Below are 144,179 nucleotides of genomic sequence, written 5' to 3'. Positions count from 1 at the left end.
TCCTGCAAATGTTAACTCATCCTTCTCATACCGCAGTCACTTGTTGCGGAGTTGCATCAGGGTTTAGTGTATCTGATGAAGAATGATAAATGTTCCTTTGACAAAGTGCAGAATCTGAAGTTTGTAAGAACCTTGTTAAACTTGCCACACACATGGTGCAACTTTACTATGAAGATGTAGAATTAAATCTGAATATATGGAGACTCAGGCCTTTATGGTAAATTATGGGGGACAAGAGATTTTAGTAATTTATGATTACTCCTCTCCAGTGTTTTAGAGATCTGTCTCTTTTTATCCCGTTTCAGAGATCTGTCTCTTTTTATCCTATGAAGTGTCTTGCAGCTGTTTGTGCTGTGAAACTTCTCTCTTCATAACGATGCAGTAGCTTGGAGGTGGGACAGAAGCAACTTCTCCATGAACTGGTCATGTGTGACAAGCTAAATGTAGGTTTCTGAGAAACGCTGTAACAGTGAATGCACAGTGGAGAACCTGCTGTTGTTTGTGTGTTCCTAAAATACTAGAAATGTATTCACATAAATCATAATGAGAGTAGCTTTCCAAGGCACCATCCTGTTGCCTTGCTACGGGCATTGATCCTTGCTGTTTGCCTTAGTCTGGGAGCACTTCTTCCGAAGCTGTTGCATACCTGAAGGCTTACTTTCTGCATCAAGAACGTCACAAACCGCATCTCTGCTTGGATGTTGAAATAGTTGGCTTCAAACGGGCCAATCAGAATGCCTAGCTCTAGTTGTCTTTGAAGGGTCCCACTGGGGAAACAGTGGTGGGGAGGAGGGAAACCAATCTAGGATCTGTATCTTCACACCCACACTAGTGCTGTGTATCGAAATGCAACTTTCGGTTGAGTAGTCTTGACAAAAGTGTGTTACTGATGTAAAAACTCTGAATCTTGATCTTGTGTCTGCAGGGGACACAAGTTCTTGTGCTGGAGTCCTGCTTGGGCGGTATCCTCTCAAGTCAGTGAGGACTAACTGAAGAAACAGCAAATCCAGCCTTTATGAACTAATTCTTCTGAAGCACACAGATACCTTGAAATGCATGTCGAGGTGTTGGGTGTAGACACCAGCATGCATAGAGAAAAGGGGGTGGCCAAAGGAAAGAACTGGGATTTTCTTAGCTGCAACAGTACACAACGGGGTTTTTCATATGCTTTTGTTGTGGTCAAATTCTTCCAGAAGAAGACTAAACTGCATTTCTCTGTGTGATCACAAGGTGATTTTTTAGATTTCCAGTCAAATTGGAGGACTGTCAAGCCTTGCATTGCTAAATTTACACAAAAGGAGAGCTTACTTTGAAGTCACATTTAGCCTTAATGTTATCTGAAATGCTGCAGTACATGTGTAGTGGTTTACTACAAGGTGAAATTATGACTATCATAAATAATGTTTTAAAGTATTCACCCTAAATAATTACCTATGTGATGTTTGCTTTATTGTCTGCTGTCAAAAAGTCTCTATCCACAACATAGCTATCTGTAAATTGAGCTTTGCTCTCAATTTCTAGTACTAGTAACAAAGAGGGTCTCAATAGTTGCAGGAGTAAATGGTCTGGCGAAAGAATGACCATTTCTGTAGGAATGCTTTGAAGTGATGGTTGGGTTTGAAGCCTTGCTGACATGGAGGTAATAGATATGACCAGTTCACTGTGCACTAATACACTGCTAGATTCTGATACTTAGCACACTGCTGATGAGATTTACTACTGCTGTTACTTACTGGTTAAGAACCAAGTATAGGTGGAATTGTAAGTTACCTAAATAGGGTCCATTCAGCCTTGGAGAGCTGTCTTGCTGGCGATCAGACTCCCATCCCAGTCTGGGGGATGGAGAAAAATCATTGTTTGCGGTCTCTGTTTTGGTTTTGCAGATTGAATTACTTTTTTAGGTTGAGTCCTGTTTTATTCTTATTTCAAATTTTTTTTGAATAAATTTGAAAACCTTTATATTGAGTACCTTGAAGCATGTCTTCCAACTGTTCAATTTTAGTCAGTGGTTGTCCAATTGTGGTATACTTCTGTCATAGATGAAGAAAGCTGAAGCTGTTAAGAGTCAAGCTTCTCACTGCATCCCCGTTCCTAAACAATGGTCTGAACAGGGGAAAAATAATGACCAATAGCTTGAACTCTGAGGAGTTGTTTGATACCATTTTGTTGTCCTCTTCAGAGAGCTTCCCAAGGGATATGTCTCTCGGGATGTGTCCCTCCTGCCTCATATGGAAAATTGACCTTTAAGAACTAACTGGTTTAAACTAACTAACTAACTAACTAACTAACTAACTAACTAACTAACTAACTAACTAACTAAAGATAGTCTTCTGGTACATGCTGAGTAATTTGAAAGTTAACATACTGAACTTGACAATCTTTCCCACACCTCTGTTTCATAATTCTTCAGATTTTCTTGTAAAGCAGGATACAAGCAATGGAGTAGTGTCAAATAAAGTTAGTGTGCTGTTCCAGAGAATGTATTTTGGATAGTCTCCTTTTTTTTCCTATAGTAACAGCTATGGAAAGAGAGCAGTAGAAGATACTGATAGATAACTTGCTGTTCTTCACAAGTAGAGACAGAGTTTGAATTCTTGAATTTTTCCAACTTTTACCATTCTGTCTTTTTAACATCCTTCATGAGAAGGTGACAGAAATAGTGAGGAAATACTTATTAGGGAGTTAAATGTTTTTGTTATATCTAATGTCACATCAGTTATGGCTGTAAGTAGCTAGGACAACTATTTATGGTCTGCAAGAATAGGGATTCTTAAAATGCTGCCAAAATGTTTTTATCAATCCAAACCATTTTGTGCCTGTTACTAAAATGGTATTGTAAATCCTTGTGATTTTTGACAGTCTTTGTGTGCACCCTGTAAGTGAAATCACTGCACAAGCTGATATGTCCACATGGTATGATACCAGTTTCCCAGCAGGCCAAAAGTGTCTAATAAACTTTACTTCTTTATTCCTTTCCCCACTGGTAGTAGTTAGAGATGATGGTCGAAATTATCAGCACCAGGAAGGAGAAAAAAAAATTGAATCCAAGGAAAAAAAAATAATACTTGTCTCTGAAACAGTATTTAATGGTGGTAGTATTTGTTGTATGTTTAAGTAGCAGATAATTAGGACTGCTCTTCAGAATGCTTTTTAACTTACTTTGTTTTCTTATTACTGCATAAGTGTCTTCTAAATGTCTTCTTTAAAAACTGAGCCCCTCCCTGTTTGGCCTGATGACTAATGATTTCACACTTACCCTTACTTATTTAAAGCCGTGGCCACCATACTGAAATGTCATCAAGTAAAGCTCAGGTCTGCATGCTGACTGGTGATGCAAAGTTCTACTCTCTAATAAATGCAGCCCATGAAGGATGAGCTCCAAAAGGCAGCCACACCCTGTCTTCAAGCATTTGCTCTAATTTCAAGGCTTTGCCATGTGCTCAATGTGCAGCAAAACAAGTTCTTGAGAGCCCCTTGAGCATTCCTCCACGTGTAACAGATTAAATATTCAGGCTTTGTTAACTCTCCCACCTGCCCCCCAAGGAAAAACAAACAAACAAACAAACAAAAAACACAACAAAAAAACCAACAAAAAACAAACAAACAAACAAAAAACCACACAAAAACAAACAAAAAAACCCACAAAGCCAACAGAATCAAACCCAAACCCGAAACAAAAGGCCCAACACAAGTATATACTGGAGAATTGTTTTGCTTTGTTGCAAAGTGCTGTTAATTACAGAGACACTTAGTGCAGTTCTGGCATGTGAGCCGTCAACCTAAACACTCCCAACAGTGATTTTGCTTTGGTTGTGCTTTACTACTTTGTACAGGACAAAGGGAAGGGAGTAAGTGTTGCAATACAGTATTTTGCAATTCCTGACTTTTAAATAGAAAATTATAGGCAAGTCTGCATAGTCTTGCACACCAAAATATAGCCACTGATTCTTGCCACTCCCACTCTTCCTAATCAGGAATGGGTATACTGACTTCTTAAGGTCAAAAAGAGAGAAGTGGGACAAGGGTAGAAAGATTAAGAGGTGGCAGTACCAGGGATATCATGCTATGAAGGGCCTTGAGCCACCTTGGTCTTAAAACTCAATCTGCAAGGCTACCTCTAGTTTATGATATCTGAAGGTAATTCTTAGACTCCCATGCAGCATCTTGTCAGGAAAGGCAGCTGGGTCTGTATTGCTGAATAAGTCTTTTGGTGAGGTAGCTCTTCAGCTTTCTGTGTTTTTCCGTCTGTGGAGTTGTAGCACTTTCTTCCAGGGCAGTTTCTCTTTCTTGTAGTGTCTCATCTAAAGTTGACTTCTTGTTGTTCCTGCAGCTTCTGCTTGCAGTGAAAAGTCTTTCTGAGGTTTGGGGGACCACACATATGCCCTCACTGTGTGGTGCTTGTGATGGCTAATCTTGTATGACGCAAAAGAGATCCCCTTAGAAAGGAGTAGCTCCAGTTAGGTGCAGACGGGAAAGATTAAATTTATCATTCTTTGTGCAGTGTGTCTTTCTGTCAGTTCAACGGAGGGACTAACTCTCCTCGGATAGAGGAGAGCTCTTGGACAATAGGACCCAGCTTTGAAAACCCCTGGTGGTTTCTGGTTCTTGCTGAGCTTCTGTGATGCAGAAAACACTTAATGATCTGCATTACTATAATTACAATACCTTGCAATGTCATGGACTGGGCTGCTGGTAGTATCACGTAAGTTCTGTGGTCCTTATTGGGATTCATGCCACATGCTGATTAGCAGAATAAGGGATTTCCTGTAAAGGGCAAGAATCCCCTCTGTGCTGTGTCACCACCAGCATTTCCAAGCTCTCTTTTTGTCCAAAAGAGGTGTGAGCAAACTGCTGCTTCCTACAGTTCTTCAATTCAAGCTGATTCTTCATAGGCCTTCTTCAGGCATGGCACTGAAACTTTGTGCATCAGGGTAGCTCTTCAAAGTGAAAGGTGGAAGCAGAGCAGTTCAAACTGGGCTTTGCTTTTCCAGCAGTTTACATTCAACTAGTTGGTGGGTGGGTGTCTGTCTACAACCTTTCTTGTGTTTTTTTAAAGTTGGGTTTATGTGTACCTTCTTATTCTGCCTTACTAAATTAGCTGGCATAGAGGAAGCCTCTGAGAAACCCTTTAAAAATTTCTGCTTTTGGTAGAATTTTATAAAATTGCAGCATGTGAATAGATTAAAAAACCCCAATGAAACAAAAAACCCAACAAAACAAACAAACAAAAAAACAACCCAAAACAGACAATAAAAAAATAACTCTGTATGGATATCATGGACCTTTTTAAACCTGATTGATTTTTTGAAGTTTTCAAACAAGTATGCTGGCAAGGGTGTTGCACACAGATGGAGATAATAGGGAAACAAAATTGAGTAGCTACTCATTTGCTGGATTTGGTCAGGAGAGATTTTAAAGGACACTTCTGAGACCTTTTTTCTGATGTGGTGATTTTTTAAAATGTAAACAAGCTACAGGGCTTAACAACTGAGGATTATGTCCATTGTAATTTTTTAAAATTACTTTTACTAACTGTATTATATTCAAAATACTTATTTCTGAGACAAAGTGGACAATACTAGTGGGCATCTTGCACTTGACTAAATGTAAAACATTTTCTTAATTTAGTGATGTGTTTAGGAGAATACTGTAACTTACTGAATATACAACAGTGATAACTGTGTTTACAATAATTTAAAAATTCCTACTGTTCAGTGGTAGCCAACTTGTTTGAGAATTGAAAGTAAGGTGTACTGCAATTTGCAATCTTGGAAAAAATAACTCAGTGCTGTTACCACTAAATACTGTGGGATGGATACCGTGGGTTTAAATGGCAGCAGGATTGTATTCCAAACCTCTGTCTTAAGTACTTATGACTAAAAGGCGACTTGCCTTGTGCTCATTTATGTATCCCTGTGTGTAGTACATCAGTTAGAAATCTGTTAATGATTGATTTGTAACATTCGGACCTTTATGGAGATCACAGTGGGGTTTTTGTTTGTTTTTGTTTGTAAGCAGACACTTAGACATTTTGGAATGTATAACATTGATCCTTGTGCTGGAATTGTTTACATGCAAAAATGTATTTATGATTTTTTGCAAACTGCAATGTGCAATTTTGTACATGTGTTTTAAACTACAGAGTTTATAAGAAAGATATTGTATGTACAGTACTTGGACATGAGTATTATTTCTTTGATATAAATATCTAGAGGAAAATTAAAATTGCTTTATATTCATATTTTTGGCTGTATTTTTTATTATTTCAGAAAGAAATTTAAAAGTCGACTTAAGGCATAGTGATTTGGGCTTTTTAGAGAGTACTTTAAAATCGTGCTTGATACACTGCTTGCTTTGATTCTGTCAACATACTGAAGTGCAAGGAGAGATTAATTTCTTCTTGTAAAAATGTTGTTCTTTGGGATAACTTCCATATATATATATATATATATATATATATATATATATATATATATGCCCTATATATATGAGTATAGCTGCAACTCAGAAATTAAACTTTTTGAAAGAGCAAAAGAGGAGAAGAGAGAGTTCAGCTCCGATGATATCAGATTTCAGGCCCTTGCTAAGAAAAGCTGACTGGAGTCATCAGCACTCTGGGGTGGGTCTCCAGTTACCCACGTCTTGACTTATGTGGTTCAACACAACGGATGACAGTAAAACGTTTTTGCAAATGTAACTGTTCTGAACAACATCTGGAGTAAATCTGTTGAATTGAGGCGTTTCTTTTTTTTTTCCTATGATCTATGTTTTTATGCACATTGATACATCTTGACATATTCCCGAAGGAGAGCTACTCGTTAAACATGCTGAAAACACGTGCTGAAAACACTTCTGAAGTCCCAGTTGAAAGCTCCCATGCTCTGGGAAGGCAGCCCTGCCTTCCGGATACAGCCTTTCAAGCCAGTGACGCTGGGCGGAGTGAGTGCCAAGCCCCACCAAGAATGCTCCGAGGGTGCCAAATTGAAGTGGGAGCTGAGAAGCGCGGCAGTGCCGGTGGCGCTGGCTGCGCCAGCTCACACGTCGGCACACAGTTGGACCCTATATTTTCTCTGGAGTGCGTGGGTTCCAGGTCTGGCACTGAAGAAACAATAGAGGGAATGTTTTTTTCTGGTTTAAGATACGAATGCTAGGATTTCAGAGGCATGACAAACTGGGGGAGGGGAAGGAAGCTGTAAGCACACTGTCTTTGGAGCTGTTGTATGTTGGCACTTAGGTTTATGACCACATAATCAGTTTGCTGTAGGATTACTGTGACTTCTAAATGTGAACCGTGCCTCCTTCAGTGCTCTGGGAGTTGTTTAATGCTTTTTAATCTCCATGTTGTGCATGGCTTCAGGCTGTGTTTCACACATGCTAATCAGACCATTCCTTGCAGATTTCCACTAAAGACAGATTTCTTCATGGGAAGAAAGCACTGTAGCACTGTTGCAATAATCTGCACACTTTCCAAATTAATTGCGGAGGGGAAGTAGAACAACAAAATGGTGTGTGCATTAACGACTTGATAGATGTTTGAGGGTACTGTTAATTTTCTATGTCAATTTGAACTTAAGAGCAGAGGAAAAGTGTCCTGAATATGTGGTATGCAAGTCTACTTGTTCTCTTTAAGCTTTGAGTTCCTCTTGCTTTCAGTGCCTCAGAATGATGCCTTCAGAAGTGCTCAGGAAGGAGATAGTTGAGACTGATTGTACTTTATTCCAGAGGGTGTGGAATAAAAGTGGGCGCTTTGAACTGGTTGAATAACCTGCAGGACTGTGTTCAGGTTTTCTTTTTCTTCTGAGAATGTCCCTTTCTTCTCCCTCTCTGTCTTAGAGTTCCTTGCAAGAGGGAAACAGATATGGCTCTTGCACAAAACCACAGTTATAACATAGAACCGGAGCCCAAAATTTATTCCTGGGCCCCGCACATCTTCCAGACTAAGGGAGGCAAAGGCCCATTAGTGCTCTTGCAGCCTATTGTTTCTTTTCCTTCAGCCAGGGTGATAGGTTCTGGCATAGGCCATTCAGGAAGATCTGACAGCTTCATCAGTTGCCTGAAGTCAAATAGTAGGTCACACAAAAAAACCTGTGAACTTCTCTCACTTGTTCTGATGTGAGCTGGTTACTTTCTGTTTCATCTGTAGCTGGCTGCATTAAAGTAATTTCTAAGTTTTCCCTTTCTCTGGTGTGACATAGTAAAGTGCAAGATATGACATACAAGTTGCATTGGGTTTCCCCCCAGCAACTGTAAATTAGGTAATGAAGTGTAAATTACAAGATTTGGACAGATTTTTCTGAGCCATTCTGCCAAATCTGAAATACGTGCTGTCGCCATTCTTGCTACAACTCTCAAATGTCAGCCCCAAAAAGACCCAGCTGCAGGGCAGGTAGAGGGTTAATGACTGTAACTGATGAATTCATCAGTTCAAGGAGGTGGTTGGATGGATGTCAACCTGTGGCCAGCAAGTTGGGCACGGCTGGAGGCCTGATTCCTAAGACTCCAAGTTGCAAAGGCCAGTCACAAGTGTTATGAACAGTTTCCAGGTGTTCCCCAGAGACGCGGGCAGGGCTTTCCTAGTTCCCATGGCAGCACTAAAAGAAAACTACTAACTCTAGCCAAGTACCGATATTGAAATGCTAATTAGCCAATTGCTCTGTTTGTTTTCTCTAAACTACCTGGCCTCCCACCCCTCCACGCTGCCATTCTGGGACTAACATGCAAATAAAAACCCCTTAGGATCATGGGAGTATTTTTAGGAGATAAAAATGAATATAAATCAAAAACTGAACACAATAGAGGAGTCTAGATAAATGCCCTAGCTGAGGAAGAGGGAAACACATCCCCTGACTGGCTTTTAACCGTCGCCATCACCTAAGAAGGAACATACTATATTAGGCTCTGAGAAGCAGGGCGATAGACAGACAGAGAGCCCTGGTGCTGCCACCACGGAAGGAGCGGGGACAGCTGTTGTTCTGGACTTCAGCAACAGACTCTGCACGCCACGCCTCCTCATCCTCGGGCCACCGGTGTGCCACAAGGAAGGAGAAAGGACAGCTGCTGCTCGGGACTCCAGTGACCGGCTCTGCGCGCCTCCTTCCTTCCGGCTGCCTGGGAAAGCTACAACCGCGGGGGCGAGCTCTGCGTCGAGCCCCCTGCCTAGCTGATCTTTTTAATAAAGAGCTGAACATTAATAAAGGCATTAGCCCTGTTCATTTCAATTTGGGGGCTCGTCCGGGATAGCCACGCCCAAAGAGGACCCCCGGACAGCTGGACAGCTCGACCACCTGCTTCGAGGGACCCTTGGGAGTCGCTGGCTACCTTCGGACCCTAGGATCAGCGTGAGACGAGCAACACAGAGGAGCATCGGATGGGTAAGAAAAACCGGGAGACGAGCGAATGAGTGAGTGAGTGAGACGGGGGCCGGCAGCTCGGACCCCCGAAGTGAGAGGGGCCCGCTAGTACCGCGTTTCCGGACTCCTGCGAAGGGGCCGGCCGGGAACGGGGGGAAGCGAGTGGAATAGAGGAGCGACTGAGGCGTCTCCTTAGAAGTAAAGCAGGCCCTCCTCCGAGCGTGTGGAGGTGCCCTATGGGCAAAGTAAGTCCCTGTCAATCAGGGCAAGGGGAATATCCCCAGCAGGGCAGGTGGGATGTGGAGGTCCTGGAGGACATGTCCCCGGCGCTGGCAGGATGGGATAGGACGGCAGGTGGGATATCACTGGCCGGTAGGGCGGGCTGTCCTAGCAGGCAGGAGTGACATGTACCTGGCAGGCAGAGAGCATGTCCCTGACAGGCAAAAGGCATGTCCCTGCCAGGCAGGACAGGACAACAGGGCAGGTGGAATGTCCAAGCAGGCAGGAGCATCATGTCCCCCGGGCAGAGGGCATGTCCCCGCCAGGCAGGACAGGATAACAGGCATGTAGGGCGGGATGTCCTAGCAAGCAGGAGCAGCAAGTCCTGCCAGGCAGAGGGCATGTCCACAGCAGGCAGGACAGGATAACAGGGCAGGTAGGATGTCCATGGCAGGCATAGATGGAGGTCCCCATCAGAGCAGATAGGGGAATGTCCCTGGAAGGCAGGGCAGGATGTCCCCGTCAGAGCAGGCATTAACCCGAGTAAGCAGAAAGGCAAGAAGGCAAGCAAGCCTAGTAGGGTCAGGCAAGGGGGCTTGGCCGGAGTTCGAGTGTAAGGCTCGGCAGGACGTTCGACCTTACCTCGGCAGGGAGACCAAGCTTCCCAAGCCTAGTAGGAGAGTCAGGCAAGGGGGCTTGGCCGGAGTTCGAGTGTAAGGCTCGGCAGGACGTTCGACCTTACCTCGGCAGGGAGACCAAGCTTCCCAAGCCTAGTAGGAGAGTCAGGCAAGGGGGCTTGGCCGGAGTTCGAGTGTAAGGCTCGGCAGGACGTTCGACCTTACCTCGGCAGGGAGACCAAGCTTCCCAAGCCTAGTAGGAGAGTCAGGCAAGGGGGCTTGGCCGGAGTTCGAGTGTAAGGCTCGGCAGGACGTTCGACCTTACCTCGGCAGGGAGACCAAGCTTCCCAAGCCTAGTAGGAGAGTCAGGCAAGGGGGCTTGGCCAGAGTTCGAGTGTAAGGCTCGGCAGGACGTTCGACCTTACCTTGGCAGGGAGACCAAGCTTCCCAAGCCTAGTAAGAAGGTTAGGCAAAAGGCCAAGTAAGAGTTTGGGCAGGACTTAACAGGGGTACAAGGCTAGAAAGTCCATCAAGGAGTTCAAAACTTAATCCAAAGAGAAAATACAGAAGACAATAGATGAGAGTGTGACTAGTGATTGTCCTGGCCAAGAGACAATGTAAAGTGCCAAGAGGGGAATTTAGTTAAAAGAGATTAAGTTTAGTCAAGTGATTCAAAATACGAAGTTGGGAAAGGTCAGATGAGCTTTAGCTGCCTGTCAGTATATTCCATTTTAGATAGAAGCACCCTATTTTTTTTAGTTTTGAGGCCTGAAATTGGGAAGAGGTTATAGCAAAGGAGCAAATCCTTCCAAAGCAAAGAGAATTCCCCCTAACAGCCCCTTGATATAGAACAACTATCTCATGCAGCTTGCTGGCTGGAGAATTTTATAAATAATGAGACTGTGAGAATATGCAAGTTACAAAAAAAATTAGAGAGGAAAACAAAGGGAATAGAGAGGGGGAGACTAGAAAAATAAAGGAATGGGACCCCCTCGATTGCCTGTCCCCTTCTGCTCCTGTTACTTCCCCAACAGTTTCCCCAGTTGGTCCTTCAGCCCCTCCTATTGAGTCCCTGATTCCTTTCACCCGTTTTCCCACCTCTGTTTCATCGCCCCTTCCCTTAGTTTCCTCAACCATCTCCCCAACTCCCTCTTCCCCTTCTCCAGCTGGAGTTTCCTTGCCTCCTCCCACCTGGGAGCTGAGGCCACCTTTCATCGCCCCTTCCCTTAGTTTCCTCAACCATCTCCCCAACTCCCTCTTCCCCTTCTCCAGCTGGAGTTTCCTTGCCTCCTCCCACCTGGGAGCTGAGGCCACCTTTGCCCAGGGTTGGTTCATCACCTGGCATGCCCCCTGGCCTCCAGTGTCTGTCTCCACTACTATTTCCCTGCCTGGTGTCTTAGAAAAAGGGCCGTATGGTGGCACCCAATCCAAAGCACCAAGGGTGGAGGGGCTCTTTCCCGTTAGAGGGGTTCCTGTGGGTAGAGCAGCTGGGGGAGTTAGGTTTGTGGATGCACCTTTGGCAGTTTCCAAAGTCCGGGGGATTTGGGAAAGAGCTAAGAAATTTAGTGGAAGACCCCGTTGGAATATCTAGCCAGTTGGACCAATTTCTAGGGCTGAGTATTTGTACCTGGGGAGACCTGAGCTATTCTAAGCATTCTGTTCTTTCTGAGAAAGGTCCAGATGATCCGAGCGGCAGGGGTGAAGATATGGGAAAGAGAGGGTGGATTGGGGCCCCCAGGGAACCAGGGGATGCCCTTGGTGGACCCCAACTGGAGTCCCAGCCAACAAGAAGATAGGCAAAACATGAGAGACTATAGGGCCCTCATGATAAGAGGGATCAAAGAGTACCCATAGGGGAAGCAACACGAAATTGGCCTTTGATGGTACTCAGGAGAAGGATGAGACCCCAGCAATTTGGCTTAACCAACTAAAACGAAATTTCCAGTTATATTCACATATAGACCCAGATAGCCCAGAGGGTCAAGTCCTCTTAAAGGTCTAGTTTGCCACCAAATCCTGACCCGATATTAGACAAAACCCAGAAAAGATAGAAGACTGGCAAGCAAAGAACATCAATGAGTTGCTCAAAGAAGCCCTAAGAATGTATTTAAGTGGGAAAGTAATCGCAGCAGCAACAGCTATCCTGATAAAAGAAGCCCAAAAATTGACTCTGCAAGGGAAAATTAAAGTCCACACCCCCCATGATCTCAAAACAGTGCTAAGCCAAAAAGCTCAGCAATGGTTGACTGACTCTAGAATATTGAGGTATGAGATCATCTTAATGAACACAGGGGACTTAGAGTTAGTCACCTCCAAATGTCTAAACCCTGCACAATTTCTTACCGGAGAACCCCTAGCAGATCTAGAACATGATTGTGTTGAACTCATAAATCTACAGACCAAAGTGAGAGAGGATTTAGAAGATGTACCCTTGCCATACGGGAGATCCCTTTTTATAGATGGGTCCTCAAGAGTAGTAGGAGGGAAAAGAGCCTCAGGATATGCTGTCATAGATGGGGAGGACATGAAAGTCACGGAAAAAGGGAAACTGCCCTCGAACTGGTCAGCCCAGTGTTGTGAAGTCTATGCTTTGAAAAGAGGACTAGATCTGTTAAAGGGAGATCAAGGAACTATTTACACAGACTCGCAATATGCGTTTGGGATCATCCATACCTTTGGAAAAATTTGGGAGGAACGTGGCTACTTAAACTCAAAAGGGAAGAACCTAGTACATGAGAAACTGATAAAACTAGTATTAGAATCCTTACAAAAGCCCGCAGAGATAGCTGTGGTGCATATAAACGGACATCAGAAAGGACACACACGTGAAGAAAAGGGAAACCGATTAGCAGATCAGATCGCTAAAGAAGCAGCCTTAGACCCAAGAAACCCAGTAAAAGCCTTTAAAATAGAAGTAGGACCAAGTAGAGAAAGAAAAAAAGAAGAGCCGAGATTCAGTGAAAAAGAATTAAAAACAATAAAAGAGCTAGAATTACATCAAGGGAAACAAGGAGAATGGTTAACTCCTGATGGGCGTAGGTTCCTAAATAAAGCCCTAGCTCGAAGGGTGCTAGTAGAGTTACACGAATTAACCCACTGGGGAATCCAAGGTTTGTGCGACCACTTTTTACGGGAAAATTTATGCCTTGGAGTTTATGATCTGGCAAAAGCAGTCACAAGAGGGTGTGCGATTTGCCTGAAAACTGACCAAAAGGTAATGAGAAAAATTGCGTATGGGGGAGGAAAAATTGCTTTGAGACCTTTTCAAAACATACAAGTAGATTTCACTGAAATGCCCTCTGTGCAGGGGTACAAACATTTACTAGTGATCGTAGATCATCTCACTCACTGGGTGGAGGCCTTCCCAACCAGAAAAGAAACTGCGCAGGAAGTTGCAAGAATAATCCTAGAAAACATCATACCACGATACGGGCTGGTCAATAACATTGACTCGGACCGAGGTCCACATTTTGTTGCTCAAACTTTGCATCAAGTAACAAAAGCCCTGGGGATAAGGTGGAGATTACACACCCCATGGCATCCTCAGAGCTCTGGAAGAGTAGAAAGGATGAATAGAACCCTTAAAAATGTGTTAACTAAATTAATTGAAGAAACAAAAATGAATTGGCTCAGGTGTTTACCTCTCGCTCTCTTGCGCATCAGAACCAGACCTCGGTCCGACATGAGGGTCTCTCCGTATGAAATGATGTTTGGACTCCCTTTTTTAATCACCCCTTTCAGTACAGCAGATTATCTGGAAGGGGAGGCAGCAACCCAGAAATATCTAGAGGTCATAGGAAAACCCCTAGAAGGCCTCAGGAAGAAGGGGTATCTTCCCCAAACCTCCTCTCTAGACACCAATGCGCACAACATCAGTCCTGGGGATTGGGTGTTGATAAAGTCCTGGAACACTACCACTCCATTAACCCCCAAATTCGAAGGACCTTTCCAGGTACTACTCACCACACACACTGCAGTGCGGACCCAAGAAAAAGGCTGGACCCACGTCACCAGAGTCAAAGGACCAGTGCCACCCCCGGATGCCGGACCAGACCCAACAGCGTCACCCGCCTCCTCTTGTGCATGGACAGTAATTAAGAAACCAGAGGACCTAAAATTAACTTTAAGGAAGACTTGCTAGAGACTGATATACAGTAAGGTGTTAAGAACTGTTTCTGAGTTAAAGTACCATAGAAAAGGTTTAAGTACTTGGTAATTGTTTAATAAGACTAAGTGTCCTTTAGCCAAAGGAGTTACAACTTGGTTTCTAAAGAACACTAGAATTACCCTCAGGCCTGAGTAAAAGCATACAAATGCCAAAAGAAGTTAGCCCTCAAAAGACTGTAAGTTGATGCGGGCTTAAGCCCGATCAAAGAAGTAGAGGAGGGATTTGTTATGAACAGTTTCCAGGTGTTCCCCAGAGACGCGGGCAGGGCTTTCCTAGTTCCCATGGCAACACTAAAGAAAACTACTAACTCTAGCCAAGTACCGATATTGAAATGCTAATTAGCCAATTGCTCTGTTTGTTTTCTCTAAACTACCTGGCCTCCCACCCCTCCACGCTGCCATTCTGGGACTAACATGCAAATAAAAACCCCTTAGGATCATGGGAGTATTTTTAGGAGATAAAAATGAATATAAATCAAAACTGAACACAATAGAGGAGTCTAGATAAATGCCCTAGCTGAGGAAGAGGGAAACACATCCCCTGACTGGCTTTTAACCGTCGCCATCACCTAAGAAGGAACATACTATATTAGGCTCTGAGAAGCAGGGCGATAGACAGACAGAGAGCCCTGGTGCTGCCACCACGGAAGGAGCGGGGACAGCTGTTGTTCTGGACTTCAGCAACAGACTCTGCACGCCACGCCTCCTCATCCTCGGGCCACCGGTGTGCCACAAGGAAGGAGAAAGGACAGCTGCTGCTCGGGACTCCAGTGACCGGCTCTGCGCGCCTCCTTCCTTCCGGCTGCCTGGGAAAGCTACAACCGCGGGGGCGAGCTCTGCGTCGAGCCCCCTGCCCAGCTGATCTTTTTAATAAAGAGCTGAACATTAATAAAGGCATTAGCCCTGTTCATTTCAACAAGATACCTTGGATACGTGTAATGCCCCATGATATGACTGCTATGTGTAATGCATTGTAATGGTTGAATTCTGGAGGGTGTCTCAAAGCTCATTCTTCAGGTATCCAGTTACCCAGATCAGGAGATGCAGGAGAAGATAAATAGGGCAACCAGAGCATATAATTTCTGACCATCACCTTGTAGCTTTTATAATCTATGGGGGCACCTGGAGTCAGTCATTCTCTGAGCCATACTTCTGAGTTAAAAGGGCTCCTGCTCTGCTTTGACCTGGCAGCACCTGTAGCCACAACATCATGTAACCTCCAACACAGCAGCAGCTCTGAACACCACACTACCTGAGGTAGATATGTCTGGGGTCAAATGTTCATCGTTTGCTTATTTTCTTGATCATTTTTTGTGTGTTTGTTTCCTTTAATCAAACAATTTTTTCCCTTTGGACCTGATAGAATAGGTCCAGTTTCCATAGGGAGCAGGACATCAAACAGCTCAGTTATCCATGGCCCTGAGCTACAGGGCCTACCTGAAAGGAGTATGAAATGGGTTTTTGGCTGCAACTGTTACATCTGTTTGTTGTAATAGAGAAGCCTTAAGCAGATCTTACCCCAGGAGGTTTCCAGCTACCCATGGCCTGTGCTCTACAGTGGAGTAGCCATGCCCCCATGTTACTCTATTCCTCATCAAACAGCTGGACCTCTTGGTGTGTTGGCCCTGATTAGATGCCAGATGCCCACCAAAGCTGCTCTATCACTTCCCCCACAAATGGGCAGGGGAGAGAAAACATAAGGAAAGGTTCAGGAGCTGAGATAAAAACAGAGAGAGATCACTCACTGCTTACCATCACAGGAAAAACATAATTGAATTTACTAGCAGTCAAAAACAGAGGAAGATAATATGTAAAACAAATCTTAGAAACAACTTCTCCCTACCCCCCCTACCTTCCTAGGCTAAACTTTATTTCCAATTCTCTACCTCCTCCCACAGATGATGCAGGGAGATGGGGAGTGAGGGTTAATGGTAAGTTCATGAGACATTATTTCTGCTGCTCCTTTCTCCTCAGGGAGAGGAGTCCTTCCCCTGCTCCACCGTGGGTCCCCCACAGGGTCACAAGTTCTACTAGAAACCTGCTTCACTATGGGCTCTTCTCTCCATGGGTCTGCAGGTCCCTGCCAGGACTCTGCTCCAGCAGGGGCCTCCCACAGGGTCACAGCCTCCTCTCAGGTACCCACTTATTCCAGCGTGGGGAATCTCAGTCCTGGCACCTAGAGCACCTCCTCCCTCACCTTCTCTTGATGTCTGCATAGTTGTTCCTCTCATGTATTCTCACTCCTCTCTTCTCTAGCCACAGTTAATGCTTTGCAATAACTTTTTTCCTGTTTCAAGATATTATCACAGAGTCTTTACTACCATCTCTGAGTGACTTGGCCTTGGCCAGCAGCAGGTCCATCCTGGAACCATCTGGCATTGGCTCTGTTGGACGTGGGAGAGGCTTCTGGTATCTCCTCACAGAAGCCATCTCTGGGGTGCCTCCATTACCTGAAACTCACCATGTAAAGCAAATACAACCCCCCAGTGCTCTGGGATTCCTGATGCTTGTAGACAGTTGCAAGGAGAACTTTTTCTTCCTTTGCACTCTGTTTCCACCTTTTCTCTATGTCTGAGCTCTCCTTTGGTGCCTCCCACTCACTGTGCTTCTGTAACCCTAACAGTGCGTCTCCATCTGCTCCCTCAAGCTGCAGCTGGCAGCCTTCCCAGCTCCCCTCCCTCTCTCTTTGCCTTCCCTGCCCAGGTGTGTGTAGGCACTTTGCTGTGCAGCAAACTGAATACACTCTCCTGAAGAGAGGACAGAGGGAGTGCATACCATGTTATCCTCCATGGTTTCACCTGTCAGTGTACAAAAGCAGAAAATCTCAGTACAGTGACTAATAAACTGACCAACAACTGTAGTGGTAGAAGGGAGGGAGCCTTTGCCTAAGGTGAGTGTCATAAGCCTGCAGGTTCAGCACAGCCTTGCTTCCTTGGGCTGGGCAGGGCTAGGGTAAAGCCACAGCAAGAATGTGGCCTTAAAACTATGTAGGCTTTGTGGATTTGCCCCTTGGTTCTAAGGAGTTCTTGGATCACCCTTCTTTTTGGGTTCTGTGTTTAGCAGGCTTAAATAGGGGAGAAAATGAAGGAAAATCTCAGACAGAAAATTACACAAAATTGAGACTAATGTAAATACTTTGGGGAAAAACACCAGCATGGGGAGACTTGTTGCTATTCTCCAAAACACGCTTTAGAAAATCCAAAACTTGAAGGTAATTAAGAAAGCACAACAGAGATGCCAGATTGCTGTTTTGCCACAGGTCAAGGCTCTCCAGCATTTGCAGTTCAGATTAAGAGCTGACTGGGAAGGAATGTATTCCAGTATCTTTCTCTCATCACTGTAACCTTTTGAGGAGCAATGGAGAATTTAACTCCAGGTGCTGGCCAGCTTGGTGGATCTCAGGAAATTAACAACTCTCCCCTCTCACCTATAATGTCTCTGTTACAATGCTGCTGTGGGTGTTGGACAAAACGCTTTCTTAATGACTATTCTGATGCCTGTTTCCAGACCACCTAAGATCACACGCTGTGAGTAAAGACAAACCCAGCCAAAACCAGCTGTACAATTTACTGGACATCTCATTATGCTACTGAACATCTTGAACCCTCAATATCTCCCTTGGGATCACCTCTTGCCTTTCTGAAGGTGCAGGAGTCTCACTGATTGCAGATTCTGGAGATTTTAAGGGACACTTTTGCCCATGGATGGCAGTCTGGAAACAGCCATACGGGCTTTCCTGTGCCTGTTGCAGCTGTGGCTTTGACAGCATGACTCACAACAAGCTTTTCCCAGTGCCTTACCAGTTAATTCTTTCAGTTTCTTTAAATGAGACACAGGGGAAATGTGACTCATCGTCATTTCTGGAAATGACAGACTTACAAAGTGGGGGCCAGGGGAGTGTCTGCCTTGTGCCATGCAGCTGGGATCAATGGGCAATTGCTTCCTGACCTCACTCCCTTTCCCTTCTACTTTCAAAATTAGCATTCCTACTTGAGTTTTGACAGCCAATACCAGGAAAGATTTTCTGGTTTTCCCTGTTGACTTTGTGTGAAATGAATGTTCTTGGTAGGAAGAAAGACAAATTGCTTGAACTGAAGAACTTGCCAAATTTTATGCTGGTGTTTCTTTATTAAAACCACATACCTTGATTCCTCTCTGCACACACCAGCCTTGCAAGGAGCTCCAGGAAGGCAAATCCCTTCTTGGATAGATCCATGGCTGCTAGAGCTGGTCACTGTGGTGCTGGCAGCTGGGCTAATGCATCATATGTACAATTTTGTACTGTTTCTGACTGCTCCATGCCAGTGTAGCAACATCTCCCTGGAGCAGGCATCCCACAGCAGAATGCGTCCATCTGGCTTGCAACTGGTATAACAGCTGCAGCCTGACCTTTTGGTGTGTGGCTTTTCCCTGGTACCTCCCAAATTAAAACCATGTGGGCCTTCTACAAAGCTGCTGCTTCACCCTAACAGTCTTTATGATCTAGATTATGACTGGTGCTAATCCTGCCTAAACTTCTCCAGATGCAGAACAGGCCATCTTTGCTATCAGGACACACAGAGAGCACTTTAGGAGTCTTTGCCTCACTGCTGTGTAACACAAAAGGTTTGGCAGCACTTTTGAGCTTTTTGGGCTGTGAGCTTAGGAGAGGTGAACAAAAAAGTAAAGAGAACAGAACACAATGGGGAAAACTTCATTTTAGTCTTGCTCCTTAAGGTGTAAGTCAGGGCTTGCCTGGGTATGTGGTACCCAGCCAAACTGGGCACACCACTGAGAGAATCACCAGAAGGATGAACCTGCATCTGCCTTAACTGGACAATTTTGCCCAGACAAGGAGACCTAGGAGGCTTTCCAGGCTGTTTCATGCACTGCACTCCCCACGGTCACAGCTGATAATTTTATGTGGCATGCATGTTTTTACGGGAACACAACCTAATGGAAAAAGACTACACACATAATTAAATGTAGCCCTCCTAAGTGACTGCTCTGCTTGCAAGGCACGTGCAGGTGGGTGAAAAAGATGAAACTTCAAGCCTCCACACATCTAGGCTTGTAGCAGACTGTAGTCACTGCAAACTTGGACACAGGAGCTTAGCATTTACATAGGTTCATGAAAAGCAGGTGTGGTATCTGCCCCCTCTCTTCACTTCGTGGTGCTCACTGGTGGGCTGGCCATGGCTGGTACACACGCCAGCAAGATCAGCTTTGTAAAGACTGCAGGTGGGTTTGGCAGCCTGGACATCTCTGACCTGTATGTTTGCCAGCGCTGGGGAAGGAGTACACAAAGGACAGCAGTGCACACAAAGCTGTGTCCTTGTGACTTGGTCATTCCAGGGTGTGCGTGGATCAAGCACAATGTTCAAGGCACTGAAGTGAGAACCTCGGCAAACAGGAGTGAGGTAGTGTCTGAGACCACAGAGCAAATATTTGCCTGCAATGCACTAAGGCAGATAACTGAAAGGCAGCCAACAAAGGGTGGAGGAGTCTGGTGGAGACAAGGCCCTGCTTGTTTGCTCTGCAGTGCAAAGGACATAAATGTAAAATCAGGCTATTTGGGCCTCTCAAGAAGCTGTAAAAGTTGAAAAACAAGAGGGGGCCTGTTACAGCCAGTCTGCATGTGCCTAAATGCCCTCTGAGCACTAGTAGCTCACCTGCCTCTCATCTGCTGGCTTGTAGCTCTGAGAAGCAGCTTTCCAGGCAGGACATGGAGATTAATGGCTTTCCTGTGCTGTCTCTCTTGCTCCACACCTGCAGAATGAGCTGAGCTTTGGCTGGGGAGATTGGGGTGGGGGGCGAACACAGCTGGCACCAGCTCCTGATCACATCTTGAACTTCCAAACCTCATAGTTTGCATGGTCAAACAAACTGCATTTACCTCCTGCTGGATCTATGGCATTAGGTGTTTCACAATCCACTCAGTTGGGAACCTTTGTTACCTGATAAGGATGCAAGAGCAGATCATGCCCTTTCCACCAAAGGCAGAATTAGAGCCCCTTATGTTCAAGGAATCAGATTTTAAAAGGCAGAAAATATTTTTTGTGATGCTGAGCAGTAGCAAAACTCAGGCTCTGTCTGGACCAGACAGATGTTTGAGTTGGTGCCAAGTTGGTGACATCTTTTTTTTTTGTATGTGGTTTTGCTGTTCAAAAAACCCATGAGTATCCTGCTTTCTCAGACAGATTTGGTAGCACAGGGAAGGCTTCATCCCGGTGGTGACAGCTGCCTTGGCCCCAGAAATGGGTGTTTTGATGTAACTGTGTCTTTCCCATCATCAATGGAGCAAGAAGTCCTAGCTCCTGGCAAGGCAAAGATCACAAGGGCATCCCCTTTCACCCTACTCCCCCTCTCCCAGAACACTTTGGCTGGTTTCTCTTCAGGTTTCTTTTGCTTATCTTTTTGCTATGAAAATCCTTGTTGAGTCAGACATCATCTTCATGTTCAGAGGTGAAAAACTGCTGCTATACTGCTCTACACTTCAAGTGAAGCTCTCTAGCCTCTTTGGAAATGAAGAGGTCCTGGATAATACACTCCAACACCTGAAAAGGAAGAGGAATGATCAATATGTCCCTGAGAAATGGTTCACCTTCCATCCCTGGACTGGATAACATTTCCTTCCTTCAGTAACTGTTGTGGGCAGGGAGAGACCACAGGGTAGGTAGCCCTGATGAAGGGGCCAGCCACCAGGACCTGCCCTCCTCTCTGTATTGTTGCCTTTCACCCCATCTCTGGGCTTCATCTAGGGACTGTGGCCCCAGGGGAAAAGCCTGCCCTTCAAAGGCATCGACCTCACACCCATCCAAGAGAAACCTGAGAAAGATGGGCTGATGGTACTGTGGGAATGAAGATTGTTTCCTCAACAGATCAGTGCTTCCTACAGGGTTGTTTTGCACTCCCTTTTTGTCCAAAAACTGTTGCAAGCTGGAAACATGCTACCAGGTTCTGCAAAACTGCTTGTTCAAGGACAGTGAGACTGTAGAGCCATTTGACACAGGTCCCTAGCTGACAGCAGAAGACACCTTGGAAGAGAGTACGGAACAATAAAAGACCTTCTTCCATCTACTGCTGACAAACATTTGGGAACTTTTGGAGGGAAAGGTTGTTCTGGGGCTTCCATGTTTATCAGTTCACATGGAACTAGTGCCACAGGTTTGTTTAGAAGGAACTTTGGGGAGCTGTACAAACTCTTAACATCACCATTCTGTCAGCAGAGGATAACTGTGCATCTTGTGGAGCAGCTCATCCTTTTGCTGAATTTAGAAACTGTTTTCTGCTAACTCCCTGTGGTGTCACCCACACCTGGTGGCATCAGAAGAGGTCAATAGTGGTTTTCCTGTTACATCTCCCATCAGAGTCCTGTTTTTTAAGATCTCTGCTGTACCTTCTCTGTTTAGCAGGTTAAGGATCCTAGTACCTTTGCTGTATCCAGGCAGAGAACTGTGCTCTACTTCCAGCTTCCCTGAGTCTGCCCTGTCCTATCACTGCACCCATCTTGAGATGGGGAGACCAGAAATAAGTGGCGGGCTCACAGTGAAGAAGAGTGAGAATTCTCTGGTCACATGCATCAGAGGATTAAATTACCTTTATTACCTCTCTCATAATTCTCAACCTTTTATTTCCTTTTCTAACCACTGCTGAGCACACCAAAACATAGCAGCTCTTGGGTCTCTTCCTAAGTGGCAACAACTGACATGGAGTTCATTAGTCAGCACCCATGGAAAGGATTGCTTTTACCCCATGCCCACTACTTTGTGTTCATCAGAGCTGCATTTCATCTGCTAATTTATTGCCCAATTATTGTGACATTGTGGGCACATTCTGATGTTGTTAAGTAGAGAGACACAGCTTGTTAAACTCCTGTCTGCCAGGCAAACCTTGGGAATATGAGTAAGGAGAGCAGGATCCCTGAGCTTACAAAGCGTCAGAAATAAAAGCATAAAGGTATAACTTACCCTGTCCTCAATGAAGCCACTATTGCTACTTGTCAGAAAAACAGAGAGCAAAGATTGATACACAGAGATCTACCAATCCACTCTTCTTGGAGTTGTTTTCTTTTGGGTCAGCCTTTGGATCTGGTTATGCCTTCGGAAAGCCTAAGGCTGCTCCAAATGCTGGATTGCACTTCAGCACCCGGTGTTGTTGCTGGGGAGCGGTGACTTTCCCCATAGCAGATGGAGCACTCATATGACACTTCATACACTATGTATCATCTATTTACATCTTTTTTTACATTAGCAACAGATGGCTTGGCATAATTATATTTTTTAAATTAGGGGGAATATGTATCTAATGCTTCACACATTTTCTAGAGCCTATTTTACTATTCCTTTTTACTTTTGCAGCACCAGTGCTGAGGTCTTAAGTGGAAGGACCTCCTTTATCCTTCCATTGCCTTCTGTGAAGAGGTGTCACACTAAACATGCAGGTAGCAGTATAGCTACATACATAAACATACAGTATAGCAATAAGCAAGTAGAAATTCCCCTGGTCATGCAAAGGGAGAGGAAAAGGCAGATTGGAAGGAAGCAAGACAAAAGGGAGAAGAAACAGACTTATGGGCAGTAGTAGGAGGGAAGGAGAAAAAGACAAGCACCAGGGCTGACAAACTATACCTTCAAAAGCTAATTGAACTCAAGTCCTACAAGAGCATAACCGTGCTTCGGAAATATAAAACCTAGCAAAACATGAGTTCAGCAGTTGGCTTCTTCATCTTCCTTTTTTTTTTTTTTTTTTTTTGGCATATAAGGCTGTAAGCATGGGGTCCCTGATACTGAATTTTTCTCAGGAAAAAGATGAGACTTATTGTGAAGAAAGGTTAATGTAAACCAGGACTTTTCCATGCTCATGTGACTCCCAAAGCTGGGGCTGTAAGCAGGGTGCCAGGTTGGTTTGATTTAGCAGTGCTGATGCTGTTAGAAGAAAAGAAGACGCACTTGTTAAGACAATGGGAAGAGATACAGGATAGACCATGAACAGGCAAGATACTGAAATCTGTTTATCAGACTACATTTGCCTGGAAAGAAAAAGGTCCTTGAACAGCAAGGAATGAAATACATCCTCAAAATTGCCAAATGAATCATCACCCTTGTGCACAGTGTCAAACCTTGAACACTGGCGATGTCCAAACTGCTGCCTTTTGTCGGGAAGGGACTGGGACTTAGTAGGAGTGGGCCTTCAGAGAAGAGCAGGAGAATGCAATTGGGACACAGGGCATTTAATATGCATTCCTTACTGCAAAGGGCTGTATCAGAGGGAAGGGAGACACCCATGGGGGAGCATATCTGTCCACAATGTCTCATCATTGCCATAGTACTTTCCATAGGCAAGTACACGATCTTTCTGGTGCCAACAGGAAGAATTAGAGTACAGCTTTGGGTGGAAAATATTTTTGATTGCAACTGTATCAGATGATACACTGTACTACTGGTGCCTACTGGTTCTTGCTTGGTGTTTCTCAGCAAGCAAACATGGTACGGTGGGTGGATGCAAAGCTAGTTTACATTTTTACACTACTTTTACTCCTCTGTAAATCCTACTCAGTAATGACTAATCCCCAAGCTGATTCCCCTTTCCCATCCAGATTATTTTATTTTCACTAAATTTTGGTACTTGATAAAATTTAACTCTTTAGAGTCTTCTTGTTGTGATTTTTCACATCCTATATGGAGAAGTGACTCACTCTTAAGGCAGTACCCCAATGGAGATTAAAGGACACATCCCTTCCAAGAAAGCGTAAATACTTAATGAAAATGTACAGAAAGTGCAGATTGAAAAAGAAACTATGGCAGATACCTACAAGGAGTCAGGTGAGACATCTGGGTATAGGTGTACCATCCAGAGGAGCCCACCTGTCCTGTGTCTGTTCCTGAATCTTCCCATGATGTCGGGGACAGCTTGGGAGATGCAGTCTCTACTTACCTGCCATCGTCTTTATCAAGATCAACACTACCCAGGAGTCACTGGATAGTGACTGGCTGAAGCAAACAAAACAGAAGAGCAGAAGTAAGCTCATATTAAGCTTCTCTGAAAAGGGTTGTGCAACCAATTCATTCCTGCTGGGCTCTGGACACTGTATCTGCAGCAGATCAAAGAAGCAACAGACACCCTGAGAAGCCAGGTGGTCCTCAAAAAAGTTGGAAAGCCCTGCTGCAACATGGAGGAGCACAGTGTGAGGACAATGCCACCAACTCACAGGGGTGGAGGGTCAGCTGCCACCTTTAGCTCAGCCCGGGGATGAGGGATGTCCCTAGGGATTGGCTTTCCTCTCTAGTGTATAGCGAAGCTGCTCTGTAGTGCTGAGGGAACAGTGGGGCACACCTTGCTTTGCTGCAGCTCCCTCCCCTCCATTGGCTCACCAATGCTGAGGGCCAATGCCCAGCCTGCAACTTCCTCCTGGCCTTGCTTTTTGTCTGCATCACACTCCTCATGGGATCATCATGCACCTGTTAGGATCTGATCTCACCACGCCTCATACCTTGATGGAGGCTGTTGTTTAGGGATTTCCTGGCCAGCTAGTGGTCCCCTGACTCCCTTTCTCTTTCAAAGGGTAAAGATCTCCCTACTTCCTTCTTCCATTCCTGGCAATGAGACATCAGCAATCTGGGATTATGAGATGTTTCAGCTATCCCCTACACCCCTTTGCCCCAGATCTACCACAGCAGCTGCAATGCCCCTGTGAGTCACTGAGGCCATCATTGAGGGCAGCAGCCCACAGTAGAACAGGAGGCAGGACAGAAGTTCTGCCAGGGCTGGGGCAGGGCTGGGGCAGTGTGGCTAATTCTGCTGCTGCTCTAACATCTGTAAAAAATTATTATAACCTGTTTCTTCCAAGGTGAATCTAAAGTGAAAATCTGAATCCAGGGAAGGGTTTGCCCAGCAGCTCAGAATGGGAAATTCAAGGGATTTCCAGAGAATCGGCTTTGTTGGCACCACTTTGCCAGTCCTTGTGGTTTTAATCAAGTGTCTTACACAGTTGGTTCCTTTCCTAGGGTTCTTGCTGTTGCAATATGATTACTGAGTTCTCTCTTCTTCTTTTCATATTGAGGCAATCTCTTCTTGTGGGAGCTGTGAAAGAAACCATGAGAACAAGAACCCCAGGGGCTCAAAATACCTATATGTAAATAAAGGTTAACACCACAGAGATTATTTTCAAAGCAATGCTTTATTTTTCATCAAGAAAAGACTTGTACCTGACAACCTCAATGACAGAGAAAACCAGTCTCTCCACATGTGACTGAAACTGAATTCAACAGCTCCTTAGTCTGTGGGCTCTTCTCCAGCCTCCCAGGCGCAAACACAGCCTGCTTAAATAGGAGGTCTGTGTGATGCCTTGCTTCTTCTGGTGCTTCAGTCTCCACTTTTAGTTACCAAACCAGGAGGAAATACTAAGAGAAGTTATAGGTGTAAGGAAAAAGTCTGCTGGACTTCAGATCCTGTGCCCATTTTTGGAAAAGGCACCAGACACAGGATGCCTAGCTGCTTGCGTGCACAGGAGGCAGAACCACAGAGCTGTACTAAACTGTCTTCCTCAGGTTGCTACATGAGGAGTTTTCTGCAGTTGTGATTAGCCCTTTAATGACAGACACATCTAGCTTCCTTTCTGATGCATGGCCGGTGAGATGCAAAAGCATTAAGGGGTTGGCTGGAAGGGATATTCGGGGGTAAGGTATGAACTGTTGTGTTGCAGTATATAAGCAAGTGATTAATTAGAATTTGTTTTGCGATGTTCATTTTGGTCCTTACAGAGAACAGTAAGGAAGTAGAAGGGGAATGAACAAAGCAGCCAAATCCTGCAAGGAAAAGAGGAGTGAAACTAGAGCAGCTTCAGGTCAGGTTGGTCGGATGCTGAAGACCATAGACAGTGTGAAAACATAAACTGTCACAAGGCTAGCAAACTGATGAGGCATATTTTGGGTCAATCTGCATTAAACTGATTACCATGACCCTCCTTAGAGCCCACGCATAATAGCAACCACATCAGACAGCACCATGTCCTGGCAACTAGTTGGTGAAGAAGGAAGGAAGAGAAAAATGTGACCTTCTGCTCTGGAGAGTAAGAACAAATCCCATGGAATGATGGGAAGCCTACCCTGAAAAAGGTGGTTTACTAAGTAGTACTTGACTGCCCTGTATAAAGTGTGGATTATTTTCAGGTTTTGCTTTATCCCCATCTTGGTAAAAGAAGAAGTTAGTTACCAGAATGCAGGCAAAAGAAGAAAGGGGTAGAAAACAATTCTTGACTGTGAAGCACAGCATATGCTAGTGTGAAGCTGAACAGCTTTCCATGAAACATATTCTAGCCAAGCTATTACTAACACCTGATACACCCATGGTCCCCCATTAGTTACCTGCCAGCAGTGAGCAATGGACTCAATATTATCAATTATGTTCCTTTCCCCTCTCCTTCTCTCCCACCAATTAATCATCTGTTAATCATGAGAAACAGTCCTCTACTTGGAAAATATTGGACAAACGTGGAGTTTTGCCAATAAAATGAAATATAGTAAATAATCTTTAAGGTGTCCTGAAATAAGATGTAGCCATATTGCTATGCCACAGATTTTAAACATTGCTTATTAGCAAAATTCCTGGGGAAAGGTAAGCTGGTCAGGTCTGCCAGCTGATGCATACAAGTAATGTGTGTCAAAAACACCATAAGCAATAAAGACTTGGTCAGATCAAGCTTCTTTGGTCTCACATCTATTAAGGCACAGACGAGCTGCCTTGAAAGCAGCCACCTTTTCATTGTCCTGCCCTTTCCCCAGGCAGGATTAGCTGTGCAAAAAACAATCCCTACAGGTGTCAGCCTGCCTTCAGAGGCCTCCCAGGAGAGGTTCCACAACACAAAAATTTCCTCCCCATTCACTTTGGCAAATTTGTTTTAGCCAAAGTCTCATTTGCTATCACTCAAACTCCAGCCATATGCATTTCTCCAGTCCTACCTAATACAGAAAATACAATCATGTTTTAACATAAAGGCTCATATCTATCCAGTAGTCAAAATACCAGTTTCTTCAACCTTTATTTCTGGATTTATTCTATATAGTCTTGTCGTAATTCTTGTGCCTTCCATCTAGCATTAGCATAAACAGAGACAAGATATTCAGATGTCCTCATATGAGGACATACAGTACCAATGAGAGTATATTACACAGTTAGAAATTTACTTTATGAGGACCCTTTACTTTAGGAGGACCCCCCAACCTGCCACACCCTTTGATTTCACCTGTTCAATACAGCAGCCCTAACATTTGACATGAAGGTTGCGACAGAAATCCTCATGACAAGATCTGAGATTATTTATATCAAACAAAACGTACCTATGACAGACTTTTATGTGGATGCCAAGGTGACAGATAAGGCAGCATGGTACAGAGAAGGGCATATCAAGAGGCTGAATCCAATCTGTGAATATGAAATGCAAGTCTAAACTCCTCTTTTCCCATGGATTTGCAGTATTAATTATTTATTATTTGGATAGGCTTCTGAAGCCCTGAATGAAAAAAATTCCCAACTTACAGAAAGCACCTTTACTTACCACACTGTCTAACGATGTGCTGTCCATATGGGAGCAGGACCTCAAGACCTATGGCTGTCCTAATCTTCTATATGTCCTTAAGTTGAGTAAATTATAGACTGAAATTCAGCAGCTTCTTCCTCAGTTTAAAAATACAGTACACAAACAAGGAAGAAGGCAACCTACTAGGACACACCATCTCAAAGCAATAGGGATAGCAAGACTTACTACTCTGTCTCCATGGAACAAATGCCCATGTAGCTTTCAGTATGGGTGACTAACAGGCAGTCTTCTGTTCGGCTGACAGCTAGAAGCAGAAAATCTACACAAAACTGCAACAGTACAGCAGACCTCCTAAAAAGTCCAAGTCGTTTGGCAGCCTTGGATGAGGAACTTTCAAGTGTTTAGCTGAGCTTTTGCAAGCACATGGGCATCAGGTGTCAGGACAAGTGTAGCATATATTCATCAAACTTTCAATCTGATTTAACAGCATCTTACCAATTATGCAATTACACATTTTTCCGTAAACACCGGAACTGTGTAAAAAAGCAGGCTACAGAGTTAACAAAAGACTTGGCCCAACTTGGCACTGGACTTCCCAGCTATGATTTGTCAGACATTTCTTAGCAGACTGGATCATGTCTTCCAGGGCCCTTTCAGGGCATAAATTAAGAAACATTCAGGACTGCAGCAGAGAGAAGTCACATCCAGTTCTTCCAAGCCCAATCTTCATCCTTCCTGTAAACTTACAGACTATTTTCTGTTTGCTTACATTCTCATGCACCTGGCTTTATGCTTTTGTTTGCTTGAGGACTGTTATGTGAAAGTGTTAACTGATCATCTGAACTAGTTTATCAGCCTGAAAGCTTAGTGCTCATGGACCTGATGGAATGGGTTAGACTTCTAGGGAAGGACATCTGACATACAAAATGCTTTTGGGACTAAGGTCTTAGAAATTTTGTAATCTTTATTATGGCAGTCATAGAGATGGAAAACACTGAATTATCTCTAAACATACTGACCATGGACACCATGACAAAAATAAATCACAACTGCAGAAAAGTTACTGTCTGTAGAATCCTAGGAAACAAGAGGGCTATTGTGTATGTCTCAAACACTGACAGTCAGATGGAGCCAACCATGGATTGTTGGTGACAACAGCCAAGAATTATTGGCAATAATACACTGAGAAAGAACAGGATGTGGCCGGAGAAGAGGCCATAAAGAGGTAGGGCAGCAGCAGCACATTTCTGGGACAAATGTCCTTGTTCTGGCTCCTGGAGATGAGCAAAACACAGCACAAGTGCGGGGATGAGGCTGAGAAGAGGGCATGGACTGTAAGAAGGAATTGAGACCACCAAAGATCCCCAAAACCTTCTGACCCATTTCCAGAAAAGTCTAGAGGAATGGACTGCACCAAGCCCACATGCATGGACATCCCCAGGACAACCAAGCAGGATCGATGCTGGAGCTAGGACTGGTGATCTCTCTTTCCCTCTCTCCTTTCTTCTCTTTCCCCCTCTATAATTAATTTCTGTCTTTCTCTCTCCCCTTTCACCTTACACCTCTGTTCAAAATCCACTGCCATGTGTTCATAGAGGAGATAAGGTCCTAACTTAGACCAATTTCCATGCCAAGTATGTCATTTACTAATACAACTCTGTGAGTTTTTGTGGACCCTCTGACTTTTGTCATTCCTTTTGACCACGGGCAACTACAAATCTTGAGTACTCCCTTCCCCTCAAGGGTGGGATGCCACACTTAGAACTTTAATGCATGGAAGTGGAAAAAGGGAAAATAAAACAATATTGCATCCAGAAAGTCAATAAAATAAAATAATTCAAGAGAATATCTTTAACAGCAGTTTATTCTCATTAAAAGTAACAATAAGTAGTTTTAAATTCTTTTGTCTTAAAAATCTAGTGTAACATACTGCTACAGTTTTATGAAACTGATGGCAAAATTGTATCCCCAAACCACACTGTTGTGCCTGATTCTCACAGACATCAGTGGTGCGGCACACAAATAGCACAGAAATGAATCGCTCTATACAGCGATGATCATTAGGCCTCAAGATGCTACAAGTTATTTTGTAAGAGCTATTAAGTAAAATTTTTGTTTTCCTGTTTGTTAATATTGCTAGAGAAATCAAATATTTCACATAGCTTTTGGTGCCCATGTGATCTTTTAAGAACTGTTTTATCCCCATACATCTTCCTGCTGTAGTTTTCCTTTTTTAGATTTTCCCCCCTTAGTGACACGCCTGCCCCATCTTAGGAGACAAAACTATAGCAATGTTTGCAGTCACTCTGCACACATTCTGAAGCCACTGTTCAGCCCTAACCCTTACCTTTCACATTGCTGACAAAACAACTTGGCAGCACACAATTCAGGAATACTACATGCTCATATTTTAATCTCCAGCTTCTTGGGAGTTCTAGAGCTTAGGTTAAGCTCAAGCTAACTACCAAGATAGCTAACTTATAGCTATTTCAGATTTGTGGAAAGGAGCAGTGGCCAGACATTCCAGGACAGATGCATCTTTGCATTACACAAAAAGGCCTGAACAAGTCATAATACTGTTTATCATTGGCTTGCAGGACCAGAAAAGAATATCCACAGGCAAGCACACATATTGCTGAAAAGAACAGTTCTAATTCTGTCAAGCATTTAATGTGCTGAATTTAAGATTACAATGTTACTCAATATTCAAAAGTAAGCAGAAACCTCTGAGTGAAACCCTTCTGGCTATCACAAATGTACTGAAGAAAAAGAACATAGGGAAACTTTATATAGTCTTTCCGATGTGGTTTGTGTATGATTTCAGATATTCAAGATCCCCTTAGATGGGATAGGGAATTTCCACATGAACTTCACAGTAGCGCATGAAATTGGGAAATTCAAAGAAAACCAATCAGTAAGCAGATTCACGTACATCTGTATCCACTCTGGATTTAGAGAGTCGTGGGAAAATTATAATCATAGGGTAAAAGTGTGGATAAAGTACCAGATCAACAAATTCCATGAACAAACTCCAATTACTATACAAGAGCAGTTCACACTCTTCTCTTAAACTCCAGGAGAACAGAGGGTGCTAAATTTACTCAATCAAAAAAGTATTTTTGGGGCTTGTTTTCAGCTAGATTTCTTGGGAAAGAAAACCCCAAACCCAAAAACAATACTTACAGCAAAACTGTGAAATCCTGTCTTACATAATATCCTAAACTACTATCTTGCTTTATAAATGCACCTAACAGCTTATGAATATCTCACCCTTACTCAATAACACCTTAAAGAGTTTTAACTGAGGTAGCCAGTAAAACATCACCATACATTAGCAATGCCAACACAAGGTGAAAAGCTCAACCAAGATGCTCAAGAAAAGTTAGCTAGCATTTGCTTCCAAAAATGTAATTTTCTATCTTGCTCTTTTCCTCCAAATCTTGCTTCACTTCTCTTTTCTCTTCTTGCCCATCTCTAACAAACAGCAACAAAGAAAAGTTTAGCTTTCCAGTTCGTTTGTAAAATAGCCTTGGATTTCCAAAACTGAATTTTCAAATGGAGAATCGGTGAACTTTGTTTTAAATCAATGCCATTTTGAACACTGACGGACAATCTGCACCCTCAATGACTGACACCTGAGGTTTCAGCTCTATCATCTTCCTACACATGCCTAAGTGCTAGAAGCTGTGGAAAGACACTTGTAAGGGGAAAACACAGAAGTGGTGAAAAGGTCCCTTTTATTTTAAGCCTCACCTATATATGTAAACACACAAAGAATCACCTATTAATTCACTGTCTTTCAAGTACTCAGGAAGTTAAATTGCAATTATCATTCCTCTAGCTAAAAAGTACAATGATCTGTCATATCCTGGACCTTTATAGTCACAATCATTGCTCAAAATGAGAGCATTTTCAAATTACTTGTATACCTATGATAGCCTATGCTCAATTGCAATGAAAAAAAAATCAGCTTTAAGGATAATTAATACCCTGGTATTTTTGAAAACATTTTCAAGATTTTTTTTATGGTCCTTTATCACAGACTATTTTTCAAGATAATTCAGAACCTCTTCTATTGACATCCAAACCAAACAACCAACCAAACAAGAAAACTCCAACTGAAAATGACCCCAACATCTATGTTGTTTAGTACACATATCTTGCAGAATGTACATTTGGGTAAACATCTACACTTTACACATACATGTACATGTACTGTAAACATCCAGTTCTGACTTCGTTTTTTCAACCACTATTTGGAATTTAAGTGTCCTCTCCAACTGGCCGAATGTTTTAATGCATATACAGAAATGCAAAGTTGCATTTCAGACATATCACATTGACCGAAAGCAGCACAAAACCTCTGCTTCTAAGATATATACTTACCAAATAAAAAAGTGTGAAGAGAAAAACCATGCTCTCACTCAAAAAAATAGAGCACTAATGAGTGTGACGTGCATAATACTGGTTTCTCAATGTAGAGCAGATACTGTGTATATATTCCCAAATATAAAAATAAAATGGTACAAATTGCATGCAATACAATTGCATGGTACATAGTGCAGTTCAAGCAATACCAAGGTATTATCCTTATTTTTCTGAAGCATGTGGACAAGAGCAAACTGCAGAGTGATAACTGTAATGCGGTCCTTGGGTTTCTTCTTCCATAGACAAACAAAGCAATTTTTATTTCAAAAATCTCTAGCCCACAACAGGGAGACATCAAACAATTTAGTCATGATAACTGTACTGTGAAGAATTTCTGAATTTTCTTACACATCTAGATTATGCAAGGGGTTTATTGTTTGAAGTACTTTTCTAGAACTCCTTTTTCACAACACACCAAAGAAAGTGTTTCCTGCTTTCATTATACACAGTTGTTCATCATGTGGAAGTAGATGAAGGTGGTTTATTATAACATTATAAAACTAACCTCATCCTTATGAAGCATATGTAATGCACAAATGAAAGATTCCAGTTAAGCATCACCATACACTAACCCTTTATGTTAGTATAACATAACCAGCTAAGAAATTGTTACTACTGAAATCATACACAGGCACCTTGCTATATCATACTTATGTTATAGATTTCTTTTTAAAACATTCCACAACTGACTCTCCTTTTAGGTCACTTTTGGCCATTTCATCTATTTAGACGCTGTGTTACCACTTCTCTGTACATGATAGAGATATATATCAGCAGCAGAAAAATGACAAAGAAATCATCCAAGAACCCCAGAATTCCAAACAGAGCTTCAGGAAGAAAATCCAGAGGTGAAGCCAGGTACAGCAAGGCTCCAATCAAGCAGAGGAATATTCTGATGCGAAACATCCAGAAGAGGCCCCCTACAGAAAACATCTCCCTGAAAGCATGTCGCAATAAAGTGGGGAGATCCATAATTCTCTCCATAATCTATAAAGAAAGAATCTATAAGTTAGTATTTTGCTTTAGCAACTCATCCATGCTAAACTGAAGTTTCTACTACTTCCTTACATCTTATATTCTGTTAGTTTATAGGAATGAAAACAAAATCCGGGAAGAGTTAATTAGTTTAGTTTTACTGGGTAGAAAGTCATTAGAATATATTTTCTATATATTTTAACTGTTTTCAAGAAACAGTTAAACTGTGTTATTCTACAATGAAAAGCATACATTTAATAACATCACTAGAAAATATACTGTCATCTATTATGAAGGAAAAGCAATGAATACTAGAGGAAAACAAATGACTGGGAAAGTGAGAAACGGCAAACAAGTTAACTGGAGTGAAATATTGATCAGAATGCAAGACAAACCAGGACTGCAAGAAAAAACCTAATAGGTAAAGCAGAATAGGTTACAGTTTTTCAGAAACACAATACCCCCTCTCCTGGTGCATAACCAGTGATTCACAGAAGTTTCCAAAGGATAGATGAAGCTTCAAAGTAAACTAAAGAACTAAATTAATCCATTCCTGGCTCCTTTCCATTTTGCTACTATGATTCTGCCAGCTTAGCAAGAGACTGCTCAACAGAAAATATTCAGGTTTTTGTTGTGATGAGTAGGGAGGGGTGAACTTTAAATTTTTTTTATACTGGTTCCCTTCTATGGTATACAGTTTCTACATAAGAACTGTTAAACTCCATTAAAATGACTTATTGCCATAGCTGAATATGTTTTTGAGAAAGAAATTTTGTATGTGGTAACATTGTGTATAAATCAAAGACAATTCATCTAGTCCAATTAGGGCTTCAGTGTAGATTTCTGGCATGACCTCAGACAGGTTACTGGGGACTAGACACAGCTCGCAGAGAGGTCTAATGGAGCCTGAAAGGTAGTTTCAACGTCTTCTGGACAAAACCCATACATTTTGTGGTTTAGAAAAATACTCCTCCCTCTTCTATCTCTTTGTACTGTACATTTTTCTTGCTAATGTCTTCTTGCTATATCCAAATCCCATTACAAATGAAGACAACCAGGGAGGTTACTAGTATGCATGTGTGTGCATTTCACCTTGCGAAACAGGACACGCACACAGGAGATGGGGTCACAAGGCTGACTTTCTAACATTTGTAGAACTTTGACCACCCCTCTTAGCTATTTACAGGAAAAAAAAATTCTTTTTTTCTTCACTCAGAGGGAAGAATAAAGACTGTAATATAATCTAGGGGAAAAACTAAAAAATCAAGACAGTGTACAGCTGTCTGAGGAGAAAGGCACAGGGTAGAACTTCATATTCATCTAATCAGTGTAAAAAGTCCAATTAAGTGAATATTCTTCCTTGCAGGTCATTTATTTCTTTAAGTACTTTTGCTGACTAGTTATTGATCCCTTCAAAATAATGACTCATATCTAAAAAACAACTTAACACATGACCACTTGAGAAAATTCAAGACTTATTAGATTCTCACTCACAGGAAAAAAGTAAGTTTTCATACATTTTCATAAATGACAAATAAATAATTTTGGGCTTGATCCAACCATTTCAACATGAATTTCCTAAAGAAAAGTTGCCTAGGCCCTAAGCATCAGGAAGAGAAAATCCATATCCCAGGGAAAGAAAATAAAAGAAAAAAAAAAAAAAAGAAGGAGGAAAAAACAAAACTACAAAAAATTTGCTCTCAAACTTTCCTGACACCATTGACTTCCAAATTTACCCAAAACATACTGATCTGGGCTGTCCTGAAAATCTTCGATTGTAGTCATTAACATCTTGAAACACTTGGGCTGCACCCTGCTGATCTTCACCAAAGAGTGGTAAGAATAGTGTTACCTAGGCACAGCAGAGAGATTATGTTACACATGCAACTGTAAAACAGTCATCTTTAGTTAACTATATAGAAAAAAACTTTGGTTTAGTTGAATAGTTAATAGGAAAATAAACTGAAAATTACTAGCATGGAAACTGTTATTAAATGTTAACTAATTAATTGCTTACATCTCCTTACAGAATATTAATTTTTAAAGTGATTGTTAAAAAAAAGCATAAAAAACCTTCCTTTTAAGAGAGGCTTCCTAAACACCTAAATGCTTTATGTTTCATAAGTGGGAAAGAATGATTTGGAGAACAAAGTTAATTTACCAAATTAATCTAATTTTCTTTTCTAAACTGAAAATCAAATAAAGCAATCAATGAGGCCTTTGTTTTTCCATATTTTAGGATTGCCTTCCATGACAACAAACACACAGCAAAACTCATGGTTTTGCATATGGATCTTCATACCAAGATGAATTAAGAAAAAGATATTAACCTTCAACTATTTTGTACAGACAGAGAATTTTGTTCTGTTCTTGGGTTAACTTTCATGCAAACATAGAGAAATAAGATATATATGAATATGACCTTATGTATGTTATCCTTCTGCACAGGAGTTGCTGAAAACTTAAGACTTCTGTTTGGAAGCAATGTACAGGTATAAAATGCAGATTATCATGGGAAGTAGGGAAGGCATAGCACTTTAAATTATTACAGAAGCTTCATTATTATCTTCAGAAGCTTCCTCTCTACCTGGTGACTAAATACAAATCTGCGTGGCAGTCACATTCAGAAACGAGAACATGAGCAGAACTACATTCAACTTCTGGCCCTGACACAAACCTGTTGTATGACTCATGTTGATATATACATCTTTCCCTTCCTCATTTATAAACCAGGGCTAGAACAAATACATAACCATGCAAACAGTGCCACCTAATATACCTGTAACTCAGAGGAATGTAAATGAAAATATATGTAAGGAAAGACAATTTAAAAACTCGCTTATTTTCCCCTTTTCCACCTTCCCCACCTATTATTTGTGTCTTTTTCTTCACTGGCTAAACTCTAAACCTACTCATTCTTCTTCCAGTCATATTTATTTTTCTTTTCTTCAGCTGTCTTCTTTCAGTCATTTGTCCTGCTGATACACACAATCAAAGTAGGATATTATGGAGGAGCAAGGGCATGAGTTACATAATTCATTAGAAGTTACTAGCTCTGTCCTTTGTGCACTGTTAAAATAAAGATGTACTTTTGTTAAAACACACTATCAGACTCAGAGATCCTAAGCCTTAATGAGTTGCAGGAACATATTTCAAACTGGCAATGTAAGTTAGTTGCGTAGGAAGTAAGTTAATGCTTGCTCTATGAAGATTAAATTAATAATACATACAAGTTAAAAATAGGACCAAAATAAGAAATTGACATAAACAGGTCTTTTGGTAGGGACAGAGGGAAGGGAGAGGGTATTTCTCAGGAACCAGTAGTGTGCTGCTACTGGCAGTCCATCACAACAGCCAAGCCTTTCAGATACAAATTATGGTAAAAGAAGTTAATAACATCCTGAATGGAGAGCATGAAAGGATCATAGTTAAAATCTCACAAATTTCTGTTTTCATAAACTCTTTACAGAAAAATAGTTATTCTATAACTGTGCTGAGTTATCAGCACAGTTCACTTATGTTTGAGTGGCAGGAACAATCTGGAGCTATTTGTCAAAGCAAGAAGTTTGGAAAAACGGAATGTCCACCATTCCTGGCTCACATAATCCTCTGTATTTTTTCAGTTTCTCAGACTTCTTTATCTGCCAACCTCACTACTGTAGCTCACATATAAGTGCCTTTTGGCAGGCTATCCTAGACAGCCAAACTGACAGGTCCATGATGATTTAAAATATTACCGTCTGTCTGCAGATCGGACAGCGGATGGCACCCAGCCATGAGCCATACCTCCAGTAGGCAATAATGCAGGAACCTGGTGAAGGTAAGGTACACACATTTAAACTCCTGAGATGAAAAATGCATCTCCTGAAATAATACGTTACATGGCAAGGGAAACAACAGAAAGTGTATATAAGCAGCTAGGTTAAATCTACAGTTTCTGATGTAATTTTGTGTACAGCATTCACTGAAGATACCAAGAACTAATGTCTTCAAATTCAATACTATTAATGAGAAAAATCCTGAGTAGGTTCAACTGAATCAGTAATTTTAAGGCATTATTTCCCGAAAACACAACAAGTTCAAAAATTAGAAGTCACAAAAATGTCAGGAGATACAAAATTTATGCTAAGAACTTGGCTTTATCATCATCAGTTTCAACAGACGAAGACAAATATAAAAATGTAAGTATTTTATCAATTCTCCAAACTTGCTTGTTTTTCCGTTTAAACAACTAAGCATGGTATACACTATATACTTCAAAAAACCAGATGAATGCAGTGAAACAATTCTACTGGGAACCTGAGGGAGAGGAAGCAAAATCTTACATAGGCTGTCTGTATATTAACAGAGCCTCAAAAAAACACAGAACCAAGCACTTTAATCAACTGTGGACTCACTCATAATACTGCAGAACTTCCAAGAAAAAATATTCTAATAAATAATATTTTATTCTTTCTAAAACATTTTTTTTAAATAGTGCATTCCCAAATGTTCTTCAACCTCTTCAGTTTGGAAACAAATTATACTTTTTGACATTTTAAAATTAAACAGTTTCATTCCTGATAGCATAGAAAACAGTGCAGCACACTCTTAAAGTGACTGTTTATTCCTAAACTTATTTTCTCGACTATTTATATAAACTTATTTATTTTGCAGATGCAATGATAAACAGTTAAAAGCAAACAAAGCTTTGAATTAGGATGCCTGAGCTACTGCCAAAAGCTTGTATTTCTGTTCTGGTTCTAACTTTAGGACTAGGAGCTTTTCTTGCTTACCACAGAAGAGATGTCCACAGTTCGTTTCTATAGGAAATGTAGCCTGTTGCAAACAGACTGGACACGACATATCTGTATAGAAGTGATGCCGATCACCAGCAGAAGCATCCTGTTGGAACAGCAAGAAAACACAAAGTGTTGGAGATACTATTTTATATAAGCCTACCGAGTTCTAAAAAATAATAATAAATTGGTATTCATTCACTATAAGTCAAACTGTCAAACGCAGAACTGAATTGAGAAATTCAAGGTTGAAATGAGAAATATATTTAAATGTAAAAATCAAACATACTTAAATGCATTGATTCAATAAGCAAGTTCTTGTGACAGGACCATTATTTTCCCTTCATCTCTTAAAAAAGTGTGTGCTTCAAACTAGTTAAAGACCACAAAGAAAGAACTTCCTTGGTCCTTCACACTGAGTCAGGTTAGACACACTGGAGCATGAATAACAAACTTGGATCTATATTGTTACTTCATTATCCTGAGTAGTTCTGTCCAGAGCCAGGTAATTGAACTGTGTTGCTTACCAGTTGAAGCATTTAGTGTTTCCAAGCCCAAACACAGATCTCAGCCATGTGCATGTGACTGTCATGAAACACTTTTTCTCCCCATTTTGCCATATTTGTCTTCCACATAAATATGCACTGTCATTATTTCAAGAAGTATCATGATGAAAGACTGTTTTTAATATTCTCCAGAAGTATGGCCTAGACTCTTCCTGTTCAAAGTGGATGCAGTCATAGAATCATTGAATGGTATGAGCTGGAAGGGACTTTAAAGATCACTAAGTTCCAACTGTCCTGCCATAGGTAGGGCCACTTTCCACTAGACTAGGCTGCTCAGAGCCCCATCCAACCCTGCCTTGAACATTTCCAGGGATGACACATCCATAACTTCTCTGGGCAGCCTGTTCCCAGTGCCTCACCACCCTACAGAAAAGAATTTCTTCCTTACATCCCATCTCAACCTAGCTTCTTTCAGTTTAAAACCACCACTCTCTGTCCTGTGACTAGCAGCTTTGCTAAAAAGTTCCTCTCTGTCACTCACTTGCCTGGCTCTTGTTGCTGTGCCATTGTTCTGCTACCCACTGCTTATGAGTCTAAACATCTACCCCTGTCCTGTCTCAGCAAACTGTACTCCAGATATCCTTTCCTTTACCCTAAAGTTCCCAGGAACATTCCAGGAAGCGCACAGCATAATCTAACATACTCCACCTTGTGGCAAAAACTTAAAAAGAACTAGCCAAAATTTAGTTTTAATTACTTAATGCATCAATTAAAAACGACTACATTATCCCACAACTTGATGGATTTCAAGAATGCCTCTGTACAGTAAGTAAGCTCCCATAACTTTCAAAATCATCTTCCAGAACCTCAGAGAAGCCTGCAGCACCCCACATCAGAGAGCTGAATGTTGCCAACACTTGCTACAGCACCTGATCAGTTTGAAGCTGCTGACGAAGAGCTCGCACTAGCTCTTGATTTTCTGGATGTATGTTCTGATGTTCATTTCTGTGAAAGGAAATACAAGCAATAAAAAGCCCTGTGATCCACCACTGAAAAATAACTCACTGAAACAAATATGGAACTTGAACAAAGGACAAAACATCATTATATCCTGCTAAAAAGGATTTTAAAGGAAATACAAATAATTAAGGAAACAGGAATTTATTCTGGATCCTAAAGTTACTTTGGACACTGAAAGCTGTACAGCAGCAAGATTTTTCAGAGACTCCACAACCAATCATTAAATCATGTTAAAACTAGATTTTAGTCTGAGAAAAAAATTAAGCCTTGAACCTACAAAAAATGAAATTGCTTGAAAACTATTTAATTAATCATGCAGAAATATTTTTCATTTTTTCTCCATTGCTAGTTTCTTATTTGTTGGTCTATTCATAAATTAGTAGTTTTTCACTCACTGCCTAAGTCATAGAGTTGAAACCTCCTAATTACTTCAATTTTATCTGCTACGTGACATTTGCATAAGAAAGGGTAGACAAACTTACATTTAGAATATTGAGTTTATGTAACTATCAGCAGATTGGATATAAAAAGAAACCACTCTTTTAAAATCACTCTCTTTTTAAAAAAAGAAATACAGGTTAGATATGCCACGAGGAATCATTGGGAAGGGCCACACTGAAGAAAGAAGGATGGATATATTACAAATTCAAAAGCACAATGGGACAGAATTGAAATTAAAAATGTGCTGACAACAATCAGAGGTGTTGAGTTATAATAAATATGAGTCAACAGCATATTAAAAAATGTGAATTTTTATGCTTTATTAATTCATATGGATTTCAATGATGACACGTTCTGCTCAGCACTCTTGAGGTCTCAGCTGGATTCTGTTCTCCATTTTGCGCTAAATGCATAGAAACATATAGAGAAGTTGGAGAAAGTTCAGAAGATAATAAGAACTACTGCCCACATTTTTTATACATTAGAGAAAGACTTAAATAATGTCAGTTTATATAGAAGATTGTTCATGGAGTGAAAAGGGGACAGGATAAGTCTTTCATTCTATAAATATGAGCAATTATTTCCCACAGTTATCTAAGGCTTGTGGAAACACATTTCTAACTATATAATGTACAAAATCAGACAAGTTTACCTCAGGCTATTTTTATCCATCCCTGACTAGAAGTTAAATCAAAAAACAGGTTGCAATGCTTCCAAGGGATATTGAGGTAAGCTGATCCTCTGTCAGAGATGAGGGCTGGACTGGTTGAACTTTCATGACATTTTCTGGTTGCAGTTATATTATATAATTTCCTCAATGGCTCTAGAAGCTTCTGCAATAATTTTCTTCAGTTAATGTGGGCAATCATAGTATTGCATTATTGCTCAAATGTTTATTGCTAAAATGTTTAACATTTTGGCTGCTTCATTCTTTTTTCAAAGAGAAATAGACAAGTCCCATATTTTTCATGGTAATATTTACATGGTTATCTGTAAAAAGAAAATTTATTTCATACTAATGTGGGTGATATATGAAAGTTATATGATACAAAGTCTATATTAAAACCCTTCTTATGCACCTTTGGTCTCCATGAATCAGATTTTGTGGATGTTCTCTGTCATATATGTTATATGTATAGAAGTATTTTTCTGTTTGAAATGAACATATTTCACATCTTCAGTTTGCCAGAATGTTTGATATATCTTGAAATCCAATTTTATTCACACACAAGTGGAAGGTGTGAGTTGTAAGACAGCTTATTTTGATTTCTTCATAAACAACTAAATTAGCAGTAGCAAATTTGTTACTGAAAGTGTTCATTTATATGACCTTACCCTGGTATCACATACTAGGCCAAAATCATGAGAGCATTTGCACAGCTGCAGAGGTACAGCACGTACTGTCACTTATGCATAAAATGGTGATGTAGCTGAAAACCATGCGATGTTCAGGAAGGGACAGGCAGAGCTCAAGACATATCAGATTCATAACTTCTGTCATTCAATTAATGTAAGAAGATAACTGAAATAAATGAAAACCAATATGGTGCCCTGTCATTAGAGGCATTATCAAACACAAGCCAGAAAGAAATAAAGGAAAGGAATAGATGACGAGAAGAAATAAAGGAAAGGCCTTTTATTTTCCCATTTCTGACTGCTAGCAAGACAAAACTTGAGGAAAAAGGTCCCATGATGTGGACAGATTGTATTTTGTACCACAGAGGGTCCCGCCAAACTATTACTATTGGAAGGAAGAAGACTGCCTACTCATCCAGTGTGCAGTCTCGCACAAGGAAAGAGTCACAGTACTTAAGGGGACTGGTGCATCACTGTGCACTGATGGACACTGTTAATTTTCAAGGACTAAGATCTCACTTCTGCTGAAAATAGTGACTTGATCTTATAATCAAACCATATGATGGATAGAAAAATTAGACTGAAAAATCTAAACCTGTAGACCCATAAACATGGAACAGTTCAGTTATCTAGGACAAATCCCTTGTAGGGAATTAAAGGATCAGGCTTCCTTTAATTTGCTGAATACACTGAATTTTCACAATCTCATTTGTAATGTGATCACCTACTCACCAGTTCAAAAGATGATGGAAAAAAATCTGGCTTAATTTTATCAAAATTTATAACTCAAAAGCAAACAGGCTTCACAAAACTATCATATAGTGCCTGAACTATACATCTGCAACTTGTTACATATGTTAAATATGGCTTGTAAGTTTCTCCACCAGAAACATGAATGAAGCCTTGATGTGATGCTTTATTGAGTTCTTTCACCTGGAAACAAGTACAACAATTATATCCCTTAACAGTTCTCTCCATATTCTGCTTCTGCCCCCTAAAATCTACTGCAACACATACTCCTTGCTGCTCATTTCCCTTTTGATTCAGCTCCTGCAACTATTCATCACCTTTTAAGCTTTCTTTCCTGTATACTTACCCGTGACCTGTTCCTACCCAACTTAAGTATTTCAGTTCTGTTGATACAGAAGCACAAAAAGCAAAGAAAAAACCTGAGGTAATGAACACTATATAAGCAACACAAAGACCACTGCACTGTCTAAGGTAACTAGAGAAGAAAAATAAAAGACTCTTTTACTCCCTCACTTCTGCCTCAGTGCTAAATAAATTAAAATTTTTGTACTGTACAGATTTTCTAGCATACTATGCAGATATTGATGGCAACAATACAAAGGAGATAGATGAAGAGTGTTGCTGAATACAGACAATTTTAAAAGATACCAGAAGGCAGAGCAGGGAGCTAAGAGGATACTGGTAAGACTTTCAGTTGTCAGTCATAGAATCACAGTTACAGAATATGCTGAGTTGGAAGGGACCCATCAGAATCATTGAGTTCAACTCCTGGCCCTACAGGGACACCTCAAGATACATACGCCTGAAAGTATTGCCCAAAAACATCTTCACCTCCATCAGGCTGGTGCTATGTCTTCCCTGGTGAGCCTGCTCAGCCATCCGCTGGGTGAAAAACTTTTTTCTGGTATCTTAACCTAAATCTCCTCTGACTCAGCTTCATGTCTCAAGTCCTCAAGTCCTGTCACTGGCCATGAATCATGCAATGCAGACCTCCAAAGTCTGGAAGCTTTGTGTTTTCAGTTTGTTTGCCCCTGCAGAAAATAAACCATCAAGGCATGTAACAGGAGTCACAGTCAAACTTTTTACCTACATCATTACACCGCAGAGGCAGTCAATAACTAGCCTTATCTTCCTCCCTAACTCTTCATAATTGACACATCATTTCCCTGAACTTAATTTTGACTGAACTCCTGTTACTCTTCTCAACTTCTGACTCTTGTTCCACTCACCTTTTAAAAAATATTTCTTACTTGCCTTTCTAGAGTTCAAAAATAAAGTGTTAACTTTTAAACTAAACACTTAAAATTCAAGTCACAGCTGCTAAAGATGTCAAGATGAAGGGTAGAAAAATCATAACAGAGCAGATAAAAAAGAGGCATTATTAAAGCAATTTAAGTAACTGAAACAACTTCAGGAAACAAAAGGCAAAGTGAAGTGAATGCCTTTCTTAAGATTCCTTTGTGATCTCCTGGTCCTGCACAGCAGCACTGCTTTGCAGTCCAACCAAGTTTTTCCACCTACAGCTTATTTTGTAGCTTGTTCTCAAGTAACTCTACCTCAGCAATATTTCTCACGTGGACATATCCTCTTCAAGTTCCATGACAATACAATACAATACAATACAATACAATACAATACAATACAATACAATACAATACAATACAATACAATAAGCCAGTCTGAAGCTCAGACTCATTTTCCCCAAACACATAGGCTAAGATGTTTGTTAGGATGCAAAGAAAAATTCTGAAATCAAAATAAGCTTTGATGATTTGATCATTACAGTTACTGAATTCTGAACTTAACACTTTGCTGTATGGAATGCATATTGCAATCCACTGTTTTATAGCATATTCATTTGAAAAAAAAAATGGAAGGAGACTGCAGCTAGAACATACATTAGAGGAATATATCCAATTTTAATCTTGGAGTTGTTGACAAATCTGTACTTTTTAACAAAATACAACACAGCAGCCATATAGACTGTGAATTTAACCATTTTCAGTCTTAAGGAGTGATGAACACTACTCAGTTTGATTATCTGAAGATAAGGAAGAGTTAAACTCAACTTTTGATTCTAGCTGTGCCAAGCAATTAGTTAAACATAGTAAGCAATCAAACAACCACTGCTTTACTGTCAAAAACCCCCACAGTTTTTATGTACCAATGCACGAAATTGTCAAGAAAGTTAGGATTTTTATAAGAAATTAATAATTCCTCTCAACACATTCTCACCTTAAAAGTGTATATACCAGAGCAGCAATGAAAGCGAAACTGACCACAACTGCCACCAGTACCTGGTCACTTACTCCTTCTATAACTGAATCATTATCTAGCTTCAAACTCTGAACTTCTGCTTGGTGACTGGCCATCACAGCTCTAAAATGCAAGAAGAAATATATACATATACATATATTAAAACATACGTGCACAGACATTTTAAACACAGTTACAAACAATATGTAAACAGAATAGTCATTATTGGGAGAAAAGAGTGGTACAAAAAGAAGAAATGTATCCATTTTTACCAAACACTGAGTTTGATGTAGAGGTCTTATGCAGTAGTAAACAAATCTTAAATGACTGTGTTATGATTTAAAGTTAAAAAAAATTAGTCAGATAGTTTACCTTGAAATCTTTATAAGATAAATTGCACAGGAATAGGTCATTACTGAGCTGGCTATATTCTAAGGACAGTCTACTGAAAAAAAATTTAAATGACTCTGCATTATCAAGAATTTTAGCTATTACACACCACATAATTCCTGGTAAGCTAAGCCAACACAGAAACTTAACTTCCACCACTTACACAAATTAAGAAACAAGGACATTTTGGTTTTAGTGTTAAATGCCCATTTGGATACACAGGAATCACCCAATACATTTTAAACTTAATTTTCTTCTTCTGTGCATTACCAAACTTTAGCTGGAAACATGGGGAAAACTTGAAAGAAAAACAGTATTATCAGGCTTCCTGAGTTAGACTCATTTTATATTTGTTTCACATTGTTAGCCATCAGTGACTAAGGCTAACATTTATTAACCTATAGCACTAACCTACAGCTGGAAACATGCAAAATAAAATAGTTTCCAACCCACTGCTGAATTATTGCTGTTGCAATCAGGAAGTGAAATGAACTATGGCTGTGAATATTATGAAATCAGAACGGTTAAGCTAACTCTGTCAAATTACATGAAAAGTCATACTGTAGCTCTGTCCATACACAATTGAAGTATTTTCCATGAAACTGACATAAAATCGCAGTATTGGTTTCTGAAGGCAGGTAAGACTGGTATCTTTTTCTCTGTTTCCTAGTTCAGCTTGCAAGCTTTCATCAGTGTTTCATTGCACTTCACAGCTCATGTGTAATTTTTAATTTACACCTCACTGTCTAGCAAGTAACACCAAACACCCTCTGGCCTTGAATTAATTGCACAATTGAAATAGAGTACAAGTCATCAGGATTTTAGTGGATACCTGTAATGACTACCCTGGCAAAATTTCAGCATGTCAGTCTATTGCTAATAGAAAAGCACAATCTTTTCTCTAAGACAGGTACTCTCACCCTCCACATTTTTTCTAGTATAAGCAGTGGAGCTTTTTTCAAGCTTCCTTAAGTTTGTGGGAGTTGCCTTCTGTAGCAGGAATACAAGAGAAGCTGATACATTCTAAGAGTATTGCTAAGAAGTGTAAGTGGTATGAGAGCAGAGCAAACTCATGGAGAACAAGGGGAGATTTCATTATTTGTCATATTTTTGGGCTTTCGCTGTGAATACTAAAATGGAATAATGAAGCATATATGAAGTGAAACAATAAACTAACTTATTCAAAGTGTGCTAATCTGAACTGAGACTATTATTTCTGTAACTATAGTCAAATTTTTGCTAATTACACCTTTCAACAAGCAACTGTGTCACAGTATTTGGAAAGAGTAACTGCTTTCAAAGGTGGAATACCAGCAACTCATAGAGTTGCTGTTTAGAGTTAGAGTTGCATGTTTAAAGCAGGTCAATATTTATACACATTTCATATATACTAATGAATAAAAGACCAGATCTTTGTGGAAAGGTCTTACATAGGAACATGGGCCTACACAAGGAGTTAGAGCATTTCTCTGCATAGCTAGTTATACAATTACATTCCTATAGCTAAAGTCATGAGGTTAAGGTGTTGTGAAATTTTTCTGAACAGTGGTTCCCTGGTGCTGAGGATCTGGACTGGCAGGTGTGGTGTGATGCCTCCCTAGCTCATTACCTGCCTGTACACTTAATTTCTTTGCACATCCTGTCCTGAAGAAGCTTCTCTTTCTTACACTGCATCATTCTGAGACAGCCATTTTCCACAACTGTGCATGCTGATATCTTAAATTTCTGTGTTTTTCCTCCTTAAGTATCATGATCAGTCGACTAATTTTTACCCTGTCCCACTGTTTTTTCTGGGTTGACCGCTCAGAACAAAATCAGAAGTAAATGCCAGGGAACTGGTATAATTCCTCCTTAGTTCCACATCAATTCTGTTAGAACTGATGTCATGTCATTGGCATGTTATACCAACACGCAGTTGACAACTACATCCCACTAAGTATTACACGGGGTTTTGGTTTTGGGATTTTTTTCAGAAATACCTGTTATGTCAGAGACATACAGATGATTTAACTGTACCTTTGGAAGGCAAGCACTTCTTATATTAACACCTGAACATCCTCTGTCACTGCTTGCTTGATGCACTTTGAAAACAACACATGGATTTTCAATATCACACCAATTTAAATCAGTTTCCCTGAACAGCCTTCAAGACATCTACTCCAGCTCTTCCCTCTCTGTACCCCTCTCTTCCCTCCAAATTCTTATCTGCCTAGCATTAATAGCACTCACTGCATCTGCTTGCTTTAATTTCTGCTCACCTACCTTTTTTGAAATACCAAGCTAAGGTGCCAAAGTTAGCATCAGAATATGAAAATGAAATACACAGATCCTCCTCACTTTCTCTTCCTTCTTGCACATAATGCCAGTTACTTATATCAACTTCAGCCCTTCATTTTGAAACATATGTAACTTTCCCAATAACTTTTTTGACATAAGCATAGTGTACAAGAAAACTTGCACAGTCTTTCTCTCCGCATAAACACCCTGAGACATTTTGTCTTCACTTATGTATCAATACCACAATGGCAATATAGAGGAGTGGAATCTGCCTCAGTCTCACTCCCAGCTGCTTCTGTCACTGAATTCTAGAGAAGATAAACTATTAATGCTTAATGCCCATGTTGTTCATATTTTAATTTACTTGCTGTTTCTGGACAGCCAACAAGTGCTGTGTATATTTTTCTTATTACTTCCAACACTTTCTCTCCATAATATCAGTGCACAGGAGAGCTGATAAGACTTGTGTAGACTAGGTACTACAAAACAGAACAAAAGAACCAATACATACTTTCTCTGAATTCATGCCTCAGTAGAGACAGCAACAATCTCCTCCTCCCCCTCCTATCTCTGAGATAGCATGTTAAAAAAAGCAATGTCTACAAAGAAAATGGTAAAATACACTAATAGAAAAAAATGTCTGTCTGAAGGAGGAAGGAATTTTGTGATTTCAAGGTTATCTTGAATGTTTTCAAACAAAATACCCAGAACTGGAGGTTTGCAGTTCATGTTTCTTCAAGTGCAACTACAACAGCCAAAGGGTGATCCGCAGTGGTTTGAATGTATGATAGGCTAAAAATAGCTTCTAAGAAATCTTGCCTCACAGTGCATGTGTTCAGCAATTGTTGCTCTTTCAGCTGGTACAACTAAGAAGCAAGCTAAAGGAGATTTAAATAATGTAATGAAGACTCAGTCTTCGGAGACAGCCATCCTTGATAAAGACCAAGTGTGTGTCAGAGAAACCTTCCAGAATCAGACTTTATTACATATATCTAATCACTCCTAAAATAGTCACAGTTAATAATTTGATGCAATTCAAGAGTGAGTTAGTATGGCTCGTACTAAATTCCATCCATTGATCCATTACATTTTTCCAGTTATGAAAAAATGACAGAATTTCATCAACCTTTTCTCTTATAATTATTTCTAGATCTGGGTTCTATATCACAGGCTTTCATACATTAAATTACTTTAAATTTTTTTCTTTCTTTCTTTTCTGTAGGCTTATGTTACCTTGTTTCTTTCTAAAATTGCAAAGAAAGTTTGAATTTTTTTTATTGCTCTGTTTCTACTCTTTAATACAATAAATTAATTCCTGTCTACACTAGCTCTGGGAAAAGTACCAACTGTATAAGATTACTTCAGGGGAAAAATGGCAGTAACTGAAAATAGATTAAATTCTGATAAATGATTTCTGGTTATACTTGAGACTTTTTCTCTTTTTAGCCATTTCATAAGGATGGCTTTCTTAAATGCAAGCATAACTCCACCCTATGTTCCATTGAGAGGATGAAAACCAAGCAACGTCTAACAATACTCACATCAAAACTGGAATTTATACAATTAACTTCAGAATTTTAACAATATCTATTGCAATTTTAAAAACTGAAAAAAATGCTGGGCCTTTTTCCTACTTCAAAAACAACACCACCAAAGCCCAAATCTTAAATTCCAAGTTTATTTCATTTTATCTTCAGACTATTGGCACTTGCTTCAAGTAAAACAACACAGAAGAGGGGGAAAAGACAGGGAGTTACTCCTCCATTCCATTTGGGCTAGCTAAGTTACAGCTTGACATTGCATCCCAGTAGACTGGGATCTGGTTCATCTCTATAGGGTTCTTGATGGCTAGAGAGTATACACAACCTCAGAGTAAATTGTCCACAAAAGGTTTTGCAATAGAAAGGAATGCAATTTACTGTTTGTAAAGTTCATACAGTTTTATTTGTAAATCTGTCAGTAATTAATCATCTGTACAGAAAATCACCTTGTTTATTACCAATTTTTCTCAGAGTGATCACTGACAGAATGTAACACTAATTTTTTTTTACATTTAAAATAAGAATCTACAGATATTTCTAAAGTTACATTTTCCCCTCTGTGGTTATGTATGAACAATGCATGCAAATTTAAGCAAAAAAAAAAAGATAACCATAATGAGCAACATTGCAAGTACAATGGCTTTTATTCTTGGAAATTCATACAGATCACATTGAAGTGTGAGGGAATGAAGACATACACTAGTGTGGATGTATTATTTCTTAATTTTTCAGATCTGAAAAGTATTATTAGGATTTTCAATGTTCAACATAAAGCCCAGCTATAACAAAACCCTATGCCATGACTCAGAGAGTTTTTCATGTCTTCATATTTTCATAAAGACGTGAAAAACAATCCAGTCTTTACCAGGCTCTCTTGATGTCTGAGAAGTAAACAATGAAGTAACACACAAGCAATACTGATGTGAGATACAAGTTATGAACCTTAATGTATTGACTTTGTGAGCATGGTGCAATTTGCTCAACATCTGAAAGGTAATCTGAATAACAATGTGTCCAAATGGGATGGGCTGGGAGTGAACTGGATGAGGAAAATGGAGTTTTGGGTTTTCATTTATTTCAGTTTTGAGTGTTTTCCTCTTGATGCAGTACTGGCAGCCACCACCAGTTCTTGAAAAAAATTAAATGTTAATTATAAAGTGATGGTGGGCCAGCGTGGAAGCCAGAACCTGCAATTCCTTTTGCCAGTTGCCTTTTATTAGCAAAAGCATCGCCCCCGCCTTTTGAAAAAGCTGCTTAATTTGTAGAGGTTGTGTGTTTTCCAGGATAAGTTAATTAATCTCCAACTAGTCAAACACCACAGGTCACACTTAAGATCAAAAAGGCTTTAACCCCTCATATTTTCTTCTATGTAAGAGAAACATTAAAATTGGTTTAATTTGTATCAAAAGGTTTCTAATAAGACTGGCCTGTTTCAGATAACATGAACCAACTTTTAAGAATTTAAGCATACTGAAACAGAACATACTTATTCTGTAATCTACTCCCTGAACACATATTAGCTTATGTTCAAATATCTATCGGCATAAATTTAGCATATTTTATTTATGAGAAACACAGGCAAAAATTCCCAAAGACAAACTTTATATGTAGGGCAAAAATTGATACCTGTCTCATCAGAAGCTATCTAATTACTTCCTGCTCCAGTGTAGTAGCAGGTCATGGCCCTACTCTGTGGTTGACAATGGGACTTTGTGAATTGATTTGACTCAGCGAACTGGATCCTACCTACAGTTATTTATGCACTCTTTCTTTAAGAGTCCAAAGACTCTTAAGACCCAGACTGCATTCAGAAACAATTAACAACAGCAGGCAAGAACTACACATCATGAACAGTGGAAGTGTTGAAGACTACGAGTTTACTAGCCTAAATCCTAAATCAGCTAAATCCTGAGGTGATAGATTTTATCCAGTTTTCTTAGTGTACTTAGTGTTCCTTAGTGTCCTTAGTGAAGTTGGATTTCAAAGAAGTGATGTAGGCAAATATAACATTATAGAACAGAAATAATGGAAAGGATTGATGGTGTACTTAGAAAAAGTGTTTCTGAGGAAACAGGATTTATTAGCTTTTCATTTTTGTGAGCACAGTCTTACTTGAATAAAGCACCACACAACAATCTCTAGTACTATGTATCTCCCTACATTATAAAAATCAGTAGGAGAAAATTCAAAGGTCACATTTATTAACGGAAATTTAAAAAAAATCTAACATAGCAATGTATAAATTGATGAGATATATTCTGTGACAAGGCTGTTAAAACTGACTTAGGATTATCCTACTAGAATTTCATGCAGTCTGTTAATTCATCATTATTATGAGTTTGCATCAACTTTGGGTTTACAAGTCAGTTCAGCTGGTAGAGAAATACAGCCAAACTCAGCAGTATAATATTCAGTTATATGCTTACCATGAACCACCTTTGCTTTCAAGACAGTGCTGACTACATTTAAGTGTGTGCATACTCTTTGCAAAAGAGAATGGAAAAGGCTTGAACAGTCTTGCCAAGAGAGAGGAGAGGGAAATTTCAGTAGGAAAAAAATGATTTTGTTGAGTATATCTTACAAAAACTGACCAACTGAGGCACTTGCCTGATAAAGCAGGTTTCTGCAAGGTCTGAGGTCAGCAGTCTCTGAGGCACATTTTTTCCTAAAGAGAAAAAAGAAGAAGAAAAAAGAAAGTAGATATTCTACTTTTGCTGATGGAATCATGCTTTGCAAATTAAAAGTAATGCAGCTGCAAACAACAGGTGCAAGGCTGTGAGGGAAAATAATCCAAAATTAATATACCATTCTGCTGGGAAAACAAAACACCTCCAATATATTTTCTCCTGAGCACAAAACCATGTGGATGGCTTGAAGCAAAATCACAAATTCAATGGCCTGTTTAGCATTACTATTCTGAATATTTGTCTGGATGATGTATGACTTGTGTAAAACAGATCCCAACAAAGTTTTCCACACTTCATAAGGCAAAAACATACTGAAACGTACAGAGTTCTGAACAAACCAGAGGGTGGAACTGAATTCATATGCAGATAGGAGCATGAGAAAGAGCCTGCTAATGCCTTCACTTGGATACCTGACTTTCTTGGTCAGACAGGAAGAAAAAGAAAATATTGTCACTTCATTATAATAAAGTTTATTGGACTATGGTAGTACTTCACCTAAGCATGAGGAGGCTTCAGATCTCTCAGGAAAAGTGCCCAAGAATTCCTTACTGTAGAAAGTGCTACCTCTATATACAGCCTCATATCTAAAATAGATAGCAAGGCAAAAAAGCAATACTGTATTTGTTTGCGTCAACAAAATACAAGCTACACCTCGTGGCAACAGGCAAAGCAAAGAGTGGGAAATGAGATGTCCTAGGTTCCAACAAGTAGATCATACAATGAGATCAGTAAGAAAGTATTTTCCTGGGAAAACTTGAAAATTTTCATAACTCCTACAATACTCTTCAGAAGAAGCGTTCAAAAGAAGCTTGCATAAAGGGAGCACTCAGCTTTTGTTCATGTTATTAATTCATTAAATGGAAAAAGTCAGAGAAAACAGGGAAAATAGTGACAGTTTCCACATCTGTGACCCTTCCTGTTTATACAACCCTCCACTGTTATCAGTGCCTTGTGCCTGCCACTCCACACTGTCAGGCCCATTGTTAACTGATAGGGAACTGCAGAACTTATCACGATGCCACACACTCCCATTGCAAATTTCAAATAATCCAAAATCCAACACACTATTGACAAAGAATTGCTTGAACTCCTCAGGTGACCCATTTGCAGCATGACGGAGAGCTTCTCTGGCTGGGGCACAGCAAGGATACAGGGGCACTCTGGCCACAGACAAACTCCTTGTTTTTGAGATAAAAAAAATAATTTAATCACCTGAAGAATCACACAGAACCAACTAAGCTGGAAAAATCACTGAGATCATCAAGTCCAGTCTAAGACTGAGCACCTCCCTATCAACCACACCATGACACCAAGTGTCATGTCCAGTCTTTCCTTGAACACCCACTGGAACAGTGACTCCACCAGCTCCCTGGGCAGCCCATTTCGATATTTAATCATCCTTCTTCCTAGTCACCACTTGCAAATAGTTCTAAGCAAGTAACTTATAGAATCGCAGAATGTCAAGAGAATGGAAAGAACCTTAAAAGATCATCTAGTCCCAACATCTCCATGTCACAAACAGGGACACCTCTCACTAGACCAGGTTGCTCAAGTCTTATCCAAACTGGTTTTGAATGTTGCCAGGGTTGGGGCATCCACAACCTCCTTGGACAACTTGTTCCAGCATCTCAATGCCCCTGACAGTAAAAAATTCCTTCCTGCTATCTAGCCTAAATTTCCCTTTTTAAGTTGAAACCCACTACTCCTTGTCACTACAGTTCCTAACAAAGAGTCTCTCTCTGGCTTCCCTGCAGACCCCATTTAGATACTGGTAGGCTGCCTATTCATTAAATTTACCACTGCAGGGCTTTGTTGAAAGGAAGCTAATGTCGTTGTCTTCCCCAAAAACAGAGGAGAAAGTCGTCAAGGCGGCTCCATACACAAGCGAAGCCACACTAGATACTAAGACTATGATATGTCTGTGGGTGCAAAGTCATTCCCTACTCAAAAGGACGAAAACCTTGTGGGGGCTGCTCCTTTCACAAACAGAAGGAAGTCTGCGGGTGAAAGGTCATTTTTCTACTCCAAAAAAGAGAGAAAAACCTTGTAGGGGCTACTCCATCCAGAAGCCGGGCCACATTACACACCAACATTGATAATGCCTGTGGTACACCATCCTCATAAACCCACGCTCCCACCCCCGCTGGACACTCTCCTAACCAGCTCCTCCGCGCCAAGACACACACACACACACTCACGGAGCCGGGGGAGGCGCTGCAGACTCCTCCTACCCGAGGGCCCGGCGGCGTACGAGGTGCCTCGGCGGGCATGCAACGGAGGGGTTCGAGTCTCCCTCACCGTCCCCAGTTCCCCCCGGCCGGCTGTGAGGGGCGGACAGCCCAGCCCGGTCCGCTCCAGTCCCGCCCGCCCCCCTCAGCGGTACCTCAGCCGCCGCTCGCCGCCGGCCTCGCGGCCCCGCCCCGTCCCCCCGACGGCGCCGGGTCGCGCCGCGTCCCCCGCCCTGCGGCCGCCGGGCGCAGGCGCGCGCGGCCGGTCCGTCAGGGCGTGGTGACGTGTCGGCGCCACCGCCCGGCCCGGGACGGGGCGGGGCGGGACCGGCGGTACCGACCTGGCCGCGGCCCCGCAGTCCCGCCATGTTCAACGTGGAGAGCCTGGAGCGCGCCGAGCTCGGCGAGAGCCTGCTCACCTGGGTGAGTGCGCGCTGCCCGCCCGCACCGAGCTGGGCCGGGTTTCAGGGCTGCGGCGCCGCGCGCGTCCCGCCCCGCCGCGGCTCCGCTCCGGCGGTAGAGGTCCCGCGGCCGGGTCGGGGTCGGCGGAGCCTCGGCGGCCCGGCCTTGCCTTGTTCACATTTTATCTTGGCGCTTCGGGGGTGCCTGGGTAGGGCCGTGCTCCGCCTCAACGCTGGCCTTGCAGCGGGGGAACAAAGGCCCGGGGGCCCGGCGCGGGAGCGCCCCCAGGTGCTCCCGGGCTGGGATGGCGAGCTGCAGGCCGTAGCTCTTGTCCTTGTCCCTCTTACGCCGTCGGTATGTCAGTACCCCGCTGTTCGTACCTGCCCATCGCTCTCTGAGCAGCAAGGCCGCCTTTCTGACCAGAAACTTGCATTTCCGCCTGTTTGTTTTTCTGTGTTTTTTAAGTACAGCTTGAGTCTCGAGAGACAGAATTCACCGATGAGGTCGAGGATTTTACAATATCAGCCTAAGAGGTGATATATTTATTCCTGGAGGTGTTCAAGGCCAGGTTGGATGGGGCTCTTGGCAACCTGATGTAGCTGAAGATATCCCTGCTTATGGCAGGGGGGTTGGAACCAGATGATTTTCAAGGTTCTTTTCCAGGCCAAACCCTTCTATGATTCTATGATCTTATGATAAAAATTACTTTATACTACTTTAATGTTTGCAGTTTTTGCTAAAAATGTCTTTAGGTTATGCTGTCACTCAAAGAGCAGCCAAAATGTAGTGGACATTAAACCTGGCTTTGCGCTACCTGTAGTCTGAGCAATGACTGTAACACAGATATGAATCTTGCATTTCTGTAGTAGCTGAGTTATTGGTCAGTTGTTTGAAACCACTGGATTTTGGTTTTAGGCTGGTTTGGGTTTTTCCCCTCTATACTCAAAATACCTAGAATATGAAACTCTGCAATACAACTGATTGTTGGATAGAAACAGATTTTCAGACATTTTTTCTATGAGAAGCCAGAGCTGACTGAAGCTCTGATGGTGGTATGAGTAAGTTCCTCGGAATAACAGGTTAGATTTCTCAATGAAAGTCAGAAAGGATGAGCAAGGGAAATTAATTTATTGTTAGAGGTGAGCAAGTGGCCTGGAAAGTATAGAAGGCAACAATTTTGGGGAAGAGTTTTTTGGGGAAGTGCTTTATGTAGGTCTGGATAAGTTTCACTTTCCTTCACATTCCTGCCAACTTTTCCGTCTTTGTTATGGACAAGTGATGGCCACTTGTCTTGCTTTTGGCTTTCCATGCTTTCTCTTTCATGTTCCCATATGAGGAAGTCAATGTGTGTTAATACTGGGAAAGAAAAGTTGAGTGAGAGGCTCAGTCTTTATAATCTGCAGCTGTACCTACCTGAAATCCTGAAGCTGTACTTACTCCGTGCAGCCTGGTCCTGTCTGTAGAAATGGTCCACACAGGTCCCTTTACACTTTTCAAATATTGAGCTAATGAGGAGACTAGCTGCATCTCTTTTGATTAGCGGAAATAGTAAATCACATTAAACAGCATTTGAATGGGTCAGCTTTATTCTGAGATGAATGTATGAAGTTACGGGTTATTTTACAGTTTCATCATTTATGTGGGAATGTGGCTTTGAAACAAACTCTGTAAAAAAAAAAAAAAAAGAAGAAAGGTGACTTTATTCCAGTATACATGAAACTTGCAGAAGAGGCAGTGAAGTTTTTTGTTCCTCAGTGAAACTGACTGTGTATAAAGAAGATGCTTTGCTTAGCTTTCTCTCAAGTCCCATAATTCTTGGGAAACCTTTCATTTAGATAGGAGGGTAGAGCTGTCTTAATAACAGTTTATGCACATCTGGGAAGACTAGTCATTTCCCATTATGCCAGAGAAGCTGGCTGCTCTTTAGAGCTAGATTAGCCTCCCAGGTTGCTTGCTTAACATTCATACAGAAGTAATTAAAGTGGTTTGTCTGTGTTTTGAATAGATAAGGCTTTCTACAAGTCTGAGAACCTGTTTGGCCTAAAATGAATGTTTACTCTGATGGATATAGGGTGAGAAGAAAGTGTTTTTCCCTCTGCCAACTCATTATTTTAATTAAGGAACATATCACTTAGGCTTTTTACCCTACATGCCTGTGATTTCTCTTCTGCTGCGTTTAAGGTGGAGCAAGCTGCCCACCTCTGAATATGTTCTGTTTTTTTTTTTTAATATTTTGCCAAAACTCATTTTTGTTGTTAGGTTTTAGCTTCAGCTAGCTTCTTGTTTATTTTTCATCTCTTTGAAAGTGTCATCAAATGGCTTCCTAAATAATTTTTGTTCAAGATTTTAAACAGCTGGGTGAGTTTTGACTTCCTACCACTTCAGCAGGTGACCGTGCTGTCATTTTGAGACAGCCACAGTAGTGGCAACTTGAGCAAAACTGAATGAAGAACTGGAGGCCTAGTACTGGCCTCTCAAAACTGATATTTGCACATTAGCAGTGTTTGCAACCTACTGTAACTGTAGAATTTTTGCTCTACCAAAAATCTCCCACAAAATCTCCTCTGAGACTATCCTACGCACTATAGCATTGTTGTCCAATATGCAGTTTAGCCAAAATAGTTTAGAAAAATGCAGCTGTGAGGTAAACCTGCAATAATACTAAAGTTGTTTCAACGTATCTAACAGAGATTGACAACTTATTTTTCTGTTTAAAAGTTAAGACTGGTTTACATATGAGCACATGGGTTTTTGGTGTTTGGTTGGGGTTGTTTTTGTTGGGGTTGTTTTTGTGTGTATGTAGTGTCAGGAGCGCTCTCAACTTAGATACATGGCTGAGGCATTTCATAAAAGGTGGAGAGGTGTCAAACGTGGCTATGCCAGTTACACTTCAGTGTATCTGAAATCATTGTGATAGTTACAGGCTTTTGCTCTGTAACCTGAGAAGTTTTCTTTTCTAGCATAAGAACTAAGGTATGATACTGAAAAGATTGCCTAGCGTTGGTATGTAAACAGGAGGATTCCTCAAAGAGATTGCTGCTAAGTGGTTGTAAGTAGTAAGTTGATGTGGAGATGTCATGAACTTTCTTTCATTATGATAAATATCACTTATTTTAGTATGTGCTGCCTCCACCAAGCTGCATCTTGTCTGGTTTCTTTCTTTTCCAACCCTCAAGGCCAAATAGAGTTTCTGTTAAAACTTTCATGATAAGTGAGAACTTTCCAAACATTGCAAGGCTCCTGTTTCAGCATCCTACGCCTTATAAGCAGTTCAGTCATTTAGATTGACCTTTCCCCCTTTTTGGCTGAAAAATCTTCTCAGTACAGTGTATCTCTGTCTTCTGTGTCATGGCCTATCCCCAGCTGTAAGGATTTATCTGTGGTAGGATGAAGTATAGAGACCAACTATATGTGACCAACTTCTGAAACACATTCCTCAAGAGGGCTGCTTGCAAATGCTTGATAGGCACTCTATTCAAAGAGAAATTACTAAGGGAATCTACTGGGAAGTCTGTTTTTCCTTGCTGACCAGTTATATTCTTTGTAGATTATGCTGTTCTCATCCTTGGGCATTTGTGTTTTTAAGTACTCTTCTGGTTTCTTGTAGATACCAAGATTGTAGGCAACTTGCTGTGTCTGTTTAAATTGTTTCTTCTTCCACTCCTTGGCCACTGACCACAAAGTTGTAGAGTTTCATTTACTTCTGATAATATAATTGCATCAGCATATCTTACCTCTTGAAAAAAAGTATATTTCAGGAGTGGTTGATTGTGCTGATAATGACAGGGAATGAAGAAAACTATTCTAATTACAATGTGTTACTGTTCAGAGGGCTTGTCAGCAATCACGGAATATGGCTTGAGGAATCTGGCAGATCACAACCCTTGTAACTAATATGAAAGACCAGTAGGCTGAACAACCTTTTTTTATAGTTTATGACCTCTCACTAAGGTAGTAAAGAATCTGTTGCTCCAGCTTTTAAAGGGATAGTTGTCTATGACTGTGATATTCTGCATGTAACATTCACCATATTTGAAGGAGCTGGAGTGTCTAGCACCATTCTTGGATAATAGGGATTTTTTTAACATATTGCTCAGAGGTCAAGCAGAAACAGGAACTTCTCTTCAGGTTATATTGAAGAGCAAGTGATAAAGGGCTGATAACACAGGAGTACAATAATTAAAGGTAATAGGGTACGGTTTGTATATGTTCCTTGCCATCTCCCCCCCCCCCTCCATATTTTAAGTCAACCTGAGAAAGAAAGACTGAACAAAGAATTTGGAGGTGCCAGCATTATTCATCATGCATGCATTTTGGCACTGTTAGATTTTCATTCTTTGGGCCCTTGTCCCAAATTCTGGTTTTTTTTCTGTTTTCTCCTTCCTGAAGAGCTGTTCTATACAGTGTACATTTACAGTAGTTCACTGAAGAAAAAAGACATTTTGATATGATTTAGTATTTACTCAATTTCAGCTTCCAATTCTGCCCCCTCATTTTTTGGTGAGGGGTTGTGAGATGTTGTGTGTAAAAGAAACAGACTTTGCTGCTAGGAACTATGAACCTTAGAGAGTGTAAAGGAAACAACTTTTCTGTTAGCTTGTTAATCTCAAAAGTGGGAGGTGTGGAGAGAAATCTGTTCCTGTCTTCTCTGAAATACTTAAACACAGATGTTTTGAAGAGATTAAGTCAAACTGTGAATTTTGCACAACTGTATGTCTTAATTGGGACATTTTGGGGCTTGTAAAGTTTGAGATCATATTCTGTTCTTCCTGGACCATTAGAAATCTTTGCTACAATGTGTATACATGCAAGTTGAACCTTGGGCTTCTCCTCTCTCCCCTGTTACACAATTGCACTTGCTGCTCTCTCCTTTGTTGGATGTCTCTTTAGCGTGTTCGTTTAGAAAGGTCTTTGCCTAAATTTGGTTTGTTAAGTGCCCCAGCTTCAGAACCTAAGTCTGGGGTTTTTAATCAAATTTTTGCAAGTCCTAGTGATTAATTAGAAAAAAACCCAAACAGCAGCAAGGTTATTTGCCACATGACAGCCAACACTAGCACAAGGAATGCATGGTTGAAAGTGAGGGGAAGAGAGTAGTAGTGTCCTTGTGGCTTTTGTTGCCAACAGCCTGGCAGGTCCTTCCATACAGGAAAGGGAGAGAATTTCTTTCTTCTTTCTTTAACTACTGGTAGTGGTTTCCTGCCCTGCAGAGTATGCTTGTATTGTTTTTCTGTCTGCATTTGCCATACTGACTTAGATCATTCCCTCCTTTGAGTTCCTTAGTACTACTCATTCAGGGCAGAGAACAAAGAGACAGCATGGAAAGGAGAAGGGTTTCGGTGAAGGGAAAAGCTCTCTAAGGTTAAGGGTGGGGGAGTCCAGCCAGTGCTCTGCTCCTGCCTGTGGCAGGCAGAAACTTCTGAATGGATACAAAGCTGGAGTTGTGTTTCAGTGGACTAGGTGGGGCCACAAAGGGATCGGATCTTTTCAAAGGGAGCACACAGGAAGTGTTTTTGAAGTGGTGCAGGTAGTGGAGCAAATATTGCACAAGAAGATGCATTGTAAATCTGATGATAATGTGCTTTAGCCCTGGGATTCCTAGGGCTCTTTCATGCCATTTAGCTGCAAGTTTCATTGCAAAAGTGTGTCATGTTGTAAGTGTAGTAGTGCTTTGTATCCTTTGTGGACTTCCCATTTTAAGCTAAGTCTCTCAAGGTAGCTAAGTTAGGATACTTAAACAAGAAATGCATATTTAACCCCATGATTTATGTTTTGGGGACAACAGATCAGGGAAATTAGCATCTGTAATTTATTCACTGCAGTGTTGCAAAGTATTAAATGAATTACAGCCTTTCTACATTTCAGGATTACCTAAGATAAATCTTTGAGTGAACTTGTTTGCCATGGCACATAGTTTCACTTCAGTGTAGGAATAAGTAGAAATAAGTGTGTGATTAACTGCAACAGAATTTATGTGTGGGTTTTTTTTTTTTTTTGTTTCTTGATTTATTTTTGTATGCATGTTTGTTTTTGGTTTTATTAATTCTACTGCCCCATTTGTGGCTAGGAAAAAAGGCCCAGCATGACTTGATCACTTTGGCAGGGTTAATGATTTAATTTTATGGGCAATGCCAAAAGATGGCTACCTGTTACATGGTGGCTACTGCCTTTTTTTAATGGGATTTGGTTAGCCTCTGAAAAATCTTATTCTGCACAGAATTTCATGAAGTTCAGGTAATTGTTTGTTGAATTATAACTAAAGAAAAGGAGAAGACTTGAACTGCAAGATATGCTAATTTTACGGATTACAGATACATCTGTTACCAGTCCTAGAATCTGTTAAGTCTGAAATTTCTTAACGTGGTGAAAATTTCGTGCCAGCTTTCTCTTAATCCTATCTTTTAGCTGCTAAATCTTTCTTACTCATGTGATCCTCTGAAAGCCTGTGTTTCCACACTGGTCAGAAAGTTTGTGCAGATGATATTTCAGTAGAACTTAATGTTCTTGGATTTGTCTTCTGTGATTCTAGGGAAGAGAGATATTTCTTTCACCTGTCAATAGATACTGTTTCTCATCTGAATTATAACAGCAAAGGTTGGAACTAGGGACTTCAAGTAGTTGTTGTTCTTCTGTATTTTGCAAGGGGAAGGCTATAATATATTTTTTACTATTTCTTGTTTTGGTTTTGTTTATATATTTTTGTTCTGTTTGCTTTTTGTTTGGTTGATTTGTTTTGGTTTTTTTTTTTTGTTTGGTTTTCTTGTTTTGGTATGTTGTGGGGTTTTGTTTGTTTGTTTTTGTTTGGTGGTTTTTGTTTATTTAAGTAATGTTAGAAATAAGTATAAATTTGGAAAGTTTCTCTAGCCACTAGCCAAAAAGTAAATTGACTTTTCTTGGCCCTATGCCCTCGCATAAATGCTATGTCTTGCTGCCTGTTATTTATTTTAGTATGGATCCATTTGGGCACATCTGCCTGATGTTGTTGAGGTGACTAGTAACTTAGCCATGTTCATTCAGAATAGAAAAATTTTCACTCTTTCATTCATTGAGTGCTGTTCTGCTATTTGTATTGATCACCTACTTTTACAGAAAAGTTTCATGATCCTTCTTTGGTGAGACTTCAGGTGTCCCAATTCTGTGGGCTGGATTACCATCTCGGCTTCTGTGAGTCAGAGTGCTGAAGGTAGAAGATATTCTACTTCTGTGTTTAATATGACATCATTATAAGTGTGTTATTTTGTCTCTTCTGGGCAGTAGAGATGGAAAATTTTGTACTCTGATTAGCAGAGGAAGCTACTGGTTCCTGGAAAACCTACTATTTGTGTTTTGGATTTTTTTTTTTTTCCAAAAAAGGAAAGAAGATATTTCTAGTCTTAAAAGGCACTTTTGAAGCTTTCTAAAATTCATTGGTGCTTGGTGCAGTGTGAATGTATGTATCCCATAAACGTGGGTGCATTGATTTAATGTTTGGCAATTTTGCACTTTATTAGTAGCTTGCATTTTGAAAAGAGAGAGCATTGACTGATACATATTACTTTTAAATAAAACGTGATGAAATAGATGAAGGCTTGGAAAGAACTGCTGGTTTATATTGCTGTTTTAGGCCTTGCTATTATGTATTATATATCTTCATTTTATCTTCATTACAAATGCTGTTTAGAATTCTTTTTCATCAATTGGCTCATTTGGCTTTCAACTGAAAACAGGAATATGTTAATTTTCACCACAGGAGTGGGTAGGTTAGCTTGTGTTTTCATTAATGTTTCTGAAATGGTTAAACCAAAAACCATTCAGACTTGAGGCTTTGTTCATTGTATCTTAATAATTTGTCATACTTGAACACGTCAGTTAGCAACAATTTGGTGACAATGCCAAGACAGTGCAGTAGTAACTGGTTTGTACTGTTGTGGCTCTCTCATCTCTTAAATCCTTTAGTAAGTAAGCTTTAGTCAAGCTGTGTCTTCTGCTTTCTACACTGTGTTTCTGCAAAATAAATATTTAATAGCTGGAAAACTGTCACTTTGAATAAATATTTTGATTGAGATATTTCATGGCTTTGACCTATTCAGATATTTGGGTTTAAACATGATATACATAAAAGGAGAGGCAAATTAATAAAAAATTAATACTCAAGTCCTTCCCTAGAAGAATCCCCACCCTGACCAGTAATGTAAAAGCCTTGTCATTTCATTGTTGGGCTAATTGAGTAGCTAACATTACAGCTGGACTGCAAAGTAATTTCTGGTATTGTAGTAATGAAACCATGGCAACCTAAAAATCATTGGAAGCATTCACAAATTCAAATCTCGGAGTAAAGCTGTTGTGTATTAGAGAATCTGTTTCCCCATTGTTTGTTTCACGCAGTCTGCTGTTATCTTGGAAAGCATGAAAAAACAGCTTATGCCATGACTATGCAGGCAGAAGATAGCAGTGCTATCAACTGTGAGGAGAAAAATGGGCGAAGAAAACTTAAAGTTATCCAAAAGGACAAGATCTGCTTTTAGGATGGGAATGCACTTCTGATTTGAAAGGACTGTCTCAACACGAGAATTTTGAGGAAGAAAGAACAAGAAATCTGAGGAAGAATAACTGTGTGTATCATTTAATTATCTTGTTATTGTGCAAAGAGTTATTCTGATTTCCTCCAGGCATTGAAGCTGAGTAAATGTTGTTTTAGTGAGATTCTTGCAGATCTTGTAGGTAATACAGGATTAATGTGCAAGGACAGAAGTATCCAACCCACCTTATTCTTCTCTGCCAATGTGCTCATTGCATCCAACCTAGTGAAGCTGATTCCTTTCTTGTCTCCTTTCACAGCCACTTCTCCCTGTCTTGTCTCTGTGTTTTGTTTCTTCTGTACTGGCATGGCATTGTTCTTGGCTCTGCATAGCAACCAGCTGTAAGCTTGCAGAGTCAGTTCCAAAAATATAGGGAAATAGTGGATGAATAATTTTAAAGTGGTGGTGCTATGGTTAAATCCTTTTTGGGAATTAAGGATCACCAAACTGCTCACTCATTCTCCCCAGTTCCCTTGCCAGTGGGAAGAAGAGAGGGAAAGAAAAGATAAACCTTGCAGGTTGATATAAGAAAAATTTAATAATTGAAACAAAGTAACACAATAATAATAATAGTAATAATAATAGGCTAGACATAACATAAATATAGAATAGTATGAATAATGAATACAACATAGTACTAAATATGCTAATAACAATAATAATTATAATGGTAAGGAGAGGGAAAGAGAGTGGCAAAACCTGACAGAAACAAGCCGGTTGGTCAGAATCTGGACCTATGCTCAGTTTGTCCCCCAGCAGTGAGTGGGGAGTGCTTTGCATGGATAAATTGGAAATTGGGTGCTACTGTTTGTTGTGTTTGCGCTTAAGGTAACCAGTCACACAGTGTTTTATCTACTAAGAACAATTTCAGGTGTTATTCCAAAAGAATACTTTAGAGGTTTGTTATGTAACTGCATCATTAATAAAAACCAGGCTGTGTATATAATCACTGTGCAAAGAGCAAGACTTTAATTATCCCTTAGTGTTGAGAAGGAAAAGGTCATTGAGAATTTTTTTTGTCTTTGAGGTGGAATTGGTTTGCTTTGTTTTGTCTTTTACTTTTTTTCTTTTTCTCATCAAGTTTCATGGGATGCTGGATTCCCCATTACATTTTTATCCTGTTTTTTGCCTACTGTCTTTGACAACTGAGTGTTTGTCCAGTTCACTGACCTTCATATCAAAAGCATTTTTCATGAAATATATTTTTGCGTCCTATCCCTAGCAGCTAACAAATCCTCACTAGTCATATATATAATCAGGAACTGTAGCTCAAATTTTCTAAGGTAATGTCTTCCTGAAGCAATTATTTAGTCCCCAGTGATAGCCTCCTTTTCATTGCAACTGTAACATGTTAACTCTTATTCTAAAGTTTTTATAAAAATTGTCTGTTCGTGTCCATGTGGATCAAGAGATCTGGATTAATATTCAGCAAAATTAAAGAACCCTTTTCTCTCATTGCATGATAGTTGATGGAAGGTATGAAGGCCTACTAGACCTAGTGGTTAAATCAAGTGGCTGAGGTTTTTCGCTTTACCCCTTTCTTTTCCCCAGAGTCTTGGGTGATAGGATCATAGAATAGTTTGTGTTGTAAGGGACATTTAAATGTCAAATAGTCCAACCCTCCCCCTAATCTTTCCCCCTCACCCCTTCCCCCTGGCTTTGTGCAGGGACATCTTCAACTAGATCCCGTTGTGCAGAGCCTAGCCCAGCCTTACTGGGGATGGGGCATCTACCACTTCTTTGTTCCAATGTTTCACCACCCTCATCATAGAATAATTCTTCCTCATCTACTCTGAGTCTGTGATTTTTCAATTTAAAACAGTTTCTGTTTTGCTGGTTGCTACAGGGTCTATTAAAAAGTGTGTCCCCATTCTCCCTTTAAGTACTGAAAGGCCACAGTGAGGTCTCACTGAAGCCTTCTCTTCTCCAGACTGAACAACCCCAACTCTCCCAGCCTTTCCTCATAGGAAGAAAGCCCTACTCAGGGCCTGCTCAAACATGTCTCTGTCTTCCTTGTACAAAGGACCCTGGAGCTGGACATAGTACTAAGAGTCATGGGGTCTCATGAGAGAGGAGTAGAGGGGGAAAATCACCTCCTTTAACCTGCTGACCATGCATGTTTCTGACTAATGTTCACCTCTCACCCACCAGCACCCCCAAATCCTTCTTGGCAGGGCTGCTCTCAATCTCTTCATCCCCCAGCCTGTGTTAGTAGGGGGGGTTGCCCCAGCTCAGATGCAGCACTTGGCCTTGAACTTCATGAGATTCATGTGTGCCCACAGATATGAGGTACAGGCTCCATACAACAGTTCAAGAAGTAGGGAAAAAGCCCCAGTAATCATAACAGAAAATAGAAATTAATTTTCAGTGTTGTGGAACTAACCATGACAACTGCACTGCAAGCACTCAGGAAGTAGGAGCAGAGGAGCAGTTTGTGCAGGAAGGGAGAGTAGTCTTCCAGGAGGAGATACATCACAATGCACAGGAAGAGCACTGTTTTAACAGCTGTTACTGAATAGCTGTTTAGAGGCACACACACACAAATTTGCTTGTCTCAATAGCTGGAACTCTGTGTCTCGCCACATTCTTATCATTCGCCACATTCTTATAATTTTCTCCCTTCTGGAAAGTGAACTCTTACTTTCCTAGAGGGATTTAGCATATTGTAGAACTGGCAATGGTATAGGAGTTTAACTTTGATGTAAATTTGAAAAGCTATTTTGTGTAAGGTTTTTTGAAGAAAACTTGTAACTTTCCAAAGGATATGAAAAGCATATAGTTCTTTATTTTTTAAGATTTGTCTAAATGTTTTGCAGTATGAATTTGACACAATTGAAATATAAAACCTAAATTTATAGTTTTTATAACTAAAACGAAATATAAAAGTATATAAACTAAATGTAAAAAAATAATTTCATTTATTATGAAATGTAAACGTGTATGCAGATAAAAGTCACATTAGTTTAAGTCTTTCTTTCTTTTCTTTGATATCTAACTATGAGAAACATTATTTTCCTCAATGGCAGTCTTGCATTTATGTCTATGGGAGGAAGAAAGAATTCAGATAGGTTACCTGAACCTTAATGACAGCTTAGACCTTTTTTCTATGTAAAGTGTTAGGGAAGTATGATGATAAAATTATACACAAAATAATAGAGAATGTGCATCTTGTTTTTCTGTGTTTTGGAAATAGGCTTGCTCATCTTTGACCATCACTGTAGTGGTATCATCTACATACACTTTTATTTAGTCAAGGAAGTGTTTCATATATCAAATTACAAAATAAATCGAAAACATCCTGGTTGGTTTGCACTCTGAAGACCTTAACTGTGTTGCTGTTGCTTATTTAAAAAGAACATTTAACATTGTCGACTTCTGGAAAACTGTAACAGCAGTAGTTCTTAAGGCATTTTTTGATTTGGGTCTTGTGCAGCAAAGTGATTTCAATTTTCATTATTTAAATGTACAATACGCAAAATTAAGAAGAAATGAACAATACGCAAAAATGAAGAAAAGTTTTCATTGTCTGTGCTTGATAATTTTATCTTTTTAGCATCTTAAACTTCTTCAAGCATAAATATCGACAATGTCATTGCAGCCCTTTTTGTTGTACCTGTAAACTATTATATATTGTTTAATATTTTGCTGAACTGGGGACTCAGAGTTGTCCCTGTATTCCTTCAACAGTGTTGCCATAAATCAGAAACCACTGGTAAGTTCAGTTTTCTGACAAAATAGCAATTCAGTGTTGTATCCTGTTATGTTGTGTTTTCATGTGTGGGTTTTTTTCCTCACCCACCCACTCTGATTTTCACTTAGTGTCCTGACAATCTATGATGGCTTCTTGATTTCTGGAGAGGCAGCTGTGGGGTTTTTTTAAGTAGTTCAGACCATGCTGTAAGAAAAGCTGAATCAGAAGTACAGAAGTCACTTCTGTCTGTCTTATATTCCACTCGGTAATTTATTCATGGGCTTTTGGAACATGGACATCATTCATTACTATTGAGTGGTCACAGTTGATCAGGAAACATGCTCTGAGAGCTCAATTTTTGGCTCTTCATGGATATAATGGGTTTTTTTTTCCTACTTGAATGTTAGGGTTTTTTTTCCAGAATAAAAGAAAAAAAGGAAAATTCACCTAGGTGCCTTTACTCCAAATTAATGTTAAATGGCATTGCTAGAGTGCTTACTCGAGTAATTGTACCTTACATGACCTAGAGTACTTATACCACAGGTATGATAATATACTATTCCAAAGGTATAAGGAGAATCTGGCTATTGAGCACTTGACTTTTTGAGAACCTTCTCAGAGAAAGACCTTTAGAATTTCCCACTGAAACATGAATTGTCTTTTATTGTAATATACACATATAAAGAGTATTTATTGGGAAATGACTAACATATATTACTCTTTCAAATGCCACTAAAGCATGAATGATTGTACATTATGTTCAGAAAAAAATGATTGATGCATCTAACATTATATAGACTGAAACTTCAAGTGCTCTTATAGACTGCCTTATCCCTTGTGCATATGAACAAATTTGCTTTCTACAAATAAGCCCAAGTTTCCTGTATCCTGTAGGAGGAGGATAGTAAGAGAGAGCACTAGGCAGATAACCTCCAAATAATACCATAAAAATTATTTTTGCAAACTCATCCACATAATTTAAAAATAATGTTACTTTAAAGTAAATTATCAAATAACTTAAATCAGTTAAAAAGATTGTCCTGAAGTGGACTGATTCATCTCACCAAGAGAGCAAGGAAGAAAAGAGCATTGCTGTGGACTGTGGTGCATGTCACTGTGTTAATACAGCAGCATGAAATACTCAGAATTCTAGTAGTGTATAGAACAATTCAAGTTTTGCAGCATTGTGTTCTTCTCTTCCATCTGATAGTAGGGATTAATCAAGTTTGGAATATGTATGTCATCTACATTTCATCTTCTCATTGGAGAGCTTATGAGCGTTCTATGGGATCACTGTTCCTTCTAAAAACTGAGTTTCTTTTGTTGATTGAGAGGGTGTATTTGAATATATACACAAGAACATATAGAAGTACTTGAATGCACTGATGACTTTCAGTAAGTAGAAAATGCAGTAGAAAGTTTGCCTTTTGGAGAATGTAATACTGGTTTTTGTAGCAGTTTGTTGACAAAACAAGGATACTAAGCTCTGTTAGTTGTTTTGATGGCTATTAAATATAAAGCTTTTTAAACCGAACATGTGCACTGAATGTGTGGAGTTTATCTTTTTGCTATTTGGCAGTATATTTTTTCAAACTTTTGACAATTCCTTTACATTGAAGGAAACAAGGATAACTTTTTCCTTTCTCTCACAGATCCAAACATTTAATGTCGAGGCACCATGCCAGACCGTGGAAGATTTAACGAGTGGGGTTGTGATGGCCCAGGTTCTTCAAAAAATGTAAGTAATTGTTTACTTAATGAATTAAATACAGAGGTTTTTTTATCTGTACTTTTTTGTATATTTACATGTGTTTTACCTTGGCTGGTATTCCTTAAGGATGTGGCTTAGATGGTACTTTAAAGTGGAACATGAGTAATGATTTTTTCTCTGTAGTTTACAGATAATTATCTTAAATGAAAAAAAGGTTTTGTTTTAGAGAAGAGTTCATTAAAGTATGAACTGACTGGAAAGTAACCTGAATTAAAACTAAACTTACAGATTCACATTTAAAATTGAAATCAGTGCAAGGTAAGGTAATTGGCCCTCAATGTTGTTTGAAACTATAGTCAGTAATGTTAGAAGTCGTTTAATGTAATAAAACTTCAGTGATAAACCGAATGGAACTGTCAGTTTAGTTGTTTGCAGTTGGAAGTACTTTTCAATTTTTTTCTACTACCCCTTGTCTGTTCATTGGGCACAACTGAGATTATGTGAGGGTATAAAGAAGTAATCACCACTGAGTTATTTATACACAGGAGCCTTCTCGAGGCTAAACAAACACAGCTCACTCAGTCTCGCCTCACTTGACAGAAATTGCAGTCAGTTAATCCTCTTAATTACCCTTTGCTGAACTTCCGTCTTTGTCCAGGTATCTCTCTTACTGAGGAGGCCCAGATGCAGCAGTTCAGATATGGTTTTAACAGATCTGAGCAGTACCTTCTTTGGCCTGCAGGCAGCGATCTTCCCAACACAGCCCAGGTTTTGGTTTGCCTTCTTTGCTGCAAGGACACATTGCTGGAGTGTGTTCCACTTGGTTTCTGCCTGGTTTCTTGTCTGCAGAGCTGTTTTCCAGCCAGCTGACCCCCAGTATATACTGGTGAATAGGGTTTGTTAGCACTTAACTTTTCTGAAATGTGTAAGGTTCCTCTCAGCTTGTTTTTCCACCTTATGGAATTTCTCCTGAATGGCAATGCAACTGTCAGGTGTGTTGAACACTCCTTCCATTTTTATATTATATGAAAAATTGCCTTCTGTCCCATCATCTAGGTCCCTATTAAAAACATTTAATAATATTTACCCCTTGGATATGCTGCTAGTGAACTGGCATCCAGCTGCATTTCATGCTTCTGAAACCTTTGAGCCTAGCGTTTCAGCCATTTTTCAGTCCACCTTGCTATCCAGTTACCCCTGTAATGCTTCATCAGTTCTTCTATGAAGATGTCATCCTGATCAGGCAGTCTATAGTAATAATCTGTAACAGTGTCACTCATGTTCATCTGCTTAGTCATTCTGACCAGTAATCTCTCAGCTGGCTCATATCTGACCTAAGACAGAGCTCATGCATTCCCTCTGGTCTGTCACAGAAAGGGTCTTTCTGTCACTGCCTTCTCAGCTTGTTCTTCCTAAGGAGCCTGTATATGTTCATGGCAGCAGCCTTGGCATGTGAGCCATCCTACCACAACTTCATGATCCCAGTGGGCCTGTGACCTTGTAACTACAGATAGAACTCTGGTTTTTCCTATTTGTTCTCCATGCTGCCTGCATTAGTGCACAAGCACTCCACATATGCATCCAGTCTTTCTGATTCCCAAGAATGAAACTTTCCCCAGAGCATTCTTTAGGCCTTTGTATATTTATGTGCATATGCTTGAGGTGATCCCACTTTACCTGTTTTGTTGACTGTGAGGTGTCTTTTGCTCATATCATTCCTCACCCCTAGTTCTTCAACAGAGTTCACTACTTTGTTACTTAATGTTCATTCTTTTTGTATAAAACTGTTCATACCACCTTGGCCAGCCTGTTCCTGAAGATGCGTCTGCCCACCATAGTCTGGTGGATCCCATCTTTTCCAAGCAGTCCTTATTCTCAAACGGGTTTAATGGTTATTGAAACCAAAACTTTGTTGCCATCACTATATAGCAACTGGTTGTTGACCTGGAGGGTCTGTCTGCTGCTCAAACCTCCTCCTCACTAACTGGTGCAACAGGGGAGAACACCACTTGAGCTTTGACCATACCTTCCAAAGCTGCATAATCACACTTGGCACTTTGCAGGTTTCCCTAGCTGTACAGCTCATGCCCAGGTGGAAGAGCAAAAGGAATAATAATGTGAGGGCTAGACAAGCTTCAGCAGATTTTCAACAATACCCAGAATTCAAACCCTAAGCAAGAAACAGCCCTTCTTGATGTCAGTAAGAAGATGAGGGTCCTCCATCCTGTTCTAGTGTTTAGCACTGCTCTCTTGTGCTGCTGTGCGGCTCAGGTTTACTGACCACAGATTATTTGTTTGACAGGGTTCCTAGGGCTGTAAATGCTATGAGGACGCTGAGTATGTTCTTTAGTTCCAGATTCTCAGGAGTGGGAGCCTTCCTCCTAGTGAGAGAAGGAGCTGCCAGTTCACAGGAAGAAAAAAAAGGGGAAAAGGGAAATCTCAATATAGTCAAATATTTCAAAGCAAGACTTCTTAGCATGTGATTCTGAGATACTGTTTTCAGCTGATGAACTGATACTTTGAAACTAAATATACAATACAAATATTACATTTCTGTAGCATGATTTTAAAATACGTAATGATCACCTAAACAATTTTTAATTCTTTGTTTATGTCCTATATAATAATTTGAACATGCCAAGGCTAGTATTCAACTATCTTACTTTATGGTAGTTGTGCTTCAGATTTAACATTTTGCATACTTATGTAACGAACAGACATATTCTCATGCTAAAATTTAGCAACAGTATTGCTAAATCTTGACTGCATTCCTGCTGAGTTAAACTTTGAAGAGCAACAGCAATCTGATTTTGGATTGTACAACAGAAATGATAACATGAACAATCTTTGAAAGAAAATACTGCTTTTTTCTTTTTAAAACAGAATAAACAGAAGCTAAGTAGTATAAGATAAGTGTAACAGAAGTCTAATTGATTTTTGAAGTAGAAACCAAGGATTGTAGAGTAGCTAAACATTTTTCCTTTCCCTGGTCATGAGATTGGAATATAGGTCAAATACAGGGATCATCATTTGTATAGCTGAAACCTGACTAGGACTAGAAACTGATCAGGAGCATGTCGACAAAGCCATTTTAAATATTGTTTCTTGAAAACAAAACCAAATTCAACACTAGCAGTGAAATCCTCCTGTAGGTCCTTTGAACAAAAACAACAGGAAGACTACTTCACTGGGAGTTAGGGCATGTTCAGCAACATGAAGCAAGTCTAGAGCAGGCTTGTTTGCTTTTTTTCTTTTTATATTAGCAACATGGGTTCCCACTCTGCCCCAAGAAAATAAGTCATGTATAATATGATTTTTGCAGGAAGACAGCTGCATACTTAAGGTTATTTGGAAAAGTCATGCAGTGATGTTAAATAGCAAGGAGCAAGCCGGAAAGCATCTGGTCACTGCAGACATATCATTTGCAGTGAAAACTTGAATAGTTGTCTTTGACTTGAAAATCTCTCAAAAAGTTAATCTTCAAAGGAAAAATGTGCTGTTTTGACCACAGACTCAGCTTAAGTGCCATTACTCTTATTGTATTGAGAAGGATAAACTACTATTTTTGTAATTTTTAAAGGAAAAATGAAAATTGGGTGTTTCTTAGTATAGGTGCTTCCTGTTAAAGGTTCTTTTTAAGTGTGTGTTCTTTGAGCCTAATAACAATGGGAGGTTGATTAGGTAAAGGTAGGGAGGGGAAAGTTCTGGAAACTTTGTGTGAATCAGGATTTTACTATAGAAAATTAATAAATATTTAAAAATATTAAAGAGCAGATTAATATATCCAGTAAAGAAGAGCATTGATGAAAATTTAAAGGTGTTGGAGTGGTCCAATGATCTGAATATATTTTCAGATAGGGGACTGAGGATAGCATTTCTTCCAAAAAACTTAAAGGTTTAATAGTGAATTCTGTTATTTCTAGTTTTTTTTTCCCTTACATCTGTCTTCTTAGGAAGAATCCACTGGTACTTACGAGGATGGGAGGTAGTAGGTCATGATGAGGAGCAGTTTTTGAGAGATCCCTAGCTCAGGGAATTAGTTGTTTTAGACATACATAAATTTTATACAAAACAGAACTGTAGGATTTAGTCAGAAAATGGAAGAAAAGAGGAACAAGAAGAGGAAGAACATTGCTTGATCATCAGCTGATAAAAAACAGCTGTGCCTTGTACCAAGTGGAAGAGGCTGGCAGTTTCTTCTGTGGTTCTTAATTTTTCATACATCATCCTCAATATTTTTTGCTCTCACAGTAGCAGTCCATTTGTAGGTAAGTGCCAGACATCACAAAAAATGCAGCAGAATTTTCTTTAAAAAACTGCTGGAATAAGCTGTGAGAAGGAAAGGTTACAGAGGAAATTACTGACACCTTCAGAAGCTTTTTGCTATTGATGTAGTGTGTGATAGCAAATACCAGAAATATGTTCTATGTAACCAAGCATGAAAATTTTGCTTGCAGTCTCAGCTGTTAAAAAACAGGTATTGGTAAATTCCCGAAGGACATTTTCATCCTTTATAGCATTAAAACTTTATCTTTGAATTTAGCTTAAAATACCATTGAATGTAATTCTCTAGTGCTAATTGTATTATAGTAGAGGAAGAAACTCAGCCTATGTTTTAGCTTAACTTTTGTGTGTTATTCTGTAAGATTCATTGTTTCTATTCAGATGAGGTGATCCCTCTGACTAGCATTGATATGAAATATAGTGAGAAAAAATGCCTGTACACTTTGCAGTGTTGACAATTGTTTTAAAGAATGTTGTACTGCAGGAGTAAAGAGTGGAAGCAAAAGAAAATGTTTAATTTTTTTATGAGTATACTGGTGGCCTAAAATTGTGTAGCTTGTGCAGGTAGGAGTGCCATAGCTTGCTTCTGAGTCACATCCTTTTTTTATGTGTAGCTTGCACTGTTGTCAATTAAGTTTTCACTGTCCACTGATATCCCTATAATAGCAAGATTTCCTGTTCTAAAATTTTCCTTTCATCCCGCTCTGGAGACTGTTTAATACCAGCTGTCCCTCTTGTTTTGATTCTTTCTTCCTCTGTCATAGTGGCCTTGGTAAATGTAAGACATTGTATATATTTTCTTCTGTCATCTATGCATCGTGCCCCTCTCAATGAATTATTCATTTGTGATATTATACATTGCAACACGCTATATTATTTTGACACATGCAAAACACAAAAGCCATGCTTTTGTATATCACTGGGGGAGGGAAATTTTTGTAAACACATTTTTTTAAGCAGCTCACTATACCACTGTTAAAATGAGTAATAATCATGAGTTATACTACATGCTCTGTGGGTTGGTTTTCTTCAGAAGCGTATTTCTGTCTCTTGGCATCTGCGATGCAGAGGGATGATTGCTTAAATAAAGGAAAATTTGCATACAAAATAAGATGGAGATGGTATAAATGAGCACTGCTGAAAACATCACATGAAGTGATAGAGCATTAGTAACAGCACAAGTATCTTGTGCTCTGAAGAAAAGTCCCAGTTATTTGCAGTACTACTGAGATAGTAGGCAGCAATCAACTGATGTACAAATACCTTTCTAAACCTGAAAGTTATCCAGTGCTGGAGATTGTTTAAGTTTGCATCTAGGCTCAGGAACTTACCGAATTCAAAATACTTAGTTAATGTATGAGTCATCTCATGGTAATGAAGATGCTCCAGTTAATTTTCTGATAGTATAGCTGCTCACTTCTCAGCCACACATTTTCATATTTGCTTAGGTGATGCTTTTTCAAACACTGTAAGAAGAATGTTGTTGCTTCTAAATGAAATAGCCTAAGGTAGTCTGAATTTGATTGAATCCTGATCCCCAAAAATATAGCAAAAGGACTCTTGTTTGCAACAAGGGCTGTGAACGATCTAACATCTGGAAGCCCATTTTTAAAAGTATGTTTAGAAGTTCTTGTGGAAAAGTTTTTATTTCAGGTTTGATTTCCAATAGTTTGTTATATAGAGAGAGCATTGTTGTTGGTACTACTAATGAACTTTAATGAGACTTTTGAAGAGGAAGAAAATTTTAATGGTGATGAGGTTGAGGAAAGGATGATCATTCTAGATTTGATTGGTGTTGATACCCAACCTTTTACTTTTCTGCTTATTGTGTTCCTGGCAAAGTGTTTTTGCAGTGTGCTATTAATTATTAACCTGTATGAAAGTTCTCTAAAAAGAATTGTTGGTGCTATTTTGACCATTGTTACATGATATTGATTTCAACTGGATTGCTTATCAGCTGCTGGACCCTTGGATGCTTCCATGAGGTTTGTATACATACAAATGAAAAAAATAAATGGGATTTGTAGAAGAGCACTACCACACTGAATTTAGATTTATTTCTCAAGGACCTTCCTTAAGTATGTCTGGTGACATATATCAGGGTTTAGATAGCCTATGACTTTCATCAAGACTGTAAAAGTCATTTGCTGTCCATTTTATTACAGTAGTAGCTGAGAAAAGCTGCTTAATTTCTGCTGTATTTCAGGCTTTCAGAGTGAAGTAAGATGGACCTAACTCTGAAGTCTTGTTAGTGTTCCTCAGCTGATTCTCTTATTGGTGCTGTTATTGTTGAAAACTGGATATGCAATATCAGCTACCCAGTCAGTCCAAATACAATTTTGTTTGTGGGATGTTGTTTATAGTTATCCATGTTGTTTCCTAGAACCATTATTTACCATGAAAATGGTATATCAAGGATTGATACATTCATGCCACTACAACCTTGAAGCAGCTGAAGATGTTAGTGGCCAAGTGCAACCCTTAAAATTGTAAGATACAGTCCTTAAGGAAGTCCTGTTGGTTTGTGTTTTTTTTTTTTTTTGTTGTTTGTTTGTTTTTGTTTTTGTTTTGTTGTTTTGTTGTTTTTGTTTTGTTTTGATGGGGAAGCACAGGTCATACTTGCTTTCTCTCTCAGCTGAATAAATACTTTATAATTGTGAGTCTGTTGTTAAGCTAGTTTATTTGTGTGTTGGCAATTCCCAGAAGACCCATTTGACAGTCATTAGGGTATTTTTTGAAACCCACACCTAAAATGGGATTTGAACTGTCATTCTTTTCATTAGTGTCCAGATGATTTTGTTGTGATTGAGTGGAAATTAGGCAAATGAAGGCTTTTTAATTAAAGCTTTTTGCAAGGAGAGCTATTTGTTTCATGTAAAATCTGAATGTAAACTTTTTTCATGTGTCAGAGATCTTACATATACTTGAATCGATGTCATTCTTAAGTTTACTTGTCTTCTTGTGGCAGAGAGGCCATTTGAAAGCTATTTGAAAACATATTTCAAAACCAGATGATAGTCTGGATAAGACATTACTTGTTCTGTTTCTTATTTAAGATTCTGTCATCTGTACTAGAACTGTACTCTTTTTGAATTGAAGTAATTTCGAGTCATCAACTTAACTAGTAATTAAAGCTGTTCTTCCAGATATATGTTTGCAGATGCCATGTCAAGGGAAACAAAATATGCTGTAATCTTCACCAGAGTCTGTAAAAAAAGTGTGTAAAAATAGCAATGAAAATGTGTCAGTAGAGAAACATTGCTATTTGTGATCTGTTGCCCTGACTTATAAAAGTGTTAAGTTTTCTTTTATAGTTCTTTTGAAAGTTTTAAAGTTCTCATAAAACTTCTTTAGCCTTCTGATAATGTTTACATATTTGAGAGTCAGAGTTCCCACACAATTTCATGTATAAATAGAATAGTTTACGTATTTCTCTGTGGGCGGAGAGAAATGATTGATTGATCTTTGGACTAGTATGGTTGGAGAGGTGGTAATTCCATCCTCCAATCCATGGTCACCTTTGGAATTATATAAGTATCAGATGTTTGAATAAAACTTGGTCTTTTTCTCTTTTGAACTTATCAAGCTTCTGTATAATCATTTCATGTCCAGTAGTGACAGTGATCTTCCTCCATTGCTGTGTATTATAGTTGTAATACAGCTTGCAGACCTTGATGCATTGTGAAGACACTGTGGAGAAGATGGAATACAGCATGTACCGTGCATCAGATGCAAAGTGTGGCTGCAAAGTTTGTGCTTTAATAAAAGTACTGATGTAATTGCTGGTTTATAATATATATGATATGGATGTTATTTGACTCTCCAGGCGTATTCAGGGTTCTCTTGAAGTTTTGCCAAAAGATCTCATGGCATCTTGCAGTTGAAAAAAGAGCTCAGTCCAGAACCCCTTCTATGTGTAGAAGGTGCAGTGGTAAATCTAACAGTAGCCAGTGGCAAATGCGGCAGTATAAGTCCAGAAAATAGAGTACTTCACCTGAAACTGTAACGCAAAATCTTAAGAGCATCTTGCTAACAATAGAAAGGTTCTTTTTGCATTCTGGCTGTATTGATTTCATATGTTGGATGAAACATGAGCCTTTCCTTATGTTTTTCTACTCCTTTAAAACCAGTTGTATATAGTACATTATTTCTCCTTAATTCTGATTATAGCATTTTCAAAATTCTCTATGATAAAGGGAAAATTTGACTGAACTGAGCAGTAGAAAATGTTAGCCTTTTAGATGATCTTCGAGCTTGGCAGAGACAGTCTCAGGAGGTGTCTTGAAGAAGCAGCTTGTGGAAGATGCTTTGAGAAAAATGAATAGGGAGAAATTGTCCATAGAAATAGAAATAGTTCTCTATTCTTTTTCTTGATTGCCTTGTCAAAAGTGCAGAGGATAGAAAAACTTCTGAGGAACAGTGTTCACAAAAAGTTTTGTGTAGGGTTACTGTGAAAAGAGGATTTCAAAAACTGATAGTGTTTGGTAAATGAAATATTGTTAGTCATAAAAACTTCAGTGATGCTTTCTAGCTCTTCTCACTCTATCAAGACAGCATATGTATTGTTCCATTTCAGGCTTTTATTTTAGAAGCTGAATACTTGTAAGCAGTGTACAATGGTAGGGATCCATAAGGTGTGGAAAAGTAATAATTTTTAACACTTTTAATAAATACAAGTAAATATTGCTGCAACATTAGAGGAGAAATTAAGAGGTAGGACTTATGGAGGGAAAACTGGCGAAATGCATTCAAAATACAAAGAACCTTCCTCAAAAGCATAAGCTACTCATGACACATAAATGAAGCTGTACTGTCAACAGGGTGAAAGTTCTTAGAAAAGTAAGTAGTAACAGGATTCTGAACTACTATATTCTGGCCATGCGTCAGATACAAGAGGTAGTAATATCACTTAACTCAAACCTGAGATAGGAGCTTAATGATGAATGTGTACTCAGAATTTCTGTAATGTGTTTTTAATGAATACACTTTTTATCTTTCAGTGATCCAGCTTATTTTGATGAAAATTGGCTGAACAGAATCAAAACGGAAGTGGGAGATAATTGGAGGCTAAAGGTATTTGACTTTGCTTGTCTATGAATCTGTATTTGAGTACTTAATACAATATTGTGTCTAAGTATTCTCACATTTCTGGATTAGGATCTTGCTTTATAAACAGCATTTTGAATTTTAGACCATTTTAATTACACTTACTTGTTTTTATGTTGTATTGTCCTGCACAGTTTTAGCAAAGACATTTTGAATTTGTAAACAGGTTTTAATGATTTAAAAGGAAAATATTAAAATAAATGTTATACATTAACTACCTCTCGTTTTTCAAACATTGAATGAGACATCTTTTTAATGCACAGTGTGAAAGCAGCTTCTAAAAAAGCAGCTTTTTTGAGAAGCAACTGCATAGAAATAGGAACAATAAGCAGTATATTTAAAGAAAAATGGCAACATGTTGCTTCCTTTTACTTTGTCAGCTCTGCAGAGCTACTGAGTTTTAAGAGAGGAAGTCATATTTTTTCTATGTTTCTACTCAGCATGATTTTTAATCACAGTCTGTTTGCTGGGTCATTTGTCACTTGGCATTCTAGACTTCTCTGCAAACCTGAAGGAAATAGAATTTACAAGAACTATGAACGAGGAACATTTTGCTTTAGAATCTGGGGAATGCAGTCTCACATGCAGATGTTAGTGTAGTTTTTGACTAGTTTTCTTCAGAGAATGATCTATGTGCTTTTCTAAATTTCCATTTTCAGCTTGACTAATTTGGGGGAAGCAAAATAATTAAGAATTTACTGTTAGTTCTTGTTTCCTGTAAAACCATTTTGTTCCAGCCACCAAACCCCATTCTGAGCATCTGGGGAAGGACCAAAACTGTGACATGCTGTAGTACTTACAGGCTTTTCTACGTCACTTTCTGAATTGCAGGGACACTAAGAGACAGAATGCTGCCTGAGACAAAGATGGAACACACTGCTACTGTTTATGTTTTGACTTGGCCAGGAAACGTGTAAGAGCATGGTTTCTGTTGTCTGACCAGCTCTGTGAAGTCTGGAGTGCTTTAGAAGCACTCTAGTTTTGTCTACTAGGGCTGCCAGCAGAAGTGAGGGTACATACTGACTGACTGCTGAACAAAAGACATGATCCCTAAAAAACCTTTAGGACTCCTTTGGCATCTGCTGCATGTAGAGCACTTAATATAAATTAACTTCTCAAAGAATTTTATGGAATTGCAAGTGAACAGCTGGATAGAAGGTCTTACTTTTTTGTCAAATATTTTTTGGGTTTTTTTCCTAAGGGGTATTAAAGTCTTGGCTGTAAAATGTGGAGGATAACAAACAGAGAACTGTTGATTATAATAGCATTTGAGCTAATTGAATGTGAAGCAGCAGCAGCTTCTATAACTATCATTTGGAGTTTGAGGAATAAATATTTTATTTTTATGTCTCCCACCAGTTTGGCAGATGTAAAAGCTTAGCAGGTGTGGAAAAAAAAAAAAAAAGCTGAGCAATCCAGTAACTTCCTTATGTGACTGAGTTTGGCAAAGCATGAGGTCAAGTTTCAGTTTCTTGCTGATGTCATTCCATATTGTTTTTCAAGTGTCCATGTAAACAAGAGCTAAAAACTGGTTTTTATTTTTGTTTAAGAAATATGTATAATTCAGCTTTTTGTATACATTTTTATAGACCACTCACATTTTAATGAAGAATGCTAAAAGGCACAAGTGTGATACTTTAACTCTTGTTTTTTAATCTGGAAGTAATCCTATACTTTGCCAACTGTTTTTTATATGTGAGTAAATATTAGTAGTAGTCTAGTTTTCCAAATGTCTATCATCCAGTCCTTCATTTAAAGTCTGGCTTGTAGGAACACTTCAATCTGTGCATTTCTATTAATAGAATTGTTCAGCTTAGAAAAGATTTAAGATCAAGTTAACTCTACCAAGTCCACACTAAACCAGGACCCTAAGCTCCACATCTACACCTCTTGTAGATACCTTCAGGGATAGTAATTCAACTGCTTCCCTGGGCAGCCTGTTCCAATGCTTGACAATGCCTTTGATAAAGAAATGTTTCATAATACCCAGTTTTAATTTCCCCTGGTGCAACTTGAGGCCATTTCCTCTTGTTATGTCACTTGCTAACTGAGGGAAGAGACTGACCCTCATCTCACTACAACCTCCTTTTAGAAATATATTCATTACTGGATTTAAGATGTGGGCATCATAGTTTCATGACTCTAGAATATAGCTTTCCCTTCATACTTTAAGAAGTGCCATGAGAAATGATAACTGGATTATCTCAAATGTTGTGGTAATGAGCTGCTTATTTTCTTGTTGCTAAACATGGTCACTCTTTGTCTCTGATGCCATCTGGTGTAGCAGTCACCACTTGTACAAGCTCTTGGTATCGTGAACCACATAAAGGAGCTGGTCTAGTAGGGGAAATACAGAAAAACAATCTAAATGTAATGTGTAGGAAGTTTTGTGAAACAGTGGTTAGGAGGGCTGGTAGAGATTACTGTAGGTCTTGTATAGCCCATCTAACCACTGTTTGTGGAAGTACTCAGAAAATGATAGAAGCATAGAGTTGTTAAGTTTGGGAAAGACCTTTAAGATTGAGTCCAGCTGTCAACCTAGAACCACCACTGTGTTCACCATTACCCATTATGTCACCAAGTGCCATATTTGCACATTTTTTGAACACTTCCATGGATGATGAGCCTACCATTTTGGTAGGCAGTCTGTTCCAATGCTCTATGACCCCTTCTGTGAAAATCTTTTACCTAACATTTAACCTAAACTTATCTGATGCCATTTGAGACAGTTTCTTCTTGTCCTGTCACTTATTACCTGGGAGAAGGTAATGAATGATGTGATTGTTAATTTTGAATTGTGTGTTGCCCTGTGTAGAGAAGAAACAAGAATATAAGGCTGAGATTTTTTTGGGGAGGGGGCAGGAGGGGGATGCATGGGTTTGGTTAGTTTGGTTTTTTTAGCATTTTGCTTTCTGATAACTGCAATGTTTTTGCTGTTGCTGTACCATTTGAAAAAAAAAAAACTCACAGGGATGTTTTTAAATTCTTGGTTTCAGGGCAAGTTGCCAGACTTGAGAAATTGAGCAGTGCACAGGAGAGAAAAAGGGAAATGCTAAAACTTGGGGAGTTTGCAAAATAGGAGCCTTTCAGCAAGCATTGCGGTTCTTAGAACTAACCAGATCTTTGTCTACTGTATTTAGTAGGGAAATGTTGTTATTTCTTCAGGGTTAAAATTTCATGCTCATAGCATACATCAATATACATAGTAGTTTGTGTTTTCAGCAACAAAAGGACTTTTCACTGCTGCCTTAACTGCAATTTTATGATGGCTTACAAAAATAAAAAAACAAAGCCGTTAACTCTTTCCTCGTGTACAATGAACACTTCTATATAGTCCAGATTTAAATTTTGTACAACATAGTATTTCATGGCTGAGGAAGATGACATCTTGAACATAAAACCTATACTGAAAATGAAAAGCAGCTTAGAAAATTATTTGATCACCAAAATTTTGCAGGAGTGAAATTCCCTAATCAAGAAAAAAATTACTGATTTGATACATGGTCATCAGCGTTGGCAATTACAGAATAAACTGTTAGGTCTCTGAGGGGTGACATAAAAGTCCCCCTTCCCCTCCCCTCCCTCCCCGCCCCGTTGTCTTTTATTCAGTGTGGAAAGCTTAGGAAGGAAAGGAGACATATTGTTCAACTTGATTTCTGACTTTTTCTTCTGAACTTTTCATTTTGGCATTCAGACTCCACCATCAATTTAAAGTACAGTTTTATTGATGTTTATAGTAGCAAGCTGTGTTAGTCTTGTCAACTTTCTCTACCTAGTCTTTCTCTAGGTTCTGCCTATAATCAGTGATGAGACATGTTCCTGCAAAATGCAGTTTAAATCAGAAACCATATGCCTGTGAGAGTGGTACAAACAGTTAACACATGTGCTCCCTCCCCTTCTTGGTGCACGCACACACACACACACCCCCACACACCCATGCCCATCACCCCCCACCCCACTTGTTAACTGCAAATGGATAAAAATGTACCTTAATGAGATATCCAAAGCTTATTGGTTAAGAATTCCCACACCACTTGAAAGTGTGTGCTAGCAACATTTCCAGCGGTTATTCAAGATCTGAAATTAAAAAAAAAAAACAAAAAAACAAAAAACAGTTTACACAGAGCCTCCAGCACAGAGTTTCAGTCATACATGTGATCTAAGGGTAATGCAAGATTGGAGGCTGGCTGCCATGTTGGAGGAAAACCAGGAAGTTAGATATCCCATGCTTGCTTTTTGTCAACAATCACAAGCTTAAGGGCATTTTCTATTGCCCACATTATTGGCCTTTCCCTTTGTTACACAGCTATATTAGCAAAGAGAGAAATCTAGACAGACTGCACTTACAAACCTGAGATTGGAAACAGTAGGCAAGTTGTAATTAAATACAGATTTTATATGACAAGTGAGAATAAAAGAAAAGTAGGAGAAAAAAAAAAAAAAAACAAGCAACCATTAAGTCTTATGCTGTTGGCAGATCACATGATCTCTGCTTTCATTCCAGTCAGTTTATCAGGTTAATACTGTGTACTAAGGATCAGTGTTATACTGAGCACTGTGTGCTTAGTATGTAGTGCCAAGATGGCTGTTAGCAGAGAGGGTAATGATAATTTAACACAAGAGAGCACCCACACAACTCTGGTGTGGGTATTTGTGAATTTTACGTGTTCAAAGGAGTGAGAATATTGATATTGCATCAATAGTCTCAGATGGTAAAGAGATTGAAAATGGATAGAGGTTTGTCTAGAAATACTTATTGGTCCATCTGTTGTGAATTGCAACAAATTTCTGAGGTGAAATAAAGCATAGTTGTCACTTTTTTTTACCCCAGTAAACCTCACATCTTTTCCAGCAGAAGTATGGCTGCAGGGAATGAATGTTAAAGGTGTTGGGAGGGTAGCGTGTATATTTTTATGGAAAAGCAAGAACTCAGGTTGCTGATGCAAGAAAATAGGCATCCCATGTGGTCATGTGCTGACCATCCAAACAGTGGTTTAATACTTCATAGTCATAATCTGTATTGGCAATTCTTTCTGTTGTGGTCTGACATTATGTAATTTATTGGTCATTGTTAACTACAGTTAGGTTTCCCTATGTGCTTAAGAAAGTGAAAAGTAATTCTGAACAACTGTCACCTGTTGACTTATAATTCGGATGTAATTGGTTGTCTTTAACACTTTCTTGGGCTGTTGTTCATTTTCATTCAGCTGCTTGAGGTCTTTGTTTCATATACTTTGACCTCATAAATTTGCTGGAACTACTCAGTTCAATTTCAAAGTACAAAATATTAGTGGTAGTTTCCCTGTGATGATCCTCTCTCTGCTGGGGCAGTAAAACCATCTAAGTTTATTGACTGCAGGCAAGTTATGAAAAAAATTGAGAGCTGTCTGAGTAATACTGAAGATCATGGTTAAGTTTAAGTCAGTCTTAGTCTTAAAAGAAGTCTATAAAGAAGCTACTTTAACCTCACAATTGTCTGATTGTGTGCCAAATACAAATATGGTACAATTAATTCTTGAAAACAAGCTACCCTGGTACTGTTGATTGACAGTGGGGTGAAATAGGACAGCGAAGATTTCTTTTTCAGTTTGTTTGCTGTTCTCTTCTTTCAAGAATGCTGCCCTATATGCTCGTTTTCATGATGAATTTTGATCAATATTGGTTTTGTTTCAGTATCTTGACTCCAAGCGCTATAAAAGTTACATAGAGGAAGGTGGCTTTTTGTGTTTAAGGAATTTTAATTCAAAAATGCATACAAGGAGAGGGGGAAAGAAGTATTTCACAGGTTTCCATTTGGTTTCTCATTTTTTTGGGATTATGTTCAAGTTCAAGGTTCCTCACAAATGTTCTCATCGGTAAACTGGACTTAAATTCTGCAACATGGCCCTTGCGTTTCTGTGGCTCTTTCTGCAGCAGACTCAGGTAAATTATACACCAGAAAATTTTAATTAATCAAGTTTAAAAATTATATTCCAATCAGTGTGATATTCTTTGTGGTAATTTGATATAAAAATAAAATTTCTTAATTTCTTTAAATTCTTGAATCTGTTGTAGATTTTGGTTATGATTGTGCATTGCCTTTAAGTGGTGGTCTTGGTTGCTGTTGGGCAGACACCTAGGAAATAGTTGCAGCTCTTAAAGGATCATGCTGTGTTGTGTGTAATAGTACAGAAAACACGTGTGCTTTGGTGTAGAAGGTGTAAACTGCCTATTATGCCATTTTGGGAGTGACAATAAATGTCCTCATATACTTGCTATAATGTAGCATCTCCAGTTCTCATTCTAGGTCGTCAGGGCATTTGATGTGTCACTTTTCAGGTCCAAATGAATTTTTGTTTCTTGTATGACTTAAAATCCAGTGATTAAGGAGATAGTCAGAATGTTCCTGTATCTTAATAAGGAATCAACTTCTGGCACTTCTTTTCAAAAGGGAGTAGATTAATAGGAGTCAGGTAGTCAGATTGTTATCACTTTGGTTTCCTTGGCAAAAATCTTCTTGTGTGTGTATCCTGTTCCTTTCTTGAGTCTGGAATTTACTTTCATCACCTCGTTTTGTTTGTTGACCATATTGAAGTGTTGAGTTTGTCCCTAGATTTCAGTATCAGGTTTCCTAACAGCCATCAGGTCCTTTGAAAGGTAAATAATTTCTGTTAGTGGATAGAATCTCCTAATGGGTATTTCTGGAATGCGGTCAAGAATATAAAATTTATGGTGGTCTTCAAAGGCCGTTAGAACATGAGAGGTTTTGCTCTCCCTTCATTGCAGTTCCACAGTTTGCTGCTGTGGCTGCTGCTGTCAGCGAGAGAACTTTGTGAATCCTGTTCCTATTGGTTTTAGTCTTTGCAGATCCTGTTTAAACTTCAGTCATGCAATCATTTAGGTTGGTAAAGATCCTTAAGATCATAGAATCCAACCGTAAACTGCCATGTCCACCAATAAGTCATGTCCCAGTGTACCACATCTACACAGCTCTTTGCACACCACAAGGATGATGGCTCAGTCATGTCCTGGGTAGCCTGTTACAATGCTTGATAACACTTTCTGACAAAGAGATGTATCCTGATACTCTTCCTTGCAAAAATCTCTTCCTGGCAAAACTTGAAGCTTTTTCCTCTTGTCCCATCTCTTCTTACCTGGGAGAAGAGGCTGATCCCCACCTGGCTACAGCCTCCTTTCAGGGGTAAAGAGTGATAAGGTCACCCCTGAGCCTCCTTTTCTCCAGGCTAAACAACTTCAGCTCCCTCAGCCACTCCTCTGTCCCAAGAAACAGTGTGCTGGTTCTGTTATCTAAATTATTTTCTTAAATACTTGAACGGTGATTGGTAATTTCTGTCTAGCAGTTACTTTCAGCAAAGATTCTTTTTTTTCACCTGAATTTCACCTGTGAGACCCATGGACATTTTTATAATTTTAAACACAATATTTCCAGAGACTTGATGCAAATGGATTTTTGCTGGGAAGGGAGCAATACTCAGTACTAGAGGATTGTGACATACATTCTGTACAGCAGGAGGTACTTAACTGATGCCATTGGTTATGCAAATGAACAGAAGCTATCTCTGTATAGCAGTGAAGTCATCTTGGAGAAATGTGGATTTTGCCAGATACTGTAAGGCAGACATTCATTTGTAGAAACTGGAAAGAAAGACAGAGAATGACAAGAATGAAAATGAAAGAGCTAAGAGGAATCATTAATGAGAAAAACAACAAATTATACTTATATGAGTTGAGAATAAAGGATGATATTGAGCAGTAGCTGGTTTTGATTTGGAAGAGGTTTATCTCTGCAGAAAGTAGATTACTAGGATACTTCAAGAGAGGAAAGGAGGGGAAATAATGTTTCAACTTCTGGATGCAAAGATAATCCTAAGATAAACAAGTATCTAAAAACATTCATGCCATAGGATCTGATTTAAAGTCTATCCAAGACAATGTTATATTTTTCATAAATTTAAATGGGTTCTGTGAATTCATAAAGATTTGTGGTCACATCTGGAAGTCTGATCATAAGGGCCTCTTGCATAACTTTCATGTTTCTAAATTTATCTGTGCGTAAATAGATGGAATTATAGCCTTCTTTTTGTGTGGTTCTTCTGTGATTACCCACTTTATGATCATTTCTCTGTAAAATGCTCCATGTATTTATTGTATTTCCTCCTTCTTGTCAAATAGGTAAGCAACCTGAAGAAAATTTTAAAAGGAATACTGGATTACAACCATGAGGTAAGAACTATTTGAACTAACCTGCATCTGCTTGCCTTTTGAATTATATATTTTAGTTAACCTGCAGAATACAGTTTATCTTCCTCAGGTTAAGTTCTGGCATTTTCTTGCAAACTTATTGGCATATACAGTGATTCATGACCTATTCTCTAGTCTTGGCCTTCTTCAAACCTTCTCACCTGCTTTATTGAATACTCAGGAGTTCCAGAAAGCCTGATACGCAAATTTTCTCATATGAAGAATAGATGGCTTTATTGACTATGTTCTGATGATGGACTTTGTGATGTACTGTAATGTACCTGTGTCTGATTTTTTTCCTTCCTCCTCTGCATCTGAAGTCTGTTCTTTTCCTTATTTTTCTCTTGAGGAGAGTGAGTAAAGAGCATTTCTAGCCTCTCCCAACATTAAGATTTTAAATTAAATATTTAAATTCAGTTGTATTGGACTCATTCCTTGTCATTCTCTCTTATTTTGAGCAAACTCAGCACTTAATTACTCCAGAGGAGACAGTAGTTTTTCTTTCAGTGGTGAATCTTCAGCTGAAATATGCTTTCAATGATGTTTGAGACGAATTGATCTGTACAGGCAGCAGTACAAAATCCATATTATGCATCTTCCAGATATTGCTTGTTTCAAAATACTGTCTTCTCATAAATACTGCAGAGATTATTTGTTAATAAATTGAAGTACTTCAGAAAGAAAATTTTAGACTTAGGTCATCTTCAGTAAATGATTAAGTATCCATATTTAAATAAATGTTGAAAAGTGATGATTAAGCAAGCTGGTCATGACTGGGAACACTAAAAGAAACAGATCAGGTTTTTGTTATGGAGAATTAATATTACTAAGACAAAGTGATGCAAGCTTCTTTTTGGTTGGTTAGTATGTATGATGATTAAGTCTCTAGTGTCAAAACTTTACTGTTAGGCAAGTTCTGAGTGGATTCAAGCTGATTAATTTCTGTAAAGGTAGTGCACATTTATTAATCTCACTGGATTTTGGTTTAGGTTGGTATTTTTGCTGCTGAGGCAATGCTGGAAGTGATAGTAGGGGTAATCTGGATTCTATTAATGGATTCTGCTTATGTTTTCCTCAACATTATTCCCTTCCTTGCTACAAAAATATAGATATGTATGTGGATTTTACCTGATGTAGGTAAAAGCATTTGACAAATATGTATATTAATATTGTTCACCCTCAAAAATTCAGAAATTTGTATTGAATTCAGAAGAACAATCAGTAAAACTGCTACATTTGCTGTCATTGTCCATTAAAGTATAGAAGAACAAGAAGCCTGAGTTAACTATTTATAGCTTTCATGCTTTGTTCTGCCTCAGTTCATCTTGCTGTAAACCTCTGCTCTGCAACTGAAACTTTTAATTTTTTTGTAAATGTATCATTCTTTTGTCTTTTGAAAATGGGTTAAATGCTCTTTTTCATCTCAAGGTAGTTATTGTACAGTCTATCCTTTATTTTCCTATTTCTTTTAGGGCCTTTGATGGGTTTTTTTGGTTCTTTTCTTTAAATTCTTTTTCTTGTTTATTTCAAACTCAGTTCACATCTTCACATCCTTCACTTCTTACTACTGCCTGCCAATTTATCTCTTCCCTTCAGCTTTCCTCAACAGGAGTTTTTTTGTCAGTGACTAGGAAGTCACTGTAGTGGTGTTAACTTAAACACAGTATTGCATTTGAAAGAAATTCAAGAAGTGCAGATCAATATAGAAATGCATATCAGAATCAAAACACATTGTATTTTCTGCTAATGCAGTCTGTATATGATGGTAATATTTTTCATTGTGGTTGATGCATTCACAGAATTCTTCTGACGTAAAGAAAGTCTTTTCCAACAAGAATGAATCTGCGTGCTTTAAAGTGTGCAGAGATTTTTAGTAGTGTTGAAGTTAATTCTTTGAGAAAACTGCTTAAAAATCCTGCTGTTCCACAACAGAAAACACACCGTACATAATCGGAATGGAACCTCAACACTTCCATGAAACCCAGCCCTACTAAACTTCACAATAACTTGTTTTCTTTGTATTCTTCCTATACGCTGTGTTTTTTATAAATGCCTTAACCTGATTTCTGTTTTTCTTGGGTATTGCACAAAAAAGAGCATGCAGCAAACACATGACTGATACCTTCTATATAGTCATTGTTTCCTTATTGCGCCCTGTTTTAAGTTACACTTTCTTTTTATCTACAATTAATGTGTCAGTAATGTGTTTAATTCCAAATTTCATATTCATATTTTCGACCCTCTGTTCAGTAAAGAGCAATTTAGCAGAATTGTCTAGTTCCTTCTACTGCCAATCATAAATCCTTAATGATCTTTAATTATAAATCAGATAACACTAATAGTGAGTCACACGAGCTTTTGTTTTGCGGGGTTTTTTCTTTCCTTTCTGCATGTGGGCTGTTTAATTACATGTCATTGTACTACTACCTCAGTTTCTCTTCCATGGAACAGCTTTCTTAGCTGTAAGACTTGCCAGATATCCTTAAATTTGCTAAAAGTGTGAGGTCTAGTGATCTGAGTTTTTTGCCGTCTTGTATTTGTCACCTATCAGTGTTAGATCTATGTATTGTATAGGTGAAACATGTTTCAACATTTAATTCTTTAAGAAAGAATCTTGCTAAGTGTTTATCTAGTAGTTGCTTGTGAGTTGAGACAGTCACGTTTCTTTTCCCAAATATTATTTGTATCAAACCATATGATTTTATAGTGGGATGTTACATTAAGCAATTTGGTTTGTTTTGAAGGTGTACTCAAAACTATAGTAAAGTAAGAGTGAATTGCTGTTGTTGATTCTGAATCATCTTCGTATGAAATAAATTGATATGTATATGTTCAGTGATACAGCCATGCATGTACCTTGTCTTTATGTAGATTCTAGGGCAACAGATAAATGACTTCACCCTTCCTGATGTTAACATGATTGGAGAGCATGCTGATGCTGCGGAGCTTGGGAGAATGCTTCAACTTATTTTGGGATGTGCTGTGAATTGTGAACAGAAGCAAGGTAATAAATTTGAAAACATGTTTTCTTGGTTATTGTGTGACTATTAAGGAGAAAAATTATATTTCTTGGGTTTCTGTCAGAAACAGATTTTAAAAAATCAATAATGATGACATTATTTTGTTGTACAGATAGTAACTGTTTTTTGGTGTAAGCTTTGCTACTTTTGGAGACACAGACTGGAATTGAATTTACTTCCAAGATGCATATTTTCAGTTTTGGTTTGCTAAGCTGAAAAATCAGTCTACAAAGAAAAAACTATTTGGTACACCTTTTAACCATTTATGAGGTAGATCAGTATAGTTAAGAATGGAAAAATGTGACTATTGCATTATTCAGCATAACTCTTGATTGTAGAGATGCATTCCAGGCATCATTTTACTACATGGCCAAAAGCCATCAGTATGGCTAGTGCTTGGTCTGACGATATGTCTAGTGTTATTGTAATTTGAGATGTTTCTGTGGGGTTGGCAAATAGGAAAAGTAACACTGGGAACCATGCCCTTCTGGGCAGCAGCTGAAGATGGAGCACAATAAGGTCATCCAAAAAGTCACTTCAGGCCAATTGCCAGACAATTGAATCCCACTTTAGCAGTCCCTGAAGGAGACTCTTGTCTCTCTACCCACATGGCACTGACTGTAATTCAGACCTGCACAAATACAGTAGAGACCCATTCATCTTTCTTGGAGGTGCCAGAGAGGATGTGATGAACAATGTTAATGTGTGTTAAAGTGTGCTACATCCCATGTTCTAAACTTGCTCTGGGTAAGCAGGCTGTTTATTGTTACCCAGTTACCTTAAATTACACTTCATTCAAGCCAGATGAAGGTAACAGCAAATGCAAATATTTATTCTAAATACTTTAAACAGGAAACATAGTCATGTGTGGGAAAAATAGATGTTGGTAAATAAGACTTTTTTTACAGTATCTGTGTGACAGTTGCATCAAATAAGTGTGTCTTCTAGATATAGCTCATTTTGTGTTTGATGGCTGCCAAGATTTTAGGCCTTTTGTCTTCCTCTTGCTTGGTGCATCTTAACTTTACAGCTAGTTTCCCCTTTCCAATTTTCCTAGGTGACTAAATCACTTTAGTTTCTCCTTCTGAAATTACTTCTATTCTCTTAACTAGGAAGTTGTCTGGCTAGTCTATTAATTAAAATAGGAGTAGTTTTCTTCCACAAGTACATAAATAACTCTGGTTTATTAAACTTCTTGTCATCTCTGTTTTATATAAAATTATCTTCCTTTTCGTGGCTATTTGTCATTTTCAAGTAGGAAGTATATCTTGTTCTTGTGTCCCCTTAACTCGTTCAGTCTGGACATTAAAAATGCACATTTGAAATACCAGAACAATCTAATTTTATGTACTTTGAGCAAGATCCAGCATGAGCAAATTTCCCACTTGAAGCTGACTTTTTCCCCAGCGTCTTTCTCTTAATCGCATCATTAAAAGAATAAAGGAGATGATGTTTGGCTGGAAACCATATTTTACTGGGCAAGTCATTTACTCCTTGACTCAGTCTAAATGTCAGAATTTGTTCTTCTGACTACTGTTATCATCTTACAAGGTACCTCTTGTGTAGCTCACATGTACACAAAATAGCTGAGAACTTAAAAAGTGGAGGGAACTTAATTTGTGATGTGCTACAGAAATAAAAGCAGGCACCAAAAATGAACATGAAAGTGCTTTAAAATGAGGATGCTGTAAGGAAGGCAGGCTGTTACTGTTACACTTACGGAAAAGAACAACCTATGCATGGGTCATGTACTTCAAGAGCCTGAAAAGTTTGGGAACAAAGTGAGAAAAGAATAAAAGTAGTTTTTTCAGAAGTGTGAGATGCCAGGGGAGGAAAAAGGCCATCATGTACTTTTTTCATTGTTGTAGAGTTCAAATTAGCCTGGATTTGTATCTCAACAAGTTTGTGATAAAATCTTGTTGAATTTGTTGGGGTGGAACTTGACTGGTGCTTATACATTTCAGTGGCATCCATGGCATCTAGTCATTTTGTAGGAAGGAGGCAGATTCTGATCTTATCTTCTGTGACTTGAGTTTCAACATTGACATTTCAGAATGCTTCTATTTTCAGAGTACATCCAGACCATAATGATGATGGAAGAATCAGTTCAACATGTTGTCATGACAGCCATTCAGGAGGTATGCTGGGATGCCCATAGTGTGTGAAAGTTCAGTCTTTCATTATTTTACAGTAGTATGCTTTTTCCCACTTAGTAAAAACTTCGTTGAAAGTAAAGAAAATAAAGGGGACTAGATTTTGCATTTTATAGTGAAAGATTTCTTATTTTTCCTTAGAAAAATCTTGCTTTATGTCAAATAACTCTGGTTGAATGTCCCATTTTTCTTTAAATCTAGAAGACTGAAACTTCTAGATATTTTTCATACTGGGTTCCCTTTCCTTTTCTTTTCCCACCCTGTGAATCCTGAAGTGCACTGGATTGATTTTGTATGGATACCCAGTTACTGTAGAATTTTGTCAAAATTTTTTTTTTTTTTTTTTTTTTTTAATTTAGACAAGTGAAAAGAAAGAGAATTTTGTAACAATGTTGTTTTGTCAGCTGTAGTATTATGAATTGGGTAATGATATGTAACATGAACATATATGAATAATACAATAGGCTGGTATGTTTTTACAAGTCAGTGAGTATACTGCAGTACATTTTGTAGAAGTGCTTTTCCATGCACTTCTACACAAAGTAGATCAAAACCTCTGTTAGCCACTGAAGCCCCCCTGTGACTTACAAGAAGTCTAAAGTGCCTATAAGAGAAATACCTAGGAGTCTGTAGATATTTACTGCAGGGAAGGCCACTAGCTAGAGCAGGCCATTAGCTAGGGAAGGCAGGAAAACACTAGTAATCCTGTTTCTTCTGAACCTGAACAAGAGAAACTAAATTCCACTTTGAGCTTTAGAGCAATTTCTCATCTCTGTAATGTCTGAATAGAGAAAGAAATATCAGTGACGCTGCAAGGGAATCTCTCCACAGTCATCACTTTGACTAGTGCTGTATCCATGTAGTCATACATTCAGTTGTCTGTGTGCGGATTGCGGCAGTGACACATGCAGAGAGGACTTTGGAAATGAGCATCAAAAGAATTGTTGTCTAAATCATCTTCCAGTCAGTGCTGCCAAGCACCAGTTTGCTGGACTTCTGGCGTATTTTACTTTTTTTTAAAGTTTTGTAACTATAATATGCAGTGTTTTGGTGGATTTTTCTAGTATTTTTTATTAAACCCATATTGCAGCATCACTGTCTTCTGCACCACCTTGAAATAGAAAAACTTCTTTTATCTTCCTTCTTTATGTTGAAAATCACTTTGATTTTTATAGAAGTCTCCTTTATTTGATAAAATAGCCTGTTGAAGTAGCCCACAGTTTTCAGCATTTAATGAGTAAACTTTGAACTTGTTCAGTGTGTGTGCCCTTTCACTGACGTGATGAGTAGAAATAGGAAGACATCACAGGGTAAGGGTATGTTGTCCTGGAACAGATTTTTAAAATTCAGTGAATCAAAAAGCCTAGTATTCAGCTACTGGCATAGTTCTGAGTGATTTTAATGCTACTTTGCAAGCTGCTTAGAAATTGAAGGCATTTCAGGACCAAATGAGGAGGATCTCAAGTGCTTAATGAAGAGGCAAGAAAGGTGTCTCAGACTTTGAGGCACTTTGAGAGCAAGGCCCCTCTCTATTATTTTTCAATGGGCTTGGAGTTTGGAGAGGTTCCAGTAAGCTGGAAGCTAGCAAATATTATTCCAGTTTTCAAGAGGAGAAGGAAGAAAGGTGCTGTCAGTTACAGGCCTAGCTCATTTCAGTGCCTGGCAAAATTATGGAGAAGGTTATTCCGGGAGTTTAGATCATAGCCAGCACAGATAGATATGGGAAGAGTTTAAAGTGGTGAAACTTCATGAGATTTTGTAAGGAGGTTTTTCTATTTCTTAGACTCATAGCAGCTCATACAATTCAAGTGACTTAGAAAAAACAGTATGTAAGAAATGAACTATGTATGAATGTTTGAGAAGTTTGTATATCACCTAATCCAAGCATTTTAATGCATTTGACATTATGAATAGTCTTCAAAATTTTGTCAGAAGACCTAATTTTCAGAATTTCAGAAGACCTCTCTAAGCTTTACTGATGTATTATGTAATTCATTTTTCTGTTTCAGCTGAGCACGTACAAATTTTTTTGATACTTCTTTGGTTATTGTAAATCATTTTACTCATGGAAGTATTTCACAAGGCACAGTACAATAAGTTTTCTCAATTTTTTTAATGAAGAAGCTGATTTTTCAATGGAAGAAGCAGCATTTTATATGCTAAATTTTATTCAGTTATTTAATTTTTATTGACCTGCAGTTCTTCATAATGAATTTTCTTCACTTATTTAAATGTTTGAAATATGCCTTGTGCTCCATAAAAGTTCTATAAATGAAACAGTGATTTTCTGTTATTTTTCAAGTGTAGTCAAATTGGTCTGGTGTATTGACTCCACTTAGAATCTGAGATGCTAATCTGCAGTTGTAGGTATCAAAATGCAAGTTGTGCAAAAGATACAAGACTGAATACATTCATATGTGTAATATAATAGTCTTTGTATTTGATGATTTTCAGATTTTTTAAAGGCCCAAAATACTTTTTTAGGGAAATTATTTTGCCCATTATATATTTCTCTTTCTCCCTTCCCCTTCTGTCATTTTCCCAAGTCTCTTCCTGGAGTAGCCAAGTTCATTGTTGGTGAAGGCAAACAAATTGCCTTTGCTGTTTAGAACATCTCTAAATTTGATCACTTAGCATCTCTCTGTGCAGGTCAAGTTGAGAGTCAGAATAGTGTCAGGAGTAGTGTCAAAAGTTGCCAAGGTGGGAGAGTAGGAAAAGGTGCTTACTCTCTGGGGTAACACCAATGGTGTTACTTCCACTTTTTTGTTTTGTGCTGTTTTCCCCTCCCCTATTTTGTCCTAGTTGTTTAAAGATTTATCTTGTCTGAAGTGAAATTATTTTTTAAATAGTTAGGAAATGATATAAAAATATTTTACTGGGTCTATCAACAGATATACTGGAGGTAGACTGGGTATCAACTGGAGGAAGAAGAAAGTCCAGCTGATTTAAAGGATATACAGCGTCAAACATAGCCATGACTCATAAAAACTAACATAAAGATGTTCTAAGAAAGAAAAAGAACATGACTACAGAAGCTAGCTTTTGAAATTGCTTTGTGGGCACTTAAGTGAGCTTATACATTATTACTAACTGTAGAAAAAGCATTTCAGATAAATCAAGTGTTTTGGATTTAAAAATCATCAACTAAATAGAGCAACTGTGTTTGCAAAATCATGTGTGGGGGGAAAAAAGCTTTCGTAATTCATGTTATTCATGCATGCAGGTTTTGTGATAGTTCTGCCCCTTCCCTAATCTTCATGTATCCATGACAACACAGCTTGTTCATATTTTACAGTGAAAGCAGTTAAAAAGTGAGGGTTTTAATAATACAGGATTAGCAGACCTACAGGTATTATGTAAGATAACATACCAAAGCTATGAGCATGAAAAAATATAGATGTAAAGGATTAACAGGGATTTAAAGGATTAAAGGATGACAGCTGCTTCTTATAAAACTACACAAATAACTGTAAGAATTGTCATGTTGTCCTGGAAATTGCACCATTTGAAATCCATACTGATCGCTATGCAAAATAAACCAGAAAAAGAACAAGCCTGTAAGTACTAGTTGCTAGTTTATTTCACTCTGGGAAGCTCTTAAGCAGGATTTTCTTTCTCCTGTAGAGGCCTAATACAATTGCTTGAATTTGCAAACACATTTTTAATGTTTCCCTTTTTATAATCTCTGCACATCATCTTCCATTTAAGTTACATGGGAAAATAGGTCATTATACTATATTTACACTAAATGATGAATTTCGAAATTGATTCCAGTTCCAGTACTGCAAAATTGTGGGGGTAAACCTTTAGTTCCTTTGTAGTCTGATCCTGAAGAAAACTTACAGATGTGAAGGGAAAATGAGAAGGGCACTTCCTCCTGCTTTTTATTCTCTTGACTGATTTGAAATACAAATGAAATGAAGTTTGCCCCTCTAAACTCAAAAGTGTTACCATTGCTCCACACCTCTCAAGACCACATTCTCTAGTGGAGTTCTGCTCTGAAATCACATCAGTTTTTAATGATTTTTTTTTCTGACTGTGAGCTTTTAAATGAAGGAAATATATAGAAGAAAACAGTATGGAAATTTGCTTTCAAAATTATTAAAAAGCTACTAGTATTGTAAGATTAGTAATAAATAATGCAGAAAAAGCTGATGTGTCATTGAGCAGGTAACTGATTAAAGGAGCATTTTGCAACTCTAAATTTCACTAATATCAGAGAATGCTGATTGACCAGAAACAAAGTCACGAATAGGGAAAACTAGGCAAGCCTCTTATCTTGCCAGTTTTTAGGTGGATGGAAGGTGTAGTGTGTATTTCAAATTGCCTATCTGTATGAAACCTTGCCTATCTGTATGAAATCTTAAAATACAGCATTCAGTAAAAGTTTTCTTGAAATTTTAAAGAAACCTAAATGAAGCAAGAGAAGTTTGGGTGAGTGGAATTGTGTGCTCTATTGGCTGTTCTATTTTGGTAAAGATTTTGCTTCTCAGTGGAGAGAAGCTGTGTACAGGCAATTCTGAAGCAGAGCATGGTCAAGACATTTTCTTGCATAAACCATTTACATACTTAGAGTATGTGAGGAGATGTGTAAGGAATAGATTGAAGCACTCCTTTGCCATGATAATTCTTCCTTTACATCCCACTTCTTACAGCTTTTTTATTGTTAACTGGTGATCAGAAGTTGGATTCCTATTGAGTTATCTAGCAGTCTCGTTCTTTGTCTGATTGTGGTACTGGGCACAAAACAATCCCTTAAATTTCATCTTTAGCTTTTCCACTATACATACCACAGACTATCGAATTGCAGGGTGCTTTCTATTGCACCAAGTCATGTGAGATACATCTGCACATGTATCTGTGGCTCTTGCCCTTGATGCCTCATTCACATTTCCCCATAACATTCTTAATGTACCCCATGGAGTGAAATATACACATGCAGTGTACATTCATGGAACACCCAGAATATATATCTCCAGTATCTAATCCTACTCCAGATAATGTCCTGTTTTCTGGACATTTCTGCTAAAGGTTCTCAAGGACAGGATGTTTTGGGAGAGATGGCAAAACTTGTTGAAGAAAATAGGAATTATATTATTGGCCATGGCCTGCCCTATGGCAAGTCACAGAAAGCTATGACACCACAGTGGCCTCTAGTGGGTTGTGTGGTCACTTGTAGTCCTTCCACTCTTAAGTCCTGGACAGGCCTGTTGAGCTGGTTTTCCAAAGAGGAAGTTGTGTTAGAGCCAGAAAGGGGTGGTGGCTGTTAGGGCCATGTTGTTGTACACCCTTGCAGGCTACATACAGCATGGGACCTGCCTGTTGGAAAGCACTGACTTAGCAGGGGGAACTTACTTGTATGTGTGTGAGTACATGTGTCCAAAGTGTGTTTGTGAACAGCATTGTGGAATATAAAATAATGAGAGGAGTTCAGTATTTGGCTAGAATGGGATATCCCTGTCAGTCACCTGGAAAAGCTGGTGAAATGCAGTATTCAAAGTGTGTATAAGCATCACAGAGCAGGGAGGGATTGGGAGGTTTTGTTTAAATAATAATCAGCTTAGAAAAGAGGGTTCTAAATTGAAGATAAATTTGGCAAATGTTGTCAAGGTGTGAGGAGGATTGCTGAGGAGAGACAGATTAATCTAAATAATGCAGCTAAATCCTAGTTAAGGAAATGGGGAAAGTGAGAGAAATATGAGTGTATGATTTGAATGATGTAAATGTCAAACAGATTTTTCACTTGTACATGGTGATATAAACAGACAGGACTGAGAAGTGAAGGCTCTGTGTATCCGAAAAGACCTTGCTAAGGAAAACAGTGCAAAAGCACTGATTTCTAGAAGGAATAAAGGAAGTACTGTCTCTGGAGAGAGCTACCAGGCTAGCCAGGAGATTCCAGGGAAGAAGACTTGTCCTGATTTTGGTTAGGATATGGCCTTTTGAATTGTAACTTTCATGAATTGCATCATTGGAGAGCTCTTAGAAGATAATGCGTTTGGACAGAAACCATCAGTGCTGTTCTGTAATGATGTCTTTTGAATTAGTTACAGTGTATTTCTCATTTGCAAGACTGTTCCTGTTTTTGTCTTACAACTTTTAGTAAGAACATTACTTTATTATGTTTGCTTGAGCTGTGTGGGAGGAAGTTGCTGAGCTACAACTTCTGCTAGGTTTGATTTCACTTTTACCAACTGGTGCAGCTGATTGTTAGGTTGCGCTAAGAAAACTTATCAGCTTTTTTTTTTTTTTTTCTTTTGATCAGTACATCAGTCAGATTTGTAGGATTAATTTGAGAATTTGTGTTGAGGGTTTGACTGGGGTTGTTTTTTGTTTTGTTTAGTTGCTTTGGTTTTTAAAAATCTAGGCCAAAACCACTAGCAGCTATTCCTGCACTGAAGTAGTACAGAAGGAATTGTAATACTCATTTCAGGAATGCACTCTACTGAATTACTTTTTAAGGTTGAAAATTACAGACAACTCCAGAACAGAATTTTTGTCACCTTTGTTTTGCACTAGTAGTTGAAATAGATATGTCCTGGAGTTTAGTGGAATAAATAAATAAATTTATGTTAATATCTAAGTAATGGAAATATGAAAAAGCCACTCACTAGCAGAGAAAAATTAAAGCTAGGTCTTGCATGGTGTGTTGATATCTACTATCATTCCAGTGCTACTGCAGTAAAATTGTAGTGGGTTGTTCTGTAGGCTTATCATAGACAAAGAATGTGCATTGTCAAAAGAAAAAGAGATAATGTTAGGTTTCTTTTATAGCACTCTAGATATTTCAAATTTTGAAGATTTTTTCTTGTTCTTGTTTCTGATTATGTCATATATAAAAATGAAGGTAAAAACTTTAAAATTAATTCAGATTAAAGCTCCCAAAAGTAAAAATCACCTTGGTATTTCACTGAAACTTAGGTTTTAATATAAAAGTAAATCTTTGCTTTTTCTAATCCAGTATAATCTAATTGCAGTTGATGAGTAAAGAGTCTCCAGTCTCTGTTGGAAATGATGCTTACGTTGACCTTGATCGGCAGGTATCTAAGACTAGATGTTTATTTTCTTTCAATCATAGCACGTCAGTGGCCATATTAAGATGTCAGTCTTTTTTTTTTTCTTTAATCATTAAAGGATGTTGTGGAAACATAAAATAAAAAGTGAGAAACTAAATCTCAGTATTTCAAGTCCTTTAGCTTTATAAATTGACTTTGCTTCTATTGTATATTTAAAGGATATAGAAAAGTTGGTTTGAAAAATCAGTCTAGCTGTATGACATAACAGTGCAAAACTGCAGATCTGCTTCTATGGGAATCCTGGAAGTGCTGCAAAATAGAAGAGAAGTTTTCAAATACAATCATTCCCGGTCTGATATATTTAAAAAATGTACAAACCAATTTTTTTTTTTTAACTAGCTTATCCTCATGCTAACACTGTCCTACTTCCTCAGATGTTTTTCTTATGAGAAGAAGAATAGTACAGTGGTGCTCACTGTATTAATCCATTATGTTTTCTCTGCAGAAATATGTAAATTCTTGCAGATGAAATTAATTCTTTGTATGTAAACAGGCCCGTAAGAAATAAACTTGCAAATGCAAGGTATGATGATGCTGTTTGAGAAAGCTCATTTAAACTTCATCACATATATAACAGTACATATATATTTTTATCTATATGCATAACATGCATGCATCTATTTTATCAGACCAGTTTTCTTGTAGGTATGTTTTCTGTTATCTTAACTGCATTCATTTGCAAACCAGTGAGACACATATCTTTAAACATTCAGCCTTTGAAAGGAAGTATCAGAATATTTCCCACTGCTTATAAGATTCAGTGCCCTTTTTTAAAGGGTAGGCTTTTCTATCACATACCGGTTTTATTCCTGTTGTCCACTAGAAATAGCTTCCAGAGACTAGAAGGATTTTACCCTAATTGTCCATTCCCTGTATTGCACCTTCCAGTCCTTTCTGTATTTCAAATGTAGATTGAAAATTGAAATTACACACTCTTCGCGTCTGTAAAGAAAAGTGGTATTGACAGGTTTCTTTCGGTGTAGAGATTTGATGAGTTCTTCAGACCCAATTTCTCCTAGAGTTTTTGACTCAATTTATAGAGTAGATGTGATAAATCTAATGTGAAAGCAAATACTACTTCTAGGTATGTTTCCTTTTTACTGATACACAAACTAAACAGTATTCACATCTGCTTCTTATTTTTTTCTTTATATGAGCAGAATTGCTTGGTTTTTAAATATTTAATGTATTACCTCAATGTAGAAATAATTTTGCAGGCTGTAGTTCAGAATATTTTTAAATGAATCACAGAGAGTGATGAAAATATAAACATTTCTTGTTTATGGTAGCTGAAGAAAACTACAGAAGAATTAAATGAAGCACTTGCAACAAAAGAAGAAATTGCCCAGAGATGTCATGAGTTAGATATGCAGGTAAGTTTGCTATAGAGTCTGTATCAATTTTGAAGTGGAGAAAATATGTGTGAACTTTTAGGTGGCTGAAAATAAGCACTAGCATATTGAAACATAATTTTTAGAAGGGGGGTGAAAATGTCACAGTAATTGTTTTAACTTGTGCTAGCAGAATGAATATCATTGTTTTCTTATCTTGTTGCTGTGTTGTAAGTATGATTCATACTAGCAAAACTTCTTTTTATTCGGTTAGGATGGGTTTGAGCTGTGTGGCAGAACTGTTGCTGTGGAGAACTAATACAAGTTCTGCTGCTGTAACAGTTCCAGCTAATAGTAAAATCCCAGTCAGAAGTTGCTGTAGACCATTAAATGTGTATGGGTTTAGACTAAGTCTTACTGTAAGTAAATCAATGCTCATCTGGAAGACATGAGGAGTGTGAAGGGGGAGCCCTGAAAGGTATTGCTATTGCAGTCCTACTTTCAAATATTAATTCAGGTTTCTTGTAGTAACTGTTGGAATTAATAGAGCTGATTTTTTTTTTTTTTTTTTTTTTTTTTTTTTTTTTTTTTTTTTTTTTTTGTGGTTAATATATAAACCTGTGCTTCAGGTCTTAGAGCACTTTGGGTTCTTTCCACTACTGCCTGTTTTCACAGTGTTAGTGGAAAGTGAGCTATCTTCGGTACTGTGTTCCTGTTTCAGGCCTGCTTGCAGATGGCCTTTACTGTGAAGAGCTAGTTTTATTTGTTGCTCGGGAAAGGATGCAGATTTTATTATAATGAATTTGCCTGCTGTCATAACAGACTTTTTCTTTAAATGCTGGTGTGAAATACATTAAAGAATAATTATGTTTCCTGAGTTATAACTCTGTCCCTAATGTTGCAATATGTTGGTTACATCACATAGCAATTGAATACCTATTAAAGGATACAATGTATTCTTGTGAAATGTGACTTGTGAAGCCTGCATGTTTCTGTTTGTGGCGCCTGTTGATACTTCATTATGAACATGAAAAAAATACTGCTCTCTGTACCTGGGTAGGTTAATTATTCCTCTTCATACTTTTGTTACAACAGGTTGCAGCCCTCCAAGAGGAGAAGAGCAGCCTGCTTGCTGAGAACCAGATTTTGATGGAACGATTAAATCAATCTGATTCCATTGAAGATCCCAACAGTCCTGCAGGTCGTAGACACCTGCAGCTGCAGACACAACTAGAACAGCTCCAAGAGGAAACATTCAGGTAGAAAAGCAATGCTTGGTTAGGTTGGTTGTTTGTAGCTGGCAATAGAGGTGACTTAGATATTTCTGGTTCTGCTGCAAATGTGAATTGTATAATGGATGGTGTATAGCCACAGTAATACAGTTTTAAAAGTGATATATACATTATAATTTCGCTCTTTACAAGATCCAGCATTTTAAAAAGCGCAGTTTCTTAAAGCTGAAGTGCTTTATATGTCACTCCACTGTGAGTTATTTTGAATTGTTTGTGTGCAGTCATTTCACCCATGTTTTGCAAGGTCAGTGAGAATGAAAAGCAGCATGCTTTCCTTTTTGCAAATTATTCCGATTGTACTTTTAAGGTTTAGTAATTCCTAGATGAAAGTTTGCTGCCGGCTGTACTGCTGGTGGCATTATCAACATAGGAAAATATGTCCTTCCCTGAAGCTGAAAACAAATTCAGAGATGATGAAAGATACAGATTATCCATCTATGATTATCCATTTATTTACATTTCCCCAGTATGTGAAAATACAGTTCCTCTTTAAACATCCTTCCTGGTCCTCTTGACTGTTGCTTTCAGGCTGTGTAAGCCTGTTCTGCTGAAGAAAGCTGGTTCACTTCACCATAACCTTTTCATTCTCTTTCCCATACTTTCCTTCTCCTTTGTGAGCGAACTTATAGTATTTCTTTCTTTACACTGCCAGTTTTTCTTTTGCTATCTTCTTCACATTGCCTTTTTCCAATTCTATATGCCACATTACTTTCCTTTTTTTTTCTATTTTGCCATTTTTCTAATTCCTCTTGCTAAGCCACCTTTCATGCTTATTCTAACATACCATCTCCCATTAGTTCCATTAAAAACATTCCATGTTTCTCTGTCACAACAGTTAGTGCCTGGATTTTTTCTTTTTATATGTCTATCATGTTAAGGTATAAAGTAATGGTGATGTCCCCTTTTATCTCTTCTGATTCATCTCCATGCTCTGCAGTGATTCCTACCTGAGTCTGGTATCAATTACTGTTCAAACAGATTTTGTCCCTGTGTTCAATATCTGCAGTGTCAGTTACTGTAGTGTCAGGTTCTGAAGGTCATTCTAAACTGTTTTCATATATGAGACTCATTCCTGGTCTCCTTTACCTCCTTCCTCTGTCTTCATATTATGTGGCTTCTAATGTTAATTTGTATGTGTTGCTTCCAGCTCTACCTGATCAAGCAAGACATATGTACAGCTTAACTGGTGTCTAGTGTGATACACCACTTTTCCTCCTACTCTTGCCTCTTTGTCCTTTGACTGTCCTGGTCTGTCATGATCCAAATCTTCAGTGTTTCTAGTTTGAATGACTCAAAGATTTTCTCTTGTCTCCATTCTTGTAGATTGTTTTTAGACTCCTTGACTTTTTTTTTTTTTCATCATGCCCTTATCTCTTATCCTGGATTGTTTACGTTTTAATTTCAGACCAAACTCACAGTAGGACTTTCTGTTCTGGGTTGTGTCCTCTTCCATTCATTCAAAATACATTGAAAAAGTTTCTATTACTTTGTTCACTGCCAGGTTAATAGAGCTTTGGCTGTGCATAGTGTATGCAAGCCGTTCAGCACCTTTGGTCAAGTTCTTTACATGCTAACTAGATAGCCTGGTTCTCCAGATGTACTGGGCATGCACAGGTTCTTTATGAGTAAATAAATAAAGCCACTTCAGTGAGAAGTCTATGGCATTTATAACATCTTACAATCAGGTCACTGTTGGAGGCAGATGAGTTGGACAGCTGAACAGAATAGAATAAAGATGTCATGTTCAAACCGTGGGTGTCCAAAGATGAAAAAAGATTAAAATTTCTCCTTAAGCTTCCCTTGTGAAAAATACTGTTATAGAAGGAAACCTCAGGTTTTGCTTTTATGAGAACATACATTACCTTGTGAATTTTCAAATAGAAATACTGATACTAAATTGGGAGCATTGATAAAGTTAATCTACTTTTACATTTTGAATAAGCACATTGTGGTGTTTTCCTTCACTGCAGTAGGAGGCCATTTTGTGTGTTCTTAGAGGGGGGTGATGAGGAAAGGTAACTGTGGCTCACAATGAGAAATTATTTCCTGGATTTCTTTTCATTCTTACAGACTAGAAGCTGCAAAAGATGACTATCGAATACGCTGTGAAGAACTAGAAAAGGAAATTGTGGAATTGAGACAACAAACAGAAGAGCTTACTACACTGGCAGAGGAGGCTCAGTCTTTGAAGGATGAGATAGATGTACTCAGGTAAATTTTGTTCCATTAACTCTTTTTTAACTACTACCTTTTAATCTGTATAATTTGTGTAGTTAATCTATATTGTCTTTTGTTTGAGTAATTTAATATCAAACACTTTCAATGGTGAGATTCTTTGGATCCTCTAGTTTAGGTACACACACCTACGCACAATTCTGCTTGAGTACAATAGTTGCTTATTTTGTACCTAATCAATAACTATTAGTAAATTTAATTCTATGCCAATTCATGGTTATAACAGGGCACCCACTGGTCTCTTTGAGTATGCATATTCACTTTCATCATGCTTCAGGCATCTGTTCTCATCAGAAAACGAGGCTGTTTCCTTTCCTGGGTTTGCATTGTTCAGACTTGGGTGGTGCTTTTGGTTTATCACGTAATATTAGTGTGAACAACATCTGTTGCAGCTGTCATTCCCACTGGATTTTTAGCAATGAAAGTTGTCATGATTTGATGATACTATGGGTTTATGGAGTGGGACAGCCACTTTTACTATGGAGCATATTCCTTCAGTACTGGCATCTATTGCCATGGGATATTCAGAGCAGTTACTCATTCTCTCCAGTAAGGCTTATTTAATACTGCTATTCCTGATTAACCAGTAGCCTTCTACCAAAGCTATCTGTCTTCATCCCTTCTGTCATTAATATAAGGAAGGAACTTATTGGGCTGCATAAATTGCGTAGGTGGCATGGGTTCAAAGAGCAATTCCTTGTCCCAGGAGAGAGGCCCTGCACCTCACTGAGGATTAAACAGAGCTGGCTTGCCTCAGTGTTCCATAAACTGACACATTAATTCAGTGGGAAATTCCCTGGATTTCGCAGGAAATTGGGTCTGTAAATGGGTTGATTCTAAAATGAAACTGAGAACAGTAATAGCAGAGGTCTTTGGGGGAGGTGAGGTCCATTGTAATCTTAGGAGTGCAGCAGGTGGATTGATAAAACTCTGAAAAGCTGAAGCCTGGTGTTTCTTTTTTCTTTTTTCTTTTTTTTTTTTAATAAGGAATCAAATTTCAAAACTGTTATGGTGTTTCTGTGTCACCAAGTATAATTTGTCTAGCAGAGAGATCTTTATGATTTTTGTCCTGGTTATCATTAAAACTAACTGAATGGCAGAAACTTTTCTTCTTTACCCTTGAAAAATTTAGGACAGAAGATAATTTAAAATTGAAAGGAAATGAGTGGGAGTGAAGTTGTTTTAGCTATTATTTTAAGGTTGGAAGCAGATAAGAAAGTTGTGTTAGGAAGAGGAATAGGGTCTAAAAGAACCTTTAGCATCAGCTCTTAGAGTTGACAAATAGTTATGGGAAGAAAGCAGACAATTAAAAGTGAAAACATCAGTAATAGGAGGATGTGATTGCTTTATTATTCTGCCATGAACGTCTTCTGCATTAAGAAAATACTGTGGAGAAGCATTTTAAATTCTGTTAGTTTTGTTAGTTTTCAAAGTTCAAATTTGATACAAATCTGTCCCTTCAGGCATTCTTCTGATAAAGTAGCCAAGTTAGAAAGCCAGGTGGAATCATACAAAAAGAAATTGGAGGACCTGGGCGATTTGCGGCGGCAAGTGAAGCTTTTAGAAGAGAAGAATACAATGTACATGCAAAATACTGTGAGCCTGGAGGAAGAACTAAGGAAGGCCAACGCAGTACGCAGTCAGCTGGAAACATACAAGAGACAGGTGAGGACAGGCATCATCAATGCTATAGCACTCTGTATTGTTCAGAACTTTTTCTTCATAACGTGGCTAATACCTCAAAGTAAAAAAAAAAAGCTATGAAAAAAACAACTCCTGTTTAAAAGACTTCCATGTTTTATAGGTGCTTGCTACCTTTGTCCTCCTTTCCTGCAAATCTTGTCATGCCTACAAGTTTGTTTGTCAAAAAGCAGTATTTCTTGCATTTAAAAACTCAACAGACATAAAATGTTTGGTTTTTTTTCCCTAAAATGATTCCAAATTCATATTCAGTAGCGAGGCTTGAATTAGATGCTGTCCTTTCAGAAAAAGTATCCACTTTTCACTAACAATTTTCCAGCAGTGAGGAACACACCACAGCTGAGGTAAGTTGTTCCTGTGGTCAAATAACTGTTCCTAAGGTCAAATAACTCTTTTTTTTTTTAAGGTTTTTGTTTCTCTGATACATCTGAATTTTTCCACTTAAGAAGAGAGAAGGACATATGTCATCCTTGTTGTTTATATGCACCTAGTGGAATACAAAATGTGTCTGCAGCACACTCTGTGGAGTGTAAGGCACCTATTTATCCTCCTGCTTATCCAAGTGCCATGTGATGCTGTTTCTGTAAAGGCAGAGGATGTGCTTAATGTTCTTTCTGCTTCTGTGCTTCAGAGACATGATATCATTCTGGTATTCTTGTTACAGGGCTAGACAGAGCATGGTTTATTAAAGCTGTAGTGCCTGCTCTGTATTTCTGCCTGATCAAATGATCACAGTACAGGGGTCCCTGTATGTCAGTTTACTGTAGAATAAAGTATAGAAACAAGCACTAACAATGCTGAAAGCCCAGGAGCTATGTGTCTCCCTAAGACTTGATAGATTTTTTTCCCTGCACTTGGCGATCTCAGTGTTTAAAACAAATTGTTTCAGCCGATGTGGGCTAATTTTAAATTTTAAATTAGCCCAAATTTTAAATTTTAAATACAACCCAAATGATTTTAAATACAGCCCAAATTATTTTACCAGAAAAAAAAGAACTTGGACAAGAAAAATTGTCCAAGGGGGCAAAGAGAAATGTAAATATAGAAAGAAATGGCCTTCCACACATGAGTAGTATCAAGTTTACTGGCAGCCCAATATTTCACTCTATTAAACAGCTGAGCATGTGATATTCTTGTGTAACCTCAACATCTGCATTTGATTCTTCTTATTTCACCACCAAAAGGATTTTGGAAGGGCCAATCCAATCTGCTAAAGTACTCCTTTTCTTAAGTGTATTTTATGCATAGGTTTTCCTGTATGAGGAGCTGATGTTTGGTACAAAACTGTTTACTGACTGAGACTGGAATAAGCCTCAGTTGTCCTGTGGCAGGTGTGTTTTTCTTCACCTAACTATGGTGTCTCAAAATGAACACTCTGTGTTTGTCTTCAGTGTCTGTAAGACTAGGCTCATTTTGAGACCTGCCTTTTGTGACTCATAAGTGACAAAATTATTTTTCTGGGAATCCTAAATTGTGCTATCAGAAGTAAGCTGGATATAAGGCTTGTGATGTTATGTCACTGCTGAGTACTAGTGTGCTCCTGTAATGGAATATGTTTTGTCTGGTGTTTGAAGGATCTAACGTGACTCATGAGGACACCATTAGAGAGTTATTTCTTTGGCTTAGAATCACTCTGCTATGCAGATGAAAGTGGTTCATTCAAATTCCTATAGTAATCTGCAAGGAAATTGCATCTTCACGTCACAGTCTCTGTGAGGTTGAGTGGTGGTGTTTTGTTTTCACTCTTCTGAGAGCAAGCACAAGCCTTTTCTAAGAAACTTTATTTCAGCATAAAGAATTGAAATATAAAGACTGCAGGATTTTTGTTTTTGCATTTTTAATTCAGCCCCTTTGTGCATGTGTATTCTGATCCATAGTTTACAGTATGTCTTGCTTTTCTTTGTTGCACGATTCCTGCTTTATTCATTCCACACACAGATAATGCTTAGTGAATGTGATGGCAGTTCATTTTTTTAAGATCTTCTGCATTACCATGAAACTCTGTTTTTCTATACACTCACAAGTCCTAATTCAAGACAAATTTATTTCCTGCAGTGTTTTTCTACATACCATTACCTTTGCATGATTGGTTACAAACATAAATGTATTTATTTCCATTTGAGGTGAAAATACTAATATTTTGCAAGTGGTGGCACTGTCACTGGTGAAGGCCTGCAGTTGTTTCGTTATATCTGCAGTTGTTCTGATAGCCTCAGTGATAAATGTCACATCTGAAAAATGAAATATTTTCATATCTAACATGTTCATTTCTTTAATCTCAGAAAACACAGGCCTGTGCTGGTTTTGCAGCTTTTAATTTAGGAACAACAGCAGCAAAGTCTGTGTCTAAGACTTAGGACCATACATATTTTTAGGCCTTGTAGTTATTTTGCTATATTTGTACACATTGAAAATACAAGGTCATTAGAACCACCGGGGATCTTGAGGTAGATATGGCTACTGCTCTAATCACTTACTTTGTAATCTAAAAGCCATGAAAAAGTCTTCTTATAAACTGTTTTAGAAGAAGCTGTAGGTCTTTAGCTGAATCTTCATTCAGCTTTTGTATTTTGCAGGTCAGTCTTTATTTAGTTTATTTGCTCTCATGCTGTCTGCATTATGAGCTTTACTAGTGTTCTGGGAATTAATCTTTACTAGTAAAGGCTGAAAGTTTTGAAAAGGGAAGACTTCACTGATTTACCTTCTGTTGTGCTTGGCTTTCACATTTCTGCTCACTTAATTTTAAGAGTTCTTTACTGATGTGTAGTTGAAAGCATACATGTGGCAGTGTTTCTCACTGAAATAAAGAAAACTGTTTGGAGCCTGTGACTGAATCTTTATGTTAGTGCATTAAAAAATGTTAGGACATCTCAGGGAATGTTACCTGGCTGCATAAACTAGTAGCTGAATTCTGAGTGAGGCTTATGAAGTAAAATTAACAAAATATGTAGATAATTTGCTTTCTTCAGAGTCTTTTCTTTTTTACTAGGCTCTTTGGAATGCAGAAAGATTTTTCTGCTGTTCCTAATCTTTTTGATCCCTATAACTACATGGGTTTTTTTTCTGTAAACCTTGCTTGAGCTTAAATTCTTGTTTTAGATGTACTGAAAATACTTCACATTTTTTCCATCTTTTGCTTGCACTAAGACCTAATATTTGAGTGCTTTTTATTTTGCTGAAACACAGAATAACTCATGAAAGAAGTTTTTCGTATGTCCTATAAGTAACTATTTCACTTGTTTTACAACATGACTTGTGGTGCATTGTAATTGGCTACTTTTGTCTTGTGTATTTTGTTTTAACATTTGCAGACACATTATTGATTCTTGTTCTCACAGGCAGTTGAACTACAAAACAGGTTATCTGAAGAATCCAAGAAAGCTGATAAATTAGATTATGAATGCAAACGACTGAAAGAAAAAGTAGACAGCCTCCAAAAAGAAAAAGATGTAAGTGCCAAGGGTTTTTTTTTTTTTGTTAGTAACAACAGAAACTTTGTATCCTTTATAACACAGAGATGTGGTAATTATAGTTAGCCATCTTTTTAAGTTAGGAAGTCTTTTTCCTCCAAAACTTTCTAATGTTTGTGTACAAGATAGTTTTTAAACCTAAGAATTGTACAGCATGGAATAAAGTGACTGTACAGAATCATATGCAACCCATTTTTAAGAGGAAAAGCCTTCATATTTGGCATCTGAAGTTGTTTCCTGACCATTTTCCATGAGAAAGTTAATAAATACCCAGTGTAATTATTATGTATTCTGAAAAGCTATTTACAACAGAGTTTCTGCAGTATCATCCTAGAACTAAATTCCTGTTGCTTTTTTTCCCTAAGGCATTCTTTGAGGTACCATCAACATGCTTCTCTTTGTGGAGTCATCACTAGTGTAGAAAGGGGCTTAGTAGTTGTGTAGAGGGCAATGTCCTTTGTGGCAATCTCACCTTTTATGACAGCTCCTTGTTGACCTATCTTGTACTGCCAATGTGGAACACACTGGGTAGATAGCAATTTATCCCCTTCCTCTTGTGTCATTTGATGCTAGTGATTCTGTGATTAATTGCTCTGTACTCTCTTGCTGAGAGAGTATCCTTCAGACTTCACTTACACACTGTCATTTCTCAACAGCTTGTTTCTTAGAAATGTATATGCAGGTGGTTCAAAGTACCTAAAATCAATGTCAGCAATTGCAGCTAGCAGTTTCTTAGGCATGTTTTAATTATAAGTCCATTGATACAACTATCAGAAGCTCTGTAGGCTTTTTCCTCAATAGTCATACTTCATGTCCAGTTATTTCCAAGATTTCCAAGTCCAGCACTTAAATATAATTTGAACTGAAAGTTTTCAGTTACTTTATGTTCATAGGCCATTGATTTCCATTTTTTATTAAATTTTCAAGCTCCGATGAACACTTGACCTTCACATCACTTCCATCTGCCCTTCAAGTCAGGCTGGAATGCTCATAATAATTGTGTTAGTATTGTGCTTTGGCTTTCTTTCCTGCTTTTTATTTTTAAATTGGGTTTTTTTTTCCAATTATTTTATGTTGAACAATGGTAAAATTGTTTCTATGGCTTATCCATGGCTCAGTGGACCATTTCATCTTGCACAAAGGATCTGAATTGCAGGCCATTGTCATATAGTTTTCTGATTTACCCCCTGACAAATAGATTTTTTTTTGAGCTGGATATTGTTCTTAAGTACATTCTTTTGAATGGGTATGTACCTGTGAGAAGTAAATTACAGCTAGAATTCCCTCATCATGTCAGTTTAGTGATTCACTGTGTGATCTACTTTTTCTGTTCTCTGTTGTCAATATGTATCAGTAAAGTAGCCCACCACAGGTCACAACTAGGTAGTGGTATCTTGTCAACTATATTTTGGAAATAGTAACTGAAACAGATTATATTCTTTTCCTTATGTTCTGGCAAAGCATGGTAGTGTTTGATATCTTCATCAAAGTAGCTTGGAATTTTACCTCTGTGGTGTGTTATAAGTACTACAATAATTATTAAGCTGCTTGTACCAATGAAGCCCTAGAGCTTTTTCTAGTCACTAAAATATTCTGGCATTTGGCAATCAACTGTTAGTAAAATGAAATGCTATCAGCCAACACAACTCCATACCTATACAGAGGAAAGGTCTATCTTGGACCATTTAGTAATACTGAACATGTCTGATTTTGGAAGAAACTACAACATGAATCATTACATAGTAGCCAATTTCTTTCCCTTTTTTGACTCTTGGCAACCTTCTGGAAGAAAACTTGGTGCCACCTATAGATTCTCATTTTTTCACCAGAAGGGTAGTTGTGCCAAATTGAAAGAGTATTTGCCTGATGCTACTGAATGATGTGACTGAATAGCACATCTGTCTGGATCCCAAGGCGATCCAGTCCTGTTCTTCAGTTCTCTTTGGACTGAGTCTTACGCAACAAGTTTTCTTTCATAGCTAAGATGTTGGTGAATGACAAGGACAGCTGACACACAGGAGGAATGCGATATGGAAATGTTGCTCACACTTTCAGTGGTAAAAGACAAACAAAATGAAGTAAAAGCATTATGTTGACTCTGTACTTACCTGCTCATTATTTCACTAAACCTGGCTGAATCTTTGATTTGTGGTGAGGGAAAAATGTATGGTCTCTCAGCTGTCTTCCATTTCCCTTGGAATCAACCCCAATGAAAGGAAAACAGCTGAGTGGTCCCATGGATACTGTTTACTACCTGGTACCAGAAGTTTGTGTCACTAATAACTTGATTTTGTAAGCTTATACCCCTGCTATTTTTAGTCCAATAAGATCAGCAATCCCTTTTCCTAAAAAAACCCCAAACTACTGTTTCTGTGGAATATATAATACTTACATTTATTCTGTTATGGAATAGACTGAGATACCTTAAGTTGAATGTAATTTCTAGAATTACATTAAATAATTTTTAAAATTTTGAAGGCTGTTAAAGATAGATTTTGACTGCCAAGACTGATATTCATTCTCTTTCCAATTATTCAGAGATTAAGAACAGAAAGGGATTCTTTGAAAGAAACTATTGAAGAACTTAGATGTGTACAAGCTCAGGAGGGTCAACTCACCACTACAGGTAAAGGACAAATAAGGAGATTAAATGCCTCTTTTCTAAAGTGTACACAAGTTTTCTGTAGAGTATTGAATGTACTTTTGTTTAGCACAGAATAAATTTAAGCTCTTCTAAAATCGACAGTGAAAAACTTCAACTATTCATAGCTTCATAAGCAAGCAAAAGCTTTGAATGTTATTTGAGTCAACCAGAAATTTTAGTCTCCTCTCCAGTGGGATATTTTTATAATGTATATCTAATTTCTATATAGTTACATTGTTTTCTTTAGAGACATATTTTCTCATGATGTTTCCTGTGTTATAGTTCAATTTGTATGTGTAATCTTGTGTACCTTTGTAGTTCTTAGATAAGATAATGGGTAGGAAATAAATTGCAACATTATTTCTTCAGAATGGATGAAATCAGATGTAATGGTTCACCAAATGAAATGGTGCTTGTCTGTCTGTCTTGCTGTAGCCTGATTTTGTGTCATTTTACATTGTCTAGCAGTAGTGTAAAACTTCTAGAACAATGTCTGCTTCTTATCATGTGAAAAAGTCAGTGGTATGCTTTTCCTTACTCAGGATTGATGCCTCTGGGAAGACAAGAGCCTTCAGACAGTTTAGCAGCAGAAATCATTACTCCTGAAATAAAGTAAGCTAATGCATGCTTTGTTTTACTAACCTCTACAATTGTCAGTGGCAAGTTGAACATTAATTAGCTGTGCCCTGGCAGCCAGGAGGCCCAACTGTGTGCTTGGGGGCATCAGGCATAGCATCACCAGCCAGGCAAGGGAGGGGATTGTCCTGCTCTGGTCTGCACTGGGACAGAGTCCTGTGTGCAGTGTTAGGTGCCACAGTATGAGAAAGACATAAAGCTTTTAGCATCCTAAGGAGGGCCACAAGCATGGTGAAGGGCCTTGGGTGGAAGCTATACGATGAGTAGCTGAGGTCACTTGATCTGTTCAGCCTGGAGAGGAGGAGACTGAGCAGAGATCTTATCCTTCCTCATGAGACAAAGTGGAGGGACGAACATTCATCTCTTCTCTGTTGTGACCAGTGACAGGGCCCATGGGAATGGTCTGAATTTGTGTCAGGGAAGGTTTAGGTTGGATATTAGAAAAAGGTACTTCTTGTTGCCCTGTTCTGACTGCCTTGTAGCTTGGTGATGGTACCAAAAGAGTTGAGTATTTATGAGTAAGAACTAAGGGAAAGGCCACAAGGCAGATATTCTGGTGGGTGTGTTATAGACCACTTGTCTGGGATACTATACTATACTATAAGGGTCTGGGAGACGTCTTGAGATTGCTGGCCCTTCTTCTTATGGAGGACTTCAGCTTACCAGATGGCTGCTGCAAATGCAGCACAGCAGAAAGGGATCAGTCTAGAAGGTTCTTGAACTGTGTAGAAGATAACTTTCTAACACAGCTACTGAGCAAGCCAACTAGGGAAGATGTGGACTTGCTGTTTGTGAACCGGAAAGGACTCGTGGATGATGTGATGATCAGAGGCCATCTTGGGCACAGCAACCACTGAATGATAGAGTTTTTGATTCACAGAGAATTAAGGAGAGAGGTCGGCAGAACCTCCACTTTGGACTTCTGTAGGGCAGACTTTGACTTGTTTAGAGGTCTGGTTGACAGAGTTGCTTGGAAGTCAGTCCTGAAGGGCAAAGGAGTCTGGGAAGGCAAGAAGGAACTGTTAAGATGCAGGAGCAGGCTGTCTCCATGTGCCAAATGGTGAGCCATCAGGAAGACTGGCTTGGCTGCACAGAGAGCTTTGACCAGAACTCAGGAAAAAAAGATTGTTTCGTGTTTGGAAGAAAGGGCAAAGCCACTCAGGAGGACTACAGAGATGTTGTGCTGTTATGCAGGGAGAAAATTAGATGGGCCAAAGCCCAACTAGATCTTATTCTGGCTACTGCCAATAAAAGACAATAAAAATGTTTCTATAACATTTCGCTTATTGATTGCAAGGAGAACCATACCAGTAAAAGACAAGGAGAAGGTTGATCTACTTAAAGCCTTTTTTGCCACAATCTTTGATAGTAAGACTGCTGACCTGGAAGACAGATGCAAGAAGCTGAATAAAGCTGCCACAGTACAAGAGGGAACAGCTATGCTGTGCCTGCTACAGTTATGCTACCTGCTGTGCTACTTAGACACCCACAAGTCCATACGGGTGGATGGAATCCTCTGAAGGATACTGAGAGAGTGGCTGCAGACAGGTGTAGTAAAATTCACTCTGAAACAGCTTTTGATTGTGAAATAGAGCATCTCGACTTGCTACTGTAGCAAGTAAGGGCAAGAAAGAACCAAGAGTCAAGCCAAGTGAGCAGAGAGTGACTATGCATGAGTACTTCAAATTTTAAAGAGCCCTGGGGCAGCCCCCTAGCTCCTGCCCCACCATTCTGTTTCCCAGCTGCAGGAAGAGAGTAACAATTTTGGGCACACATAGATATGGAATACAATAACATTTTGGGTTGCTCAGGTCAGTGTTTATCTGCTGGAGGGTCAAAAGGCTCTGCAGAGGAATCTGAACAGGTTATATCAGTGGACAGAGGACAATTGTATGAAGTTCAGTATGGCCAAGATCTTGCACTTGGATCACAACAACCTGTACAGTGCTGCAGGCTTGAAGAGTGGCTGAAAAGATGCACAGTGGGAAGTGTAGAGTCATAGAACAGCTTGGGTTGTAAGGGACCTTAAAGATCATCTTGTTCCACATACTGTGCCATGGGCAAGGACACCTTCCAGTAGACCAGGTTGCTCAAATCTCCATCCAACCTAGCCTGGAACACTGCCAGGTATGGGGCACTCAGAACTCCTTTTGCCATTGCCTCCAAACCCTCAAAGTAAAGAATCTCTGTTTCATATCTAATCTAAGCCACCCTTTTTCAGTTTAACATTACTCTCCTTTGTCTTGTCTCTCCACACTTGTGAAAAATGCCTCTCCAGCTCTGTTGTTGGCTCCTTTCAGGCACTGTAAGGCTGCTGTAAGGTATCCCTGGAGTCTGATCTACAACCCCAGCCCCAGCTCTCTCAGCCTGCTTTAAGAGAGGTGTTCCATCCCTGTGATCACCTTAGCAGCTTCCTCTGGACTCACTTGAATTAGTTGACATACTTCCTGTGCTGAGGACCCCAGAGCTGGATGCAGGGCTCCAGGTGGGCTCTCACCAGAGCAGAGCAGAGGGGCAGAATCCCCTCCCTCCCCTGCTGCCCATGCTGCTTTGGATGCAGCCCAGGACATGTTTGGCTTTCTGGGCTGGGAGTGCCCATGGCTGGGTCATGTCCAGCCTCTCACCCACCAGCACCCCCAAGTCCTTCTCACAGGGCTGCTCTCCATCTGTTCATCCCCAGCCTGTGCTGATACCAGGGGTTGCCATAGGCCAAGTGCAGCATCTTACACTTGGCCTTGTTGAATCTCATGAGGTTTTCATGGCCCTATTCCTTCACTTTGTCCAGGTCCCTGTGGATGGCACCTGTTGTTCTGGTGTGGATTTGGTGGTGTTGGTTGACAGCAGCTGAACATGAACTATTGAGTGCCCAGGTAGTCAAGAAGGCCAACGGCATCCTGGCCTGTATCAGCAATAGAGTGGTCAGCAGGACCCGGGCAGGGATTGTTTCCCTGTAATTGGCACTGGTGAGGCCACCCCTCAAATCCTGTGTCCAGTTTTGCACCCTCTCACTGCAAGAAGGACATTGAGGGGCTGGAGCATGTCTGGAGAAGGACAGTAGAGCTAGAGAAGGATCTAGAGAGTTAAGTCCTATGAGGAGCAGGAGGTTGTTAGAAAGGAGGCTCAGGGGTGACCTTATCATTCTCTAGAACTACCTGGAAGGAGTTATAATGAGGTGGGGGTTGGTATTTTTTCATGAAGCTATGCTGGGGAGGTTTAGATTGGATATTAGGAATCATTTCTTCACCAGGAGGGGTTATCAAGCATTGAACCCAGGGATGTGATTCAGTTGTCATCCTTGGTGGTATTTAAAAAATGTGTAGTCATGGTGCTTAAGGGACATGGTTCTGTGGTGGACTTGGCAGTGCTGGGTTTATGCTGGATCTTGATGATCTTAAGAGTCTTTTCAACCCAAGTGATCCTGTGATTCTGTGTAAAAAGACCAAGAACTGAGATTAGTTGCTCAGGTTTATGCAGTAGTTCAGTGGCAGCTGAGATTACAGTCTTTTTTCACACTTGGTATGAAGTTTTGCATTCTGTGTATAGTGAATGCATTCCCTGTATTCACTATATATTTGTTGAGCTGTACTCTGAGATCTGATGGGGGCACTGAGGTAATTTCCTTGTGTTCTGTGTTCTGCAATTACAACTTAAATTTGGTTTGTATTTGGGGGTTTGAAGACATGATTACTGTTGCGGCATCTGCCTTAAAAAGATTATATTTATGTTGTTATTTTACTTCCTATGGTCAACTGTTTTATTTGTTATAGATACTGGTATTTTTTTTTTTTACAAAATTGTGTTCTGTGTGTTTAGGGAGAAACTCATTCGCCTTCAGCATGAGAACAAGATGTTAAAATTGAACCAAGAAGGTTCTGACAATGAGAAGATTGCCTTGTTGCAGAGCCTTCTTGATGATGCAAACTTACGGAAGAATGAACTGGAGACAGAAAACAGGTAAGAAATTTTGTTCTCTGCTTCAGTTGACCTTCCTACAGGCATCCCCAGGAGAAGAAAGACATGGATTTAATGGAATCAGTCCTGTGAAAGGCCACAAGGATGTGATTATAGGACTGCAGAGTCTTTTATATGAGTAAAGTCTGAGGGATAGGGACTATGTAGCCAGGAAAAGAGAAGGCTTAGGTTTGATCTTATCAATGTATCTTATCGAAGTGTATGATGGGAGGGTCTAAAGAAAGTGGAGATAAGACTCTTGTCAGTAATACTCAGTAACAAGGCAAGAGGGTGTGGGCAGAGTTTAAAACACATATTTCATCTGAATGTGAGAATGTGTGGTTTTTTTCACTCTGAGAGTTGCTGAACACTGGAGTATGTTGCTTGGAGAGGTTGTCTTCATCCTTGTAAATATTTAAAACTCAGCAGGACATGTTCCTTGGCAGCCTTCTCTAGCTGACCCTGCTGGATTGAGCCAATCAGCATGCAGACATCTGTGAGGCCAGACAGAATGCATCAGAGCATGCCACAATATTTGGCTGATAGTGATGTGAGGCTGCTTTATATCTAAGCTTCGAATCTGTTCTTTATCTAATCTTCCCCTTCAACTGGGGAAGGTACCTGAAGCCTGAGAAAAGGTAAATACTGCACTCAACTTCAAGAAGGACAAGCAAAAGGGCATGAAGAACTATTGAGATTGGTCAGCCACAGCTTGCTTTCTGGAAATTTCAGAAAACAAGTCCATCTGGAATCTATTTCTAGCTACATGAGGGACCTGAAAGTAATTGGCAAATGTCAACATGAATTTATTCAGAGCAAATCATGCCTAACTAATGCAGTTGTCTTAACAATGAGATGACAGCACATGTGAAGAATGGTGAAACAGAGGATGATACTTAGCTTTAGCAAAGCCTTTGATAAAGTGCCCCATGGTATCCTTATGTTCAAAATGGCTAGATAGAAACTAAGTAAGTGGACAGTAAAGTGAGCAAAAAAAAAAAAAATCATTGGACAGTGATCAGACACCTGAGCCTAAAGTAGTATTGTCAGTGAAATAAAACCCAGCTGGTAATCAGTTCCTCAGTCATCAGTAGCAGTACCAACGCTGTTCATCACTTTTATTAACAACTTCACTGATGAAAGGGGCTACACTCTTAGCAAGTTTGAGAATGATACCACTTTGGGATGTCCTGAAAGGGAACACTGTTACTCAGAGGAGCTCAACAGTCCAGAGAAATGAACTGATGAGTACCCTGACCCTGGCTGTGGAGCAGCTCTGCTGCTAGGACCCCACTCTGGGGTCCTAGTGGGTGGCAAAGGAGGATGTGTTATCTGGGGACCTTGCAGTTGATCTGGACAGTCCTCACTGAGGTGCAGGCAGTCAGTCTGGGAAAATGATTGTTCACCTCTCATCAGTACTTATGATAGCACATTTGGATAGAGCATGTAATTTTGGATTCCATAGTATCAGAGAAATGTGGACATGTAGAAGTGACTGCTAAGGTGAGAGACACTGTAATGTGTGATAGATGGGGTAAAACTGAGAACTGGGTTTGTCCAGGACAAAGGAAAGGTGACACAGAGGAGAGTACTTGCATCTGCCTGATGGGAAGGTAGAAAGAAGACAGATTTGGGCTGTTGTCAAGAGGTTATTAGTGGAAGGACAAGAGGCAACAGACAAAATACGGGGTATGGGTCTGAGCTCTAGAAGAGAAGCCCAAAGAGACTGTTAGACTTCTGTCCTTACAAGTGCTCAAACCTGGTACTGGATATGGTTCCCAGCAATCTGCTGTAAGTGCACCTGCTTTAAGGAGGAGGTTGGATCTAGGCAACCTGTGGACATCCCTTCCAACCTACAGATTTATACGGTTCTGTAACAGTGTAGAATCATAAGCTAGCAGCTCTCACACAGTAAAACTGACTATTAAAAGGTCTTCTTTCATGTATTTATATAACTGATTTAACTGATATAACTGATTTCTGCATGCATTTATGTTGTCCTTGAGGAATAGGAGAATGTTCTGGATGAACATCTGGATGTTATAATCTCTGAAACTGCTGTAAGCTCTAACTACCGCTGTAATTTTTTGTAATTTACACTATTGCATTTTTTTGTGTAGATGATCTGAAAACACTGGACACAAAAAATCCAAGACTTCCTCTTGCAGTTTGTTTTTTTTTCTGAAAAACAAATCATGTCTCTTTCCTAGATTGGTAAATCAGAGACTTCTGGAAGTACAGTCCCAGGTTGAAGAACTACAAAAATCTTTGCAGGATCAAGGTTCAAAAGCTGAAGATGTAAGTAGAAATGTACATCAAACTTACATTCGAGTAGTTACCATTTTTGACACTTTCACCTTTTGTAAAAAAAAAAAAAAAAAAAAAGGAAAAGATTATACAAACTGAGATTTTGAATAGTTTAGTGTATTTACTTGTTTGGTCTTACCAATAAATTGTGCTTCTCTAACTAGGATGTAAGACAATTGTCTAGAGTAGAAAACTATCCTATGTAGAGAAGGTGTCATACATTTTATTTGAATAATTGTGTCTGTTGCAACAGAAAACTCAGCATATAAAATTATTTATTTAGAATAGAGAGCTTTGCAGGGAATTGAGGAAATGTTCTCCATGAAATATTCTCCATGAATAAAGCATCTGAAGTTGTTATGGGTTTAGTTTTCTTAATGAAAGTTAAAGCTTTTCCAGCCACTGGCAGGTCTTCAGTTCTTCATGTAAATGTATCTCAGAATGAAAAAAGCCAGGCAGACCAAAACTAAAAAAGAAGTCAAATAATTAGGCCCTCAACAGAATGTAGCATTTTCTGTTTCTATATACAGAGTTAATTTTATTTTAAATGTAAGAATACACATTGTATCTCAGTTAGTATAGAAAACAACTTTCAGTCTTCCACTCAAAAGTTGTTTATTATCTCCTGCATTTCAAAAAAGAAGCTCTAGAACTTTCTTGAAAGCAGAGATTTGTTGGACTGTACATGCATAGCTTATGCTCACAATCTCAGTGTGTCATGTTGCTAACTGGTAACACACTGTAATGTGCTACTTTCTATTTCTGTGGGTTTGTTTTAGCTAATTTGTATAAAATAGCGGAAGTTTTTTTATTAGATGGTTATGTTCATTTAAGAGTTTGTTAAATTTAGTTTACCCTTTAAATTTTCAGAATAAACTATATAAATGTTAAACACTGGATTGATTTCCATCAAGATTATTTTACTGAGTATCTTAGAATGTGTTTTAGAATGCACGTTAAAATAGGTCTATTCTGAGATGTTCTTTGTTGTCTTGATTATTGGCCAAAATCTTTTCAGGGTGAACAAGAATATGAAAGAGTTATTCTCAGATACTGAGTATTGTAAATGATCTCTGTCAAATTGCATTCAGCTTTATTTGCTGCAGTTTTAATTGTGTCCCTTTTGATGCTCTGGTTGGCTCAGTAATTTAGGGTGTGACTGCACTCATGGCTTCTGTGTTGGTCTGACCATAGCAGTGGTAATTTATAGGCACTGATCCCATGGCCTGTTTTGCTGAGTTCGATCTGTAGGATTTAATTTACTCTTAAGGAAGCAAAAGAGTGACTGTAGATTCATTGAAATGTTGAAGATGCAAGAACTTCTGACACTGTGGTCTCCTCATGCAATCTCCCTTGTAAAGCAGAACAAATCTCATAAGTTAAACCCAGCTGCTCAAGTAGGTCAAAGTTGGGCTGAGACTACTTGAGTTATCTGTAGGATAGGCGTACAAAAAGAGTGATTCTTCAAAAAAATAAGAAAAAGCAATAGGAGAGACACAACATACAGTTCACCAGTACATAATTTTCAGCTAATTTCCTCTGGTTTTTGCTATTTTTCTGCAAAAATGCACTGAGATTCATATTTTTACATACTTATACTGTAAATGTGCTCAATCCAGAAAATTCATTTTAATTCAGTCCTGATATGTATGGTGAGAGCTCAGGTTTGTTGGGGGGTTTTGTTTGTTTGGTTTGGTTTGTTTTTTTAAGTTTTGTTTTGTTTTAAAGCTGAAGTTATTTTTAGACACACCCAAAAAGGTGTAGAGGTAGTGTTCTAACTCAGGCAAGTGTCCTTGTAGTGTTGCATGCTCTGTGCCAGGATCCACAAGGACAAACAGTTTCGATTTTGTACTGAAGTGCAGGGTAAGGCAGCTGTGTGCCATTAGGCCTGTGATGGTCACCGACACATTCTGTTGGGATACATGATTAGTCTGTTCTGAGTGTTACCTTGCTAGCCAGGCATAGGCCTCCTTACTCCCATCTTTCAGACTACAGAATCAACTCAGATGTGTCTGGTGTGCTCAGAATAGGTTTGATTAATTGTCCTCCAGAATGCAGTAGTCATGTGGGGCTACTCAGCAGTTACCTGGACAGCTTTGACTACATTATTTGCCTGTCTTATCACTGTCTTTTATCATCCTTGTTCTCTGCCCTAATCCCTTCCTGTATAAACACCCTGCCTTTAGTTACTTCTGCCCCACTTGTTAAATCCATCCCACACCTAATGTTTTTCATAATGTAACATAGGCAGTCTTGGCCTTACATGCTGTTACTGATAAACACCTCCCTAAAAGGTCCCCAGAATTCTGTTATTTCTTCAGTTAGCCATGAAGTTCAGCCACTTTTTCATTTGGTGAGACACTGGAACAAATTACCCAGGGAAGTTGTGGAAGCCCCATCCATGGAATATTCAAGGTGAGGTTGGACAGGGCGTTGAGCAACCTGATCTAGTTGAAGGTGTCCCTGCTTATTGAAGGGGGTTGGACTATGTCCATTCCAACCCAAGCCATTCTGTCATTACTCTCAGCATTCTTGAAAATCTGACCATCCATCATGGTGCTGTTTTGTGATTTTCATCACCTCACAGTGTTATTGATCTCATCCAGCAGTCTTCTGATATGATGACCCATCGTTTCCCATACCCTGCTAAGTTAGCTTAACCTCAGGCCAGAATCTAAGCATCTGCCTCTAATTTTAACATCTAAAATAAAACCAAATTTTGCCCTGAAAAATGGGACAGACTTGTTCCTTTGGTTTGTTTAAGCATTAAAGGAACTTCAAGCAAAAATACTTTTATTTCTGTAGTGTTTAGGAGACTTATCTCCCTATGAGAGAACAACAATTATAGTAATTACATTTTAGATTTATATGAGTCTTTAAAGTTTACTGGTACTGCAAAAATCCCTGAAGTAATGTTTGCCAATTTTTAGAATGATCTGTCTGACTTTATCTGGCAAGTATATATGGGATCTTTGGGTACCAAGAATGGCACATTGAGTCATCGAGTGTTTTAGTCTCTTTCTTAATCATGTGTCTTGGGTCAGTTAATGTGGGTAAACTCAATTCTGCTTTTTTTAGTTGTTTAGACTGTTTATCACAAGTAATTTCTTGGGTGTGAAAACATGATCTATCTAGCTGGGAGAGAGGTTACTCCCTCAGCAGTGCAGATACTAGGTAAATAATACACCAGTGGAATCAGTGTTGACTAGTAGTGGTGTCTGTTTCAAGATAAACCCAAGTGCAATAAAAGGATGAAAAAAAAAAAAAAAGCGGAGTTCAATTTTGATTTTGTTACCTTAGGGAAATGGGCACTGCTTCCAGATTTTTCCCTTTCTTGTCCTAGTCAGACAGTAGTCCCCTAAATGATCAGATACGAGTGATGGGGACAGTTCAAATGATTTGTGACTGATAAAGATGCATACAAATATTTTTTGTTACATAAAGGGTAGTGTTGCTGCAGCTGTTCAGAAGTCTGCAAAAAAGAAAAAAGCCAAAAACCTGCAGATCCTTAGCTGCTGCAAATTTCTGACTGTGAAATCAGTAGAGCCATATTGACTTGTTTTAATGGCTCCCCACCTTTCTTGTCATGCAGTAAGAAAATCTCTTTTGTAGTAATGTAAAAACACGCCTCAGGAATGTGATCAAAGACAATATTTATATTAAAGTATAACCAAACTAAAAAGCTTTTTGAGTGCACACTGTAATTTTTTCTGCTAGCAAGGTGACTAGATCTTTGTATAAAGAACATTGGAGAAAAAATAATGAAGTAATTTTGTTGATTATTTTATCTTGTAGTTTGATGGTGTTGTGGACCATCAGTCACATGCTAACCCTCTCACGTGATTAATACTGTATAAACACAAACTAAAAAAGCAGTTGCAGATTTAAATATTCTACATTTGCTTTGTATTCAGTCAGAGTGGCAATAAAACAATTCATCATCACACCACAAAAACACCTGCATCTTTTAATTCTAGTTGTAGCCCAACGGACTGGCTATTTTCCTTGGTTTTCTTTGTTGTATGATTTTTGTTTTAAAATTACTTTCCTAAATAGCCGTTGCTTTCCTTTGGAATTCTGATTTAAACACAATGATTTATAAATGTGCTTCTTTATTCTTTTTATATTTTTGGGTTTAGTGACATGTTTTAGAAAATGTTACAGGATGAAAATTGCTCATGAGAACAGAGGAAGAAATTGCACATGCGTGAAAAATGCATAGCTTTAACTTTTTCTGTTCATGACTTTCTAAATAGTTTCTTCTGTTGGCTGCTGTTTTGCTTTATACTAATGTCATCTCTGTTTCTTGGCATGGGCTTCTGCTCAAGGCTATTGTGAGTATGGCTTTCTATTTACTTAACACTACTTTCAGTTCATAGACATTTATTGAGTTTGGCTTTTTTTTCCTTTTTAAAAATACTCACTGTGTATGAAGTGAGTTTAAAATTTAAAAATTACTTCAAAGTTTTTATTCAAAGAGCTTATCTAAATGTGATTTAATTGGGAAGTGGAACACTGTAAGTTGTACAGTGATGTTTTTATGTGTCTGTAATCAATAAAGATAAGAAACACAAAAAAAGGTGACATTTTTACTACACTGCAGTTAGAAATACTGTACTCCTAGTTTCTGTGGGATGCGAATTTACTTCAATTAATTTGCTACATGTCTTCATGCAAGTTGCAATGCACTAGCTCTTCTTGCAAATTTTGCTGAACTTTCCAATACAAAATACTGAAGAAATTAAAACAACTGCCTTAGAATTCTGTCATTTATGGATCTTACTTTTATTGATCCAGTTCCTGGGAAAATATTTCTAAAGTTCTAAAGGGTTCTACTTTTACTGAAGTCACACAGCTGTGAAGAGAAAGGTACCACAGAGGCTTTACAGTTGTGATCTAAAACTAAAGTAAAAAAGTTGGATTTTGGTTGAAATGTTAAAATTGCATGTTTTAAAATAATTTTTAAAATATGTTAAAGCTTTGCAATACATTAAAATAAAACATTTGACTTTTTATTTTAGTCAGTTCTTCTGAAAAAGAAACTTGAAGAACATCTGTGAGTATTTTTGTTTGCCTATTTTGTTTGCAGTTTGAAATTATGTGTTTTTCCATATAGTGAGGAAAGCAGACAGTCATTAGTGATGGATCTGGAAAATATGCAACTAAGAGAAATTACATAACACAGGAATATTTGGGAATCTGCAGTTTAGATTCTGTTTTTTCCCCATAGAAGACCATTGTGAAATTAAGAGCAATGAGGGAACCATCATCTTGTGTTGGGTAGAAATGTGCAAATCTTTGCTCAAGAGAACTAAGTAATTTTTTTCTGAGGGAAGCATGTTAATATAAACAAAATTAGTTTGTTTACTCTTTGATATACCTTGTGACATAGAAGTAACACTTTAGGAAATGTTGTCATTTTATTGTGCTATTTTTGCACATCTTTTACTTCCCTTATTTTTTGACTGTCTTGCAAAAAGAAGTTTCTGTTGCTTTTGGGTTTAGCCATTCTTTCCTCAATGTAATATCGGTTATGAGTATTCATTTTAGGCCCTCATTGTACAATTAACTCTAAGTTCCAAATTAAGTACAGTTATTGACAAAGAAATTGTTTGCAGTTGCAGTTATCCATACAAAACAATGCTTTTCATGTTAACTGACAAGTATTTCTACAGCGATATTGTCACTTGTCCTCATGCTCCATAGGAAAAAAAAATCAATCATACCCATAGAAAGAATCTCTCTGAGGATTTTCTGTTCTGCTTAATGTTTATTTCAAGCACAGTCATACTACTGGGGAAACAATATGTGCTTCTGTGGTTTGTAACAGTGAGAAGCTCCATGAAGCTAACAATGAGCTACAGAAGAAACGAGCTATTATTGAAGATTTGGAACCAAGATGCAACAACAGTTGTGAGTTACCTGTGCAGTCCATTTCTTTTCTTTGTAAATTATTTCAGGTGCAACATCTTTAATTATAATACCTAAAGGAGGTCTCAGGTAAGCAAAATGTACATTTTTAATGGAAGTGACATGTGTGTTGTTAATTTCTCTGGAAACTAGGGTGACCAAAAAGATGCTTTTAACACTTGAAATGCATGGGAATCACATTTTAGAAACACTGTAGTAAGAAATCATAGAATCGTAGAATGCTAAGAGGTTAGAATGAACCTCATCTAGTCCCAAACCCCAGTGACATTGGACATAGAAATACCTGCTCACTGCTGTTGAACCTCAGCTGTCCAGAATTGTCATGTCTCATAAGACTCTAATTTAGAAGACCCTTGCTGTTGTCACTGACTCATTTTTACTTCCCATGTATATTCCTCCAATGTGTTCTCAAAAATATGTTGTAATTTGAGCAAATTTTCTGTTGCTGGTCAAAGAGAATGTAAGATATGTATCATATTGCTCAGAAGGTATGCAAAATCCAGTGTCTAGTTGGTTTTTAGCACATTATTGCTACGTTTTTTCCAGAGAAGTAATGAGGGAGGTAGTCTGGATTTTTCAAAAGACTAGTTATTCTAGAATAAGGCAAAAGATTGTAACCAATGGCAGCTTTTCTGGTTTGTGGTAAAATTATTTTATTCATAGTGGGATGGAGCAAAAACTACAGAAAATATTTTATTTTCTGAGATCTGAGGAGTTGTATAGAAGATATAGAAATAATAGTGGCTTGACATATTCTTACACCAACACAGGAAAAATCTGTGCAATTAAATTGTCCTACTGGTCTCAATTGCTGCTTAAAAAAATGTGAGGGGGAAATTAAATTTAGTATATTCATGTTACGGTTTAGTAGATTTAAGCAGGAGTTGTGCCTCTTAGGAATTATTCTACTTCCATAAAATAATAGAAATAATATTTGCCTGTAATACATGCTAAGATATTATAGTAGCTGTAAGTCATTAGTAAACCCATTTTCTAAATGTGTTCAGTGACATGATTGCTTTATGATTCCATTTCTCTTTACTTGGCAGAATTTTAAAAAGAAAAATTATATCCCAAAAAATCAATTTTATGAGATTTTATAGGAAGACATATTTTTAATGTGTTTCTGAGCTATACCTGTGGTATACCTGCCACATCAGATTTCTTATGTCAGCTTTTCTTAACTGAAATATGTTTTAGCTGTGTCTTATGTATCTGTTGTAAAATATAAAAACATACATAATGTACTGATGTTATTTTCCAATGTGTGCATCTCCTGACGTAAAGCACTTAAAATTGAAGAATTACAAGAAGCTCTACGGAAAAAGGAGGAGGAAATGAAACAAATGGAAGAACGATACAAAAAGTATTTGGAAAAGGCCAAAAGCGTAAGTAGATGTGTTCCACACCTGTCAGACTGCTTTACGTGTCCGCTATGTGGGAATAGAAATGAAGGAGGTATCTGTATACACACTAACAAGTTAAAGAGAAGGAAGCTCCACTGATTATCATCTTATTGTTTCAATTTAATATTTAATATGGATTAATTCTGCAAAAGATTACCCCATTTTTGTGACTCTTTTTATTGATTTGCTTTTTTGATTGTTGTCTTTTGACTGGATCACCTTCAGTAGTTGTTAGATTTCTCTGATGTTCATCATTCTCTTTTGTCTTTATTTTTTAATACATGCTTCTGTCAAGAAGGTGACTAATATTTAAGTACTGGGGATATGGATATACTGCTAGCTTTGAAATGGCAATATTGTGGTCTTAATCATAGTCCCATTTCTTATTTTACTATACTTTGCTATTTTGAGTATCTTTAAAGCATATCAGTGTCTTTAAAGGCATATCATTACATTGGAATCTGTAAATAGGTTCCTAATTTGACAAAACTTGATGATTTCTTCCGCTGCTTCTGTGGAGTTTCCTGAATGACTTCTTGTGAAATGTCTCAGGAAAAAAATTCTCCTATGTCCTCCCGCCTCACATTTTATATTGGTTGTTGTGTCTTAGAGTATGTTCCACTGAAAGACAGCATTTCCCCTTTCAGTAAGATTTGTATATTTGTATGTATTGTGTTACTAAAGGGTGTTTCATAGGACAGTAGCATTAATTACTTAGATTAACTTTTTGTAATCTTCTTATCAGCTTTCATTTTATTTGGTTTGCAGCTGGGGTTTTTTGTTTATTTTTTGTTGTTATTGATGGGTTTTGGTGCAGGGTTTTTTTTGTAGAATCATTATAGTCTTCTGCTATGGAAGGTGTATCCGGGTTTTTTTCTTAGAAAAATAACATGCTTTTATAGAATAGAATCATTTAGGTTGAAAAAAATCTCCAAGATCATCGAGTTAGCTTTTGACTGATCATAACTAGACCATGGCACTAGGTGCCATATTCAATTCCTTGAACACCTCCAGGGATCTGTACACTACCTCCCTAGGCAACCCATTCCTATGTTTAACAAGTCAACCTAAACCTTCCCTGGCACAGCTTGTGGTCATGGTGTCTCATCCTGTCACTGGTTGCTAGGGAGAAGAGGCCACAACTCCCACCAAGCTACAACCTCCTTTCAAGTAGAGAGTGATACGGGCTCCCAGAGTCATGTTTTCTCCCAGCTAAAAACCCTCAGCTCCCTGAGCCACTCCTCATAGGATTTATATGTTTACCATACAGTAAAAATATCTCACTTAAATTTAAAGCATTGTTTTATTTCAGCATCTGGACACAACACTGAAATAGGTAGAAAGAGAAAAGAAGAGAGGTCTATTTATGTATAGCCAGTGGTTGTTAAAAGAGTTTCAAGCCATTTTCTATTAAAGGCTTAATAATTCAGACAATTTGTTGGATTTGTTCTTGGTTTAGCTCTGTTTGCTAGCACTCTTGGATGACATACAACTGTAATGATGTCCCTTCATCTTTTTAGAAGTGTAACAAATGTGCATGTACCACAGAGTACTTCTTGGCTTAACAGAGCTACCTAGAAGCACCTGGTACCCCAGTACCAGGGATACTGAACCTTTTAGGTATCACTTTTGCTTGTCAGTAGTTTTGTTTCCCAGTCCTGTAAAAGAGGGCCCTGTTCATATGCTCTAATAGGTCACAGTTGATGAGAGAGGTAGAAATATTTTAAGTTTTTTTTTTTATTATTTTTTAACCTGACTTAAAAGGTTTTAATTCCCTAACAAGATTGCTTTTGCTGAATTTAATAAAAATCAAACTGGTTTTCTCTTACAGGTCATCCGCACATTAGATCCTAAACAGAACCAGGGTGCTGCTCCTGAGATTCAGGCACTGAAAAATCAGCTGCAGGAGCGGGACAGAATGCTTCATTCCCTGGAGGTAGTAATCATTGTGTTCTCTGGTAAAAACTCATTGTATTTTAGTTAGAGACTAATACTTCTATTATACTTTGGCTTTAAATATATGTATTATTTTGTTTTGTAGAAAGAATATGAGAAAACAAAAAGTCAAAGAGAAATGGAGGAGAAATTTATCGTTAGTGCCTGGTACAACATGGTAAGAATGTCACAAACCTTTTAATTGAAAATTTTTAAAAAAGGAAAGAAACTATCATTACTGTTTGTTTCTGGCATGTTCATAACAGCATTCATTCATTTACAGAATTTTTGTTTGAAAAGCATTTTCCAACACACAAACACAGAAGCAATTTTTAGTAATCGTAAGTTGTCTCTATGTAAGAGTCTGTTCCTATAATAACTTTCTGGAAAATAAAAAAAGAAGTTCATAATTTTAAGTTTTAAAATCAGAAATGGCTCAGATCACTATTTTGTAATCCCAGCCCTTCACTTACACAAATTACAGACCTCAAATTTACTTTGATTCACCACTTTACTTTCCAGTCTTCCAGTTGTTTCTAATGAAGGGGCACAATCAAAGCAATTCATCTTAATTTGCAATTCAGTTGGAGTGCTCTGAGAAATGATCCCTTTAACCTGGGTGCAAATTTAGCCCCATACAAAGAGTGAAAACATCAGCAAGACCTTCACTTAAATTATTCAAAGAAAAGTTTGGATAGAAGATAGGGTCTGTGCAACCATACTGCTTTTTGCTGGGCCTGTGTGCCAGACAAGTTGTCACCCACATCAGATGTGTTCAAGATTTCCCTTTGGCAGACTGGTTGGTTGCGTTGAAACTGCTCTTCATCGTCATCTATAACTTTAATGTTTCATTCTGCTCAATCATAGAATTCAAATTCCTCCTCTCTGTATTCCTTTGGAACAGTTTTCTTCTTGCTGTTCTACATCCCATCCTTCTTGTCTTCATGAATAGCAAGTCTAAACTCAAGCAGAGTGTTTGAATTGTTTACATATTGAAGGTATTTTCAAATGACCACTGTCCTTGGCCAGTTTTCATAGCATTAGTCCTGCTAACAAGTAGAAGACAAGCCTGAGGTAAGACTCACAGTTCAGTGACCTATCATGTACACTAAGATGGTCACTGATAGCTTTGTCTGTATCAGTCTTTAATTAGCCTCTGCTTTTATGCACAGCTGCACAACCCACCACAGCTTTCTTAATTTCCTCATTGAGTTTTTGCCTGATGAGAACATGCTGTCTCCCAAGATGTGCTTCTGACAGAGGAGTTGGTGTTTACACAGATGATGACTATACCTAAACTTTTTTCAGAAGAAAAGTGCTTTTCTAGGTCAACATGCTGAAAGGAGCCAGGAACTGGGGGAAGTCCTTTTGAAAATAATTGTCCAATTGCCATGAGAAGCATATATTGAATTCTTAGGTGGTTACTCTAAACCTGGAGAATGACAGCAGGGAAAGGGAAGAGTTCCACACAAAGTGTTAGGAACAATCTCTTACCTTTGTCCTTGAAAATAAGATGCTTTATGTATGGAATTCAAAATAGTTTAGTCGGTGTGAAGACAAGTAATGAACAAAATGTAAATGAATAAAGCTGTTTTGTATTGGTATTCACTGAGAAATTCTCTTTGTCCATAGGGGATGACTCTGCATAAAAAAGCAGCAGAAGACAGACTGGCTAGTACAGGCTCAGGACAGTCCTTCCTGGCTAGACAAAGGCAAGCCACAAGCACAAGGAGATCTTACCCTGGTCATGTCCAGCCAGCAACAGCAAGGTAGAGAAGCCTTGCCCTTAGAAAGAAACTGCCCTGTGATCCAGGCCACTTCTATTGCAACTGACAGCATTAAAGGAAAACAAACCAGCATCCTTTCTCTTTCTCCCTTGTTACTGCTATTATTTTACTGTTCAGGAAAGGGTTTTATTATACATTCTCATTGCTCTGTTATGTCCCTTGCTTATGTTTTTTGAAGTTCATTTCTCTCTGCATTTTCTGAATGTGCCAAAATTTTGAAAGCATCTAGAGGAGTGCTGTATAATAACAGTCGTATTTGTATGAAGCCTGATCTCTTACAAAAAACCTCATGTGGACCATATGACAATGTAGATTTCTTATCACAGTTGGTACCTTCATGCCTGTAAGAGTCGTTATGCTTTATAAGACTGTTTATGTTCAAAGGGAATTTGCTTTTTATTTCATCGCCTATCCTGTTGCTTCAGAAAAATGCTGAAATCTCATTACAGAAATGCAAAGTTGAATTATAATATTACTGTGAAATATATTTCATACTAAAAATTTAACAATGCAAAAAAGAAAGATTGGGATTTTTTTTAATCTCCTAAGTGCAAAGTTTGCTCTTATTCTTGATATTTAGGGAAGCAGGATGATCTTTTTCCAGGTTTTTCTTTATCAATTGGTGTTACTCTTTTGGTGGGAGAGATGAATATTTTCAAATGGTTTATTCCACTCTTCTTTATCCTTTGCTTAAATACATATTCTAAAAAGGTGGAGAAGTATTCAGGATGTGCTAATCTGCTACTCTATCATCCATTTAAAAAGGACATTTGTTTTAAAATTTTATGATTATGGATGAACAATAATAGATCAAGGCCCCAGTTAATATTGTTAATGTATTCCAGTTGTCATCCCCTACTAAAAAACTTGCTTTTAATATATTGATTCAGGGTATAATTGTATCCGTTGCCTTACTAATGGTACCAGTGCCTTCAGGTGAGTTTATTGCTGACTTTGTTGGAAACTGGCTATGATTTGTTGTACTGCCTTTTTAATGCATAGCTGATTAATTGTTGTAATACCTCCATCCACTGATCAACCTTCATGTTATCAGTGAGTGGAGGCTCCTCCTATTTAGGTTCTGTTCCTACAAAGTTGTGCTTTTTTCCTGACCAATTCTATGCATTCCCTGTCATTTTTGTCAAAGAATGGATGGACACAGAGAACCTGAGTATTGGCTGGAAGTTTCATATTTATACATCTTGTCGTGATTCAGTTTTAAATTTATAGACTGGTTTTAAATTTAGGGGTTTTTTTAGAGACTGTTTAGACTCTAATGCACAGGCAGTCAGTTTATAAATTTATTCTTTCACCTGATTTTAATGCCCTTCTAAGTGGAGGCATTTCTTTTTGTATAAATCCCTTTAGAGAAAAGATACTAGCATTTATCAATCATCTGAATGTCTGTTTTAGTTTGAAACTTGGGTAGAATGAGCAATGGATAATGAAAACAAGCACACCTAGATTAAAGGGTAATACACAGGTGAATGACATTTTTAGGTACTATCGTTTTATCCTTGAGTGCATAATCTGTTTTAATGTGGGCTAAGAAATGCATTCAGTATGTGTCTGAAAAATATTTCAGTTCCTGTTACACCTCCAGATGCACCCCACCCCCCCCGCAGAAAACAGATGCTGAATTCTACATATAGTTTTGTATTTTATTCCTCACATTTGGGAAAAAATGGTTTTCTAAAAAAATTTCTGTACATATGAAGTATATGACTGGTATGGGCTTGCAAAAATGAGATGAGACATAGCAAGTTTCTTGTGTGCAGAAAGATAACAGTGCAAAGGAAGTTGTGGACAATTTTTGTAGCTCACTGAGGTGATATGCTCAATCTGCTGTCTCTTACTGAGATAAAAAATGCTCTGTATACAAAGTGCTTTCTGTAATCATCTAGATGGTTACAGTTGGTGTGCGATAGCTTTTACGGATCTTGTTGTGCAATCGATTTTAATTACTTCTTCAAGTTATTAAAATTACCACATGCTGTATGTGAACAGGAGCAAGACCACTCCTCTAAGGGAATTTGAAGTTCCTGTTTGAGGTTACAGCATTTTATATCACCTAGAGCAAGAACCTAAAAATACCTAAAGCTCCATTTTAATTTTAATCTAGCTAATTTTTCTGTTACAAAACTGCCAAGGGCTATTTGTGAAAGAAAGGGATGGAACCTTAATGGGAAGTTTTATTTCAGATTTATCTAGTAATTTAATTACTTATTGCTGTTAGGTGCAGATCTAAAAGAACTTGAACACAATCAGCACACTAGAATAAAAGTAATTGCTTTTATTATGTTAATATTTGGTTTGCCTCCAAAGGTTTGATCACAGGCTAATGCCAATGAGAGTTAGGAGATGAACAGATGCTGGTTAAAAGCCTTGTCTTAGGCTTTTACTTTCCAATCTCTCATAGCTTCTTTTGCTTCTTGGTGGTTGTTGGCTTTTCTTCTGTTTGTGATTCTGTCTTTCCTTTTCCCTTGAAGATGAGACACTGAAGTGTTTTCTGTAGTTCTCTTCAAAAATAGACAGCATCATTATATAGCATCAAAGAGCAACAAAAAACTCATATTGCATCTGAGCTTTATTGGTGTTCATAGTAATTGTTAGGCAAGTGAACAATTATTTTGTCTTTGAGAATTTACAGATGTGCAAAAATTCTGGTATTTCCCAGAATTTGTGCTAAATATAAAAACCTAAAAATGTACTGCACTCTTACATCTGGTTCCAGTAATTCATTTGTTATGTCTTCTATTAGTAATTAAGAGGAGTTCAATCCTTTTTTCTTCAGTGCTTTACTTCTTTAATTTGCTGCATACATCCATTCTTTGTCTTTGTGTGTGGATGAATGCAAGTGGTGAACATCATTAAACCTTCTCTTTCACAAGAACAGCTTCTTTATTCAAAGGGTTTGGCTTCATTATTTTGCTTGCTTGTTACGTATCTTTGTAATCAGTGTGTATTAAGAAAAAGAAGGCGCTCAGACAGTGACTCCAGGGAATAAACATATATATAGGGGAGCTACCAGTGTATGTTCCCTATTTGTCTTACCTTGAGTAATTAAAGACTATAAGGAAAAGCCCCAACCTATGGAGCAGAATTCTCTCAGTTGATTAGATAGTTCTGAGAAGATTTTTAGGAATACTTTTTTCCCCTGAGGCAAGAAAGACTATTTACATCAAAATACATCAAATTACATCAAAATTGTAGTGGTAATTACAATGCCAATGCTGTATCCTGTCCTGACACACCACAGAAAAAAGACCCTACAACTGAGCTTAAAGAGTAAAGGTTCTCCAGATCAGAGGTAAAACAGCTGTGGAGTTCATGAGAGTACTTTTCTGGACACTGTGCTGAGGATCTGCCCAGAATAATATTTCTGACAGATTTTAATTAATGACAATAAAAGATAAGAGGTAAATGTGTTTCTTTAGGATAAATATTTTCATTGTTTAGATCTGAATCTTAGTTTCTGACCTAAAATGATGATGGGTTCAGATGTGCAGTCCAGTTCGTGTACTTCTATAGAGAGTTGAGTTTTTAGCATATCCAATCAGACACTACAGAAAAAAAAAAAAAATTCAAGTTCCCTCTTTTCTTCATAGCAACACATAACCACTTGGATCATAACATGTATTTTCTAAGTGCTGTGAAAACTGAAATAATTTAATGTAAAGGTTGTGTGTTCCATCCACAGTGCAAAGGTGTCTCCCCTCGGAGAGAAATTCCCCTAGAAAAAAGAAATGTAGCCAGATGCTACTCTCCTCTTCTGACTTCAGCCACTTTCTTTTGCCTTTCTAAAGTTCCCATAAGTATTCATAAGCACCAAGTAGTTAGTTTCCTAGCAACTTACTAGGAAAAATTCTATAAGTAAAAGAAAAAAAAGAAAGAAACACATCTCAACAAAAGGTCTGGAATATACAACTTTGTGTATTCAAAATGAAATAAATATATAATGGCTACAAGATACCTTTCATTCTGTTTGGAAATAATCAAATGGCAATCTTGTCCTGTTCAAGTGTCATTTGTGTTAGCTCTCTCTTCTGTAAGGAGCACTGGCATTTTTATATGTGTATGAAAGAATTAACAGTGAATATTCCTATTACTGCTTTATTATGATCTCAAATAGTAAGTGGTATGTGTAAGCTGTCAAGAAAATGTAAAAGTTTTTTTTTTCAATTTTAAAGTACTTGGTATTTTGACATGTGCAAATAGCTTTTGCTTTTCCTGTGTTCTCTAGTATAGAAGACTATACACTTAACAGCTTCCTGAATGATTTTGAGCGGGTTTAATTTTCCTGATGTTTTGACATTTTCTGTAGATTTGGTAGTTGTAAGGTATTTTAATGTCACCACTTGATTTTCTTCTTGTTAGTGATTTGGCGGAAGACTACCCTGAATGTGGCTAACTTTCCTTTTTCTTATGAAGCAAAACAATATTTCAATTTTATTTACTGTATAGAGATTTTTTTATTCTTGCCCAACATATTGGCTTTTTGCAAGTATTGATGAGGGAGATATTTTTGCACTCAGTCAGCTATGCAATACTAACTTCCTACGGGGTTTTGCACTTGTGTTTTAGGTAGAATGTGGACTCTCTGTTTTGCAGTAAGATTGTACTGATAAACTTTAGTATCTCCTAACCAAATTTAGCAGACATTTTCCTCATCTGGCATTGCATAAGTAAATAGCTAAAAGGATCTATCAGGATATACTTCCATGTCGTGAGGGTTTTTGGAGCAAATATCATATTCTAGGTAGGATTCTAGCCATGCCTCCAGTTTGTCACTCTTAAGGAATCAAGAACATATCCTGACATAGCTGATTGGATTGCCTTACTCCTATGGTCCTCCTTCCCTCTAAAAGTCCAGAAAAGTAGCAGAAGTTTGTCAGTGAGGATCAGGATACAGGCAGGCTATAACTAACAATAAAGTGTGATTTCTTTGGTCTGAATGTGGAGGAGGCAGATGCAATCAACTAGTTAGTACAAAAATCTGAAGAGCATTCTTTCAGCATTTTGCATTTTGGTTTTCATTTTAAAATGAATGAAGAAGAACCTGAGCTTACTGAGCTATAAAGAAGACTTTTATCTTTTTAATTCAATTTTAATTTTAATTGAGTAACTATTAGAGGTTTTACCCATATATAAGGCAGAAGCTGTTATTATCAGCCACCACAACATCGGACTTATTGCATCTGGTACAGTGAAACCCTGTAAATTTTTACTCTGCTACCAGCTCCATTGAACCATTTGGAGACACTGAGGACTTAGCTAGCTTCATCCTCTGTTTTTTTTGATTCATTAAAATACTGGGATTTAAAGTTCATTTTGCAGCAGCTCATTGAAGTAGGCAATGAATCAATGTTGATTGGAGGGCTCTAGGAAACTTGACAAATCATACTGTCCCGTGGGGCATTGAAACAGCACCTGACAGTTTAGCCAAGACAGCTTCCCAGACAAATTGTCCTGGTGTCAGATGGTAGTCAGTAGATCAATAGGAACTTGTGCTGACTGCTGTAATTGAAGTCCTCATCTGCTGGAGGATGGTGTGGCTGTCAGCTTCACTGTGGTCCAGATTCCTTCTTCACCTTTGGGCCATGCCAAGGTAGTGCAGGACTATCCTGAAACATTTCTGCATTAGTTGGTTCTGGTGGCAAATCAGGCGTTTGCTTTGCTGCTGTTTGCTGTGTATATAAAGTAGTTTGGAAAATTGCATATCTTTCAGTCCCCTGTGCATATGGTGTCATTTCCAGACTGAAAACAGATTCCGTTTGTCAGATAAAAAATTATTGCAGCTGTCTTGCTGCTATGGGTCTCAGAGACTGATGCATACAACATGAAAAATACGGCAAGTAGAGGGAAATACAAGTCAATTTGGCAGTCTTTCCTCTCTAGTGCTGCCTTTATTCATTGCTTTGCATTCAAGAGGTCCTTTGCAATCAGATGAGGTGATTTCAGAAAGAACAGTTTTTGTTTTAATTGTTAAAAAAACAGACATTAGTCAGCACTGTGAAGAACTGCTAAATACTGTAGCATGGCACAAATCTGAAACATTACAAAAGAAAGTATTTCCACTTGGGGTAGATTACAGTATAGAGGTATAGAGTAGTTTATTCTGGAAATGGAAATTGAATCCCTAGTGATTATACATAACTTGAAGAGAAAAGAGCTAATATAAAAGTCCAGTTGATACTGTTAGCATGCTCATGTTGTTAACCTGATCATGAAAGTGGATGGAATTTTAAGAGAAAATCCCCAGTGATGTAGTATTTATGGAGTTACAAAATAGTTGTAATGAGACCATCAGACTTTTGATTTGGATTTCAATGTAACATCAGCTATATAATTTAAAATATTGTAAAGCAGAGGTTATTGTTCCCAGCCACAAAAGGTTAGTAAGCTGGAGAATAAACATATTTCTTGGAGGCATCAGTGGTTTTGAGAGTTTTTAAAGCTTTTGTTTAGCAGTATCAGTCAAGTCTTGGAATAATTATAAGCATTACACTATAAGGCCACCATTTTTAAAATTTATAATCTGCTTTGTGTTCTCTTTGTCACTCCTCCTTAGACATATTGTGTGCTGCATAACCTGTCTCTAAGATGCTGCAGATGCAGTGACAGCTTATGCTAAGTGAATTTACCCTCACATCTTGCATTTCTGTTTTCTTCTGTGTGTTGCTACCTCAACAGGTGGCTTTAAAATAAAGAAATTGGCAGACAGCTATTTTTAGTACATGGTAAGAATTTCTAGGCAGGAAAAGGCACTAACAGATGATTTTTTACATCCTTGAAAGTTAATACAGTGTCCTGAGTTTACAAGACCTCTCAAAAATACTATTGACTCAAAGAGAAGCCTGAAGTGTCACTTCTGTGTGTGTGCAACATACACTTGAAGGACACTTGAAGTGGTAGTAAGTAGTAAGTTTGAGCTAAATAATAGCCAGATGAGACTAAAGGAGTAGATTATATTGATTTATACACAATAGAATAGGTACATGCTTATGTAGTTTGAACTTTTTATTTTTTATAGAACAACTACAGTGATCTTCATATTAATCCTTAACTGTGTAACTGTATGCACCAAAAAGTGCCAAGCAAGCTTAACAGACAGTGCTTGCTCAAAATACACATCCTCAAGGTCTTTGGATCTGTTGAATGTGTTAAATTTTTAAATTCGATTTGATATGTGTCTCTCTATTTCTATTTGTTTTTCTATTAGTATTCTAGGTGGATGAATGAGAAGGAAAAAAAGAGGGATACACAAACTACAGGACTTGTAGCATAAATACTCTTTTTTATCTGTTTAACCTGGATTATCCCATCAAAAGAAGAATTCTTAGAATCATTTTTGACCAGTGCAGTACAAGGGAGAAGGAAGTGGAGAAACAGGCTCTAATTCCTGTCTGGTGAAGCCAATTTGCCCTTTGTAATGTGAAAACAAAGATGCCCATTTACTGCTGTGCCGGTGCTGTGTAGGGACATCTGTGTTACCTGGGGAAAGTAGTTGTGTCAGTAAAGCATTCCATTCCAGTTACACTGGCCAGGAAAAAGGGTGCATCAGTGAGGATGGAGAACTGTGCCAACCTCTCCTATTCTCTTCCAAACTTAGATTCCCTTCCGCCACATTGTGGAGTGCTCTCTTGACTGCGCGGTGACTGACTCAGCTTACTTTAACAAGAACATGTATCATTTTCTGGCAATTCAAACCTGTATTTGCATGCAAGGGATAGAACTTGCCAGTGCAGTGGGGCAGTGATGCTGAGCCTTGTGCACAGAATGAGCTCTAATGAAATTTAAATGCTTTCAGTGGCACTCAGAGCTCAAGACAATTGATGTGACTCTGTCTTTTAGCATGTAAACACATGCAGAATTGGGTAGGCACCTTTCACTTTATCTTGCTTTAAAATTTGTACTCACAGACAGCAGGAATGCCTGAGACTTGCTCATTGCTGTGTAAACTTACTTTCCATGGCTTTATTAGTTAAGAATGGTGCCCTGAAGAATTTTACTCAGAAGTGTGTAAAGTTCAATTACAGCTGAACTTAGATATTGACCAAGGCTATTTTGTTGCTTTTACAATTATTGGCCTGTAACTTTCCTGTTAATTTGAACAGTTGCTTGGCAGAGGTATTTTCCCCATGAATATGCACAACTGTTAAGCAGAGGTGGTCTAATTAACTGCTTTTAAAAAGACCTGTTCTGTTCTCTATTTTGGTTTTTTTTGTTTTTTTGTTTTTTTGGTTTTTTTTCAACAGTAATATGTTATCTGCTTTTTAACTTTCTTCTTTATTCTTTTATTTGCAGTGATGTGGTTGCATGACCTGCAGCATTATTATAACAGGGACTGTTCAGTGCATGACTTGCTTTTCTGTCCAGACTGCATAACCAAAACTTAACCAGTTCTACACTTAAGACTCATGGCCATCTGATTTCAAAGGGGGATCTACTTGCAGAGAAGCTTACCATCCTGGGGAGTGGCTTTCCCATTTCCCACTTCCCCTTACTCTTTCTCTTCACAAAAAGTCTCCTATGAGGCTAGAAGAGAGGAAATCCTTTATTCACAAGTCAACAGGAGGAGTTCTGCAAAGTGACAGAGCAGTGTCAGCTCTCCATCTTACTTCCACCTGTCCACTTCATTTAATTCTGATTAACAGTATTAACACACAGACTTCCTGCAACATTTTCATATACTGAACTATAAAAATCTAGTCTAAATGAGTTCCTAAAAAGGCCTTTTGGTTACTGTTGAAATTTCAAAGCACCTGCACCCTTAAAGGATCCACTTTGAATCTTTAAACAAAGTAAAGTAAAGCGAAGGAGATGTTTTACCAGGAGAAATGACTAATGAATTGCTGCTTGGCAATTGCATCTTCCTTAGAAAACTAAGCAAGTTTCATCTGATAATCTCCGAGCCAGGCAAACTACCGGGTGGTATTTTGTTCACAGGCACTGCCTGCTTCCTTAATATGTATATACACAGTAGTTTGTGGCTGTTGTATTTTTCTCTCTATGTTTGAGCTGTGTTGTTGGTTTCTTTCAGAAATTTTTTTTCCAAACTGTATACAATTGTTAAAACAATCTGAGGAAAGACCATGAATGGAGATAAGTATGAAAGTTACCTACACACCAGTATTATGCAGACTGTCCTTGCTAGTTTATAATTTGGATTGCTTATCTTTCACCTGTACTGTTTTTTCCTTTCTTTTTTTCTTTCTCTTGTCACAGTCTTAGCTATTTAATTTCCAATTGCACTAGCTTGGCTGTTTCTTTGTATTTTGAAGTTTAGATATATGATTTGCCATATGTAGACAGTGTAACTCAAAATGCTTTGTATTGCCTATATTAATTTAAAAAGCTGCTTATTTAATACTCCTAAATAGCTGCACATTTGTACTAATGTATCTTTGTTTTGTATTGGACATCCAGTACCAGCAAAATTCAGAAGACAAGGGAGTGTTGTAGTGTTGTAAGTTAAGAGGTTTATTGTATAGGAGTTAGTACATAACAAACAGGGAAAGGGGCTTTCAAGCCATAGGATTTGCTGGAAAAACTGAAAAGTCTGAATGTTGAGTACCTTAAGCAGTTTGATTTAAATCCAGTGATAGAGAAACCCCATTCTTGCTCACCCGGGTCTTAATCCTTGCAAAAATATTGATATGAGCTGTGCTGCCTCCAAGAACAGTTTTACTTACTTGGGCAGTGGAAGAACCTCCAGTCTTGTTTGCTGTGGGAGCACCCCCGTGCTGAAGAAGCGTTGTGCCACTTGTCTCTGCAGTCTCTTCTGGTCACACACACAGTGCCTGCCTTGTCCCTGGCCTGTCAGGTGGACTTTGACAGAGCCACACCTCAGGCACAGAGATGCCCGATTGTGTCCACTCCTCAGGGATCCTGATCCCACAGTGTCTGTGGCCTTGTGCAGAATGACATGGAGAACGGATAGACGTGTGCTCCACCAGAGCACGGTGGTCTGTGCTGCCTGAGATGGGCAGGTAGGAATGTGCTTCAAGCAGGCCAGGCAGCAGAGTGAAGGATAAAACTGGGATCCCAGTGAGAACTGTGGTGTTTTCCCTTCTGGATACTGTATCAGGTACTGTAGCTACCAGGTGCTCTGGCTGACAGCTGTCCCTAAAGGCTTCAGATGGGGATATATGTTTTTCCTGGTCCACCAGGGCCAGGGACAGTGAAGTCTTATGTGGCCTGCAGCCAGGATCTTGGGCTTGGTGATAAAGAGTTAAGTACTTGTGCAGCAGAGGCAGCAGCATTTCATCAGACTGAGTCCAGCCGAGAGCTGAAGGATTTGTGTCTTTCCAGATCCTAGCCATTGATCCCTTGTTATGTGTCAGGGCAAGTGTTACTAGTAAAATTTCTTTTAGTTGGGTGTTAAAGGCATGGTATGTTTTTCATTTTGCTAGTGCTGCTTCGGCTGGGACCACACCCTGCCCCAAGCCAGGCTGGGTGCAGGATCCCTGAAATCAGGGCACTGTGCTGGGCAGGAGGGGATTGCTTTTTCTGTGCACCTGCCTCCACAGCTGTCCCAAAGTGATGCTGAGCAGTACCTCATTTCTCCAAGTGGTCTGTGCAGATTAGAGACTAAGTATCAGTTGTTCTCAAACCTTGATGACATTTATATGTAAGTGTGTTTAGCTTGACAAAAGTTGTTTGAGTTTACTAATGCAACAGGGAGATGCCAGGTGGAGCCAATCAAGGAGCTGGCTACTTTAACTAGATTAGCCTGGCATCTCTGTCATGAAGTGGTTGTGAGCTCTCAACTCAGAGCTGATCTCAGCATGTCTCTGATATACTAACTTCATTTGTGCTGCATAGAAAACTCTCTTACCTTCTTAATAGCAGCTTGTTTGACAGTCCTGAATTAAATGTTGATCAAAGTAGTAACTGTTTGTGATGTTGCCAGTGATATATTTTCTGTAAAAGAATGAATTCTTAGAGTGTCAAAACATTAATTTCCCATTTCAGTTCATCTACAAATTGTGTAACTACCAGATTGTTATGGTAGCAATATTAATATACGTACCTGTATATAGATGAAAAAAAACCTCATTAATGATAATTGGAATCAAAAAGTTTAATATTTTTCCCAGTCAAATACACTAATGCTTCCAAGGTGATAGAAGAGTGTACAGTTGTTAAACAAGTTGTAAATAAACACTTATATAAAATGTAAATGCTTGTCTCTATTTGGTACTTGGTTGTGAACTGCATTTCCTGGGGCTCTGCAAAGGAGGGTGAGTGGCAGGTGGGCAGCACCAGTGCATCAGAAAGCACTGCTGCTGGGACACATCCCATCTGACTGCCTGAGGTACATGCTGTGGTTTGCTTCTCCAAGGGTCAAGGCTAAGATCGAAGTAAGAAAATTTTCCCTTGCCAATGGAGGCTTCTCAACAGATACCATCAAAGGTGGGGGAAAGAGACACTGCTAATGTGGACAGGAACAACTGTCCTTCCATCCTGCACTGATGAACAGCTTAGGCATCTGGGGAAGAAGGAGGCCTGGATCAGTCTCAGAATGGGCAAATGCTGATCTTTGTGAAAGAGAAGGCAACAGTCTGCAAGAGATACTGAGCCCATTAGTGTGCTCATGTGTGTGGTGGACACCATTGTGTGTGGTGCTGGGGTTAAGAATGATGTGCAAAGACACTGGCACAGCCTTTCAGGGGCTGCTCTCTAAAAAGAATAGGATCAGAAAGGGGAAGGTGCCCTGGTGGCAGCACTGCCAGCCTGATAGAGACTGGAGAGCTTATGAGGGTGAGGCCAGGCTGGGCTGAAGTGTTTGCTGTCTGGGAAGGAAAGGAGAGCTCCAGAGGTGGTGGCCAGCATCCTGCTGCACCACAGGCAGTGAACAGTGGAAGCAGGAAAGCTGCCAGATCCTCCGTTCTAGCTGCTTGTGATTCACTGTGGTCCTTTTTCTCCTCAGTCCCATATGTCACTCCTCTTCATCTTTGGCATGACTGTAGCATTTTCTGCCTTGGAAAAATCAAATCATCATTCCCTGTCCTATTGTTTCCCTCACTCTTAACCTAACATTCACTATACATCTTTTTCCTTTCCCAGCTTTCCCACCCTTGGACTATATGCTGAGATCCACATTGGTATCCCTCCTTCTGGCCTCCATGTCTCTCTGCTCTGCTCCCTGACAACTCCTTCAAGGCCATGACTTATGCTCCACGTGGTATGGGGAGAATTGTGCCCCTATCCCCACATTTCATGCTGCCCCTCCACAGGTGCTAGCCCAGCAGGGAGGATGCAGCTCTGCAGGCTCTCTTCCAGTGGTACCTCTCCTCCACACCCCACAGCTGCAGGGCCCTGCTTTTACCCACAAGGGTGTTTATGTTGCATTAGATGTTGCAGGAGGTGTCAGCCAGTGCTGAGTTGAAAAGTGTGGTGGAAGCAGACTCCAGAAGCTGCACAGTTCCCCTTACAGGTCCCCATTTCTACTCTTTTTGTCTGCAAATAACTTTTGAGCACCTGTATACTATGCACATCAAGTATAATAAGCACTGCAAATAAATCCTTGTGCCCACCAGCCTGTCTCAAGACCCTTTCCCTCTTCCTTAGGAGCTAAAACAATTACACAGCCTCAAACTAGCAAAGCACCCATGTGGCAAAACAGGGTGACTGGAAGTGAAGGTCAGCTATGCCAGGGAAAAGCAGATTAAGTGATGTAACTGGAAAACTGTCACACACTGAGTGTACACACTGCTCCCTGGTTTAGGTCTGAGAGCCCTGGGAGGCAGTGGAGCCTCTCTGCCTCCTGGGACTTTCTGTTGGTAGCAGGAAATGGCCTTTAGACCCTCACAACAGACAAGTGTCTCAAAGCTGCAGCTGTGCACACATCTGGATGTTTGGTTTCTGCACCAAACTATGCTGTCCATAAACTTAATAGAGAGCTCAACTCTGCCAAAATGGAAACCCAATCTGAGCAAATGGCAGAGAATGGAAACTTCCCCCAACCCCCAGTGCCAGGGAAATGATCAAGACAGAACAAGTAAAACTTGAGGTGGGTGCATTTTTAATGTTTATCACACCACCATGTGCAAGAGCCTTTCTTTGTCTTTGACGAAAACATTAAAAAGATTCCAAAAAACCAACACAGACCTTTTATTAACACAGATCAGAACTTACAGACAGACCACACATATTCTGAAAAGCTTTCAAGGGACTTCACTGTTCCATCATTTCCTCTACCACTTTAACATACAAAATACTGGAATGGCAGTATATCTTTCTGACTGCCCCACCCCCAACACCGGCTCTTTGGTGGCCCTCAGCAGAATGGAACCTGGCACTCTCTGCACAGGAAAGGACACAGTAGGCTCGGGAGAACCAGGATACAAACCCCCCATTAGAGGATTGCCGCCTGACAGGACAGCACAGCATGCACAGCACAGTGGCTTGTACCCGCCTGTGGTGGGGCACATCCTCCCCCTGCATGTGCACCATTAAGGTCGCCTTCAGCCCGTTAGTAACACTCCCTGTTCCCTGGAATGTGTTGCCCAATAATCTTCTGTTTTCTAATGAATAGCCTTGGAAACCTTTGTCTGAATCCCAGATGGAGTGAAATATTATTGTTACTGGACTTTTGAGGAAAATTACTGACCTCAATTGAGTCCAGGATGGAAGCTGATGGAAGACTTAATCCGAGCATCTCACCATCCTATGAACAGGTGTCCCACGGGAGGCCCTTTGAGGTCCCATGCCCCCAGTGGCTGTGCCAGCATGTCCCTTGGAGCAGGATGTGCCTCTCAGTGCTCATCAACCCACAGGTTTGGGACTCAAAGAGCTTCATCAAAAACTAACAGTGGAGCCTGTGCTGGTACCTCTCCTCGAGGCTGAAGCCTCTGCCCACTGAGAGATGCAAAGGCATCCCATGTGTGCATTTCACTGAATTCTGGGGGAGCTTTAAACAGGAGCTTTGTACATATGCACACACACACACACACACGAGTATTTGAATATCTACATGGTTGTGTCTGTGTGCAGGTGTGAAAACTGACTTCAACACTTCTAGCAAGTGTAGCATCAATATTGCCATCTTAGATTCAAAATTAAGCTACTGTTGTGGTTATGGTAAATCTTACAGAATCATTCAGTAAATCAGTCGATGATTAAGTGCTGCCAAATCCTTTAGACATAAAGCACTGAGCAATTCCAAGGGTAGGTTTGGCAAGGGGTCCATTGTGAAACTTGTGACTCCATGGAGGGTCTCCCCTGCCCTTCTGCATTCTTACATTCTCCATCCTCACCCTTTTGCATCCCCGGTCTCTGTTGTGCTTCACTCCAGATTGATTCTAATCCAGTTCCTTTGTGTGCTTTATCTATGAGGTAACAGAGCAAACCTTGCCAGAGAACTTAGTCATGCTTTCACAAATTTGTTATAAAATTGCTTTTGCTGATACCTTTGAAAGTGCTTCTTTACATGACTCTGACCACCCAGTCACAATACAGTTGTCACTGCACTCCAGGAACTGTGCAAGTGCAGAGCACTAAGGCTCCTGTTCCTGGAAGGAGGTTGTCCATGTTGAGTATTGGGGTGTGGTTTTGGGGTGGTTTTTTGTTGTCATTTTTTTTTTCCTCTCTCACATGGAAAAGGCCATAATCCCCTGCAGGATTCCCCTCCAAAGCTCATGGAGGCTGTAGTCACTGCAGCCCAAAGCACCCTGAAAATAAATATTTTGGAAATACCCCAAAAATACTATCTTGGCAAAGCTTACTCAGAGAAGAAAAAACACTTCCCCACAAATAGGACTTGACAGACTACTGGAATACCCTCCTAGTAGCCATGTTATTTTTAAACCTCTAGTAGGAAAAAAACCCCACAAACAGCCTCCCAAACCACTGAAGATCTGTACAAGTTAGCATGACGTCCAAGGATATTTTTAAATCCAAGCCAGGATGTATTCAGTCTCTAAACAAACATGGTACCACTAGTTTGCATCCCCTTCCACGCAAATATGGTGATGTCTGGAATTTGGGTAATGTAAGAGACCAGCCTTAAGCAATACAAAGCACCACCACACTGAGAAGAGCCTGTTTTAAATTAATCTTGGTCTATGCAGCCTTCAGTTCACCTACCTATGAAGAGTTTAGGATTACGTACTTCATCACCTGCCAAACCATTTGGTTTTAAAATATATATAAGCCACCCAGGATGTGTACACAAAATGATTTTGTGTTGGAAGATACAGTTATAATTGAAGGCAGATACAGAAATTTCTGGAACAAAAGCGTCTGGAAAATACATTAAAACCAAAGAAAATCAACTCAACAACAGTCTTGAAAATGCTTTATTGAACTGTGTGTCTTATTGTAATGTGCAGAAGATGTGTTTGAAAAACTACAGCTTGAAAAATTTTGGAAGTCTTCAACAATCAATAAAAAAGTCCCCTGCTGGGGGTAACTCTCAGGGTAACCAGAGGCTGCATGTAAAGTTTTCTGTTGCAGAGACTAAAAAAAAAAAAAAAAAAAAAAAAAAATAAAAAAAATAAAAAACCCCAGCCAAAGCTAATGCTGCTCTACATGAAAACAATCAAGATTTCATGATTAAAAAAAAAAAAAAGAAAGATTAAACTCAGTCTATGGGGTTGTTCTTTTCCTGATGTTATTTTGGATTAGCATACATGTCACAGTTCTGGTGAGAACACCACAATGTCATGTGTCATTATGTTTACTCTACAATGCTGCTGAGATGAGAGGATACAGAGAAAGAGAGAGGGGGGTGAGATGAGAGATCTGGAAAGACATCATTATGATATAAGCCTAGTTTAAATTTTCATCAGAAGCTGTGTGCACTT

The 144,179-nt window shown here is 38.8% G+C and overlaps 2 protein-coding genes across 14 annotated transcripts; one reads left to right on the top strand and one right to left on the bottom strand.

The window, feature by feature from the left end:
- Positions 1 to 29,715: 29,715 nt before the first annotated feature.
- RNF170 (ring finger protein 170) lies at positions 29,716 to 54,018 on the bottom strand. Of its 10 annotated transcripts, XM_053931379.1 has the most exons (9): positions 44,359 to 44,444; positions 42,924 to 43,154; positions 41,353 to 41,539; positions 40,670 to 40,850; positions 39,486 to 39,561; positions 38,048 to 38,156; positions 37,010 to 37,083; positions 35,020 to 35,124; positions 29,716 to 33,284 (listed from the first exon to the last, which is right to left on the bottom strand). In XM_053931379.1, exons 4-9 carry the CDS (start codon positions 40,687 to 40,689, stop codon positions 33,015 to 33,017), a joined length of 654 nt encoding a protein of 217 aa, XP_053787354.1. In that variant the 5' UTR covers positions 40,690 to 40,850; positions 41,353 to 41,539; positions 42,924 to 43,154; positions 44,359 to 44,444; the 3' UTR covers positions 29,716 to 33,014. The 10 variants fall into 10 exon arrangements, with proteins under 10 accessions (XP_053787354.1, XP_053787351.1, XP_053787348.1 ...); XM_053931376.1 differs by lacking the exons at positions 40,670 to 40,850; positions 41,353 to 41,539; positions 42,924 to 43,154 and adding exons at positions 51,195 to 51,252; positions 53,922 to 54,018 and having other exon boundaries at positions 44,359 to 44,502; XM_053931373.1 differs by lacking the exons at positions 40,670 to 40,850; positions 41,353 to 41,539; positions 42,924 to 43,154 and adding exons at positions 51,195 to 51,252; positions 53,658 to 53,691 and having other exon boundaries at positions 44,359 to 44,502.
- Positions 53,832 to 139,553, top strand: HOOK3 (hook microtubule tethering protein 3). 4 transcript variants are annotated; one of them, XM_053931368.1, is made up of 24 exons: positions 53,832 to 53,925; positions 67,803 to 67,888; positions 77,146 to 77,218; positions 85,424 to 85,474; positions 88,364 to 88,496; positions 90,583 to 90,650; positions 97,643 to 97,705; positions 99,031 to 99,114; positions 100,168 to 100,331; positions 102,435 to 102,575; positions 104,063 to 104,264; positions 107,639 to 107,749; positions 110,309 to 110,396; positions 110,957 to 111,026; positions 114,864 to 115,004; positions 117,212 to 117,299; positions 121,565 to 121,642; positions 122,330 to 122,364; positions 123,139 to 123,221; positions 124,527 to 124,627; positions 126,477 to 126,581; positions 126,687 to 126,758; positions 128,213 to 128,349; positions 136,675 to 139,553. In XM_053931368.1, exons 1-24 carry the CDS (start codon positions 53,869 to 53,871, stop codon positions 136,688 to 136,690), a joined length of 2,247 nt encoding a protein of 748 aa, XP_053787343.1. In that variant the 5' UTR covers positions 53,832 to 53,868; the 3' UTR covers positions 136,691 to 139,553. The 4 variants fall into 4 exon arrangements, with proteins under 4 accessions (XP_053787343.1, XP_053787344.1, XP_053787345.1 ...); XM_053931369.1 differs by lacking the exon at positions 121,565 to 121,642; XM_053931370.1 differs by lacking the exon at positions 121,565 to 121,642 and having other exon boundaries at positions 128,213 to 139,553.
- The last annotated feature ends 4,626 nt before the right edge of the window (positions 139,554 to 144,179 follow it).

This window comes from Vidua chalybeata, chromosome Z (genome assembly GCF_026979565.1).
Source record: "Vidua chalybeata isolate OUT-0048 chromosome Z, bVidCha1 merged haplotype, whole genome shotgun sequence".
In the NCBI taxonomy this organism is placed as follows: Eukaryota; Metazoa; Chordata; class Aves; order Passeriformes; family Viduidae; genus Vidua; species Vidua chalybeata.
The sequence above is the reverse complement of the archived record's forward strand: the minus strand, read 5'-3'. Positions and strand labels throughout refer to the sequence as shown.

Excerpts from the sequence above, each read along its gene's own strand:
- RNF170 (XM_053931376.1), bottom strand. The coding sequence starts at position 44,495 with ATGGCCAGTCACCAAGCAGAAGTTCAGAGTTTGAAGCTAGATAATGAT. Across the intron at positions 39,562-44,358 it reads CTGGTATATACACTTTTAAG|AAATGAACATCAGAACATAC; the intron begins GTGAGAATGTGT and ends TTCCTTTCACAG. Across the intron at positions 33,285-35,019 it reads TTTCAGGACAGCCCAGATCA|ATTATGGAGAGAATTATGGA; the intron begins GTATGTTTTGGG and ends CTTTCTTTATAG.
- HOOK3 (XM_053931368.1), top strand. The coding sequence starts at position 53,869 with ATGTTCAACGTGGAGAGCCTGGAGCGCGCCGAGCTCGGCGAGAGCCTG. Across the intron at positions 104,265-107,638 it reads TGGAAACATACAAGAGACAG|GCAGTTGAACTACAAAACAG; the intron begins GTGAGGACAGGC and ends TTGTTCTCACAG. Across the intron at positions 111,027-114,863 it reads ATCATTACTCCTGAAATAAA|GGAGAAACTCATTCGCCTTC; the intron begins GTAAGCTAATGC and ends CTGTGTGTTTAG.